We start from the raw sequence: 121,896 nt of genomic DNA, 5'->3' as shown, positions 1-121,896 counted from the left end.
CTTGTATGTGTATGCATGTAGGCTTGTTTGTGTGCTTATGTTTGTGTTGACTGATTAGCGACTAGGTCTGTGATTGCTGCTGTGAGCCTGTGATTAGAGTGTTGGCTGAGATGTTGGCTGCTTGTTCTCTTTGGCCACGAATGGACAAGAAACTGGCCTGAATCAGCAGCTCTAAGTCTGCCACCTCCTTGTGAGCGAGACCAGCCGTTTTCTGCCCCTGAAACCCTGAACTCTTGCCAGTGGACACTTTGTTGTGCAAATAAAGCGACAAAAATGAAAGCTGAAACAATGTCTGTTGTTATCTACAGCTGTTTTGTGAACTATTTTGTGAAAATGGGAACCTAATATCCTCCTGGTATCAGTTCAAAAAATATCATCTCGCATCACAGTTTGGCAAAACTTTTTAAGTTATCGCTCAGATTATTAGTTTTGAGGCTGATGCTGAACTAATGTCTGTATATGGCACTAATGTCCATGCAAAATTGATGTGGTGTGCACATAAATCCGTGACTGTACAGAAAAACTGAAATGTTACTTGCTATCACTGGAATTTTTATTCTGGTTCAAATGTGAGTCAGCTGCAAATAAATATACCCCAAAGGAATAATTTGACATTTTGGGAAATAAGTTAATTCACTTTTTTGCTGAGCAAGTCGATTGATCATGCCTGTATACTAAGTATGCAGCTTCAGCCAGCCGGTAATTAACTTAGCTTAGCATTAAGAAAACAGCTAGCCTGGCTCTGTTCAGTGTTAAAGAATACACCTTGGTTTCTTTCCAAAGTTCCCTAATTAACACTTTCTACCTCTTCTCATCATGTTGAGGTTGCCAGGCAGTAAGCAGGAAGTCACTGAAGCAGAAACATACAGGCTAACACATTTCGCTTTTTGCACAGATTAAACAAACGCGACATAATCTGTGATTGTTTTTGAGCTTTAGAGGTACTGGTATTTCTTACCTTTGGACAGATGAGCCAGAGCTGTTTGCGCGAGTTTTTGTGCTGAGCTCTTGGCATTAGCTTCACATTTAGCATCAGAGAATCTTTTCAACCAACTTTTCACTTTGCTTTCTGTGCACTCTGCGTAGTTGTAACTATATTACATCATGTACGATTTTGTTGTGCTAGTCAGCTTTCATGCTCTCCTACCCCCGACTTCTCCTCAACATTGCTTTTCAGTAGGATAAAGCAACACTGTTTTGCATTTACATTTTTTTTTGTGGAAATTATATAAAGGGCTTTAAACACGTTTCAAAATGCCAGGAAGATTAAGGCTTTTTTGTCTCCGCAGGAGCAATATGATATGGTACTGAGCAGAGGATTTGTTTGTAATTATGGCTGATTCCGCTTTAAAGGGTTTAGCGTTGACAGTATAGAAATCCTAACAACAGTTCCATCAGTGCACTTTAATGCAGCAATTGAATTAGCCAACACACCGAGATTCATGTGTTTGGTTATGCATGTGTACATGCCCCTGTCTGAGCTTGAATGTATGCTTCCGGGTGCATTTTAATAACATTTCTGTATTCTTTTGAAAATCCATCAATAGCTGTTTTTCTCAGTATGAAATATCCCCACCCATTGTCTCACCCAGAAATTGAAAACACAAACTGGAGGAATGCTCACAAGCCATGGAATATCAATCAGTCTACAAACAAGTCAGAGGTGTCAGCAGAGTAATGGCTTTTGTTTGAGAAAGAGTCCATAGCTGGTGCACACAGGGATTTAAAACAATAATCTTACCAGCATAATGACTAGGTAATATGGATAGTCCATTTATCTTTGATTAGATTTTTTGATGCAGGGTTTCATTCCCTCGGCTCCCTGTTTCATTATTCTTTCTAATTACCTGCACCGATTTGCCCATCAAGCACCGGTACACTAGCAAGATGTAATTGCTTCTGCCATAAATCAAGAAACATTTTGGGGTGTCTTGAGAGCTTCTTCTCCATTAATACATACACACTGAGAAGCCAGACTTATGTTCATATTGATTTATTTTGACATTTTGATGTTTGGTGTTCTCAGTCTCCAGCTCAATGTTTTGTTCGCTCTTACACTGCTAATTCTTGTCACTGTTTTGTGTGACAACATGAGCACAGGAGCAATGCCTGCCTCTGTCTTTGTCTCATTAACATCAGGGTTTGCCTTGTCCCCACTTGAGAAGAAAGCACTTTGCATTTGTGATTGGGATGCCACTGAATGATGCATTACGGGTGCAGTCAGAGTTGTCTGCCAAGGTCAAGGAGCACATTGTGTCTTAATGAGGGCCCGGCTTTGATAAACATTCAGCTGCCAGCTCGTACCGTTGCCTCATCTATGTTATAGAAAAACCAAAAACATGTAAAAATTTGCCTGGAGTTGAACACCACATATTCCCGTCCGCAGGGTTATTATTCTAATTTAGTTAAGGCATTAGGCAAATCAACATCTCCTGCAGCAGTGCAGTGGGGAGAAGTGGCTGGAGGTGGAATGTGAATGAGCTAAGTTAAGGCAGACAGAACTGGGGCTTAGCTGTTAGCCTGAGGGTCAAAGTGATAATGTATGAACTTAGCTCTGGCAGTGGAGCAGACAGCACTACATTAGTGACCAATGAGTATCTCAGAGTGGGTGCTTTATTCTGAAAGCAACACAAGTCTGTGTGTCAGCTGATCAGGGACAAACATGGACATTTGCTCAGCTACATCAGCACTGCTGTTCCTGCTGCATCAGATTTGTCAGTTACTTTTTTTTTTTTCTTTTCACAATGGTCACACTGACCTTGATGTAGCTTGTGGTGAATTAGATCATTTGTGTTTATGCCAAAACATTATGCATATCAGGCACTGAGCACAAATGGAGGACACAACTTCTTTTCTCAGGAAAAAAAAAAAACAACTTTGCGTATTTTTGAGGAAAAAGTTGCAGAAATCCAAAGGTTAGACATATTTAAATATTTTACTTTTTAAATATTACATATTTTCATTTGTGCTCAGAGCTTGCTAATTCCTGCTCACAATACCTATTTTGCATTATATCCAATGCAAAGTAATTTACCTTTTAAAAACCAACAAGGTCTTTCTTTATTAAATTCTATCAACACACCCAGCAGCACATTTTTTATTCTATAAAAATGACAAGGACACAGAGATTGCATGCGGTTAGTTAAGACCTGGGTGAAATATTAAATGAATGCACTACTACCAGGGACGAAAAAGATGATGAAAAGTTATTTTGATCTCTCACTCTGCTGTTAAATTTAGTCCTGCAATGCAGTGGGTGTGTGTGATCTGTTGACTTCTGGCTGTCCTTGCTTAATAGCATCTTGTCTGAACACATTCGCTCTGCCCAGCCATGTCGGCCTCTTGTGAACCAAACAGTGAAGTGCAGCTTCAACTGACAAGAATGCCCAGTGTACTAAAATCAGTGGAGTGTAACAAACTAAATGGTCCCCAACAAAACACTTACAACCTTGAGCTTTACAGTAGCTAATATCCTCTCTGGGGCCAAGACTTCTCCTGGCTCCTGCCTACCTGTATTTACTGCAATTTCCGTGTATGCTTTCTGTTATTCACACTTTAAAGCTGCCCTAATCGATATTTTTATATTAGCAGTATATTAAACAGCTATGTGGAACCTGAAAGGTGTCATTTGTAGTGATGAATCCACAGAGACTTTATCACCTCACTGGAGCCTTGTAGCATCTTTCAGCCCACTGTTCTGGTTCAGTCTCACCACTCTCATGGACCTCATGTCCAGATGCATGCTTCAAGTGTTTTCAGTGAAAAAGCTCTAATAAATGGACTGTAGGTTACCAGCCTGATACAAAACAGTACACAAACAATGTAAGAAATCAGCTGAGTGAGAGTGGATATTGGACCTACACTCATCACGTCTCCTGCAACATGACTCCAAATTAACGCTAATGTTGCTTCACATATGCTGGATGTGTCAATAGACAATTGTTTGTTTACATATTCACCAGATCAGGAAATTACTAAAAATTCAGTAACTCAAATGGAGAAATCTTTGGTTTTGCTCATTTGGTTTGTCTTATTTGGTAAAACATCATGAGACATGATGTCACAAAAAAGAATGAACTTTGAACCTTAGCTTTCGGGCTCATGTCTCCCTAATGTCTGCTAGCATTTGACCCACGTCTTCTCGACATCTACGACGGGAAAGGTTCACTGCTAATTTCATTTTTCCAGGTTAGAAGGCGAATAAGCTAGTCAGTTATCACACTGGGCATCTCAAAAGTATACCAGCAAATATCAGCATGGGTTTGTCCTAATTCTTATAAAAAACTGCTCAGAAGACTGAACCCTTACTTGGCTTATTTGTTCATTTTGTGTCCTGGCTAGAGAAGCATTTCAGATTTATCTCTCTTTCTGTTTCTCCCTTTCAACAAAACAAGCCAAAATAATTTTATCATGACTTTGACATGCCTTGACTGCAAAAAAGGATGGCTTTATTTCATTTGGACTTTCGTATGGCTTTAAGATCAACAGAGTAACTTCAAGGGCATCTTTTAACATGATCAACACGCTGATATTTGTGATTAATAGGTCACAGCAGACTGATTCATACAAACATTTTCAGTGAGTTCTGCTCTTTTCAGGGTCGTTAATCCATAAGCCAAGACTTTATGGTTCCTGTGAACACAGATCTAATGAATACATGGTTGGAGATATTTCTGGCTGTCTTGCTGCAGTACTAGATGCACGCAGTTCTATCCAGCCTGCATCCTCCCACTGAATATGTTCAAGTGGCTTATGTTGAAACACTGAGTGGGATGACTAAGGTGCAGCTGGCAGTGACCCAGGTTAATATGGTTAAAACACTTGAGTGCCAGTGTCTGCTGTCACAGAGGCATGCTGGGTGCTGAATGCAGAAAACAGAAGTCTTCAGAGAGTCCTATAGAGGAGCGTAGGGGGCAGTGATACTGGAGATGCTGTATAAGCAGCTGTGCCGAGGCCTCCGTGGTGGCTGGGGTGGCTGTTCCAGGCCACGATTTCCCCACAGTCTGTCTGTTTCTGCAGACCTTGAATTAAATCAGCACCTTTTGTAACAGGCCTCATGTGCAGCAGGAATCCTAATTAAACACTGTGTACAAAGGCAATTATTTTAAATGTAGATGTCATACAGAGCTGAGAAACACAAGAGCAGCAGGGCTGGAGAGGAGGCACATGGGCACAATCATTAAAACACAAAGGCTTGATGACAGGAAAGCACATCACCGCATCACAGGCAATAGCAGAATCAGTGTGGTGTTCTGTATGATTCAGCTATTTTACACCCTTATAAACTACACTGACCCACACTTTGGACTGCAGGGACTTGTATTTAGAATACACAGACCATCGAACCTCTCAGTTTGTCTTGAAAGACATGAGGTCACGCTCAGCACCACAGTGCACCAATTCGCCTCCAACTCTGCAAGTGAAATTCCGAGAGGATTAAAAATAATAGCTCTTGAATCTGCCCTCGGAAAAACCAGAATTGATTTCATCTTGAAGATGTATACCATCAAGGCATTTAAAGAGGTAAGAGAATACTTACAAGACCACATTAGTACCACGTCCTCTGACAGAGAGGTGTGGAGCGGTGCAGTCTATAAAGGTTTTTACAGTTACAGACGCCATCTGATTATAGCGGAGCAGCAAACAAGCTGAAGAGTATAAATCTGAGGTCCTCTGGTGGGTATGAAGTGGGATCAAAGTGCTTTGGAAAGCCTGTGCCATGTCTGGGTTTGCTTAATCAAGTAAAAGTACACAGTGAGACTGAATCCCTCTGTACGTGATTTACTTGAGCTATAATTCATTTGGAATTAGAGATGAGGAGCTCGCAATGGCAGGATGGAGGTTACAGTATTCTGAGCTGAGAGGAGCAAGAGATTTGAACTGGCTGCTGATGGTTAGAATCATTACTGCACCGCTGTGGTCTGTGCTACTCATTTCCTTAAAGATGCCTGTTTACAGTTGTGGGGTTCCTGTGCTGCACTTTGCACAGATCAGTCAACAGCGTGGGCTGCAACGTCAGATGGATTTGTCGCTGATGAAAGTTGAACTTCTGCTCTGAAGGTGGTTCAAACAGAAATATAAATGAATGCTACCTCTTTTCCCAGTGGCTTCGATTAAAAATAGGTAATTTATTCCTCGCTTGATATGTTTGTTAGCTCTAATATGATGAGGTTGAAACTCTATCCGAGCATGTGATTCCTGAAAGGATAATTACTGTCCTGAGGTTGACCATGCATGTACGCAGGGCCAGTTGCATAACGTGCAAATTAAAAGCTATAAGCAGCATGGATGTGAGGCACTAAGGCTTTAAGCTGCCGCTCTCAGTGGCATCAGAGGTGAGATGGAGACTGTTAACCTTCGCATTCCGGATCAGATGGCAAAAATCTGTTAACACGTCTCCGCACACGCTTTCTTCACAGTTCACTAACTGATACGGAGACCAGACTGCTTCTACCGAGTGGAAGTATTTGCTGCTTTCCTAGTCGTGCTGTTTATTTTATCCTGGGAGACCAACACAGCTCCTGAATATTCATGATTGTGCCTCCAAACGTCAGGACGCAGCGGCGGCTCTTCCTCCCTGACAGAGAGCGGAGAGGCTGGGAGGAGAGGGACAGCATGCCAGAGTCCGGCTGCATCTCTCCCACCGCATATGACGGCAAATCTGCTCTCAACTCATCCTGCTCCGCACCGCCGACAAGGGGAACAACAATGGACTGACGGAGGACAAACACGCAGAAACGGAGGGAGACAGAGAGAGAGAGAGTGTGAGAGAGAGAGGAGGAGGAGAGAAACACCGCCTTGTGTTAAAAGCATGCACACATCCTCTGGACATAAGCTGCTCGGGTTCATATTTTGCAGAGCGGGACGGATCGAGTGACCACAACGTCTTTTGGAAGAGGGGGATGTCACAGCGAAGTCGCGATAGCAGGAGGATGCTTCCAAACAAGCGGTTATTGCAGTGCATCTCCTGTAGGATGGACGAGACATATTGGGGCTAAGGAACTGGCGACTTATCACGTTGCGGAGGAGAGATGTTTTGCAATTGCCGTAGGCTGTTCGAGGGGATGGATGCCTTCCTCGGCGTCATTTCTCGCCTGTAATATGTAGGTCCGACGACGGCGGAGCGTGTGCAGCTGTTTCTCGGCTAGTGAAGCCCACTAAAGCGTCGCTCGCCGGCTGGAGCCGAGCACCGTGGCCGCCAGCAACCTTTTCCCACCTTGAACCTCCATGTGACGGGCGCGATGCCCCGCGAAGAAGTGAGCGCAACCGCCTGAGCTGTCCGTGGTGCTGAACGGATCCGTCGGCTCCTCCGGGGGCTTTTACGAGTTGACCTTCTCTCCCCGAGCAGAAAAGCACCCTCCTGGAATACTCAGTAAGGTGGCAAAGCAGGCCACCACACACGGACAGCTGCTGGGCTTGACTGAGTCAGCCAGACAATATCCTTCTTTCATGGCTGTGGCACGCAAAATCAAAACTTTGCTGACCGTCAACATTTTAGTGTTTGTGGGGATTATCCTGTTCTCGGTGTACTGTAGGATCCAGGACCGATCCGAGGAGCTCATCCAGATAGGGCGTATTTCAGACCAGAGGCTGCGAGCCAGGAATGGCAAAGTTTCCAACTTGGTGGACAGGCAGTCTATTCTCCAGAGGCTGGAGAGGCTGGAGGATGTGGTCTACAATCAGCTGAACGGTAGGACACGGCTTGATAGTCCCCATCATCTAAAACATGAGCAACATCTGTGACTTAGCTGGTAAAGAGGTCACCATCATCATGAAGCAAAGAATGACTAAAAATGAAACACCGTATGAATTGTGGCCATACCAGCTGAAAGAAAGTCCTTGTGCAATATAGATCACTTTTTTTTTTTAACTTTTATTGGCCAAACTGTCTTTCAGAATGTAAAGATGTGCAGAGTGCATGCACTGAAGTGAGTTTTGCGTAGCCCTGAGGCATGACTCATGAATATATTTCAGCCTTTAGCCTCATTTCGTTGGTAAAACAGTGACTAATCGGCTTCAGGTTAAGGTCTGCTGCCTCTAAAGCGCCAACCCAGCCTGTTAAGAAGCTAATGAAGCAGGATGATGAATTACAGTGCAATACTTTGTATATGTGCTTATGCAGTTTGTGTTTATAGACTTTACTGGGCTGTTACTTTAACAGCCTATCAGACTGTGCCACCCCCAACCCATAATCGACTAGTTGTAAACTTCACATAGACTTATGCTCTAAGTATTGATGTCTGTCGATCTGTCCGGAAACAGGAAGTCTGTCTCTGCAGCAGCTCATTTCACTGGAGGCACCGCTGGTGAATCATATCAGATTTAGCAGGCTGTCTGAGTTTTGAAGGAGAGTCTAATGTAATGGCTCTATAACGGAATGACAGACTTGTATTTCATTACATGGCCATTAATCTGCGAGGCGGATTTGGTCTCCCCAGAAGAGCTGCATTCTTTGAAATCAGGTTAAATCACATATAACTCTGCGCATGGTCTATCGTCCTGTGGGAAATCAAACACTGTCACAGCTGATGTGAAAGATACAGTCTGGTATTTGTTTGGCGTCGTTCGTACGGATGCTTGAAAAGACTGATGTGGATACAGTAGATGAAATATTCCGAGTTCATAACTCACTAAGAATGAATGTCGAGATGCATCAGTTACATCAGTGTTTGATAACTTTAATGAAGCAAACACACTTCTTACATTCTCAAAGTTTATTTTAGAATCACACACTCTCATGCATGACATTATATTCACTCAGTGACTTTTTAGCCTTAAATATACACATTTTGTTATATTAACCGGGCAAAATTAGTGGTAAGCAGGCCTGCAACATGTGATTATTTTCTCAATTAACGATTAATTGTTTGGCCCACTAAATGTCAGAATGATGAAAAATGCCCTTCACAAATTCCCCGAGAGAATTCTGTTGATCAACTAATCAATTAACTGTTTCAGCTAGAATGATGATGCATGTAAACCAAACACTGGCCTTTTCCACGTTCCATTGTTCCAGTGAAATAAACACATTTCTTGAATTTAGTGTGTTTTCTGGACTGACCATTGCTCACGCCCAAGATGTTGAGGTTAAGTGTGATCACAGTTTTTTGTGTGACACAGTATTGTGTCTGTCGTGGTGCCAAACTCCAAGGCAATGTCAACGGTGTTGCATGAGAATGCCACAGAAATAATGTACCATCTGAAAGCACAAACAGATCCTGATGCAGCTGCAGGGGGTTGATCTCCTTGCTGAACTGCAATGACTCAGTGAATGCTTAATTTCTTAAATCTGTTATGTGTTTCCAACCTGTGATGTTTCAGCTACTGAAGCTAAAATGTCTTGTTCACAAGCCAAATAATGAGAAAGCAGCATGCTGGAATGTTGCTGCTCAGCAAGGTGTTTACTGATTGACTTCTAATCTATCAGTTAAGTCCATTTCTATTTACTAGCTGGCTGTTCTCTCTGGGGAAATTGTGACTCCATCATCTGTGTAAATTACAGACCGCTATAGAGCAGGCTGAAGGGGGACTGTGAGGGATTGGAGACTGTGTGGACGAGGCAGGTTCTGCTTGTGTTGTTGTATTTCATGCTGGTTACCAGTAGAGGTCACAGATATCTTAATGCAGCTTTAAGAACATTTAGAAAGCCATAGAAAATATATGGCGGAAGTAAGTGTTTCTTACTCATTCTAATTGGTTGTAATGTTAGAAAGATCCAGAAAAAGTGTCTCGACAGTCCTGTTATTGTGCCTGATCTTCAGCAGCTAGTTGAGGGTCAGTCTTGTCACTTTGAGTTATGCTTGGTATCTGGCATGCAGCAAGCAGGCACTGCCTCTCAAAAAGTACAATGCATCCATCAGTCACTAAGCTTTATATAGAGACAATGAAACTAAGCCAGTGGACACTGCACTGTCACTGCTGTGGGACAGAAAGACACTGTGTCTGCAAAGTTCTGTCAGGACTGAAAGAAAAGGAAATAGTTAGCTCTTCATTTGACATTCTTTGTAAGATTATACAATGGTTGAAGGAAATTGCATATAAGTTATATCAATTTATGTCATGCCAGTTTTCAGTGGGCGGATTTAAAAACATGAATTTGAGCTTTTTTATTTGGTAAAGTGTAACTGGTGATTGACTTTTTTCCCTGAGTGCTGACTGAAGGGCTTCCACCTGCACTTAGGCTAGATACACACAGTCAGAAGAGTTGCATTTTGTGTCAGTTGTTTTATGGTAGTGAACATCATATCAGTTTCATAAATGATTCTCAAAACTGACTCCTGCAGCACAGTCGAGCCCAAGTAGCTGCGACACAATTTTCAGGTCTTTAACAAGTGGAGAGAATAACAGGTAATTATGGACTGACGAGAGGAACAAGCAATGAACTAAGTGCAAAGCTGGCACAGATGCCTGCCTTCCAGTTAACATAAAAATACAAGAGAATAAAAGCATCTTGAAGATAGGTGTGAGTGTAAAATGAATTAAATAAATCAGATAAATTCAGCAATAATGACATTCAGTGTCAGGCTGTTACACTGCATTCCAAATTTGAGCTTCGCACAGCAAATCGCTGAATTCATTTACTCAATAAACTCTGTTGCTCATTAAGAGCGTGACAAATTCCAGTTCACAATTCACAAACACACTCTCCAGCCACATCTCTAAGCAATTCAAGTCTGAGACAGAATAAGGTATTAACTGCACTTTTGTCATTTTTCTCCGACAGCGTCAATGTGTACCAGGGACTGCACGCAGGCTGGACACGTTTGCTGGCTGTCACAATCCCTCCATGATTTGTCTTGAGCTCTTTAATGGCATACTTAATCATATCCTCATATCCCAGGTCACTTCCTCTTTTACTAAATCGTGCACAGACCACAAATTGTATTCTGTGGCCATTGGGAATAACTATGGTGAGAGGAGGACTTAGTGCGGCAATAACTATTACCATGTCCAGCAGCGATATGAAGTAATTGCCCATTCCCTCTGTTGTTTATTGCCTAGCAATGGGATGCCGTGGGAGCTGCAGCAAGGTCCAATTAGGTCTGAAGGACATAAACAAGTCGCAGAATTCTCTTTTATGGTCGTCCGATGGACGGTCACCAGACGGCCAACAAGAACACAACGGTCAAGCTTTATCAGCAGCCCGTTCAGCGCAGAAACGAGCACCATGAGGGTTATCAGCAGCTCTGCTGTGCTGCGGACGCCGCCATCTTTGGGTAATCAGATGAAGGGGTTTTAAGCTTGTTAACAAGCTTATGAAGCAGTGTTTTGACCTTAAGTACTGCATTAGAACTATCAAATACCTCTTCGCTTGGTACTTACCTGCTGAAGCCCTGCGAGAGTGGCTAAATGAACACTATACACAAATAAGATTAGCTGCCATTGTATAGAAAGAGATAGAAAGGCACAGTTTTTAACATTGTTCACAAGGATGCTGAAGTTCAATATTAATATGGAAATTTTGAGCTAAGCTGTAGATATTAGAAATAATGTGTTGATATTCAATTAGTGCAGAGAAAACAAGGTTACATAATTAATTCAGTGTAGTGCTTGCTTGCTACTGCTGTGGCTATATCTTTCAGGCTTTCCATTTTACACATGGCATATAATCCAATTTACATTTACCACTTAAAATTCATAGTCATGTTTGAAACAATGAGTCCTTTGATTTGATCTCATTTCTGTCTGAAATGACCACTGTTGCTGCAGTCGTAGCTGTAGCTAAGTAGCACATTAAGCTAACATTAGCTCCATGCATACCTCAAGAAGGTGTCCTTAGGTTGACTTTTTAATGCTTCCAGCTGACTTTTTTAAAACCAAATTCTTGTAAAATATGCACTTGATGGCTACATTGATTTGCATACCACTTGAACATGTGGAGATATCCAAAGCTTGACAGACCTGACGATTGCTGCTTGGGGGAGGGCGATGGCGAACGGTCAAGTGGAAGACAAAGATATGTAAAAATAGATTACTCTCATAAATATATAAAAAAAAGAAACCTCTAATAAATAAAAAACAACATCGACTTGATGATTTTCATTCTGATGGTCTTGGGGTCAAACTTGAAACTACCTTACTCTCTTTTCATTGCTTCTCTTTCTTCTACTATTCTGTCACTGGAAGCAGAAAAGCTCTAAAAATAAGCCTCTTGAAAAACAGATATTGCTTTTAACAAGTGAATGTGCTACTAATGAGTTTACTCCTCTGACCAGTGCTGGATGTGTCATTGTCTGAGCCTGACTGTTGTCCTGCAGCTCACGCTCCTACTAAGACTCTCGTCATCAGCCATGCATGTCACTCCCGGCCTTCTCCTGGTGCGTAGGTGTTGATGGGATGGCAGCCTCACAGGCCCAGCTGCAGCACCAGATAGGCTTCTTATCTATAAATGCCCAATTATGGCAACGAAACCAACACTGTTTATATGCTAAGCCTGCTGGGGCAAAGACTTGATGAGAAATGAGAAATGTCACACTCTCTCTCCTTCTGACACACACTTGATGCTCTGACTGTATCTTATTGATACACATCGCAGCGTGCCTATATGTTGCTGTGCAGTGTGTGTAATGGCGACGGCTGCAGGGAGACCGCATCAGAGCGCAGGGAAGTGAAATGTAGTCCAATAATGACATTGAGATGAGGCCCCGGTCGGCGAAACAGTGTCAGACAGAGATAAGAATCAATTCAGTGCAGCTTTGAGGAAACGTGATCATGAATTCAGCTGCTGACCTTACAATCAGCAGTCAGTCACAGACAATAACGCCTCTTTCAGATGAAGCGAGCATTCCTCCTATTTCCTGGAGACAAGCAGTCATTACGTTACTAATGTTAAATGATGACCTCTGATGAAGGAGGGACACATAAGTCAGATGATGTAGATGGGTATTCATTACCTCTCTGCACTTTGACTTTTTATGTTTTTTGGAGAATTTTGACAAATGCAAAATTGTTTGGAAATGATTACAACCAATATTAAGGATGTAACCAAATACAGTATTCAGACATGAAAGGATAATGCCCTCTGACGTATTAGAATTGGGGCTGTGCTATTTTTTTTTTCTCTGCTAATCTGATGAACTGTCATCAGATTGAGACATAATTTAGCCAGAACACACAAAATACTGTTTCTCCCGCTAGTTAATGCAGCATGACGTTTGATATTTACCTACTTGGTATAGTCAGTCCATAATAATCAAAATCAATTCTTACCAGATTTGTTGCACGCTGTGGGATGAAGCTTAACAGCGCTGCACAGTGTTATTTACACCTCCTGAGGTAATATTTAAGCCTGGCACATTTAAGCCAAACTTGGCAGTAGAAAGAAAAATGATGAACTGAATTTAGGGACCATCTCAGAAGTGCATGCAAATGTCCAAGAGAGTCAGAGGCTTTAATTTTATTTTGTCTTAACTTCCTCTCTTTGCATGCACACCTCCTTATTTGTTTTTCATTGAAGCAATATGGCACAATTAGCTATAATTGCCACATTAGCATACCACTGTTGTATTTGATTGACTGGGGTACATGTTTTGAATGTTACTGATGTTATTTAGTACAGTCTGTGGCACACGGAGAATTTAGAAGGCTGTCGAATGCAACTGGACATAGAAAAAGGAGGTAGTAGATAATGGCAATAACTAAATCAGAGGACAGAAGAATACAGATATTAAGTGTGAAATTAACAGATACAGATAGTAGCTGCTAGTAGTTGCTTTGCACTCTCAGTAATCACAAATGTTAGATTAAAGATTCCTTTTATTCAGTGTTACAATATACACATGCCCGTGTAATATTACCACTTGCATTAATGAGAATGCATTTTCAGTCCAGCCAGGCTGCATTTAGCCAAATGGTTGAGAGTCCGTGTTACAAACAGTCAGGGAGAGCCGTGCTGAAACCATGAATGGGGTCTTTAATGGCTCTAATTTGATGTAACTGCCTGACTACAGTTTTAAAACAATGCAAAATGTGGCTTTTATAGGAAAAACAAATTAATCTGTGATAACAAAGAGCTAAAAGGGTAAAAGGTGAACTTAATGTTCTGCCTGTGCAGTTTGTGCTGTTTATGTGCATATGCTCTATATTTGGTGTACTTGTACTGTCATGCAAGCTCTTGCACGGCTTAAACTTTGCGAAAAGACAACACTCCACTGTTTAGAGATAATTTAGGGGCGTAGTGCTACCATTTTCCAAATCAGAGTTGTTATCCTCCTGACATGCCTGCTGCTGTTATGAGTGGCAGTGCTAGAATTAATGCAGCTTTTCTCCCTGCTCTCAATATTTCATAGATTTGTTTTGGCCTTTGAGGGCTTTAAACCTCTCTAGAAGGAGTTATTTTCCTCTTCTTGAAGCGATCACTGAATCCCCCACCCCCTCCCCTTGCCATCAATATTTAGAACTCCACTGCATCACTTTGGACACACATAAATCCACTCTTGCTCTTAAATCATTCATTAAAAATGGGGTCATCTTTGAATCTGAGACTCTATCTTATAAAGGACAAGTCGGACACATTTTGAAGGTTGCTGTATAATTTATAACTGTTATGGGTTTAATGTATCATGTCAGAGGCATTTGGACAAATGGATTGTGAGGAAGGAGCACAGAAACAGATGCATACTCGGACACAATGACATTCAAATTGGCGCCTGATGTTTCAAGGATCCACATCCAGCTGACACTGAGTGGAAGAAGCAGATGTTGGGCTGTAACTGCCTGGAAGTGAGATGATGAAAGTGCTAATGTGACATGTGGAGTGTGAATCTCACATCGGAAGGAGTGAATGAGAAAACGCTCCACAGGAAATCCGTGGAAATTGCAAAGTTGTGCAGTCAGATACTACAGGTATGACATTGGTTTTAGTTTAGAAATCAGCTTTGGCGTCTTTGCGGCTGCAGTTATCTTGGTCGCAGCACTGCAGTGAGAAGCGTGGGGGCTTTTAGTCATTGTCATCTTTTTTTTACCAGAACACAACAGCCCACTTGCGGCATGCTTTTATACAAAAGTGCCTCACAGGATCATATGTACATACATTTTTAACTCGTGTAGTGGGAATAGCTCTTAATCCTCCCAGCGTTAGTGTGATGCTCTACCCACAGATTTACACAGTCCAATTCTTCCTTTCAAAAAATGCATTGAAAGCTTCTGTTTGTAAAAAAAAAAAAAAAATCCTTGTTGGTGTGTAAAAGAAGCGTTCGAGTTTGCTATTGATTAATTTATGCATATTCAATTTTTTGCATGACTTTGTGCTTTCTTCCAAACAAATTTCACAAGGAGAAAAGGCAAAATGGAGAAACATAAAAGAGAAACAAAATATGAAATCTGAATCAGAACCAGGCAGAGCTATTCAAGTTCCTCAAATTATCCATCCACATTATCAAAGCAGGGTTTTTTTTTAAATCAGCGGCTACATGAAGACAGACTCTTGCAGAAGATTTACAAAACTTTGCAATTAAGGCTTCCGAGCAGCATCAATTTGCTGCAGTGCTGTTTTAAAGTTACACATATAAACTCCCCATCATGAGACTGAATCTGCAGGATCTTTAAATGTATGCTGAAGTGCTGCAGACAAACTGTATATCAGATATTCAGGCTTCTCATCCCTTAATAGAATTTCCACCAATCAGAAAGAGGAAGAGGAAGGCCCGGCGACCAGAAAACAAAGCTGGCAGGCATTGTCCTGCTTCCAAGACTCATGCAGTGACAGAGAGGCCCTCCAGACTCAAGTCTCCGGCTCTGGAGGGTATCTGTGTTATTGTGTGACATGGACTGCTATGCCAGATGGCGAGTCCGTGACGTGAACCCCACCCATACTTGTCAAAATGCCACCACATTGGCTGGTGCAGGGCATGCTAAATCCCTCTCGCAGGAGAAGCCAGTTTGCAACCATTCAGCTCCAATTACAAATCTTCAGTAGCACCCGAGGATTTGACGCCATCCAAATATGGTGATTACTCCCTGGTTCCTGGAGGGGTGAAGCGGAGAGCTGAGCTCTTCATTGGTATGCGCTGTTTACTTACTGTCTGTGTGTCCATCTGTTGATATGGAGAACAGACGCAACTCGATTTTTCTGTGGAGGCCACACTGGAAGCTTGGCTCGCATAACAATGATCTGACATTATCCTGCAGTTTCATGGAATTTTTAAATTGTCAAACAATAGCCAAGCCAGCAGAGACAGATATGAATAAATCTGACAACATGCTTTGCTGAAAGAAACTCTTTAAACTTTAGGGACTGTATAGAGATATGTATATACAAAGTATGTGTTTTGTTTTTAAATTTACTGCAAAGAAAGACTGAATAGTTCTACAGTTTTGTCAGAAACATGCCTTTTGTGTGCACTGTGGGTCAAAATCTTTTGTTCTACCCTATCCAGAGGACAGAGCTGCCATTCTTTTATTCAGTAACAGCACTTACACTAACTATTCATTCAGTAGCTCTTAGTTCAATAGAGAGCTGCTGGAAGGCTCTGTAAACAAAACATACATTTATCATGTTTGCTAATGTGCTGCTACTTCCACTCTTGCAGCTGTAATACCACGCAAACCTCTCATAGTTATCACGTCTGCCGGGTCAAATTGAGTGCTAATTATTAGAACCATTTTTTTTTCTTTTTATTTCTTATGCAGATTACAATCTAATTGACATTAGTATATTTGTTACATGAATATAAAGTAATGAAATGGACAGCTTTGCTCTTTGCTGAATTTCACTGACTGTTTTTAAATACAGTACAGCTGTTTCAAACACTTTTCAAATCGCTCGCTGTGGCTTTACGTGACCGGGCATAATTCAACCACAGATGACTGTGATCATTATGCGTGGTTTCCGCAGTATATAATTTATGCTATGGAAAAGGTATTGCTCCATTAACATATTACATTCAAAATTAAATTGGAGTTGAGATTAGGGAGGCCTATTTTTTTCAAAGTCAAAGGAGGACCCAAACTAAATTTTAATAACCCTACGGAGGGTATTGCTTTAAAAAAAAAAAAAATCCCACTTTAGGCTCAGCCCACCTCCACATCCCAAATAATCTCCATACAGTCCTTGAGAGGTCTGAATCAGTGAACAGGTCTGTTTCTTTCAGCCAAGATTTCACTTTTAACACTGCACCCTATTTTTCTCCTTCCCCTTTTGAAAATGTCACTGTCACAGTACCGAAGTGAAGGCCTGTTAAATCACAGTCATGACTCATTTTAATGAGAGCAGAGGGGTATTTTAAGTCTGACACATTAAATCCGGTGCTGAATTTAGTTGTGTTAGACCAAAGGAGCCTAACATGATGGGGTTGACCAAGGACTGCAGCTCTCATTCACCACTAAGCAAATTGAAATGGAGCTTTGATGTGAATGCTGAGGCAACATGCAAGAAGGGACAACAAATGCATCCAAAATGGTTGGAAAACGCTTCACCAGGTTCCTCAAAAGTGGTGTTAATTTACTCTTTTCCAAATTTCCATTGAACTTTTTACATTTTTCTGAAAATTAGTTTTCAAGCAGGTCAACATATTTCTATGAAAATTTATCTTTTGTTGTTACGAGTTGCTTTTATCAGGCATACACAGTATTTATTTAGCATGGACCACCTCTCAACTGTGTTAAGCATCATGGAGCATAAACATTATTTGATAGATTCAAGTTTTGACTCAATTTTTACCTCAGAAAAATTCACATCAGTGAGCTGATTGCTTTACATAACATTTCCACTTTAATTACAGCTTTGTAAAAGAGGATCTGCTGTTAAAATATAACCTGCACGGTGTCAGCTCCTTTCAACACTGTGAATGACACCTTGACAGCACCACGGGACATTATGTCAGCCACACACACGACAATAAGGAAACAGGGCAGGGTTAGGAAATGTACTTCACACATCAAGATAATGATGCACCAGCACAGAGTTGCTACTCGTGACACACTTTGTGAGAGTTGCTGTTGGTTGAAAACTGGATTTGAACACTTGTGTTTAGCTCCTCCTGTACTTCTCGAGGCGATGATTTTAATCAAATTACCCTCGACTCAACCTCTCTGTTCTGAGCAGGAAGAGAGCTCTGCAGTAATATGTGTGACAGAGAATGTCTAAAACCAGAAGGGCCTCATCGAGCATGATTTGGGTCACCTTGCATGTTCACTGGACAGTGCATCAAATCAGTGATTTATTTAGGTTTGCTGAGGTACAATAATTCATACCTCACCACAGCCCATTGTAACATGAGCCTTAATTAAATTACACTGCTCACCAACTGAAGGCGTGACCTCACCCCTCACACCAGTGAATGTGTCCCATCATACATGAGAACGTGCATCTTTTCCAGAGTGTCAGCTGAGTGCAGGCGTCTCCTCTCTGGACAGGGGCTCTCTGGAGGTCTGCTCTCCTGTGCCTGCAGACACACCAGCAGCTTCTTCATCCGCTGCAGCTGCTGGTTTGGCTCATTTCGTCTGCTCCATCCTCACACAGATTGTCATGACTTTTTCACATGACTTTGGATCCTAGTGTGGAACAGATGCCACTTGAAAGCACAGTGCTCGAAAGTACTTAATTAAAAGTAAAATTGCAAATTTTTAAAAAGTACTCCAAAAAGTACAAGCACACAAAAATGACTTTTTTTCAGTAAAGTGAGAGCATGTAATATGTTACATGAACCCCTGCTTACTGCTTAGCAGTACATACTCTCTCTAGTCTCTATTGTAGTGTTGGCCTTTGTACCACTGTGTCTCTCAGCTTCTGCTCTGCTCCGCCTGCCTCTGTGGCGTCTGTGTCTGTGTGGGTGTCATGCAGCTTTTTCATTGACAGACAGTGTAATGATGCCCTATGGATGAGCCCTGCTGGGTCTCAGAGCTGCCATACACCAGTCTCCTCACACTGCTCGAGAATGTCAATCAGCTGCCCCTCTGCATGGCCTCTCCTCGCACCTGCCTCTCCCTGTTCTGTGTGTGTGTGTGTGTGTGTCTGCCCCCACACTTGGCCATGTACATCTGTATGATTGTCTCTCTGTTGTGTCATTTTCTTGGCAGGTCTGGCGAAGCCCATGGGGCTAGTTGAGGGACCTGGAGGCCTTGGCCAAGGGGGAGCTGCTGCCACTCTGGGAGAGGACAGTCGTGATGCCGAGGGCAAATACGAGGAGTACGGCTACAATGCTCAGCTCAGTGACCGCATCTCCCTGGACAGGAGCATCCCCGACTACAGGCCTAAAAAGTATATAAACGTCCTGTTTCTGCTCGTTTTCTGTCATGTACATTCTTCTTCCATGTACAGCTCTACATCTGTTTTTCCCCCTGGCAGGGTTGTATAATGTTAGAGAGACTTGTAATTGAAAGGTTTTCCAGTTTAATCCCTGCTGCATTTGGTGGGTTCTATTTTTGTGAAGGTACACAATGTACAGCAAGACTTTTTGCCAGGAAACTGGCATTTTCTTCAAGCGCGCAGTGTTTTTTTTTTTTTCTGCTTTTTCGTCCTCCTTTTTGTTTTGGTGACTGTCCAGGACATTTACTGTGTCAAAATAGTTGAGATGCAGCACAAGGTGTGTCAGAAATGATAAGCTGCACAGTTAAAGCGTGGTGTTGAGGATTACTGGAATTTATGTCAAAGAACTTTCTGTAAGCTCAGACCAGGTCAAAAGTGCGTGGCAGACTCATGATATTTTTACACTTTTGTTAAGCAATGAAGTCTGAAAAGCGTCATTTCCCACAGTTCAGCAGCTCTATTTGGATTTAACTTCTCTCCTGAGTCATATGAGAAAATCAGATATTTATTTCTAAATACATGCAGCAGCAGTGTGAACAGTTAGTCGGCTCAGTGACGTAAGTGAGACTTATTGACTTTCTTGTGTCCTCTAGAGATGTCAGGGACAGGTTGGTGGATGGTTCTCTTAAGACCAATGCAACATGGTGCCCAAATGAGCCTTCTACTTTAAATTTAATGTAAGGTGCAGTATATTTTCCTGATGTCTTCATCTTTATTCAAGACTTACTATGTAAACACTGAGCGCGGCACTGTCTGCCAGAGTGCTGATGAGACGAATGAAATGTCGTATGGATCAAAAGCTGCCTCTCATTGGTTTCCATACCAAAAAGAAAAATGCTAATGTCACCCTTTTAAATTTAAAGGCTTCCAGCGGGAGACTTTCCCGTACACCTGGTGGTTTATGGCATTAATTTTGGGCCGGCTGCAAAAGCCAGTGGCATGAAGTATGTTGTAAACTTGCAGCCTGAAACGATGAGTCGTATTGCAGTGCATTCAGCAAGTGTGAAAGTGTGCTAAGAACACAATTCAAACAAGCACACTTCTCTCAGGTTTGGCATCCATTCTACAATGATCGGCATAAATGCTGTTATCATCAGCGTTTTCACCGGCTGATGGCTGTGGAGGAATTGTTTGTGACCCCCTGGGTGTTCAATAAAGCAGCCTTTCTGCTCCAGTGTCCCTGATGAAAATTGTATGTATGTGAGATATGCAAAGTTGTCAGCCTTAACTCCACTTCTCAGACATTGCTGCTTCTGTGTGCCTCCTTGTATGGGAGACTCTCGAGGTAACGCTAAAACCTGCAAGCAGTGGGTCACGTGGTAGCGCTATGGCGGGAGAGCTTATCTGCTAGCATGTTTAATTGACATTGTGTTTTTACTACGAAAGCGTTGAACCTTTTCCACATGTGAAAATGCTCCAGTCAGACTTTCTGAACAGATTTGGTGGAAATCTTTGTCTGTTTGTCTGCAAAATTATAACATTATAACAATTATAACAAGGTATGTTGACTTGTGACTGTGTCACGTCTGTCTCATTGTCATGAACGTGATATCTCAAGAATGCCTTGAGGGAATTTTTGGATGTCTACAGTCAAAGGTCACTGTGACAGCCATCCCATTCTTGCGTATGTGATATGTCAGGAATGCCTCGATGGAATTTCTTGGATTTTGGCACTTAGATTTTGGTGGTGAAAGGTCAGTGTGACTGTGACCTCAGCTGGAGACTTGACCGATTGGCTGAGGCATACAATGCAAGGCGGTAATTCTAGTCATCTTCTTCATCTGTTTTATTGCCTAAATCCACTTATTCATTCCTTCTCCCAATTCTGTCAGTGACTGTATTTACACGCACACCAATATTCCACTATTATCCTAAAAATGACAATATTTCACAATATTCTACACAGGCCATGTAAACAGCATATTCCAGTTATATTTTCCTGAATTAGACCTTTGGATTACAACTTGTGCGATATGTTGATATTATTCAGGTTTTAGGAGCAGTCTTTGGATATGTATACAGTGCATTTGGAATATGCGTCTCAGTTTTTAACCACAGTTTGAGACACATGGTCTCATTCTTCTTCACGGTTAGTGAACAGTCTGCAAGGCTGGGGTAGGAATGCATGCATGAAAGAAAAGCAGGTTTTTGGATGTGCACAGATATCGCAACGCACACCTTCTCAACTGTGTTGAAGCCTGTGTTTGTTCATCGCTGTATGCACGGCTGCATGTACATGGGAATAATAGTGAAATATTCATTTTCAATAGCCATGTACACAGCTTAGAAGGAGTTTTCCTTTTCCAGAATAAGGGCAAAACCAGAAATGATTTATGCATGTAAATATAATCATTGCAGCACAGTCATTTTGGCCGCAGGGCATCTTGGGGCTTTGGCCATGAGGAGTCATACAAAAGAAAATGACTTTAGACACAGCTAATCCCAGCATGAGAGGACGCGGACAAGATAATGGTCATAGTTGAAGAGATATGTTATAATGTTGCAATAAAAGAATGTTGAATTACTTTGTTTTTTATGAAAGAGACCCAGTGGACACCCAGCAAGCCGCCTTAATGGCCCTTTTGAAATAAATTTTATATTTAGAAAGTGAACTACAGCGGCGATACAGTGAGTGCTGCAGGAGATGGATTAGGGAGGGGGGTAATCAGGGCTGCCAGTGGCGTTTATATCACACAGTGTCAAAGAACAATGGCGACAGGCACAGACACTGAGAGGAAATCTGACGGCCAAGAGAGGTTTCTGAGGGCTTTAGTGGGGATAACAATTCATTTCATCCACGCTGCTTTGTTCGGAGCTCTTTTTCACGCCCAGAAAAATTAGACAAGAGTGGAACAGGGAGGAGGAGGGCGAGCAAAAAGGGGCTTGCTAATTAATAAAGTCAGCTGAGAGTGCCTCTGGATGGGAAGGTTTAAGGAAATTCTTTTCTTTCATCAAGCAGTTTGACAAAAAAATTGGGATGAAAGGCAAAGGGGGAGTGAGTGTTGGATGTGTGTTGAAGTGGTTGTTTCTGGGTTTCAATGGTGCTGACTTTCTTATGTGTGTTTGCAAATGGCTTTGGTGCCAGGTTCACGGGTTGTGACTGGATGGTGGTGACGCTCTTTTTTTACACAGTAAGATTTCCTCTTCTTCTTGATCTGTGTCTCTTTGTATGTTCCATCATGTGTCAATTTCAGACATACACGATATTTTATGTGCCTATATAAATAAGCACATAGTCTCCGAGCACAAAGGAAACATGCCATGTCAAACAAGATAAAGCTTGAGTCCATGACAGCTTTTCAATAAGTACACTGTATGATACAGACTTACACACTTGTTGTGAAGCTCAGTGGAAATCAATGCAGTGCAAAGTGCAAACATACTTTTCTTAGCTATTTCAGTTTACACCACTGAAGCAGCGTTTTAAAAAACAAGAAACATCCAAGTGCGAAAAGAAAGAGTTGTTCACAGAAAGTCAGTACCGCGCTGCATTGCCTGTATTGTTGTGGCACAACAATAAGGGTTTAAGGGGGCTGTCACACCCAACCTGTTTGGCTCACTTTAAAATAACCGTGGTGTGTTTTTCTGAGAGTTTTGGTTCATTAAGGCTGGTGTGAAAGCTGTCAGTTGAACTCTGCCGTGGACTAAACATTTGAGAAGTTTTGTGGTGTGAAATCAAAATGGACCAACCACAGAATTTTGCGACAGTAGCTGACTGATACCATACGATCAAAGCTAAGCGGCTCCTGAATCCATCTGCTGGCCATGAACTGTCAAGGAAGGGATCCCATAAGCAATTGTACAAGCAACGCCTTTAACTCTGTGAACGTGGTAAGAATCATGCATGTCAGCACGTGAGTGTGGTGATACGTTCCTCGTTAAGGTGAGTGAAAAATAACATTGCATGACATGACATAGCAACTGTCCCCTCCTGATCTGACAGTGAAGTCCAATAATGCTCATAATCACTGTGTCAGAGAACATAAATCTACATTTCAGGTTCAGTAAAGTGCTGCATGGCTTGCTTTCAGTCCCCACGTGGGTCAGGTAGCGCTGCTCATGATACATGATGACTGAAGCAAAAACAGTCCAATGAACGAGTGGCCTGTCAGCTCATATAACTTCATGTTTACAGCTCTGGGGTCATTTGTATAAGTGTACGTTTCCCTTGGCCTGGACCAAATGAACTGAACTAGAGGTGTGAAAGTGCCTCGGTCTACCTGCTGTAGTCTGCTGCAGCTCTCTGCCTCGTGCAGTATGAAACATGGTGACATATTTCTGATTTCTAATTCTGATTCTGTAATTATGTCCTGCGGGCAAAAGGTGACTGCAGCACTGCAGAAGTTAGGTTAAATGCAGGAAGCAGGCACATACTGTCTAATGGGCTTTTAATTGAACAGGAGTCATTGAGCCGAGGACTTTGATGACTACAGGGAAGCGAAGTCCATTGCCATGACTGCAAGATCCGCACATTCTCAAGTCTCTCTCTTTTTGTTCCCCAATTCATGATAATTACAGCCGCAATTGCCTCTCCCACAAAAACCTGTAATCCCCTTTCACCGCCTGTATTTCTCTCTTGTGCCCTTCACTTCTGCAAGTGACATTCTTAACTGAGATAGCACAGGACTTAAGTAGGCTCTGTATTGTGGTGCCTGCCATTCACTGTCCTTGGGAGGCTTAGGTACGATAACAGCTCATTGGGCCGTGGAAAGAAAAACAATACAGATAGGCAAGCTGATAAGATTACTGATGCCCACAAAAGACACCAGCAAATCTTAAATGTAACTTGTGTCGCTCATAAATAGAAAAATGCAATTCAAGGCATGACACCTGCCTTTTGCCCTCCATTTCTCCTCCTCCAGGAGGATTCTTATTCAATTACACCTAATCGCACCTCCATCTCTATTGTCACTTTGCCAGAGATTTGATTTATATTTTGTCAAAATAGTTGTCAAATCCCAAACTATATTGAAGCACAGCAGATGCTCTGCTTTCCCAAGGACCCTTCGTCTAGTGTTTGTTTGCCTGTGGGAGGGTGATAACCAGAAAGGGAGGCTGAAGGAACAGGCTTACCTCATCTCCTCAGCGTCTGATTCTGCGGAATGGGATCGTAAGGTCTCCGCGGTGCAGGAGCTCCTGCTGCAAATTGTTGCTCTTTCCAGTGCTAGAGTTTATCTCCTGTATGGGGGGGCGGGAGAAATGACAAGGCAAACGATTATCTTTCTGAGGGGACTGCTTGTGGATTGGAAAGTTGCTTTGGTGTTTCCTGCACTGCACGGGTTACGGAAGGTTAATGTGAAATTTCACAGCAAATAAGAGCGGCCAGCGGGGAAAAAGTCAGAGGGAGCGGGCGGCTGCAGGCTGGTGGAGGAGGGGGTGGGGGGGTGGGGGGGTGGTGGTGGTGGTGGGGTGATAGGAATGCATCTTAATCTGGCGCTCTGTTTCTGTCAAAGCTTGTTCCGGGTCAAATTATGAGCGCTGTCCAGTGAGCTCAGCCCCATTACAAACAGATGAGTCGATCGCTCATCCTGTTACGGCTTTACTAGGCTTCCCCGCTACTGCAGACAGGTACAAATTTAAGGCTGAGCGATTCCATAAATTGGATCTGGTAACTAGGGCAATGGAACTACAATATCACTTTACGATGTCGACACTGAAATCCAGTCTCACACCACATCTCAACTAGAAGCGATGAGGCCGCCTTGCCCCCTCTGACATTTTTAAGATATTATACTCTGGTAATATTCATTAAACGCAGCCTCTCCACCAGTCGTATAACTGAACAGCAGTGAAATATACATTACTTTGTTTTGCACAGTTGCCATGCTGTGGCTGTGTCTCTGCAAAGGAGTGCCGTGGAGCAAAAAGTCCCCCCTCAAACTCACTGCCAGATTTGTCATTGTATTTATAGACCTGGCAAGGCTGATTGAGAGAGGCAATAGGGAAGGCTGTGAGAGGGAACAAAGGAGTTGCTGAGGGAGAGAATAAATGCACGAGGAAGGACTGAAATGATGCAGTGGAGGGGTTATCAATCAAAACACTTGTGCATTTACTCTTACGAATAGAGCGCCAGAGCAGGGCTTAAAGTATAGATAGACGTACGCAGTGTGCTCCATCATAAACACTCTCTGTGGTTTAGTTTTCCTTTTATTACCTCTGCTGTCAAATACATGTGGGCTGCAGTAATGGAGGTGATTGATAACAGTGCATGAAATTAAGCTCTCCCAGTCTAGAACATCAAGCACTCACTGACTTTGCCAGTGAGACTATAGGCAGCAGACTGTCAATCCTATACCTGAATCAAGGCCAAAATTTAGATAAGGTGTCATGTAAGTAATTAAAGTAATGGAGATGTTTGAGTACTCAGGTAGTTATTATGTTTCAGCCACTTTAAAATCCAATGTTGTGTCAGTGTATATTTAACTGATGAATGTAAAAAAGATAAAAGTTTGAAGAGACTAGGGAGGGCTGGCTATTAGGGTTAAACTGTTGATTGCTTTTATTAACAAACCACGATTTGAAGGAGTACAATGGCAAATGACACAGAGCTTTAGAGCGTCATTCAGCTTGTTGTTCAGCTCTCACTGCTTTCTTACTGTAAGAGTTTGGCAGCTATTTTCATTAAAAATGTGTTGTTCTAAAACCACTCTACAACAAGAACAGCAGGCTAGCAAAGTTAGCGACTAGCTGGGGAACATGGAGTGTTTAGCAGCTACATAGCCAGATATTTTTCTCAGCAGTTGGTGGAGACCAAAATGGAGCTAAAGGGATTGAGAGTGAATACTGCACTTAAACTAATGTTGCTCCATATCTGCTGGATTTCTAAATAGCCAACTGTTTTGCTAATTAAAAAGAATTACAAAATTAAGAAAGCTGTTGTCTTGTTAATACTATAATGTCTATGCCAGTGTTTGTTCTGTATCCTTGGCCAATGATGGTTTTGTGGAAAAGGAAACTATAAATATCTCTCTGAAGCTGAACAAAGAAGCTAGTGTCCAAAACCTCTTAGTGCCTTTTATTTCTTTAGTATCTTCTACCTGTCCAGTCTCTGTTTCAGAGAAATTCCAGTCAAAGGACTCATCCTGTTTGCATTTAAAGTTCAGACGTTTAACTGACAGTTTTAAGTCGTGCCACAGTGTGCATTAGTGAAATAGGTTTAAATAGTCATAAAATTAATATTAAAAGCAACCAACTCAAATTGCATGGGATTAATTTACAATGGAGGTGAACCTTCCCCGGATGTGGTGTGTTGATGTGCAAACTAATGCCCAAAACAAAAGCAGAAATAATCATTTTAGAAATCTCTTTTACTGTGATATGCAAGACATTTACTATATGACTTCACAAGTAAATAAGACGCCATCTGTTGTGTCATCCTACATAATTGCTAGTTCCTCTTTTGCCAGTTCTTGTTGTTGAAAGGTGAGAAGCTGCTCATACATGCTCGCCACACACACACACACACACACGCACACACGCACACACACTCGCACAAACCACTGGCTGTGAAGTACGAAGAGGGTTCCATTGGGTGGAGAGAGGAGGATGTAACTTTAGCTCCACGCTGGGATCCATCTGCTGTGTGGCCGTCCCCCTGCGGCCTGACCCCACGGATGCTGCTGACTCAAGCTGACATCCCAGTTCACCGGGGTATCAGGGCGCTGAGCACCAGTAGAGTTCAGATGGCTCACAGCAAGGGTGGAAGAGCAGCGAATGTGCGGTCTTTGAGCAAAACCGAGGTAGCATTGCCACACCAGAATTTTGACTTTGACAACAACACTACAAAGTTTTATATCTGATGTATGATTACACCGTGAACAGGGGAAAACATCAGCAGTGTCATGGCCACTGTTACATTTATGTTAAAGCTGGGTTTGATTTTATGTAGAAATTCTACTGTATAACATCAGATTGTACATTCTGTACTCATCACTTCCTGCGGGCAGTGATTGCATGCAGCACCACAAATTCACGTGCACATTTAGGACAGGTTTGATGTGTCTTACTAGTTGAAATTATAATGATGTACATGTCTGTAGCAGGCCTAATTTGTGATCGTTCCTTTTTTAATAACATCCTTGTCAGATGCAGATTTTCAAGACTGAATTTCGGCCTCACTCGTTGGCTCCATCGCATTTAATAATCTGTGATAGCAGGTGAGACTGATGCATTCTGACAAATCAATATATTATCTCATTAATACTTCCAGCACAAATGGTATTTCACCTGGCAAACGCAATATGTCACCTCAACGTCTTGAACACAGCTCGGCGTCCATGTTTAGAAAAAGATTTCAAGAGCTTAACGGGATTTAGTGAAGCTAATCGAAACACATAGATTTGTTTACCCTACAGCTGATTTATGTCAATTTGATATTCTAATATGAAACAATATCACAAGTGTTTCATTACACCCAAAAACTCTTGTTAATAATTCAACCACAACAATTACAATAGCCACCTCATTATCCCCACGTAATGAGTTAGCACTGCTGAATAAGATATGTGAAAACATGGAGAAACAAAGGCAGAAACGAGTGAAATGCGTTTGTCAGCTGTTGCGTTCGGAGCCTAATTGGAACAGTGTGGAAAGATTCAGAAGATGTTGCCTGTGTGTGTGTGTGTGTGTGTGTGTGTGTGTGTGTGTGTGTGTGTGTGTTCACAGTTGCCATAGGGATCAGAAAAGTGCCTCCGTCCAGTCAACACTGTTATTTCTGACTTAAAAGCCACAGTGTGTCTCTGAGAAAATACTGTATTTTACTGGAAATAACAGGAAAGTTTGACAGACTTGAGACTGCCAGCGGAGGAGAGTAACAGCACTGTTGAGTGTGTTAGGGACATTCAAGACAGACCCAGTGAATGCACCGTATATTCATTTACATGGGTAGAGTGCATGTTATTAACTGGGTCCATTTAAGTGGCAACATGCAGTAGGATCCCAATGACAGGCGGACAAAGGAGGTTACCATGGAGCACAGGTACGAGTTCAAGACAAGGAGGCAGAGAGACATTTACATTTAAAAATCTTCTTCTAACCCAGATTTGCATATCATTCTGGTTTTGACCATAATTGGGCTCATGTTTATGTGGACCATGAGGGAACCTTGTCCTTCATCTCCCAGTGATTAGCTGACAGTCTGGGTCAGTACAGGCATGTGTTTGACTTTTCCACATCCAGACACACTGCACTGAACGAGTTCCCACAGCCGATGAGGGTGGGGTTTGGCTGCCTGGAGCGGCATTTACCACTCTGACAGGATCTGGCTTCTGCATCTGACCATTAGTGGTAAGAATAATAATAGATTTTTTTTTAAGATAACGATTATCTAATTTTTTTGTTTTAAGCATCAAGGGAAGGCAATACTGACCTCCTTCAGGATGAATTCTAAACTCTAGTGCCATCATGAGGTCAAATTTTTAATCTGTTTGATTCTTTGATTTCCAACCAAATACCTTCAAAACTAATTCCCAGCAGCTGTACTTTGCGATTTGTGCTAGTTAGCAAGTGCTAGTGTACTAACATGCTACTGTATGGTAAATATGGTAAACATACTAGCATGCTGACAGCACTGAATAGCCTCCAGCCCAACAGAGCTGCTAACATGGCTAGCTGATGACACGGGTGTGCACATAGCAGACAGAAATCAGATCTGGATATGTAGTTTGTGATGGTACCCCTGCTGAGCCATGTTGTTTTTGCTGTGATTCACGCTGCAGGTGGCTTGTTAGTGTAACACCTGAGGGCCCTGGGTGTTCCCAGGGTATCTGAGTCTGGCCGTAGTGCAGCTCTAGGTGACCACATGCCTTTAACTCTCTGCTCTCCATCCTCCTCACTGGCATTGGTTTGGTTATGTTTTCTTAGGTTACCTTAATGCTTAGTTTGGCACTTTACAACACCCACACACACATCCATCACTGCAAATTTATACCACTGACTATGCTGATATCCACACCCCACATGTTAACAATCCTTGGCTGGCATTTGGATTTACTTCATTTATCCAAATACATAACCGGGATCCTCCAAAAATCTGCTCAGAAGTAGAATACTAGAGTAAAAAAGTGAATGATGAGGGGAACAGCAGGATAGTCATAAACATTCATAAGACACATGAAGCTTAGATTTTACGTGTAATATAATGTTTGATGAGTTCACATGCTGCATACCAGTAAGAAACTCTGGCTCCTAAAGATTATTTATGCAACTCATTTGCTTGGGCAAATACATCTTGGAGGACAGTAAATTCTACATGGATGAATCTCACTGGAAAAATGTATTTTGTGTTTGTTTGGGGTTTCACATCATGACATTCTCCTTCTGTGCAGTGAAAAGTATAGTGGATGATACAAAATGTGACTTGGTTATGAACCTGTCAAAAGGAGAAAAAGAAAGAAAAAAACCCCCACATACATTCCTCTTCTGACCCTGGAGGAATGGACTTTTTGCTCAGCATACACTGTCAGTATGGCAGCTATACTGCAGCAGCAGTCACAGTACAGTACAGAACATGCAGGTCTGGGAGCTGCAGCTTCACCATCAAATGAATGTGGGCCTTCAAATGATGTCTTAGAAGAGTGCTATTTTTGCCTTGTTGGTTTGGTGCATTGAGGAAAAGTTATCCAGGATAAATCCCTTTGTTTTTGGAGAGAAATGTATGGCTGCGTGCACCATGGGAATACAATGGGAATGTGACACTGAACGTTTCACTGTTTTTAAGCTGAAAAATCATCTCAAACTCCAGCCAGTAGAATGAAAACCATGAAACTGATTCATGTACATCATTCTGAGAGACCATTCCAGGTGAACATTTGGACTTTTCAAACACCTGGAACTAATTACATGAATTCTATCTGCATCTCATTTACTGCAGGTGTGTCAGTTCCAGGGCCGTGCCGCTGCACTCGTTCACAGACTTTCCTAAATGGAATGGAGCCATCATTAACGTTATTAGTTCCACATAGGAGTCGACGATTATGAGAAATGTTTACACTTTTGCTGTCAAAGTCACACGGGGGTCACACGGGGTCACACAGAGGACTTTGAGATGATATCAGAGGACCATGAGGGGGTGACTAGTCAATACAAAAATATTTCCAAAGTTTCTTTATTGATGAGTTTTCCTGAAACTCCAGTTTGTACCAGCAGGCTTGTCATCTTAATTTCACATGTTGTCTGTTCAAGGAATTTGCTTCATGCTTACACACTGCATATTTAGATTTTTTTCATTTCATTCATTTTTTGTTGTAATTGTTGACAGTTTCACATTTGTTTATTCTGCTACGTGCAGTATATTGCTGGAATCAATGTAAAATAACCTTTTTGCCTCGAAGGCCTTTTGTTTTTTATGAAATACTTCTTGCTGAGAGTTAGATAATATTGTCAAATATGAAGAAAGAGCTAACATGTTAGCAGAGATGAGTTTTTTTTTTACCTTTGCAGAGCTACGCTGTTTCCCCCTGTTTTCAGTCTTTATGTGACTGTCTCCTGGCTGTGGCTTTATACTTAACATACAGATATGAGAGTGGTGTAAATCTTCTCATCTAACTCTCAGCAGGAAGGTACTGTAAATGAGCATATACAGTACATCTTTTCAGTCATGTCAGCTAACTGCTCTAATGAAGCACAAAGAAGAGAATGCAATACATGTCTCATTGAATGATATACAAAAACAACAAGGTAGTTTTTAAGACTTGCTGATAAGCCTGAATTTATCTTAACAGGTGTAAGCAACTGACGTACCCAGAGGACCTTCCTCAGATCTCTGTGGTCTTCATCTTTGTGAACGAGGCGCTGTCAGTGATCCTGCGTTCCGTCCACAGTGTGGTCAACCACACACCGGCACACTTGCTCAAGGAGATCATCCTGGTGGACGACAACAGTGACAGCGGTAAGACCTTCACAGCTTAATTAACAGGATAAAACATATAAAAAGTATATTTTTAAGACTTCAGCGAGCTCTTAACCCCTGGTCTCTAACTGTATATGTCCTGCTGGACCTTAATTGATGGCAGTCACTGTAAGCTTGAGTCTTTCTGATCATTTCCTTTTAGCATTATGTTTAATTGCATGCATCCTCATGGACTTAAAATCAGAAAACCTGTAGATCCTGCAGTTTATCAATGTCTAATGCTGTAAGTTTGCTTATTCAGTTCAGACAGTCCCCCAATTTATCATGTTTTCCGTTCCCTGGTGGAGATGAGGCGTCATACACAGATGAGTTTGTGGGATGTTCCTGGACTCCTGCCAGAGTAGTCAGTCTTCTCATGCTATAGCTTCTGTGCATATTTTGGTATGTGTACGTGTTGATGTATGCATGTGTGTGAGATGCAGTTTTCTGAGTTTTCTCTGTGTGTTTGTGACTAATGGTTGAAGGGATAGGGAACCCCCAAGGGTGGACTCTTGAACACCAGGTTTTAAAATAGCTTTAAAAAAGGGGGAAAGAGAAGGGATGAGATTCGTCTTGTACGTTTCTAAAGTGCTGCGTACTACTGTCTCCATGGCGATGGGGCAAATGCTTCAGTTGCCTCCACACCATGACGCCAACAGCAGCTGACGATGCTTGACTCCACATCCCAAAAGCTTTCCCGTTTGGAGAAGGAGGGACAATGAACTAGATTCCAGACGACATTTGGCCCTCCTTCACTTGGCACGGAGAAACAGGCCTGCCTCCCTCAGGCTGGCAGAGGAAGAGGGTGCATGAATAACATACTGAAAGAAGGCCGAGCAAGAGTCACCACTGGCACATCTCCGCTCCCTGCTGAGGCTCTAACTGCCTACCATTAAACAGTAAGCTGTTAAAAGCCAACGACCAGACGAAAATAGAAGCCGACCCGTCCACTCATTATGTCATTATTTCAGTGTGCCCCACACATTTTGACACCCACAACGGACAACCCTATTTTCACTATGAAGACATTATCTGACAGTATTATATTTTACCTCTCCTCCTTCCCATAAAATGTTATTTTTTCAAGAGAAACAGCATTTATCATAACAAACACTTTCACAGAAATCAGTAATCTAAATTATTTCAGTACTTGGTGCATTTGATCAGCAGGAATCTGTGGAATACAAAGCTGCTGTTACCCTGCGACATTAAAGTTAAGATTAGCCTGCACATTTTCCTATTCAATAGGTTTCTAATCAGAATAGACTGTTGCAGAGGAGATTCATCCAGCAGTTAAATGTCTTCTTCCTAAAGTCGTCTCCAATACCCTCTCACTAGCACCATTAGTGGCCTGACTTTGATACTTTGTGAGAACCCTTTAGTTAACTGTGTCCATTGCAGGGTCGTGGGCTAGAGGTGGTGCACACTCTGGATGAGTCACCAGTCCAAGCAACAAATATACTTTTGTTAGCTGGAAAAAGTTTCATTTAAGGTCTAACCAACCAATCAACTCCATAGGAGAAAGTATACTATGCAGATAGTGTAGCTTATAGCAGTATGTTATAAATGCAAACAAACAGAAATTATTGAATGAAATCACAGTTTTGTCCCTTTCTTTTTCTCCATGTTGCTACTCTACTCACATCCTCCTTGTGTTGTGATGTTGAAGGACATGGCTGGAAGTAGCAATGCAAAAAGTTCAAAAATCTGCAACAGCAACGCTCGCAGAGGATTGAGCCTGAACAGGATCATCACCAGCAAGAGAAGCCTGGCACAGGAGCTCAGCTTGATCCTACTGATGTCTTAAGATGGAAAAACTGGGTTCAGTGTGCAAGATAAATTCTTCAGTCAGTGTTGAAGTTTCCCTCAGCACTCGGTGATCTTTTTCCATTTCTCTAAAATCTAGGGGTCATATACCTTTTTTACTATCCCTGTTTGGACAGGCCTCCATAAACGTCCATTATTAGTGAGCATGAGGTTAACTGAGTGGAGCTACAGATGGTCTCATCTCATCCAACGGGCTACATGACAAACATCTCAGGTCATGAACCAAAGCTTTTCTGATCATATAGGCAAACTTTCTAAAACCCTGACTTCTGTGTCAAACTTAAAACAGAATGTGATAATTTGCAAATTCTTTTTGATCTTTTTCTGATATTCTGACACTAGTTTGTTTGCAAATGATTGCATTCTGTTTCATATTTTACACAGTGTCCTAGCTTGTTTTGAATCAGGGATGATTTTTGTTTGAAGAACTAATGTACTTGGGGTCCTTCTGACTTTCCATCAGCTCTTTTATTATATCCCTATGTACTCACACCCACACAGTGATGAGACTTTACATTTGTTAGCAATGGACTTTACATTACAAACATTAATAGTTTGAATGTTACTAAATTTATTTATAAAATTTTAATTTGTGCCCATGCCAAACCAATGCCAAAGCTAAGATTTTTGTGATTTGATTTAAACACACCATTTCAAGATACAGTCACAATAGCAGACACAATCAGCGACAACAACAACAAACAAACAACCATTAATAAAATTGAGGCAAATCACCTTTGAAGTCTCATAGTAATCCAATGATCAGTGGCACTGGTTGAAACTAACTGGCTATACTGGCAAAGGTCCAGATGACCCAATGCATGTGACATGTTGGTCTCAAGATGGCTGTTGCACTCTGACCTTTTGATTGACACCTCACTTGACCAATTAGGATCTTCCATTTCATCGTGACAGCTGACAATAGGAAGGGCCTCGTTCTCTTCTTTCATGTAAAGATCCAGCCAGTTGCAACTGATTGTGAAGATGATTGGTGCTTTGCACAACCAATGAAATACTGAAAACAAGGATATGCTACTTCATTGGGTAATTTATAGCCAAATTAAGGAATTCAGTGCAAACAGGGCTATTACACAGGGTTTGAAATGACAGATATAGTAAATGGCCCCAGTATAAAGATACGTAGTCTAAATATAAATACAGTTACACAAAATATAAATGTAGTGGCCTTAATATAGATTGCCTGAATATAAATGTGGATATTTATCAAGGTCAAGTAAAGTAAATGGACCTTTTTTTAAGAACGCCTGCCATACCTTTAGGATAAGGATTCCTGCTGTGGTCCCATTGTGTTTTCAGCTAATATGGCCTAGAAATAGTCATCTGCAGGCATCAATTTGCAAAAAAATCTTCATGTGTTCAAACATCTATTTCCCAATGCTAGTAGCATTTAGAGTGATTTTAGACTGCTGGGGATAAAAGTTCAGAGTGTTACATTTCAAAAGAGACCAAAACCATCCATGTACTCCACAAATGGTGCAAGAACAGCTTTCAGTTTACTTTGGGTCTATGCCTAGGATGGGCGTTTTTGGCTCATTTTAATAGGATGAAGTTTTGAATGATTATGATTGCACATCCCTTACTTATTTTTAAATGCATTTTATTTTCTAACCTCCATCTCCTCTTACTGCTGCTTCCTTGGTGTTTTGCTGCTCTTTTTTCACCTGGGTTTTCTATTGTTGATGGCTGGTCAGGTATTAGAGACATGCAGGTCCAACAATCGATAACCAACTCTGGTTCTTCTCTCTCCTTTTCTCGGGTGCAGCTCTACTTTTTCATTTGGAGCTCTTCTTTTCTCTGGGCTGACCTTGTTCTGTTTCTGTAGCTTAACTGGCCTATTATCTGGCCTTCTCTTTTTAGGACATCACCATTCTTTTTTCTGTCTGCCTTGTCACTGCTATAATCAATAATCTTCTATTATCATAATCTTCTATTGTCATGTGAAAGGTGTTTCTAATAGTGATGAACCAGCAGAGAATTATCATCTGACTGTAGTTTCTCTGAGCTCTCAGTGCATTTACCATCTTTATATTCATTGTTTTGGTTTTGGCCCACTACTTAATTGTTTCGGTTCACTCTCACCGCTCTCATCAGTGTCATTACCAGCAGTAGCAGGTGTTTGTTTTGAGCAAAAATGCTCTAAATACCCATTGAACACTACTGGCCCAGCACCAGACAGCAGACAGGCAAAGTTAACTGACCATTTAGCAGATAAAGGGCCAGATATTTCCCTCAGGATTTAGTGGGGAGGGAAACAGAGCTAAAAAAAAAAAGGGTGCATATTTGACTTACATTTGCCTGAAACATGACTCCAAAAGAATGCCAATGTTGCTCCATGTCTGCTGGATCTGTAAACAGGCATCTCTTTGCTAAGAAGATCACCATATGAACTTCATGTGGTGATAGTCAGTGCTATTGGGCTGTCTCCAGATGGCCCAAACAAAATCAATGTGAAATCCACAAAATGAGACAAGCACAACTGAACAATTAATAGACTGTGCAAGAAAATGAAATTTGCTTGAAAGTGTTTGTGTAGACTGAGTAACCACCTCCATCAACAAATGATACAGCTGTCTCATATTCTGATATTTAAATTGGCATCCCATTCCCACTAATTAGGCTCTGGAGATTGACCCAGTTTTCCACAATAACACTTGAGGGACGCAAACTCATCAGAACTGTTAGAATAAAGTTTTCTCAACCCAGAAGAAGTGACAGATTGAAACTGATACATGCTGTGTGTTCAACAGCAGCAAGTGAAAACAGAAAGCTAAACACCTACAGCGTCTGCCTCTGTCACTTCCTTTGTGACCTTCGCTATAAAGCATCACAAACTTGGCTAGGTGTTGACTTTTTCAGTGTCCACTCGCCTTGTTCATGTTTAATATGAGGTCAGATTCAGGTCACCTTCTGTGAACCAACACATCTGCCAGCGGCTCTTACTGTATGTTTACCATCAGTGATGATAATTTGTGAAGATGTGTGAGCTGTTTCTTGGGAGCTGCTCTGCTGTGACATTATACAATTAACATGCAGGCAAGACTGCTTGACCTTTTCTAGATGGCTCTGTCTGTCCCCTCTCATTTAAACAAGGCTCAGTGAGGCGAGTGGAGGTACAGCCACACTCATTCCTGGCATAATAAATCACACACAGGAAGCATGTTTGCCTTGTCGCTGCGACACGTTTCCTTTGCTGGGACAGCCGGTGACATTTATTGGTGGCTGAGAGGTTTATTCACAGTGCTGGTTCCAGCGGTCTGAACTAAACTCACATTCCCATTGATGAGCTTTAGCGGTGTGTGTGTGTGTGTGTGTGTGTGTGTGTGGCTCCAATTCATTGTTGTTCGCCATGTTAGCAGCAAGGATAGGCTTAATGAGCCCTAGAGGATTCAATCCCAGCAAATATCACCACCAAATTGATAACTTAATGATTCATATAATGAAAACAGGATATAAACTGAAGACCAGTTGAGTACAGCTTGTATTATTAATTTCAAGGCGAGCTGAATTACTGTAAACATTGAGAGCATTAAGTCTAGCTAAAGCGTCTGAATGGAGGATTTGCTCATTAACATACTTCAGGTTATTTGTTTGACACGTTGTCACACTCGCCAGAAAAAATTTTGAAATAGATCCTGTTTGTATTACACTCTGACTTTATGTTCCATTAAAAACCAGTTGCCTCTAAATGAGCAGCCGACTCTTCAGCTGCAAAGAACAATTCATGAGCAGGAGTTCGTCACTCTCGTCGAGACACTCAACCACACATCACGCTGTCAAACCTCACATACAGCATTCAGTCAGGAAGCAGTGCACAGTGTGTTTTCATCTATAGAGCACATAATACAAACACCCAGCATTAGAGTTAATATATTAAAAGCAATGAAGAGGGGTGATGAAGAGCAGAGTAAAAGAATTGAACTCAGCTTAGAGAGTGTATCCCTGATAGTTGTTCTCATAATTTATCTGTCAGTGATTCAGAGCAAATCAAGAATAATGTTGCCTGAGTAGAATTTAGAACAAAGTGGATGCAACGATGTTAAGAGTAGGTTAAGGGTGGAGGAGTCCAAAAGTACGAACTCATTTACAGTAGTGCTGTTTACAATAAATGTGTGAGACATGGATAACCTCCATATTTCCAGTGCACAGACTATTTCCACAAAGCACAGGTCTACTGGCCAAATGTTTCCCACTATGCATTTGGATGTTATTCCTGAGAAGCTGTTCCGCTGGGACAAGGAGTGTCATTTTTTTTTTTTTGTAAATCTTTAATGAACATTACATTACTTGTGGTGAGCCAGTTTACCCATTAGGTAACTCTACTAGTCTGCTTGTGATCGATGATAGCGATCAATTGCAGACCTGTTTCTGTATCAGTGTCTGAGACAAGTCCATAAATCCACCGCTGGAAGAATGGGGCTTGTGGAGTAGAAGTAAATCTCTCTTCACTGAAGGTGATCATTTTACTTTACTGGACCGTTGTAAATACACAACAAAACACAACTGATGGGAGCTGAGGCTGATCTTACTGGATAGGAAACAGAAAATCCTATTTTCAAGGTTTTAGGTATCCCACTAGTTATTGAGCATATAGAGGGCAGAAAGTCAGAGGATATAACTCTAGCTTTGCATGGAAGTGGATTCTCAGGCTTTAGCACAGTTTAGATAATCAAATGCATGTTCAATACCTCTCTACCATCTATCTTTAACACACCGGCTCCTATAATCCCCCGTGTCGCCAAAGGAATTTATGGTGCTCCTTGTGCAGTCTACTATGCATTCATTTTAAATTCATAGAATGATGGATAGTTATTTATCCTGTTCAATGTTGCACTGCCAGTCCTTTAAAATGTATTCCCTGCTCCATAACTCTCCTCCCATGGATGCAGTCCAATGTTTTATTTTCTAGGATCAGAGGGAGGCCCATAACTTTTCTCCTTCCCAGCAAAGCCTTGTAATTATTACACTCTAATAGCTTTTATCATATTGTAGCTGCGGGTAGGCCGATGATGAAGGAGACCTGTTGCATGGGTTCAAAACCTTTAATAGTGCATGCAGAACCAAACTGCAAAGGTTTTTGGACCATCTAAGAGGCACAATGCAGCTTTATCAACGACTGAACCAAATGGGAATGTGTTGTAAAGTTGAACCTCATCATTTATAAATGACTTCTTTACGTTACATTAGTACTGAGTGTTTGTACCCACCACTCTGAGATGCTTTACACCAAAGGATATAGATGAAAGAGGAGAGGTCTAACTTTGATGAGTGCAGCTCTGGTGTCTTTTTTGATCTAGTTTTGCTTTTCTTTTGTTTTGTAACTTTTTGTGAGTGGAAGAGGTCACCCAACACTGAAGGTTCCTTGGATAAAAGTAAACCCATGTCATCTTTTGTGAGGACGAAATGCTCTAACATCATAACTTCATATTAGACAGCAGTGGAAGAAGTACTCAGATCCTTTGCTCAAGGAAACTCAAAGTAATTTAATAATGCAAAAAAATACTCTATTCCAAGTAAAAGTCCTGCATACAGCAGAATTATCAACACATTGACCTTAGAGTACAAAAAGTCACAGTAATTGTTCCACAATGTCCCCATGGACCCCTTTCATTCTCAATACTGGTGCATCAGTGCATAGGTACTATTTTACTGCTACTGTAAAAACATTGAAGAAAAAGTTGTTGATATCTAATCTTGACTTTTTCTCTGAAATAATGTATCATTTAACATCTTTGGGACAGTCATTACCATGAAACCAACCAAGTTGCCAACTTGACACTGCTTTCTTGTGATGAACAACAAACTAAATAATTCAGCAAACAGTCTTTAACAATGCATTGCATTTCATAAGATTAGCAAGTTTTATTATGGAAATCTTAATCTGTAAATAGTGACTGCAGCTTGACTGAAATATGGCGGAGTGGAAGTTTAAAGTAGCGTAACTGGAAATACTCAAGTACAAGTATGGCTATATCAAATATATAGTACTTTTGCTGTTGTACTGCTCATGTTAAACACAAGAGCACAACACATGCACAAACACAAAGACAGATACCAAGCTCTCATGACTCAGTCGTTGCTTTAATTTGGTGTCAAATGCTAACGGCCATTTGCTTCAAGGGTCACTGCTTCCAAATTCACAGTTTCTCCCTGCAGCCGTCTCCTCAGTCACACAGACAGGGGATTAGACTGCCATTTTTTTTACTTTCGCTAGCTGATTTATGTTGCGAGCCAAAGTCAGGAGCTGGGTTTGGAGCGCCACAAGCGTCCTTATTAATCTCTCCCTCTGAAAGTGGAACGCTCAGCAGTAACCCAGAGGAGAAGCTCAAACAGCCATCTATCCTGCGACGAAACACAGACAGCAATTTGTGCAACTGGCTGTTTACCCGGCAAACTTTGTTTTCGGTGATGACAGCCAGCGTCACGTGTGAGAGCAGAGCAGCAGATATGTTATAATGCAGCTGGAATGAAGACATCAGCAGAGGAATGTAGAGAGTCATCCTGCAGCAACCTGTAGTAACCTTGAAGATTGTCTCAGTTAAGCTAATCAAATGAATGCTGCTTCTCTTAATTTAATGACTTTTGATATTTTAAATCAAAAAAACATCTAAGCTGTCAGAGATCAAAACCATTTCCTCGGTAGATCTTTTACCTGTCTCATCAGTTTCAGCTCCTTTTTATAAAGCAGTAATGGGTCGCGAAACTAATGTTCCCACATTATTTTTCATTCTCACTTATTTGGAGCTGCCAAGTATCAGTGTGAGGCACTAATGCATTACTTACTTACTAGAACGAGGAGTAAAACTCACTCCAAAATTGTCTTAGTTATATGTGGCCTTCAGGAATCACCTGGTTTTGTTCAGAGTTAGAAGATGTGTAAACCCCACGCTGCGTGCAGTTAGTGGGGCTCATGATAAGCTACTGTAGGTGTTAATGGTCAAGAAATACTTCCAAAGCATAGGCTAGCTGCTCGTCCAACAATTTTGCTTCGTTTTCTATTTCTACACAAGTTGAATACTGAAGATGTATCGTGATTATACAGTGTTTTGAGCAAAAAGGGTAACAAAAATCAACAAATGTCAAAATTAACACTCATAAAGACATGACAAAAAGACTTTGGCAACTTAGGTAAAAACTGTTCGACTTTAGTATTGGGTTATCTTGGAAAGACATTATCATTATGCTCCAGCCGCCTGCTTAATGTTCCTTCACTGTCATTTGGATGTCAATGAAAAGAACATTCTCTCTAATCTGCCCTCTTTCAGTGGAGCTGAAATTCAACTTGGACCAGTACGTGAACAAACGCTACCCAGGCCTGGTAAAGATTGTGAGGAACAGCAAGCGAGAGGGCCTGATCAGAGCCAGAATACACGGCTGGAACGCGGCCACGGCTCCTGTCGTCGGCTTCTTTGATGCCCACGTTGAGTTCAACACTGGCTGGTAAGAAAAGGTCATGTTTAACACGACAAGGTCTAAGCTGTTTCTCTGTCCTTTCTCACCTTTGCCTTTGCGGTGTGCTTTTTATGTTTTCAGTACAGAAGGATGTCATGTAAAATCATTATCGTTGAGATATGCAGTTTAGGCTGCCGGAAGCATTTTGACACGCCGCCAGGCCATTTTCTGACTGAGACAGCACTTTTCAGCAGAATGACCCTTATTATTAGTAAGGGTTTACCATTAATTAGCTTTTCTCTCTTGCGTCTCCTTTTAAATTGTGAGTAATGGGATTTTTTTTGAGCTGAATAAGAAGACACCCCATTTTAAATGACACTGCCTGTCCAAGAAATACACGCTTATGACAAGAGAGAGCCAAACCCTGCGAAAGGCGAGGGTGAGTGTAATTAAAGAGGGAGCTCAAATGTTGAACATTTCAACATTATTTTACCTGCAGGCTCTGGGCTTATTTTGCGATATGAAATTACTTCTGGGGGTCTCAGCCCAATGTCTGCATGCTGCTTAAGTTTACCAGCAAACAAGTCACTCAAATGAATGTAATTGGCACGTAATTTGAGTCTGTCGTGCTGTCAGTGTTTGAAGATGAGCTGTAGCTCTTGTTCCCTATGAAGCTGCCTTAGAGGCAGGAAGGGGACAAGGAAGCATGGAGGAAGGTGAGGAGGACTGGAGGAGGATAGCGAAGAGAAATGTTTCAGTTCTGAGTTGTTTACAGCGTCCCTGGAGGCACTTCGGCCTCTCTGCCTAACAAGATATTAGGGATGCAAGCAAATGTTCAGACGTTTTTCGGAAATGAATAGATAATGTGGTTTGAACTTATATGGAAAGCACAAGCACCCGCGCTTTTATTCCAACTGACTGCAATATGATGTGTCACAGATGTCGCACTGCTTCCTCACAGAGAAGCCTGGTCTCCTTCCCAGGTCACCAAATACCAACGCTCATTATGTGTGCGACTTGTAAAGCCTCCCTGCCGGAAAGCCTCTCTAACCTGTGGTTAACATTGTGAAACAGAGAGAGTCTGGGTAGGCTTAGGCTCCAGGACTGCTTTGTTAGGTCCCCGATCTTCTGGGTGAAGGCTCTGTGTGTGACTCACAGCTCTACCCCGACCTCCACCCCTCTCAGGATTTTTTTGTTCTTTATTCACCTTGCTCTGAGTGTCTAATATTACCGTGCAAGGTTCCCGTCCGTCTATATGAGACACAGAGGGGCGTGACAAATCATTGGTAGTTGATTACCTGGGATAATGAACGGGCTGCTGAATCATAACTCAGTCAGGTTTAATCACACAGAAATCATAAACTCGCTGCTGCATTACAGAACAGAACAGTGACAGAACGGCACTCCACATAACTTCAGATTTTGACTCATAGCCATCAGCTTTTTCTGCAGTATCCAAGTAATCCAGCTGGTTGTTGTCTGCACAGTGGGAACAGGAGCTGCTAATCGCCAAAGCAGGAAGATTTTCCATGATGCGGATTTACCAAAACATAAATACACTGTAGGCTAAAAACATGGTGGTGTAGATAGTTTAAGAGTAGCTCATCCTCAGTAACTTTTAATCAGTTTGTACCAGATTTGTTGTGCAGTGCAGGGTACAGCTTGACTGAAGTTACACAGCTGTGATCTGATATTGAAGCCTGGCTCTTTGTGTGACTTGACAGTAGACAGAAGCAGAGGAGCAGAAGTTAGGGACTGTTTAAAATGTGCATGCAAGGTTTCTCAGATTTTTGTCTTTTTACAGTTAAAAATACTGTAGCACGATTACTTGCAGTGGGTATTGAGTTATCCTTACAGAGTTAATAAAGCATACACATGCAGTCTATCCACCATTTACTGTATCACAAAACACACTGACCTTCTAACCCTTGCATAGGGGTGATGTAATATACCTTGATCTTTGCCTCACAGCACACTGTTTTGGAGCATGAATGGGAACCTTGGGCCTGGAGGCTGTGCAAGATGAGCCGCTCAGCCAGCAAGCAGCACTCAGGGAGAAAGTTGCATCATTGCCTAAGAGCATTACAGATGATAATTGACACCCTAGTGGTTCCCTCATCTGTTTGCCCATCTGTTCTTGTTCAAAAATAGACGTGTCTTTCATGCCCCCACGTAACCGTTCACCTCTGTATAGGTTTCCTTCCTTGTCAGTTCTCCTGCTCACACCCTCCTCCCCCCGGCTCTACATGCCGAGGCTGTGTCGGCAAATATCCTTTGAGTTAGTTCACCTGCTGCCATCGTGTGAATTTCATGCACTTCTCTCTTCTGTTTCCTGCCCCACACATGCACCCTCACCCACATACCTACCTCCATCTTCCTTTGATAACAGGCTTTTTTTTTTTTTTTTTTTTTTGTTATGCTGCTTCAGATTTGCTTTTGCATGAGGTTTTATTTACAGGAGTCAATGAAAAGTAGAGCAGAATCCCTTCCACAAGCAGATGCTGGGTAAAGAGATATAGCAATGGAGGAGATGACAGGAATCTTCCATAAGCTTGTACATGTTGCTCACATATCTTTTGTGTATGTTTGTGTGTTTGTGTGTGTATTTATTACCTACCGTATGTCTGCAAACCGTCTGCGCTGCTCTTTTATTCAGATAGATTTACTTTGTGGTATCGACACTATCTATTTATTACAACAGAAGAAGCCTGCTATTTATCATAATATGATTATTCACCATTGCACATACAGTGATAAGTGAGATGGATGGTTCCTCTGGATGTTGTGGTGAATCTCCCTCAGTGACCTTGTATAGACGCTGCCCATGCATACCGAGCCAGAGACAACTCTGCCAGCTCTCAGCTGCAGTGTTGTGATTCATTAGCATGGTGTTTCCCCCAGCGGTGCTGTACATTTGCAGCTGAGATGTATAGCTGGTTTGCATTACTGTTAAAGCAAACATAATTGTGTCATACTGTACAGTGGGCTCGACAGCTGTTTCCCATTCCCTCACACCATGTTGGTTTATGAGGAGTTAAGAAGCGAGAGGTTTCCAGCACAGGAGTGATGGAATCTGATTTCCAAGGCTTTGCTCTGCTTTAATATCAGGATATGAAATTGTTGCCTATCATTAATGTAGTATTGCATCAGCTAAATGTTCACAATCCATCTCCTCGAACTCTTTATATCCATCCGTCCCTGAGACAAAAGTTGTCCATTTTGATCCAGACAGGACCAGTTTCCCTCTGCATGCTCTGTAAATAAACAGGATTAATGGCAGGAAATGGGAGCGTGTTGTAATTAGGACCTACTCTATGCCACAGTTGAACCATGCAGCTGCAGAGGGGAGGTGCAGGGAAATTGATATTTATTTGGTTTTTGAAACCCCTGCACATTTGCAATCTCAGGTTATTAACGATTAATGATTAGAAGTGTAGCAGCCGCTCCCTGCTGAGTATGTGCTGGAGATAAGATTGTCATTGCGGGGTGGTTGTAATGAAATACATGCTTAAGAAAGCAATGCTTTGATGAAATTTGAATGCTCTTCTGCTATGTGACCCAGTGAGTGTCTCTAAGAATAAGACAAAGCGGTGGAATTCATTAAAGCAACAAACAAATAAAACTAACCTCGCTTCCTGTAATTATGAAATATGTAGTATTTGTCACATCCATATTTGATATCAGTTTCTTTGTTAATATCACGGAGTTCTATCCGCTTATAATGCTGCACAGGTGCATTGGTATTACATTAAATTCGAATTTCAGATATCTTGAAGGCTGAGGAAATATTTTTTCAGCAAAAGTAAATCATTTCTATACTCTTGCTCACCTTGTCTGGCTGTGGCTCAGAGTTTCTATCTGTCTGGAGACAACAAAGAAAGCTGCAGCCATACCGAGTGCTTCACAGAGCACAGGCCAGAAGATTTATGCCACCTTTACATTTGTATCATATCAACCCCATCCTGAGCAAATACATTTAGAAGTAGTGAGAAATCTCACATCGCATCATAAGAAACTTTTCCAGCTTATGCTTCTGCAGCCGACTATCTACTTCCAAACGCCCTGACGCCATAATGAATTGAAATTCTGCGTGGATACCTTCACTTTCTTTAGATTCTGCATTTTTCATAGGAGGCTGGGCCATATTAATATGTGCTCTACACGGACATTTCTGAGCAGCTCTGTTAAAAACAGCCAGGCAGGAGGAGGGCCTCATACTTACAGAGATTTAATGCGCTTACAAATGGCTGGAGGCACTGCAGGCTTAAATTCTTCTCAAAGACACGTCACATATGCACATGCATCAGACGCTGCAAACATAAATGAACACTATCAGAGTTCATTTTAACACTTTAACACCTCAGTGTTAATTTACCTCTTTTTGAGGTGTTTCCACAGTAATTACTGACACTGGTTCAAATTGAATGCTCTTCTCTGTTAGCTGTCCTCACCACCTGGATGCATTTAGAAGTTAACCCTCTCACAGTGTTGGCGTTAACTATACAGGTGCAGTTAACACTGTCAGGTATGAATATGGTTCCATGCAAATGTCTCATTCAACACACCTATGCTTAAAAAAGAGGATGCCCGTATTTAACCCCCAATTAATCATGTTGTAATAGGAGCTATAAAGGAAATCGTTGAAAGTAGTAACACTACAGAGAAGAAGCTTGATTTTAAAAAAGATTGTGCTCTTAATACAGTGAACTGTTGATTACATGCATACATATACATTATGTAATATGACAAGTCTGTATGAGTATGCACATCCTGAATCACAATGATACAAATCCACCCATCCTCATATACCTGTATACATTCATTTCATCAATTGCCTCCATGATTTCACATTATGCAGCTCAGCCATTTAGCCCATCTTATTTTTTTTTTAAAGTGATGCTGTCCATGCATATGTTAAAAAGGTTAGTGACACTTTTCACCATAAAAAAATCCTATAATTGATGCGTTGAATTCATAACTTGTAGAAGCATAAAAATAGCACAGTTATTTCTGTATGCTCAAGAGTTAAAGGTGCTACGTGTAAGATGTGGCCAGAAGTTAAACTTAGTTTTTCTGTCTGTTTGGAGTGACCTGGCAAAAAGGGCCAACCCTTTAGCTAACCTTAAGAGAGATACAGTCAATATTGGCTTTAAATCACACCAAGCAAGGTAAAGATAAGTCTTATTAACATATAATGCTGTGAACACACCTTTTTCACTTATTTAGTTTAACAGTTAGCAGTGGGGTCCCAGCCAGGTTAGCAGTTAGTTAAGTATTAACATGTTAGCACTGAGTTCATTTCAAGAAAGCATGGCTTGTGCATGTTCTCAAATAAATTTGAGTCATCCATGAAAGCTACAATACACCAAAATTGCATTTTTTTCTGCATTGGTAGCTCACATGTTCTGTTGAGTTAGACCCAATGCACACAAGGACGTCTTATTTTAGCCAGTGAGGGCCCTGCTGCTCTTGGGGCATAATTCAGAGCACAGTTAGATTCCATTATCTGATAATTCCCTGCCTCACAATCATTAACAGTTTGATGTCCTTTTATCTGGATATTTTAAATAAAACACGGCGTTTCGAAGGGGAGAGCTGCAGGAGTTTTTGGACGTCACCACTGGACAAAGGAAGGACAGATAGTGAAACATTCTCTGCAGATATAAATTGAGATTGTACAATGATATTTATCCTGGCTTGTTACACACCATAATGTTTGTTTAATTCCGGAAGATGTGTGCGCAGCCTGATGTTAAGCTCCACAAAGGTACCGGCTATTATCAAAGACAAACAGTCAGCCATGAAGAGAGCTCTGCAACAAGAAACGGCATGGTGGAGCGAACGGCAATGAAGGTTGTCAACATGTATTCACAATATTGGATGAGTCATCCCTGGAAGAGGGAAAAATCTATTGTAATATGGAACGGAGTATGATTCGGGCTGATGTGGATGAATAAACCTCTCTGTGATATGCAGATGAAATGGCAGATACGGGAAGAGGAATGACACAGGCTCGTCTGTCAAAACCAGATGTGTCGTCATTTCCAGAGCGTCTCTTATCTTATCAGCCTCATGGATCCTGGAGGTACAGGAGCTGCTGGCTGGCTCAGAGGTGTTTTGGGGTTCTCAAGGGCACAGGGAGATAAATGGGAGATGCTGTGATGGCAGAGAGCTCCTCTCAAGGTTACGGACAAACTAACCACCTCAGAAATGCTGCCATATTAAAAAAAAAAAAAAAAGCAAAAAAAAAAAAAGCCTGTCTTAAGGTCTAAAGTCTTTATTCCAGCATGTAAGCACATGCTGTAAACAATATGTTGGCCTTCAGTCAGCAAGGTTTGCTCATACTGTCTTTTTCAAACAATGGGATGACTCATGGAGCTTAATAACTGTGTGAAACATCAAAAGGTTTCAAGAAGAATTCACAATATTGCAAACTGAAGCAGCGAAAACACAGAAAAAATGATTCAGACCATTTATCTTCAGAAAGCTACTTTTGAACTTAAACTGCCTAATCTATTGATGGTTTTCCATCAAAGAGAGTATCTGGCAGACATCAACACATCTGTACATCTTTTATTTCCATATAGATGAATCAGCCTGCTGATTTCTGTGTGTGCTCTCTAGCGACACTGGCGTGACTGCGGAAGTTGAAATGAATGCATTTTCATTGACAGCGTGAAAGTATGGAAGTTCAGTTTGAATGCAGAAGCTATTCAAAACATTAGTGTGAAATGTGTTATGACACAGGCTTTGGGGGGAAAAAGAATGAAACCATGGATGTATTAAGAGAGCTGGATGTGGTGCCGCCACTCAGCCTCGCTGCCAATTTGTTCCAGTGGCCACTGGCAGTGGGCCAAAAAGCAATTCCCCATAAACCACCATTATAAAAAAGACATCTGTAAAACTGTTGAAAGAACACCTCCAACTTGCAAACAAGGTGAGTTATTATGCTTTTGTATTAAGAATTTTTTAACGGTGAAGGTTTTATATTTGGAAACATTTCCCTGAGCCTAGAAAAGCCAATTTAAAGTTTGTACTACTACTTATTCTCACTAGTGTGCATGTGTGCACATGCATGCGGGCCACACAATGCAGAAACACACCAGGAAGTGCAAAAACATATCTGATGCTTCAATTTATGGATGATTCAAGTGAACAGGTGCCTTTCACCAGTCCATTTCCTAACATGGCTGCATTGCATTATTGCATTTACAACCAAAGGCATCATTACTGACTTATGATTATAAATCAGTTTTCAGTCTATGGCTTCTTGCAGTGTAAATATATTTAAATAAATCTGAAACACAAAAAAATGGTGGAAAAAATGGAATTTCAGCCAGGAAACGTGTGGAGTAGGTAACCAGGCCAGCTAACAGCTGCACGCTGCAGGCAGCTTTCCGGTCTTTAGTGGTCCCTGCAGGATGGTGTTTTCTTTTTGTTGCTGTTGTTGTTGTTGTTGCTGTTCAGAATGCAAACATGAGAACATGAAGATTGATTGAACTGAAACTGATTTGATGGAGCGGAGATTTGTTGGCTTATTGTTGAAAGAAACATCAGTGTGGTTTTGGTGATTTACAGGTGAGGACAAGGTGATTGTGGCCACTTTATTAGGCACACCTGTACAATCTAAAGTGATCCAATACAACTGTTCTGCCATAAAGTCTCCTTTTACAATGCCTATGATGTTCAGGTTTTCTGAGCTGAGGTCATAGTTGGTGGTGTTGTACTGGTCCATTAGAGGTTTTCATAGCTTTTGGCCCACCCATCTGTCTAAATAGACAAACAAATTAGAAACACCTCAAAATATTATGTTGTGCAGTAGAACCTCAGTAATCGACACATTTCTGATAATGTGAGCCAACACTGAACATCATAGCCCTCATAAAGTACAATTTATGGCAGAGTATTGATTGCATTAGACATACATGTGTACCTAATAAAGTGCTGACTGAGTGTATTGTTTAACACATGATAGCAAAAGCTAGTGTAAAAGTGGAAGTCTTACATACAACACAGTGTTACTGCATTAATATGGCTGTGGAGTAAAGACAGGGAGAGCCGGTCTGCCAGCCTGTCAAATGCCGGCTGTGGTCCTTTTACCATCCACTCTTGTGTTATTAAATGATGGCTTTTTCTAAGTACTGCTTCATCTTTTACTGACATCACCCCATATAGTTCATTTTGGATCTATTCCCTCTGTACTCTCTGTCCCCTACCTTCATGTGATAAGTAGTAATTTTGCTATTGGAAGATAAATGGGTTTCACTACTTGAAAAGGCGTAGATGTGGGGAGAGAGGAGCAGGATCTGGCGAAGAGAAAGAAAGTCAATGGATGGGGCCATAGAGAGGAAGTTGGAGAATGGATATGTATTTATCATCTTATAATTGCATCCTCTTTTTTTTTTTTTTAAATTTAGTAGCATATCATGTAAAGAGCTGAGCGTATGGAGAGTTGCTTTGAAGATGGTGGTGAAGATGATCTCTCAGCATGAGAAGATTATACAAATACAAAGTAGCCAGTGCCAGCAGCACACAGCATTCTGCACCGTATGGATCTCAAGCCCATATTGCCCCTGGCCAAGGCTTTAAGTAGCAGAGGAGGCTTAATGTATGTGGCAGCGACAAAAAACATTCTAGTGACCAAGACACAGACATAAAAATAGTATTTTGTCTTAAGAGTAGAAATCCTCCCAAATGACACTAAAGCTCCTGCAGTAGCTACGTGATGCCTCTTAAGGTCTACTAACGAAACTGCCAGGAGCAGCTTTTACTGTCAAGAACAGAGAGAACTTTAAAGCTAAGAGAAATGGTGGGTTGATACTTTGGATAATATCACATCTTATGACTGATTGAAGGCTTTGGTTCGTGTTGGCCTGTTCACCATGAATGAATACAGCTAAGCTAATGGCCTCTGAGCTCTGGCTCAACATGTTGAACTATTCCTTCAAAAGAAATCAGTGTTCATTCTTGATTATAGGTCATGTAAATCTGTAAGAAATGAACTGTTGGATTGTGGCATGTAAGGTTTGATGCAAAGTCTAATTCTACCCACTGGCTAGAGCGCTGTGTATTGTAATTAGCTCTGCTTTCATCAAGATGTGCAAATATGTTTTGTACATTTATTTTGTCCTTGTTCCTACACGGACTTTTAGCAGCAGCCACTTTCAGGACTGACTGTGACTTCTTATGGGTCTTCTTGACTGCCCCTCCCAGAGGCTTAGTATCTGGTCCTAAAATGCTCCATGAACCAGGACTTTATAAACTTTATTAAAGTATTCATGTTCAGACTGACAAGCCCATCATTTTGAGATGTTTCCCCCAAATTGCCCTGTTCAGATCTACTGTAGCCTGAAGATGTTTAATGTCCATTTGATGTGTGCCAGAAGAATGTGTGCCAGCCAAAGCTGCCTCAGGCCAAAAGCCATGAGATGAAGAGCACGTCGTGCAAGGCAAGGCCTTTTTCAGAAGCTAACCTGTAACCCTCCCCATGTAGAAAAAAGAGAAAGAGAGCGGATTCCCAGGAGCAGACTAAGCCTCTCTTTTCACCTAATGTGTTTTGCGTTATCAGGTTTTACCTCTTATCAAGTTTCTCACCGGGATAAGTGTCACATTTTGACATTCCGTTTTCATGAGCAGGAGATATGAAATAAGATATGGTATTATGGTATTTGTTGTTCCGCGGAAAATTCATTTCGCGAGACCTTCACATCGTGAACAGAAGAGGATCCCAGCAGTCGTTCTGACTGTTGAGCAAATGCTGATTCGACAGACTGCATCAACACTGAAAAGCCACGTAAAGCGCCGTAGTGAAAGTTGAGTCGACATCTGCAGTCATCCATAGCTGCTCCTGGCATCCTTTTATGGAAACAGGGACTACAGTACATACCGCTCTGTTCAATATGCTTAAAAATATATATACGGGTTGATTTCCTACACATACTTTCTGTGAAACTCCGTTCAGAGCTTTCACTTTACATTTGCATTCAGTTGCATTATTTGTTCGCACTTGACCAGATTAATCACTTCACATTGTTGCAATATTAATACTTCAAACCTCTACAGGTCTACACACTGATTTATTTTATGCCCTGTAGCACAACGTTCTCCTCTCACTCTTTTTTCACCTTTTGCATCTGTGCAATGAAGCTTCTTCACACTTGATTGGAAAAGTCAACTCTTAACTCTCTTTTGTCCCGTTTCTTATCCAAAGGGCTGAACCTATTCTGACCCGGATGAAGGAGGACCACACCCGCATCATCCTTCCCGCCATAGACAACATCAAGTACAACACGTTTGAGGTGCAGCAGTACGCCAACGCCGCCCATGGCTACAACTGGGGGCTGTGGTGCATGTACATCATCCCGCCGCAGGAATGGCTGGACAAGGGCGATGAGACGGCCCCTATCAGGTGAGGGCCTCAGCTGGTGAACAGTGTCCATTATAGATGAGGATGATTGATGAAATATGTATAGATATGACTTATTTATGTGTGGAACCATCGAACTAAGCTGCTTTGTAGTCTATGCTGCCCAAACACACAAATAAAGCCACCCTGTAGAAACCTGTCTAATTACCATGATGAATATCTTCATTTTGATGCAGGATCACGAGGCCACAGCGATGCAGTGTCATTAGTGTAATTGTGTGTTGAATATGAGCAGGGCATTCCATGACACCACTGCTGATTGGAGGACAGCGCTGCCTTGTATCATGTCTCTGTATAATCCAAGAACTGATTGTGTGTGTCCAAGGTCAAATCATATTAGATTTTAACCAACTGAGAAAGAGCACAGGAGTATTGTGTTACATGGAAATGGTCTTATAGTCCAATCAACATGTGTTTGACCTGGCTGTGCTGCAGTAACACTAACTACAGAGTTCATGTAGTTCAACTGAATGCTTTGTCTGTGGACGTGAGCTTACTGTGAAAGCATTTCACTTCACCTCTTCCAGCTCTCCTGTGACTGAGACCAGCACGTTTACAGTAAGTCAGATGAGACACTGGAAAAGTGACCAGATAGGTAAAACAGATATAATTTTATCACAGGATGACAAATATGCTCCTAAAAACTAAAGACAATTTGTCTATTGTGTCTATTTCCACTGTGCTCATCATTTGTTTAGCTTGACATCTTGACATCAAAACTTGACATCTCCTGCAAATGTTTCATATTGAAAGTCTAACAGTCTAATAGAAAACACAAAGCAGGATTATGTTTGTTGAGCCACTGAAAGGCTTTTAATGTGAAATATCTGTGCAATAAGTGTTCTTTCCTTACAGGTCATTTAACAGCAATTGAAAAAATGGCAAGTTGCAAGTTGTAAAAGGCAACAGGAAATGCCTCCTGGTTACCGTACGTCTGCATAGTGGTGACCTGATAGGTACAGAGAATCTGATCATCACTGGAAATTTACCTGCCAAAGCTAAAAGAGTCCAGTTTCTCATTTGTCCAGTCCATGCTTTGTAATCAGTGTAAACACTAAAAGACTATTAGGAGTCACATTGTGGATGTGTGATACAATAGACCCTGAGGCGTGCAGCCCACCAGCATCTTCTTTTGAAAGATCAAATCAGAGTTCAGCGCTGCCATAACAATGGGGAAATCTGACATCATTCAACAGAGAAGATTTCCATGATTTCGTTGCGCGGCAGATGGCTGAGCCTGCGTGAACATGACGGCACAAGAACAGAGAGACAGCAGTAACTGGAATGAGTTCAAAACCAGCAAGAGAAGTGTAGCTGCAAAAACGGACGGAAGCTCTTGAATTGACAGTCATTGATACTTGTCGATATCTGTGGCCAGGTTTGATTCTTGAATATGTATGAATATGATGAATATGAGGAAGAAAAACAGATAAAGATAGGTACATTGTAAATGTGGTCATGCCTATTAATATGTCCTTTACCTGCACATCGTAGCTGCCTCCCAGGTGCACGCTGAACCCTCCTTGCTGCCTCAGAAATGGCAATGTAAAGATTTATGAACTATCATGACTGGATTGTCTTATTCTGTGGGTATTTGAAAACTCTTGAGGGACACATTGAACAGTTCATTTGCTGCTTTACATGGACGAACAGTAGCTGCTGGTGCAGGAGCCAAGTGTGCGTGGTCAAGCCAGAGCCAGTATGAAGTATCTCAGCTATTGTTTTTCGTCTTTTCCATATTCATGGTGCTGCTGGATTGCAAGTGTTGCTGTGGGCTTGGTGCATTGCCACTGCAATATTAGTGCCATAAAATCTGGGGTTCAGAACTGAAGTTAAAGCATACAGGCATATGAAAGGTGTCATACCAGAAAGAAAAGAAATCATATGGATGGAGAGTGATAAAGATATTAGAGCACATTGTATGTCCTTCTCTGCGGAGAGGTGATTCAATGGCAGCATTGTGCGTTCAAGGCACTTCAGCGAGAAAACAATAGCTGAGATGTGTTATCTAAACATTCAGTTAGTCATTTATTTGGGGTTGTGTCTCTGGCCACCTGGCTATTTTAAACCCACTACTCACTGTTTAAGCTCTGCTTTTGGTCGCTACCAACTCCTGAGTGACTGCGAGTGACATTGTGAGAGTGATGAGAGTGAACCACAACAGTAAACAATAAGCTGAAACTCACATAAAGCTGTGTAAAGCTAAGGGCGGCTTGTTCTAAAAATATAGATTACTGCTGCTTTAAAGGAAATGCTATCACAGGAATCACAAAAGACACTTAAAAATGAAGTGGTTAAATGTTAAAGCGATGATTTTTTTTTTTTTTGAGATCTGAGACAAGATCAAAGTTAAGCACAGAGAGCTCCAACAGACATGACAAAAATAAAAGTATATCACATCAGTAAAGTAGCACAAACTTCTGTCTGGAGCCAAAGGCCTGATCAGTTTTTGTATCTAGAGTAGACATGGAAAGGATTTAAGGAGCCTGTCTGAGGATAAGGGCTGCACACAGTATTTTATTGACCTTGTCCTGATTTAAAGTTGATCAGTAACTCTGTCAGTTGATTTTGAATCCACTGGCAAATTGAAACGCTGCTGGAATCAGAAAATGGTAAAAAAAAAAATTTCTCGTATCACTTAAAGCCTCAACTGCTGCATTTTAACCAAGCTGCAAACATGAAACACCTTCCTGCTTACTGCTAGAATGTCTTGTAATATTCCAAACTACTATCAGCTAAAACATTCATTCATACTGTCGGATTTTGACCAAGGGCAACAAAAACTGAATTCCAAACTAGAGATTCATTACCTTGCTCAGTCCAGCATAGGCAAAGCAATAATGCTTTCATTTCATACACTCTAACAAACAATGTGATAAGAGTTTGGGCCTAAATATTCCACATCTTATCAAAGCTCCATGACAATTAAGAGTTATTGAGCATCAAATACCAGACTTGAGATAGGAGAAAGATAGGAGAACAGCCTCAGACACTGCAGAGCTGGTTCGTGTTCTCTATTGACACTTTACTGGAAACAGACAGATCGCCTCAAGGCCCAGCTAAAGCGTGTCGGCTGTGCGGATTTCTATTGGAAATCACTCTCCCACTTGTTTCCTCGAGGTTTCTGCTCATCAACAACAGAAGCTCTGCGGCCATTTAGGGCTCAGTCTCAAAGCCTTTTCTGGCTGTTTGAACACATTGGACTATAAAGCAAGTAAAAGGGGTACAAGAATGCACGAAACAGCCACATTCAGCCATGAGTATGGAGGATTGAACCATTTTAGAGACTTGACAAAAAGAGGTTTATTTTGGCAGCTACAGCGATTATTGACAGAACAGAACGGGAATTGCCATTGTCAAAGTGCTTTTGATGGTTGGACAGAAACCAATATCACATGGAGACTCTTGTTTCCTAGATTGGACTTGTTACACTGAAAACCTGCGTAATTCCTTGAAATTGACTGCTGTGGTCTGAAGGACACAGATGAAATCACTTTTAGGCAAAGAAAATAAGAGCATTAGACTGCTGAAGAGATGAATCATACTTACAATGAAAAGACCTAAGGGGTGTGAACATATTTGAGCGCAGTGCATGAACATGACAGAGGGAGACGAATAAGAGTATAAATTAAGAAGCATGTAACATACAAACACCACTGCACTTTGAACAGGTGTAACAATAAGTGATGCACAAAAGAATAAACTTTTTTGGAATCAAGGTTGTATTACTTGGTTTCTAGGTTGTAAAACTACTTATAAAATGAAAACAAATTCCACTAATATGTCTACATTTTCAGGGCTGCCATGCCATTTTAAATGAGAGGTCACAGACAAGCCAGATGTCTGGTTCAAAAAGTAGGTTCGACAGCAGTGTCTTCATCTGGGACAGAAGTAAGCAATCTCAAATGGAAGTCTTTATCTTGCCAAATTGCATCCTTGTATCAGATGTTCATACTGCGTACTGCGAGCAAATGATCTGGGGGCCAAAGTTAAGGGGTGTGAGGGGCGGATGAGCCCTGCAGGCTGACCATCTGTACACTAAAAATAACTTAACCGAATGACATTAAACGAGAAATCCACTTGAAATTTCCAGCAACAATCTGTGATGTCTAATGCAGTCCAGAAGTTATTCTGTGACTAACTCTTATAATTTCCTCTTGTTTTTCACAAACGTACCCTCTCTTAAGTCGCTGTCTCACAAATCTCAGAGAAGTGACTTCTCTGTGCTGTGTTACATGTCAGCGCAACGAGCCAGAACAGCAGAGCAGATGAAAGAAAGAGACAGCACAGTGGCTGGGTGTGTCAGTCCCACTTACAAAATGTTCCAAAAAGCCAGGTGGGACCATGTTGGATTTCACACACCGCTGATGGCAGGGTCATACAAAGTAGAAACTGTGGTTGCGTTGCATCAGAGTTTATTTAACATTTCTGTCTGTACAAAAATGGGAACCTCTGCCTCTTTCATGATTGATTTCTTTTCGTTTGACTGCTGAGAGCTCCTGTAAAATCACAAGTCACGACTGAAACTGTTGCTGTTTGATTGTTGCAACCAAATGGACATATGCAGTATTCAGCCTCTGTATTTTCTGCATTTTTAGAGGAACAACTAGCTCTAATTATTCATTTAATTAGCTTTAGTTAATTGGCTGTAGTTGGGGAATTACTTTTTCATGGCTAAATATTGCACGTTTGCTCACCTTGCACACCAGATGAATGAGAGGCACTTAAGTTGGCTATCATTTCTTCTCTACTAAAACCACTAAACATCAATACATAAACCACTTCAGTCCTGACATTTCTACTGCATTATACCTTACCTGGTGTCAAGAAACATCACAAACACAACAGATATGGTCATCATCACATGCATCTGACATACAGTGCTGAGTCTGTACTTAAACACAGAAACTGTGTTTGCATTGGCAGGAAGTTTAATCTGAAGAGAACACTCAAAGAACGCTGCACAAAGTTTGCGCAGCGCAGACAGGCAAGGTAGGTCACTTGTCAAGAGAGGAGAAAGGATGAGGTGAACGGGGCTGAGGTAGTGCTGCGTCTGTCTTTTTATCTGCACACTGAGTGCAAATAATGGCTCTTCAAAGCTTCTCTGTCACCACCTTATAATTTAAACAAAGACTACATTAGGCTACATCAGGCAATAAGACCGTGTAAGTTAGCGAGCGTGCAACAAAGGTATTCAGAGTAATTAGATAACAGCAGTAAAGACATGCTCAGTATTAGTTTGAGTAGTTTTTCTTACTCAATCAGCGAGCACCATGAAGCAAAGAGCTTGCACTTTTAGCAAGAATCAATTATACTTTCACACTGTTGTTTCTTTCAAATATCTTATTTTGAGAAACTCATCAATTTGATACTATGAATATAACACATCGCCTACGATGAATGTCAAGCCATAAAGATTTATGGCACCAAAAATGGTAGAAATCTTGGAAATATAATACTCTAGGTGGGTTTATGTTCATCTCTGCATCAGAGATTTATCTACTGATCAGGGACTGTTGGAAAAACACTCCATGATGATGGTCCAGACAGTTGCTGACACAGTTTTTTTTTTTTTTTTTTTTTTTTTCATCTGAGGTCTGAACCTAAAAGCAGATTTCGTTTTGGCTCAGTGCACTCTTTTAATACACAGTCAGTGAATCATAATGCAGCCTCCTCTTCCTACTGGCATGTCTCTCAAACTCACACACACATTTGCCTCTTCTGTGTGTGCGTGCATGTGTGTGTGTGCGTGTGTGTGCGTGTGTGCATCCGTATATGTAATAAGAAATGGTGAACTTACCCTGGGAGCCATTCTCGGAAGAAGAATAAAGCCAGTCACTGGTCACTTTAGAGGAAAAATAAATAAATAAATAAATAAATAACGCAGCCCGGTATTCTGTATGGATGTAATGCTTTTTGTCCCAGAGCACTTAAGAACTGACAGATAATAGTAGTGAAAGGCAGCCCTGGGGGGACAGCAGCTAAAGTGGAACCATTTCTTTTAGTAAAGGTGGAAAGTAACCACTTCCTTTTGTGAAAAACATGTCTGTCTCCTGCTCTACCAGCTGAGCTTGGGTTGCTTTCAAGTTTTGAATGCATTTCAGGTTCTTTATTAAAACATTAGTAATCAGTATAATGAAATCTGACAGCTACAAGTACAATGACATTCTGCATGGATGTACTGGACTGGGATGGAAAATGTGTCATGTTTTATTTTCTATTCTCTTTCATAATAACTTTCATTTCATCTAAATATTAAAGCTGCACTAATCAGTATTTTTTTATGAACAAGGATTACTATGTGTAACAAGGAACAGCAAACAGAAGTTCGCTGTTGGTTGAAGATCAGAGAGAAGCATATAGGAGCTAAGTGAGCGAGATACATTTGCTATGAAGCTGGTGGAGACTAACTAAAAAGAGAGTTAATATTAGAGTTACATCCGTCTGGTCAACAGAAACATGATTGCATTTCTGCCTCGATAACAATGGCTGCTTTTTAAAATTAAAGCAGGCTGAACTGGGCTGATGATAAATTCAAACTGTCATTATTCGTATTGACATTTCCATATTGTCATTACTGAGCCACTCTGGTCTCTGTGATTAAAGGAAGGCACAGCACAATACGGAGACTGCCCACAAGTTGATCAGATAAGACTGCAGTCTGTTCTACATCAATGGAAACAGAAAAGTGTCTGTAACCACAGCTTCATCAAACCCCAAATCACATTTTCTCCCCACTAAATTATCATTTCAGTCTTGATGTTGCTTCTTAGTGCTCTTCCAGGGAAGCAAAACAAAAGGTGTGGCATATCTGTACATTGAGATTCTACTGATTCAACCGATCAATGCTTATGACTCTATTGTAACTTTACTTTGAAACCCTGCAGCTAATGCTAAATGTATTTCTCCAAGCTCAGTAAGGAAAGTGCATTGAACATTTTAGCATTCTCTGTGGGTGTCTCAAAGTTTAGCGGCTGTATAATGGTATTCAAAACATGCTGTCACTCTCTACTCATCCAGAACTCCAGCTATGATTGGCTGCTCCTTTGTGGTTGATCGGGAATACTTTGGCGAGATCGGTCTGCTGGATCCTGGCATGGAGGTGTACGGAGGCGAGAACATCGAGCTCGGCATGAGGGTAAGGACCACAGATCTGAGCGCGTTCAAACTGGAAGGAAACTTTGATAAATCACTTGAAATGTATACTTTTTTCTTTATGAAACTCAATGAAATGTCACTGTGTTAAGCAGAAGATGAATTTGCTCGGAGAATTGCTGCAAGAAGAATTGGTTTTTAATGAGGCATTCTTTCTCAGCTGAAGCGGTTTTGTGTGCAAGAAGGCCACACAAAAAGTCATAATTACAACTCCAGTATTTGCGGGGGTAATATTTAGATGCGCAGTCCTGTTCGGAATGATTTGTGAAATCTATATTCAGACTTTGGAACAGCTTATGATGAAGTTTTTTTTTACGTTTCTCAGTTGGAGGGATACAGCTTAAGATACAAAACCCAGGGGCGTCAACAGAAGCCGTGATTAAACTCTGCAAAGTTTCTTAGATGGGAGTGGAGAAGAAAAAAAATCCCCTTAATGCAAATCTTCAGCCAAACCAAAGGCTCTAAAGCCTGTATATGGAAAATGTAAATCTCTTTTGCTGCTACTTTGAGTTGAATTTAACGCTTCATGTGAGCGAATGGCTTGCTGAAGAATTGGTTAGCGTTTAAATTCAGAAAATGTTTCTCTCCAGCCGAGTGGAACCTTTCTGAATCTAAACGCACTCTTCAGCTTATTGGAATGAGATATGCTTGAAAGATTCCACTCCTTCATTTAACGTCATCCCCACATCCATTTCAAAATCTCAAGATGGCTTCAACGACACCTCTGAAGTGTCGGCCGCCTTTGAAAAAGCACTTGAACAGAGGCCAGAGAATGGATCTTGGTTTACGGATTGCTGGAGTGCTTTATTGAAGCTGCAGACATTTACAGTTGTTGCTGTATTTTAGAGCCTCTCATTATTCCGCACTGAGTAGCTTTTCCCCTGCATCAACAGCATGCTTTTTTTGCCATCAAAGATAATGACATAATCATCTGGCTTCTTGTGTCTTCAACTGCTAGTTATTTTGCCATTATCATAGAGCGATAACTCAGCATTATGCATTACGTGCCAACCGCCGACGGCCTCCCCCAAGGTTACTCAGTGTTTTCTGATTCAGATGAGCTGCTTCTATGTACCTAACAAACCATGCAACGGAGTAAGATGAAGTTTGTAGAGCAGATCAATTCAGCTACAGCAGCTAAATAAAGTCAGGACAGCTCTGTTGAACGGTGTGATACAGTGTAACAGTGAACTTGTTTTGGCTCTCACAACACCGCTCATTGACTCTCGTCTTTATTCTCTATGAATATTTACTGTAGCTTTTTGATTCATGAAGTGAAGAGAATATGGCTCTCTGGCTGCAAACACAATGCCATCACAAACGCAATTACCTCTCCTCCTGTTTGGCCCGTCTGTGTGGAAATGAAACACATGCCGCAGAAAAGGGACCATTCAGCACATGCATAAGCTCGCATAGGTCTGCAGTCAACAACCAGCTTCAACCATTCATATTGTACAGCCGCTAATGGAATGGAGATGGGCTCCTGGCGAGTGGACGGCAATTACTCCTCTAAACCTACAGCGGCTCAGGCAGCTCATTGTAGTGCCGGCTGAGGAGTTGCCATTTGGGATAGGCTTGATTGACAAGAACATGTTTAACAATTAGTCAGGGCAGCTCACAATAGCTGAGCCTGCCCAGGACCATCTGACTACAGGGGGCTGATGAAAGGCAGGGTGCACACAGAAAGGTTATGGCGTATTTATAATTTACTGTGAGTTCTGGCTTCTGTTGCTTGCTCTGGATAAAAAGGCTGCCAGGATCCAAAGAACTGGCTTTTTTGTAAGCAGAAAGGGGGCTTGGATGTGCCACATGTGGTCTTGTTTCTGTGAGAAAGAGAATAAAATAAAACCAAGGGAAAAGAAAATAAATCATAGATCTCACTGAAGTTTTCTGTTTGTTCGGGTGTGCAATAATTTACAGGGCAGGTCCTGTAAATGAAAAGAAATGGACAAAGAGAGGATAAAACTGCAGAGACAAAGATAATGGATATGTAAAAGATGCTCCCAGCATGATGTGGTGAGGGATAGATGCAGCCTCTACAGCTATGCCACTAATACATCAACATCAACTGGATGCCTTCTTACCATCACTGGATCAGCTACGAATGCTGCTTAACCTCACAACACAACATTGTCCCCCTTTTCCACATCTACTAGCATCATAGGAATGTGATATCTTTGCCTTTTCAATAATTGTAAATAGCATTTCTGAACTGGAACATCCTGCTTGCCACGAGGCTCCGTTTGCAAACAGAGAAAAACGGTTGGGGACAGACATGATGAATTCTGCCAGAAGTGTCAATATGAGTTTATCTTGTAATGTGTCTCCCACCCCTCCCGCTTCACTGAGTCTTTGCTGATATAGCATCTCAGGAGACCAGGACACTGCATTTCATTTCAAAGTTCCTGTGGGCACAAGTATTATACTGTGGTGACTCCGTCAGCAAATATAATGCTACATCAAATCTATCAGGGGTCATCCAAGCAGCTGCTGCTCCTGCTTGTTCCACTCAAAGCTGGAGTGGAGTGAAACCTCTGTTACGTTTAAATCACGGCATTGATGAGTAAACATTATCTACTGGGGTTAGACTGATTTTTGTTTTTCAGATGCGAACAGTGATGCCATTATATTTGTGTGGATGTTGCCAGGAGCCATTATTTATAATGTACTTAATAGCTCTATTTTCCATTGTAAAGTAAACTATTTTCCAAACGTCTTTAAACAGAATTTAGACCTTCATAAAAACAGAGCACAGACCATGTTTAAGTGGACAATGAATCCTCAAAAATATTTCACTAATTTAAATAAATGCAGAGGTTGCTCCACAACATGAAACATTGCTATGTTTAGAGACAAGCTTATTAAACTGATCAAAGCAATATCACATGACTGACTTCTAAGTTTAGGTTAGCATAAGGTCTTACACACCTTATACATGGCGTGCTAAGATGATGTGCCTGGATTTACTGTAAGTCAAGACAATAATGTAAAAAACTCTAAAAACTCTAAAATAATTTTAACACAATTTTAACTACTTGTGAAAACAGTGTTCCAGCTGTCTAAACAGGCTGCATAACAGCATATTTTCATGCTTCCAGTCAATTTTCTTCCATGCTTTCATTCTTCTTTACACACATAACTACGCTCATTGTGTACTGGCCAACGTGTTTGTCTGACTCGTTTGTATTGTGTGGTGACTTTGTGCCAAATGCAGTTCAGTCTAAACACTTACTTATAGTTGATCATCACTTAGAAAAATCACAACGTTCAGCCGTGCCTTTTCATTTAAATCCTAACTTTCTATGATGTGTACTAATTTGGTTAATGAATACTTTCTGCCCGCCCACATGGTGGCAACCTCTTTTCTGCCAAAAAGGCCATTTTGAGTCTAGATGGGTTTACACCACACAATATGTCCATGTGCTCACTTTGCCATCAGGAAGCCGTCCAAGCTGCTTTATGAAATCTGCCTCATTTTCAGAACAGTCCAATCAATCAGTCAATTCTAAATTCCAGGAAACTCAAGTGTGATCCCATGGGGTGGCCTGCTTGTCTCTGTGACATTTATTAAACTCACTAGGAACTCCTTTCAAGAAGTAATGAACCAAAAAATTATTCTTTTTTTTTTTTCTTTGAAGTCTCGTCTCCATAACCACCTGGGCTGGGCCTCGAGGCATCTGGTCATAATCTCTCTGTAGTGAGGAGAATGGAGCTAATTAAAGTCTAGCAGTACCAGCAGCTAGACAGGAGTGGGACATAATTACACTTCACTTGGTCCCCTCTGCATCCCAAGAAGAGTTATTACACTGTGATGACAGTTTACAGTACAACAGTTCAGTACACTTATTATTTGGGGTTTCGATTTGATTTTTAATCCGTTCTCTGTGTTAAATATTTAACAGAAAAATGTACTACTATACATAATTCACAAATTCATTTTGAAAAGGGAGTTATTTTAGTTTGACTCACCAACAGGGTCAGCAGTTGGAGCTGCAGTCGTGGCTGTGACACAGCTCATGAAGCAGTGAAGGTACTTTAAAGCCCTTAGTGCCCATTGCCACAATTTGCCTCAATAATCTTACACCTTCTCTGAGTCATAACTCAAATCTTGATCACACAGATATGATAGTCATATTTTTAGACTTACACTTGCCAAAGATAACCTTATCTCATATCAAATAAAAGTACATGAAATTGCTTAGTAGTCTACTGTTAGCTCATGGACACAAACCCACATTGCTAATAGCTAATTCAGCATATGTTTAATGGTGCCAGTGTGCCAGAAATTTATACTAAATATTGTAAATGGCACTCAGGTTGCAGCCCACAGCTAACTAACTGAGTCCATGTTGGCATCATACTTACTGTTAACATCCCCAAACCCTCCAGTTCATTGTAGATTATTGTTTAACAGTAACTGTATCCTGTACCTAAAAGATCTGTTGACCAGGCTCTGTCAATTACTAGTCATCCAGACAATACACCCAGGACTTAATCTTAAAGTATGCTGCATCTTAATCCACCTATGACTCTCATATCACAGTCTATCTCTTTTTTCCAGATGGCAACCTTTGCAAAAGCAAATAAATAAATAAAAACTATGAACTCGAGATGAGCAGGTAAGCATTATTTCCAGCAGTGCAACAACAGGTGCTGCTTCAAAGCAGTCGTGAGATGCAGTCAGATGTTGCTTTTAGTTTACTCTGACAGCATCTGCCCCTCTGATACAAATATGAAAGCTGGACACTTTATCACAGATGATTAACCTCACAAGCCATCTGGATTTGTAGGTACAAATGGATTCAAAGTGAGTTGGCACACTCTGTTATGAAAAGGTGCGGTGACAGTGCAATTTATTGTACTAACTCTTAGATGTATACATGTCTATCCACACTTTACGTACAGTTACTGTTGCACTCATGACACTGGGACTGCAGACAATGTTGTATTAAAGTTGAAACGAGATGATGAATGAATTTTGCTCTGAAGTTAAAAGTTCAGTCTATCATTTTGTGAGTGACTTCCATGTGATGCAGGGAATGAGGAGGTGGACAGCGATAGTGCGCACATGGGGAATGCAAGAACTGTGATTGGTTGCTTGTGTTTTCTCCCACAAATTTCTGCTGCTAGATTGAAATTGACCACAGTAAACACAACATGATGCATGTCAACACAAGGCTCCATTATCTTCTCCTTTCTAGTAAGTCACATCTAACAAAGACACCTGCACTGAAAACCTTGGGCTCACAGCAGAAACAATGAATAGAGTAACGGCTCGGAATTGTCCCATATTCAGTTTTATACAGTGAAAAAGTAGACCTTCCCAAACCAGTACAATCATGTATGATATACTGATGATGTATACCTCCTTGCATCTTGTATAAATCCTGGTTTACAAGGAGAATCAGGAGAATGCGTGACCACTTACACCATCAAATACACACTGACTCTGCTTTGTAACAATAAAACTAAGAACATTTACTTCTGTTCATCTTGCTATTTTGGTGGTGAAACCATCTTCATTCATTGTGCAAAGCTTGTGAGTGTTGTTGTTGTTTGCTGTCACCTTTCTGAAAGAATGCAGTAAAATGACAGTAATGCCTGACACTGATCCTTTCCCAGGACTGACACAGTAAATGTTAATGTCATAACAAGCTACAATGAGTCAGGTGATGCTACGATAAGCATGGAGCGAATAACGTCCTCCTAAGCCTGGCTCCTGTGCGCACTGTCTGTCCATTCATAACATATCTCACCAGGAATTCTGTGTGTGTGTGTGTGTGTGTGTGTGTGTGTGTGTGTGTGTGTGTGTGTGTGTGTGTGTGTGTGTGTGCGTGCATTGGTGGATCGTCTTATGTGTTCAACATACAGAAACAGTGGGATCATACAGATTATACCTTGAACGTTTCTGACAGCTGACTAAACCTCTGTAGTGCTTGCCTTCAACTCCTATAGGCTGCAGCCCTTCAGAGCAAAAAGCGATCACCTTGAAAAGGGCAGGAACGTCGTTATGAGGCTGCATTAAGCCCCAGCCATCTGTGGACACCAGCCATTCTGGCAGCTTCAAAATCACCAGCGTGCCCATGTCCATCAAGCAGCAAATGACAGTGGGCGCTGACCATATGTGAGCCCTTTCCAAAAAAACGCAGTCATTCCAAAAGAGAACAAATCTGAGGCGTCTGAGGAATTCTGATATTACACTTCACACATCAAATAAAAAAGACAAATACGGAGAGATATTGGATAAATGCCATGATGAGGAATGCTGTAGGAGATTGCGGACAAGGCACCATATACCAGACATCTGGTAGTTACATATGGTGCAGTGGAGTATCCTTTATTGACTGCTGCATATGTAACACCTGTGGGATCTGCTCCACAGCTGTGGTACTGGATTCATGTGTCGTCTCATTTTAAGTGTCATTCAAGACATGTTGTCCATCATCTCAGAATAAGGACATGGCTCCTGTTTAAAAACCAGCTTGGTCTTGGTCCTGAGATGTTTGGTCTCAGTTTCACGTTTGCCACAACTGTCCTCGATCTTCGACTTGCCTCAGGCAACCTTAACTACAACCCAGGTCCACTGTGCTTATCCCATCCCTGGTACATGACTGATTCATTCTCTCGTAAGACCATAGAGTCACAACATGGGAGGAGCCATCTGCTCCCCATTAATAAAGCCTGCATGATGGTAACAATAGCATTGGACATTGATTTGTCATTTGTCTCTTTCATTGTCTGCATTATTTACTGACTGAATCAATCCGTTGGGGCTTAATGGACTCAGGTTTACTTACTCCATGGTTCATTACTGTATGTTCCAGCCTGCCTCGGAGGGGAGAGACAAGTGATAATAGATGCAGTTGTAAAAGTTCTGTATACAAGACTCGGATCAGAGGAGTTACTGCAGGTATTGAAGGATATACTGCCGACCTATGGTGAAGTGGAGCAGCTCTGCATATTCTTTGTGTTGTTGTGGAAATTACCATAGCGTTTGCATTCAATCAGCCGACATTATAAAACACGTTCAGAATGTGCATTTGTCGATGTGTTCCATGCATTGACAATTCAAGACATAAACTGTCTTGTTGTTACTTCAGTTCTTGCTGATTCAGGCCATATCCGTAATTTACACCTAAACAGATTGTGTGTCTGGAAAGCATTCTTCATGTATGCTGTGTAAAAATGACACGTAGCACACGCCTCAGCCAGGCTTTGGAAAGATGGCATGGCTTCCTGAGCATCGGCACACGTCGGAGAGTTGCGGCTTTGGTGTTCAGGGCCAGAGGGATAAGTAATTAGACAGACCTTGTCAGCTTGCCTATTATCCATGTGAATCATAAACTTCATTAAAAACCTCTTTTGAGAGTGAGTGCAGATACTCCCACCTTAATTTGAGCACTTTTTGACAAGGTAATTAAGATCATCTTAGATGAATTGTGCAGTTCACATCCTTATGTTATTCGGGACGTGGTAACGCATCAGAAGCTCTCTCTGTGGACACTATCATCACCAGGAACTACAGTAACACTTAAAAAGGACCAACTGGTTCATCTCATCATTATCTGAGCATTAGTTAATCTGTTCACGTAATTGTCTCTGTTGGATGTCTCAGACTCAGGCTGAAAGCTTGAAACGATCTGACAAGCCTGATGTATTTGAAGAGTACTAGCGCACACTGATTTGGCTGCACCAGCAAATCGACAGGCATATCAAAGACAGAGGGCAGCAACTGGATGGAATTAGCTTTTGACAGGCATAGTTAAAAGGGCCTCTGCATCTATCTATCTCTCCATCAACATCCTCCATTTTATGGATGCATGAGGAGGAGAGGCAAGAAAAGAAGGCATGGAATGAAGTGAGGGGCCATGGGGAGTGGCCCATAGCCAGCCTCAAGAGGAGGGAGTCTTCAGTTTGCAGTGCTTTGAAACATCACTCATCATTACACAAGGAAGGGAGTGGAGAGGGCTAGCATGGCAAAATGTCCACAGAAAGTCATCAACAGGTGTTGTAAGAATGTTTAAAAAACCTGAGGGCTCAGTGTACTCTGGCACTGGTAACAATACTTAGTTTAACATTTCGGAAAATCATGTTGTTGTTGGGTGCAGTGACCTCCTGGACCAACAAGATATGAAATCTCATTGGATGAGCTGAAGCAGATTTTGTTACCTTTGGAAAGAACCAGATCAGCAGTTTACCCATGTTCCCACTCTTTATGCGAAGTCTATGCTCAGCTAAGCTGGCTGTTTGTTGTAGCTTCATGTTGAGCATACAGACTTGAAAGTAGTATCAATCTTCTCATCTAATTCTTGACAGGAAAGCAAATTATTTCCCAACATGTTGAACTATTCCTTAGCCAGCCTTGTTCGAACTGAACAATTAAAAGCTAAAGCAGGATGCTTTAGGCTCATTCAAGGTACAACACATCAGTCAAATGTCCAGTGTGTTAAATAAGACTACTAAGACAAACACACTGACTGACTCAGTGACTCAGGGAATACTTTTCTAGGTGCTCAGATTTCTTACTTTCAGAAGCCATTTTCCTCCCTCATCCAACATCCTGTTAAAAAAACACTTACACATTGTTCTTGTGGGTACTGGTTAACCTTTTAACTAGATGCTATCTTGTTGGGGCTCAGGTCTAATGAGTCAGCTTGAGTTTTGCTTTTGTGAAAATGTGAATTTATTATACATGGAAATTAAAGGCCACTGTAGGTTGTGTGAAAGCCCTGTCAATGCTGCATTTCCTCCTTTGCTGATGGAGGTCCAAAAGTCATAAATTACTTAATGCACATTTAACTCTTGAAATGCAAGTGTGAAATGAAAGCAACTCATTTCATCACATGAGAGTGCCTGAGATCCTCCTAGTTAGTCATAATTGATGATATAAAAAGCGCATGACACTTAAAGTACTGTAGAGCAGTGTGTGTTTTACGCTGAGTGACAGATTTCAGTTATTAAATCAGGCTCTTTGCAGTCATTGACAGTACAATGTTACTTCCGTTATTGTCATATTCTTCTCGCTCAGCCAGCTGCTTTGAAAACTGACTTGTTACCATGTGATATTCACAGTTTTCAGCTCTGGAAATTAGTGTTAGTGTGATGAAACATTGTGTTGATAGTGACACTGGAGCTGATTCTAAATACGGATTAGCTCCATGCCTGTTGCAGTAAACGCTGCTTTCTCTGTGTTCAATAACAGCACAGGATGGTTCAACACATCACAGGGAACTCAGACTGTGTCCGCTGCACTCATTAAATCCCCTTGATTTTTGTCATAATATCTTAATGCTGTTCTCCCCATAACCTTAAAGAAGGGATGAGAGAAGACATAAACATGCAGTCTGACTCGTCTGTACCCTTAATAAGCCTTTCCTGGCATTTCGTTGAAATGGTTGAGCCTTTTCGGGATATTATCCTGCAAAAAGACATCCCTCAGGAGTAGAGATTGCAGAGTGGAGAGCATTTCAATTAAAAACAGGGACGTGTAAGATTCCCCAGACGCAACCAAGCACACACAACTCATTTTCTCAAGTGGATACAGCAAGTCTGTGGATGGGTTTCTTCCAAATTAATTGTGAAAATATCCATGTGATCGTGAATGAAGCCCTGTGACAAAGGTCTGCGGATGAAAACACCTAACTTTATTATGAAGGATTTTTGTTTAGAGTCTACGGACACTGGAGCCTGGTGCCAACACTGCACAGATTGACTTGTAAATCTGCTTGTAGACTTTTTTTTTTATCTGAACTTAAAGCTGCATCAATATTTTTATACTCAGAGTGGATTAAATGATGATGTTTATTCTGAAATTTTCCACAAAGAAACTTCACCCAAATCTGCAGTTTCTCTCAGCTCCACTGAGCATTTCAGCAGCTTTCAGGTTTGGTTTTCGGGCCCACCACACTACTGGTGACATACCAGAGATAGATAGATATTTCCTTCAGGAGTTAGTGGAGAGCAAACCGGAGCTCAAAGGAGAGTGAACATTGGACTTACATTCACCTGGTGGACAGGAGCATTACTTCAAATCAATGCAATGTGGCTTTATGTGTGCTCGATGTGTGGGCAGCTGTTTGCTAACATGTTCATTATATAAACTTCATAAGTTGATCATACAACAGTGTTGTGTATACAGCTTGTTGCACTTAAACAGAGTGACCAAAAAATTGATTAATGCTGATTTAATGATTTATCATCTCTCATTGGTTGAGGAGGTTCAAACAAGAAATGTGATGAAGGTACATTGGTTGGCTTCACAATGATTTCCCAATTCCTCTGTTTCTGTTTCTATGTTGATGAAACATACTGGCTGCAGAGTGCAGCTTCACATTCATCTTGTGGACATGCAGGCGTAGCTTTTGAAGTCTAATCCATTTTTTCTGTGTGAGTTTACCAAAGTGAAAAATGAAAAATACACTCTATATGGTCACACAACATATGAGCCTATGAACATATTCAATTCTAAGGGTTCTTGTGTGTGTGATGGTATTGAATTGATAATGTAGTAGTTCTCAATCATAATCCTCAAGCATCACAACACTTGTGGTTTTCTTACAGTCAAGGACTGACTCACTGCTGCGATTTTAGATGAAAAGTATTTAGTAGCTGATAGGACAGAGAACCAGCCTGGATGTGTACTCAAGTACGATTACTGAGAGCTGCTGGATTAATGCATGTGCACAATCAATTTTGAATGCTGCAGTCACGCTGCAGGATGATGATCTGTTCAGGTTTAGAAATATCACCTGCCTGCAAAGTGACCCTGCTGAATATCCACAAAATAAAACAGAATCCATATTTAGGTTTATTTACTCATGGCGAAGTTACAGAGAAGGCTGAAACAAAGACCACGTAGAGTGGCCTAAAGTTTCCATACTGACAAGTCCCTCACCAGCTGAGAGGAATACTAAATAAGTGGAGCTGTTTGAAAGAAAAGAGTAGAGTTATATAAAGTTAATTCCCTGTGTTCTGCCAACAGTGCAGTAATGACACAGTAGTAATTATCTTCTGCTCCATATGGAGAGGAACAAATGACAGGAGGAATTAATGCATTTTCATGGTGTTTTGTGAAGGAACTTCAAGCAAGCAGGTAGATTGACAGCCAATTAAAGCCCCCCAGTGAACCAGAAAGGCTACACCATTTGTGATATGACACTTAAAATAAGAGACTTGTTCTTTTGTTACATTAAGTTTTCTGAGTTTTTGAAAAGTTCAGTTCAGGATGTTCCCTTTTTTTGAACTGCAAGCATCTTTGGTCGTTGTAACCTGAAATGGGATTATTGTAATGTAGTCATAAGTCTTGGACAGTTGGTCATTTTGAGCCGTCAGTGGTGCCAGATATAAAATAAATGGATTGATACAGACATACAAGTGTGCTTCCATAGATATTGCTACAGCAAAGGGAAAAGCATTGATATCCCATGTGTCTCAAGCACCATGACTCCAAAATGTCAATAACCTGATGTGTGCAATTTTCCACAGGAAGAAACCCTGCTGAAGCATTGATTTTCAGAGCAGGATGGCAGTGGGGGTCACATCATATCTACAGCTGTACACATGCTGAAATATGCACATATAGTACACGGCATAATGGTAAAAAGTGATATACACTCCTTTTACACCTGCTATTAAAATGGGATCTGTATCTGTTTTGTGGCTAATAAATGAGCCAGTTGTTATCCTCCTTGAGATCGGATCTCTGCCCTCCAGAGCAAAATCTGCATGTGGGTAATTTGAGGTGGTGGTAAGTAAGCCCCAAACCCCCTTTAAAAATGTGTTTTGTGAGTTGCTGAGTTTTGGGAAACTTAAAAAAAAACAAACAAACAAACATCTGTCCTCCCTTGTAAATTTGGACCCCCAGACTACATCCAGATGTGCCCAAGCAGATCCAATGACAGTCCTGATCACAACACATGTACATCTTGGATTAAAATGTGTTTTCCTTATCTGGATAATGCATGTGGATTTAGATCAGGCATAAATGGGGTGACACCAAACCTATAAAGAAAAGACCAAAACAAGTCAAAGTCCCTTAATGAAATGACATGTAAATGTAGAACACTAAAAGCAAAATGAAGACTTTCAAGAGGTTTTAAGGTGATATCAGGTGAGAAAAAAAAACAAAACAAAACAGCAGAAGAAAATATCAGACCCAGTTTTGCATGTTTGTGTTGCTGAAAACAGCAGAATGATGTGTTTTCTGCTTTTTGAAGAGATCAATAGACCCAGTGAATCAGTCGGTCCCTCTCTGCACAGTGAAATAGCTCCAGATAGTCGTTCTGTCAGCTGTGTTCAGAATGAGACCCCTGTATGTCTGAACACCAATCTTCACACTCGCACACATTTGTGGCCGAGCTGTTTAAGTCATGCACGCAGAATGGCTGAGGAAAGTGGAGATGAACTCTGGTTGACCTCGGGCTACTGCTACACTCATCTGAGCAAACCAGGGGCTTCTGTTCGCGGCTGCAGGAAAATTTTTCTCCCTGTCAGTCAAATACATCAGCTGTCTAGCAAGATGAGGCATTATATTAAGTCTGGATGACCTCAGCACCCCCCTTTCATCGTCTCAGTCTAGGTTCTTAGCTTTGCACTGGCTCCCTCTATTCTGCCCTCTTCTCCATTTTGACCACTGACTGACAAAAAGTCATATTGGCAATGTCATCCTTGCGGTTTCAGTACGAGTGTGATTTCAAGGTCAGGGGTCTTTATCAAGTGGCCTATATAGCATGATATATACTATATGCTGTACTCTAACAGAAGTTCTGCTCTCAAGCTTTCCTTTTCCATTCTTTGTCCAACTGTTTGTGTATAAACTGAGTGCAACATGAAGAATGTCCTGCAGGACAGATCTAAAAATGTGCACCATCCCCACATTTCAATGACCAGCTCCTCTCTGCAATGGCCAGTGTTCAGTCAAAGCCTGTTAGGCAAGCCCACATAACCAGCAGCAGCTTTTCTCAGACTTCTGATTGGCCAGCGTGGCTTTAGGGTTGAGGTTATATCACTGCCTATTTCAAGGTAAACATGCATTTCTAAAAGGTTGATTCAGTCCTTTACAAAGTAATTCAATGTGCTCACACAGATGGATGCCCAAATTTGTATCATGATCTAGTCTGATTAGTTTTATTATTTCCAGTTTTTTTTTTTTTTTTGAAGGTTTTCCTCATGTGTCACATTTTGCTTTGCTTCCTGTATTTTTCCACCTGTGTGTTTCATTGTTTTCACCTGTGTTTACACTTTTTTTTTTCCACAGAAAACGATCATTTTTAAAAACTCCGGCCAAAGTGGAGATTTCTGAAAACGCCGGATATGTGTTGGCGTGTAAACTGCGTTTTAGGTTCAGAAACGTCGCAACATGCGACTGAAAATTGAAAATTGAATTGAAAAATACTTAACGTCATGTGAGCGACCTGTGTTTACACTCGTGCCCATAGGTTTGACATAGTTATGATGGTGCTCATCGGTGTATTTATCCAGGTTCATGTAAACGACAACATTTTTTAAAATGATGTTGTGTGCACGATGTTATTTTTGAAAACAGAGGGGCCAAAATATCCATTTTCCAAAATACCCTGCTACGTGTAAGCATAGCCTCATTAGTTCTTCCTCCCCAGTGTGTTCCCCTCTCTCTTTGTCAGCTCATCCCCTTGTTCATGCTGTGTTAAGATTGTCTGTTTGTGAGTGTTTCCTTGGATTAACCTGTCAGTTTGCACTCAGCACTTTGCCTTATGGACTCCTTGCTTTTGTTTTTGACCCTCCCATAAGTCTTTATTTGGTGTGAAATTAAAATTATTGAACTGTGCCAGTTGTTATGTTACAGCAGGATATGGACGCAATAACAGACATGCAGACAGGGAATAAGGGTAAAATAGGAAGTTATTGAATGGATAATGAAAGGAGACTCCAAGTACTGTAAACTGGTGAGGGAGGATGGAAATGACCTTTCAGTCACAGTCACCATGCAATCTCCAGGTATGCAAGAAACTAGTAGTTGGGGAATCCTGGGAATAGCAGGTGAGGTACGAGGTACTGAGGTGGAGAGCAGTTCAGAGATACGCTGGAGCGCACAGAGCTCAGGTGGTGTGAGTACTTGTGTTGAGGGCACGTGGTGGTGGAGGCACAGGTGAAAGCAGGTGGTGATGATAGAGGGCTTGAGGCTCGAGGCATACATGAAGCAACTCTACTAAGCAGCAGAAACAATCTGCAGTCCACAGTCTTCATGCTGTGCTGATTGTGATGAGTCCCAGCTGTGTTGGAGCTCCCAGCCACCTGGAGAACCACACCCAGCCTCTGCCAACAAACAAACACAGGGAACAAAGCATACAAGAAAACACTAGATTTTTTCAAACCGCCACACCAGTTCTGCCTTCTGCTCTGTATTTGTGTTGGTTTCCTGTTTTTTCTCTGACTGAATTTTGCAACAATTTGACATTTTTGTTGTTTTAAATATTATCCAGATTCAGTGTTTTCATGGCCCATGATAGTCAATGCAGTTTTAGTGGCTTTTTAGCCACATGTTTTTTTTCTTGTCCCCTGTGAAAATGGCCAATCTCTTAAATCCAAAGCCTGTCTGAATGCCTGTCATGAGCCTGTGTGTACTGCATTTTTCCCAGTTTATTGATTGTATTGTCGTAATGGCACTGATGGAAACTTGTTTACTGCTGTTAATAGCTTTTATGCTTTTTATGGCTGATGTTTTCTGTAGCCATGTGGAGCTTGTCACGCAAATGGTCCAGCTGCAATTAACTAACTGCATGTACAGAGACAATTAAATTAAATTAGCAATTACATTACCACCACATCAAAGTGCTCTGTGTTAAGTGCTTCCTCTTAATGATGCAGGCTACAATTTTGTGAAGGGTCAGTGCCAAATGGACTTCACAGAAAAGCAGTCCTAAGGACCTGTGCATAGGTCATAAGAGGTGGAAAATTAAAACAATCTTATTTGGTATTTAGATTTTACTATGTTTCCATAATGTTAGAATATTTAAAGGAGCAATCTGTAACTTAAGCATGCCCCTGCCCCCACACGTTTGAAGCTCTGTTTTCCTTGTACAGCAGTATCATATTGATTTTGTTTTAAGCATTTTTTCAAGATTAATTTTCCATGTGTTTGGAGGATTCCATTGCATACTAATTTATTCAAATAATGTATTATAATTTCATCAGTAAATACAGCAGCAGATAGCCATTTGCCTTTCGAATATAACAACTAGGATGTAACAATGAAGTGAGACGCTGTCATTAGCAGAGGGACTCTCCCCATGGTGCTGATATATTTTCCAGTGTGAACACAGACACTCAGGCATCCTTATTGTCTTTCATGTTGAGGGGAAAATATTGTCCAAGTCTGATTTATTGCTGCTCATTTTGACTGAAACCCTGGTTAGGAAGGCTGCAGGATGGAGTCATAAGCAGTCCTGTCTGAGCCAGCAATCTGCTGTCCTGTTTTTCCTCCAAATCATCAGATCGCTGATTCTCTCTTGCGTTGAAAAAGGTCACATCAGCGCTGATGATCCTCAAAGGCGGAGTTGACTCTCCGCAGATGTCCGAGGTAGTTTCCTGTTAAACCATGGAAGAAATTTATCCCTCCCCCATGTTGTATGTTGTATAGTTAGTGGTGTGGGATTGTCTTTTCACATCATCACATCGTCTCTTAAAGCAGAGAATAATGGCCGCAATGTAAATGTTTCTATTGCATTGAAAGGTCTTTCCACTCCATTACACATTCCACATGTACGGGGAAGCTGTGAACACTGTGGAGAGTCGGTGTAGTCCAATAAATCCTGAGGCCTGCACCCTGGGGTGAAGAGCAGCTGAATTCAGAATTTAAAGGCAAAAGCTGATGTTGAGTCAAGATTACAGTGACATTATCGCTGCATTAAAAGCAACTCCACCTCATGGAAAAACACCTGCATCGTTTGCAAAAAAACCCCACTTTTTAATAATTTAGCCCCCCCCCCTTTTACAGTAAGGGTTATTTTTGGTATGAATGCCTACATATGAATGAAAAATTTAGATGAAATTATCTGAATGTTGTGATGGTAAAATCTCTGATACTGGCTGGTGAATGAACCTGTTGAGGGAAGATGGAAATGACCTTTCAGTCACAGTCACCATGCAATCTCCATGCATGTGGCCACTTGTCCCATATCAACAAAAGCAAACTCTGCTGTCTGCTGATGTTGATCTCAGTGACTCTTGGAAGGAAATCACGATCTAAACAGAATATAAACTTCTTTCAACACAGACGCACCATCATATTTGACCCTGTAACTGCCATCGTGATGTGGTGATGTGATATGCGAGGTCCTTCAAAACTGTGGCAGCAAGGAAGCTTCTTGTTCATCCGCCTCCTTCAGAGGTGATTTTAGCTTTTGAGATGTTTTGTCACCATGACGCAAGCCTGCACATTGTGCAAATACAATCGGTCGCGCACATCATACTGAGGGATATGACAGAGGAGGTAAACCGCATAAGATTAAACACACAGAGCCGTCTCTCAGACTTTGCCCTGCTCCCAGAGGTAAACAGAGCTTTGCATGTATGGAGGAAGCTACAGCAGCTCAGTTTATGTGGATCTCAGAAGACACCCACAGCGACCGAAACTGGCAGATATATTGCACTTTGCTTTATTGGATATCGTATTTAAAAGTTCCTTGCAGTTTACTTAGCGTGTAATTTATAGCATCACAAGTTGTGATATATAATTAAAAAAAATTCTGCTTATTGAGATGATTACAACCACACAGCGCAATTGTCATCTGTCTGGGGAGGCGGTAACAATGTGCACCAAAATAATATGAAAAAGAGAAGAATTATTTAACACTTGATCTACCTATTGCACAGCATTACTGTTTAGTTTTAACAGTACGTGGGTGTAAATAAGATGCTTGTGTTCCTTGTCCAATAGCTCTCCACGAAGCCTGCTGTGATACAAAGAAACTAAAGCCTGTTTCACAAGCCTAGTTAGCTATTAGGTTTCTGACCTTCTGGAAATGGTGGTTGAGAAAATATTGATCTTCAATTTGCTTTTAGTGCTGGGCAAACTGCTAACTGCAATTACACATACACATTTTCAATTATCCATGAGTGCTCCATGCACATATCCACAAGCACTTAACACATATAAATACTTTCTCACACAGACACACGTGTACAGACACATATGTACACACACGCTATTGATTTTAAACAGGAAAGCGGGATAAAGAAGCCAAGATGGCATTGCACAGAGCTTGCTGTGGTGAAAAAAGAAGGTGATGGGTGGATTCTGCGAGGATTAAAGACTTACTGTTAAATTGGTATTGCACTTTCACCCACATAAATGCACCAACCATGACGCTATTGTGGAAAGTAGCACTTGTCATGGGCAGCAGCAAAGCAGGTAAAGCCTACTCCAGAGTACTAATGGATATTTTAGGCCAGGGTCACTGCAGATCACCAGCAGTGTGCAAGAGGGGTCAGCCAGTCAATAGTGGTGTTTAAGCTTAGGTCTGCCCTGATGAACTACTCCACCACTGATACAGCCAGGGCAATTAATGCTTGCAGGGTAAAAGAGAATAAAAGAGGATAGATGCCTTTATTAACATACAATTAAACACAAGCTTTCATACACCCTTGAGCATTATGGAAACATGTAAATTATGATAACTGGGACTTGTGTAAATGTCTCATTTCCATGAACACTGCATATTCTTGACTATACCAAGGCCTCAAGGCTTACTTATTCAAACACCTGGCCTGCCTACAGGAGCACAAGTTGATGCAGCTTACTCTGGTGTTGCTCACTTTGTTAAACACTGCCAGGTAGTAAAGCTGGATGATGAGCTTTGTCTAGTTATTAGATAGCACTTTACAATGAAGAACCTGATGATCGATGAATGACTTACATAGCTTTAAGTAGTTTTAATATTATGCAATGAGCAGAATTCATGAATTGATGTACTCACCTTTGTTTGAGGGGATAAGTCAAAAGATATTTGTCATTTTTTGCCAATAAATTCCATCAAAAGACAAAAACCAGCAATAAATTGATCATACCAACAAGTGTAGCCTGTATGACCAAGGCCTAATGTACAGTAACTGGATCCAATTTGCCATATAGCTCCATTGTCGTCCAAAACTATTAAAAACCCATGAGTGAGTCACACAGTTTCCCTGAGTGACATGTTCCTTCATTATAACAAACATGGGCACTGTAGTTCATTTTGAGGCAATCCCACATACAGTCTGCCAGAAGCACTCACCAGACTTTGTGTGTATGAGTCCATCGCTGAAAATAGTCCCCAACAAAAGCTCTGCTTAGTCCTTGAATCATTTAGTAAAAACAGCAGTGCCCAGCGGTTTTAAGATCTTATTTAGCTGATTTTTATTATACACTTCTGACTTGTGTTTAAGAATTGATATCAGTAAATATTGAGGCTGCCAACAAGTCTTGAGAAACGCATTATTAATTCTGGTCTTTTCATGGGATTTATTGACAGTTAAAAATATAGCATAGATTCAGCATCCTTATTTTATAATGATTAGATCCTGATTAAATCTGAATCTTCTGCTGAGGGGCAGCAGATTACTAAGATATAATCATCTATTTCTAAATACTAAAACATTATTCACTGTTGCGTGCTTCCTCACCTAAAGTGCTTCATCCCAGTGGGTAGTGAATATTCTTCATTATTTCCTAATGACCTCACGATATTTGCACCCCTTCGAGCAAAGTAAGGCATCATCCCATTAAACTACAAAGTAGCCAGTGAGTCTTGATTTTAGTTTCTTAATATCAAGCCAGAAACTTCTCTAAACAGATTTGAATCGTCCTCAGAGCATTTGCATGTAGAGGTCATGCTCTATAGTTGGCTTAACATACTCACTCGTCACAGAAGAACTACACGAAAGGAAGAAGATGAGAGGCGCACACCTGATGTTACTATTATTATTAGTAGGTCTGTTATTATTGTTCTTATCACTTCAATGCTACAGTCATAGCCTGACCAAGGGGACAAAGCTTTGGGAGAAAAGCTCCACAGTTTGAATAAACACTCTAATCATGATTATTGTGAACATGGCCTGAAGCACAAGAAGCTGTATTTACTTGCATGGCATTAAATAAACACAGTTAGCTCAACACAGGCTTTACCCCTGCTCTGGACTTAATTGAGAAAGCAGTTTTGCAGCAGCAATCTCCTTTAACACCAAGCAGGGGGTGTCGTTTTGGGTTCAGAGAGAAGTTAATGGATCAGAACATCTGCTACGCATTGTGGCGATGATCATTAGGAGACTGTGGGTGGTGGCGGCTCCTCACTTTGTACGGCTGGGATGACTTTACCATATGCTGTGGTGTTCTGATGACGTTGCGCAAGTGTTTAACTCCTGGGCTGCTTTCCTACAGCACAGCACAGCACAGCATAGGTTTGCATATATATAACGACTACCACGCCTGTCACTATTTTCTTACCTTGAGGATGTCGGACAAGTGTCACAATATCTCTGAGTCTACAACTGATCAATATTTTCCACAGCAATTAATGCTTTTTAAGATGACATTTACTGTCTGGCTGTATCTATAACTACTTATGCCGTACACACTGCACTCTTCAGACACATCTTGAAATATTGGTTCACAGTTTCATTTTCTCCTGTCTTGGTTGTTGTAATTCCCTCTACATGTGTCCCCATCCAGCTGATCTGAACCTTTTACAGTTAGTTCAGAAAGCAGCTGCCAGGCTATTAACTAGAACTAGCTGATGGTTCCACATTAGCCCTGTTCCTGCTTCCCTCCACTGGCTCTCTGTAAAATTCAGAATAAACTACAAAATCTTGATGATTACTAATAAGGCTCTACATGAGCCCCACTTACATTTCTGTAACTGGGGACAAGGTTTCTCTTTGTTCCGTCTTCCACTTACCGACCACTCCAGTCCTCTAATCTCGGCCTTTTATCCATCCCCCGCTCCAAGTGCAAAGCAAAGGTTTGAAGCAGCTTTTAAAAATGCATTTGTATTGGCAAGCCTTTTTATAGATCGTCACCCTGGGCCTGTTTTGTTGTTTTTGTTGTTTAGTCTGTCTGTCATTGTGCTGTGTTTCATATTGTATTTTACCTTATTCATTTAATATTTTTTGTCTCTTTGTGTGTTTTAAAAAGTGCTATAAAAATAAAACTTTACTTACTTACTTACTTACTCTTGGTATCAGGATTTTCTGGTTGTCAAAGGCAACTCTCAATGGAGGTTTGGGCCACAGGCCCACAGACCTACTCATCATATACTCTTCTAACACCTAAAATAATTATTTTCCATGTTCTTTTCCAACGTAGTGGTCATTGTGCATGCTGGACTTTGCATTTTGTATTTTTGGCTTGACTCGCTTGTGAACTGGAATTTGCAGTAGCAGATTTCAGTGCGTCCGTGCGCACATCTTATATGTTAAGAAGTAAATCCAGTCACAAACGCAACGCAACTGATACATAAAGACATGAAGAAACATGTTTGGCCTTTATCCCTGTATTTAGATTTGCTCCCAGTCGTGTCAGGGTATGGGAAAATGGGAAATGTGGTGAAGTCACTAAATCAGATGGGGGGAGGACCACAAGCAGAAAGACATTCAGACAGGTTTTTAATAAACTCCGAGGACACAATAACCATCACAAACATCCATCACAGTTAACAGACCAAGCTCCTGAGTCAATACTGACCTTCAGTACTTGCCATTATTATGCGGCTGCACAGTTTTCCCGTACAAGGATTATTACTGACATTATAGCTATACCTGCTTTTTGGATTTACCTTGAAATACAGTGATCAGGAAGTCTGGCTAAATGGTTGGCTTGTTTCTAACTTATCAGATTTTCTGACTGCTGTGTTTTGTCCAAGCTGACTTTGTTGCAGCACGATTGCTGTGTTCCAAGATGTCAGCAATTAATTTGTGAGCACAATGTTATCGTGACTGAATGGAGGATTAATGGCCAAAACTGTGAACATAAGAACCAGATTGGAATAAACCAGAATTATCCTTTAATCCCCATGCTGCTTGCTGTGGATAGGTTTCCTCCTCAGAGGACAGCAACTGTTTCCAGGTTGACTTCGTGTGACATGCACTCCAGTGGTAACAAGTTTTAACTGTGGAGGAAGCAGCGTCAATAGTATGTCCATACACACATCTTAGACCACTGCAGCTTAATCCACTTATAAATCCTGATGTCAATGTGTTCTGAAGCCCCATATTTTAGCCAAGATATGATGAAAACATTCAATTTCCTCTTTGCTAATGTCCTATGTGGATAAAGACTTCATGAGTGGGATAAAGGACATATCTCACTGGTATAATTTTTCTTATTTGGGTGAGGGGAGGGTCAATTTTGAGTCCTTAGTGCAGTGGAAATAAAGCATTCTCCTTCATTCCCATAATGTTTATGTTTATTGAAAAGGAGCTTGGTGGAGGCATTCCTGTGCAAATCCACATTTGATTGATACATGGACTTTCTTTCCTGCTGCTGTCTAGGTGTGGCAATGTGGAGGGAGTATGGAAGTCCTCCCCTGTGCCAGAGTGGCTCACATCGAGCGCACCAAGAAGCCCTACAACAATGACATTGATTACTACGCTAAGCGCAATGCCCTGCGGGCTGCTGAGGTGTGGATGGATGAATACAAATCCCATGTCTACATGGCCTGGAACATTCCCATGAACGTAAGTTTTTCTCCGTCTTAGATCACTCCCTCCCTCAGTCCCTGAGCTCCCTTCGCCCCCTCTCCTCCCTTCTCACTTGCTCATTCAGACACGCAGCCCGGTCCTCCGGAGACACTCGTCAATAGAAATTCACAATTCAGATTTCATCCCACTTGACCTTCACACTGGCAGCAGAGCAAAGGCAGAGCGAGGAAGCAGTGGATTCTCACTCCAAACAGATGAGGGGTGCACCAAGTGAAAGAGAGGAGCCTCCTGACTGTCCAATCAGTCTATTTCCAAACACATCACTTTAGCTTAATTGCTTTCAAGGGTCCTTTGAGATGGGCGGCAAAAGAATAAACAGCTACTTTCATTAATAAAAAGTTTGATATTGAATCCTAATTGCCTCGTCAGCCAAGCAGAATGACATGATTGTCAGCGAAGGATGTCAGTGATGGCCTCTGAATGCTCTCCAAAACAACACTGCCGATCATAACAAAATAATAAACGGTTGTGCAGCAGTCACATACAGGTCTAATACGCTGCTGGTTCCTGCATGCTGTTTAGAAATCTGGCACAAACATCATTACATGAGTACTCATTAAGTTCAGGTAGGAAGTGCCAACTGTGGAAATGTTGTAACCCATGTGTGTTTATGTGTGCAGCATAGAGGGCATGTTGAGGAGGAGGGAGGGGGGCAACTTTGACAAACTAGCCAATCAGGCCACATCCCCTCTCCAGTGCAATTACAAACACAGTGGTATGGCACGTTATTACCCCAGCTGTCCTGTGGCGCAGAGTTATTTTGTGTACAGTACAAGGACCTAACGCTACGATTATTCCATCTACCTCCCTCCTTCCCTTCAAACCCGCCCATACACATAATCACAGATTCTTGTTATTGTCTGGGGTACCCACTGAGAGCACAATTACTTTGGTGGGGGAAGGCTTCATGATTCACCACAGCAGCCAGCCCCAAGTCCAAATACTTGAACAACATCTCAGTGAAATTGAATGCATTTGTTATTGTTGCTTTATGGTACAAGAAAAGTGGACATCAAATGAGAATTCCTTATTAACAGATGTTGAAAGCAAATTCAGCAGCTGGCTGTAAAACTGAGGAGGATTTGCCTGGAAGCACTGTCTGGTAATAAGACAACTGTGCGTGCTTGTGTGTATGTGCGTGTCTGTGTGTGTGTGTGTGTGTGTGTACCTTTGCACCAATTTCAATGGAAGGCAGTCGTTCTTTCATATGTATGTGGAGTATATTTTCCCTGGCTATACAGGGTGAGTGATGATTTGCATATTCATGTACATTTAAGCCATGTGCTGCACTTACTGATGTGGACCTTGTGTGAGTGTGTGTGCGTGTGTGCGCGTACATATGCATGCGTGCATCAGGGTCAAGCCTCTGTGCAACGCAGTGCAGCCATTGGGTATTCACCTAATCAATCTGGGAAGCCACCTCCATAATGCAGGCAGGGCCATGAGGGCTCATAATTAAGCAGCTGATTAGAATTTGCTCAGCACAGATCATGTCTAATGAAAGAACAATGAAGGTCCCACATGACAGGCGCATCTATCCATCTCTTAACTAAATGCTTGTTGAGTCCTCTCAGCACCTCAACACTCTTGCGTCTCCCATTTCTCCAGCAGCTACTACTCTCACTTGGTTCTTAAGTAAAGTGCCCCCTGGCTAAGCAGGTTTTTCATCTTTGCTTTGCACTTTTTGTTGACAGAACCCTGGAGTAGATTTCGGGGATGTCTCGGAGCGCTTGGCCTTAAGGAAGAGGCTGCAATGTCGGAGTTTTCGCTGGTACCTTGAACACGTCTACCCAGAGATGCGAATCTACAACAACACCATCACATACGGCGAGGTGAGAAAGATACTCGCTAACAGGATTATTAGAAATCGTCAGCATGTTAATTTTTCTATATCATCCTCCGTAATTCTATTACAGCGCTGTGGTTTAGACAGGATGCAAACACTGAGACAGCTAATTTGATTCCACAGATGATAAATACAGAAAATGAGTAAGAACTTATTAATTTGTGAACTGTGCATTATCAGGGTCTTTTTTGAGGAACATTTCCCTGCAACGCAGATGTCAGCAGCTGCATGAGATCTGCTTAATTTGTACAAATTAAATGCAAACTGAAACATGCAGATACGATCAAGCATCTTCACAGTGACAGGCTCACACCCTCCACATCAAAATATACCAAAAACCAAATTACAACAAATTCACTGTAGACATGAAGGTAAAGGTATCTTGTTGCTATGGCAATGCAGCATCACCACACAGGATTAGATGCAATTTCCTCGGAATGAGTTTTAATTAAACACTTATTAGTTTTCCATTCCAACTTGATTGTTTTGGGCTTGGCTGCTCACTGAGCACAGTGGGGGAGGAAACAGGATTATGACAGGTTGAAGAACTGAACACACTCCAGTGTCAGACACTATTTGAAGGTTTGCTCAAACGCGCCGTTTTTCATCATATCAATTTCAACAATGGAACACAGAGGAAAATCAATGTGCTGTCCAAATGCAATGTTTTAATACATCAAAATTATCCTCAAAATTCATCAGAGTTGAATGAATTTGTTCCCTCCTTTGTTTCCCCCTGCCGCCTGTTTTGGCTCTGGCACCCAGTTAATGGATTCCTCAGAGCGGCAGCCACTTAAGTGGCACTATTTCAGATCTGTCTACAAGCCTTGTGTTGCCACACAGCCACCGCAGCAGAAGTGAGCCTCATCTGTCACTGAGCATCAGCGCCGTGCTTGGCCATGCTGACCAGACCGGCCGAGTGGAACCTTCCCTGACAACAGCACATGATAGATATGTCACAACCTGGAAATGAAGCTGTACGCATTCAAATCACACAGAACCGAAGCTCACGCTCAATGCACACCACCATCTGGAGGCCTGTAGGGAGAGACAGAACTGGGGCTGGTCACTGCATGATGATATCCTATCGTGGTCAGTTCATCACTTTGAGATGCTGTGAGATTCTGCTGTGTGAGCAAGTCACAATAGGTCTGCTAGACAGGAGGCGATGCGACATGCACGCAGGAATTTATTTGCTTTCAGACCGCAGCGTCCAGTTGGCAGGAAGCACTTTTTGAACAGGAGCATTCTTTTTCTCCAACACTCCTTTAATCTGTGCTATGGTTAGACTGATGTAAGCTTCTCTATTGCATTTTGTCAAATATTTTAAATGTACACGATTTGTAGTTAACCTATGTTATGAAATAGCTTTTTGTGGTTTGCTGCTCCCTAACAAAGAATGAGGCAGATTTTTACCAAGCTGACACCCCTGAAGCTAATGAGAGAAATGAGAACAATTATTGTCCATTTTATAATTAATGCAACATTGCAACAGTTTTGGAAAATGCTTACTCACTCTCTTGCCATCAGTTAGATGAGAAAATCAATACCACTCTACCGACAAGCACCTCTAATTAACACATAGTTATATCTTGTTTGTTTCACGTGTGCCTAAGTGAAAAACAAGTTGCAGTTTTTGAGGCAGTACTGTGTGGGTCTATGTCTTGGCAGGGCATGGACGTCACAGCGAAATTAAATAAAATGTGTTAATTAGTGATCTTATTTAGCTATATTGAGCCACTTAATTAAGCTTAGACTTCAGCTTCAAACAGTGTTTAATGAACAGATAGGAAAATGGTCCACATCTTCTCATCCACTGCACTCCAATGCTGCCCCCCTCTGTCCCCCACGACAAACCAGATGAGGACAGAACTCAAGAGGATCAAGGTGAGAAAAGCTCAAGACTCAAGGCTTCTCAAGTCCTGTGCAGACTGTTTGAACAAAACAGTTGAGCACATCTTCAACTCGAGCGTGAAGCTGAGGAGAGTGCTACAGCTGTGGAAAACAGCATGTGTGATACCAGTGCCAAAAACTCTGCACCCCAGGGACCTCAACAACTACAGGCCACTGACATCACATATGATGAAGACCCCAGAGAGGCTAGTCCTTGCCCATTTCCACTCCCTCGTGATACCATCAATTCACCAACTACAGTTGACCTATCAACCTAGCGTTAGGATGGAAGACGCTGTCATCTCCCTCCTACATAGATCCGTCTCTGACCTGGAAAAGGCTGGGAGCACTGTGAGAATCATATTTTTGATTCTCTTCTCACACCTCTTCGGAAAGTTGGAGTACACAGGGATAGGCCATCAACTCACAGCACGGATCATGGACTCCCACACCGACTGACCACACTCGAATCGGCTAATTGCCACCAAAGATCTCTGATGACTCTACAGTCATCTGCCTCATCACAGATGGGGACCACAGAGAGTACAGAGAACTGACCCAGTGATTTGTGGACTGGTGCAAGTGGTACCACCTCCACATCAGTGCGGGGAAAACCAAAGAGCTGGTGGTGGACTTCTGCAGGAGGAAACACAAGTCCTCCTGCACAAGTGACCATCCAGGGAAAAGACACTGAGATGGTGGGCTCTTCAAAGTAACAGGGCGACCTGAATGATAAAATGGACTGGACTGACATTTCAAATCCAGAAAGGCCAGAGCATACTGTATCTGCTGAGGAGACTCAGGTCTGTTGGAGTGCAGGGGTCACTTCTGAGGACCTTTTTTGACTCTGTGGTGGCCTATGGAGTGTCTTCTGGGCAGCAGCATCTTGACTGCTGACAGCAAGAGACTTCACAGACTGGTTAAGAAGGCCAGCTCTGACCTGGGATGCTCCCTCCACCCAGTTGAGGTGATGAGAGAAAGGAGGATGACGGCTAAGCTCTTATCCCTGATGGAGAACATGTCCCACCCCATGCAGGACACTACTGATAGCACTGGGCAGCTCCTTCAGTGACAGGCTGCTGCACCTGCAGTGTGTGAAGGAGATATACCACAGGTCCTTCCTTCCTTCCTGCTGCTGTCAGACTTCACAATCAACACTGTTCCCAGCAGACCACACACAGCACAACAACTATCAATGTATACTAAACTGGACAATATCAATATTTCTTCTGTGCAATTCTAATGTGAATTCAACCATTGTCTTTTTAAGTTATTATATTGTTTACTTATCTGTCACATCTTGCTTTTATAAATAATGCTGCCTACTATTACCCTATCCCGTTTGCTGTTTTCACACAGCATATTTCCCAGTTGTGGGATTAATAAAGGATTATCTTATTTTACCTCTTGGCCAGATGAATAAGCATATTTCCCAATGCTTGAGCAAACTGTAATTTTGATGGCCATGTAGTGTACCTGCCCTCTACTGTCCTTGAAGCTTCTCTCTTGTCTCTTCCTAACTCCTACCATAATCGGTTCTTTAAACATTCAAACATTCATTAAGTATCAACACCTCCTCTGCTGTTTTGCAGGTGAGGAACAGCAAAGCAAGCGGCTACTGCCTGGACCAGGGCTCTGAGGACGATGACAAAGCCATCCTGTACCCCTGCCATGGCATGTCCTCCCAGGTCAGACAAGACCCATGAACTGCTTGTGTGTTTTCTTGAATGTACAGATCAACATATTCTGCATTTTCATACTTGAGGACTCAGGATGATGTGGTGTAATAACTCTCCTCTTTAAGCCCCTAGAAGTTAAATCACATTTTATTCAGTAAGTGGTGGTAGCAACAGCCCTACAGAGAGAAATACGTGCGCCTGATTGCTTCTCATTAACAGAACTATCGACTGGCACACACACATTTGAAGCTTTTATGTGAACAGCTAAAATGGTGCGTCAAGATACACTGAGGGCAGATTATATTACAACCTAAATCAGCAGTGAAGGAGTTCGAATAAATTGTAAATACAGTGAATTGTAAATCTACATTTGGGAGTTTCATAAATTGAAGTAAACCTGTTTCAAACCTGATTGAATCAGGACACATATTCTACTTGAAAACGTACTCGGGTTGAAAAGTAATAACCTACAAAAGATATTTGTCAGGATACTCATGGATGGAGAATTAGCAACATGTGGGTTTAGTGGATTTCCGATCAGAGAGGAACATGACAAGGCTGCCTCTTGCCTCCTGTCACATTAAATTAGCACTTGTCATAAATGTGAAAACGTTGGTAAACATGCTAAATTACAATCCGCATTTAAAGTGAAATGGACAAAATAAGGAATCACAGTATGCAGTTGAATATGCGGAGTTCAACACAGATATTTCCCTGAATCAGAATCAATGAGAACATGAGTTGTAGAGAACATTGTGTCAGTGAATAAGTAATCTGATGGAAAGCCATTCATTTCATGAACGAGCAATGTCTTTGTGCCCTTTATTATTCTTAATCTATCCGTACTTCTCATGCTGCAGCATAGTGTGGGCGAACACGTTTCCACAACTCGTCATGAAACATTGCTGCTCCAAAAACACTTTGTTAGACTGCAGCCCACTTAAATCCTTTCACTCCACCGGCTGCTCTTTTTCTGGAACTCAACTCCTTAAAATTTATGTAAAGACGCGCTTTCAAATAGCAGACAAAATCAAAAAATGGGATTCTTCCAGGTTGTTTCAAAACTAACTCACAGATTCATTCTCATTTAACCATATAATCATCAAATCTTCATCTTCTCAAATATCTGACAAGCAGAAATCCATTTTAACACATAAGACGCAGGGGTTCCTCTCAGGTGGGACTTCCTCATTCAGTTAAAATGACATCTTTCTTAAAGTTCGACAAAGCATATTTCAAAAATACCTTTTTAATAACTTAAGATATATTTTGACTGTGTGAATTTATTTGTATACTATGCATTCATAGCCACTTTTATTTAATCCTCCTGCCAATTCATTTTCATTATTTTTCATTTGTTTGATTTTAGCCTGTGCAAATACATGAAATGATTAACATTTTATGTGGCTCAATAATACCGTACAGGGTCAGTATGCATGGATTTGGAAGGTGTTCATCAGTCAGACAAGGCAAAAGGAACAAGGTAGTACAGACACGTAGCAGTGACAGTAGTACCGTAGAAATGACAATTGAGCAAGGCATCACCAACAGCTCTATTTGACCTGCTCAGTAGGAAAACTGGGCCACTCCGAGGTGAGAGTGCATGTAGTTATATGACTATGCAGTCAGATGCTGATGAAAAAAATGTGTGCTCAGCATAATAATTGACTTGAACAGATACCAGGACAAATGGCACTGTGAGTGGGAGGCCGTCGTCCTGTTTTTGTGCCTATTTTCCTTTTTGTGCTGTGGAATAAGAGACAAGCCTGAAGATGGCAAATCATGCAAATTCTATTCATGCATCACATTTTTTTTTATTATTATTATTACATTTCCCACCTTTCTCTTGCAGGTGAGTGACATGTTCATTATCAGTCATTTGAGGGAGCAGGAGGCCAGCAGCTCACCAGCCGCTCGTCTTTTGTTCTATAGCGAGAGCTCACTGGGGTCCAGTGATGTAAAGCTTCACTGCCTCTTTTAATCCTGATCCCCCAGGCAAACAAACAAATGGAGATGAATTTTGTGTCTTTGTATCATTAGATTACAGTGATGACTGACATTACGGTGAGCGGGCCGAATTTAATTTCGTGGGAGAATGTGATTTTGCATTCCTTTTTACCATTGCTCCTTTTACTTATGAAAAAATATAATTGGCCAGAATAAATCTTTATTGTAGTTCTGATGAATGAGTCTCTCTCTGCTGGCTCTCCCAGTGGAAATCTAAATCATGGATAATGTCTCACCTCTGTCCGATGCAGTGAAAGCACGGCGGATGAGCTGCATCATTGTTCATACTCACATACACACATCTTGCAGTAGTTTGCTAAAGTAAAATATGCATCCTCACTTCCTTTCTGATAGGCATTTCAATGGTAAAACATGGAAAAACAATATTAGTAAAGAAAAAAAAAAAAGAAAGAAGGCCATGATAGGATTACTGTGCTCCAGTAATCCTGCGTTTCCTGCATAAACAGGCAGAATATTGACCAGTCCGGGGTATGCGTAGGTGTGTGTGGTTATTTTGTAGCAGCCTGGTGTCGTTTGATAAAGGCAAACACAGTAGATGGACATGTCTAATCGCAGTCCTCTTTCCTGATGACAGGATGTTAGAATGCACACCGCTTTACTAACATTCCTGCTTGAACTGCATTAAATGGGGTGTTCAATTAAAGTGCTTTATTTACATTTTAAGCGTTGCTGTTTTATTGCTGCACATTTACATTAACTATTTATTTAGCTGCCATCGTGATTCTGAGATATCAACTCTCAGTGAAACATCTTTCTTTTCACCTAAAAGGGCCTCCGGGCTCAAAATCAAACTCCGAATTTCCTCTTACAAAGAATCCCAACTATTTGTAGTGCACTTGGGTGTGCATGGTGCTGATGGACACCTTCTGCACCGCTTATGCTGTGGGGCCTCTTAAGTCGCCCCTTTAGAGGTTTGTGTAGAGGTGGGAAGCTCACTCAAATTCCCATGCTAAGCTGTGGTACCATATAGAGCAGACCTGTGCAGGGTCCAGAACTGAGGCCCCAAATCAAGCCCTGTTTAAGATGTTTGCCATAATCTGTGGCATAAACTTACTCCTGGTGGAGCAAGGTACAGGAAAGGTACAAATGTGGAGATTACAACCCAATACAACGTACAAACACTCCATTTTATATTTACATTGTCACAGCGTAGCACCATTAATGAGCTAATTAAGAAACTTGTGATTAGCTTGACCTCCAAACAGTGGCTGCAAAACTTTTGCAATGGCAGGAAGGCAATGAAGCATCTAATGTTGCTGCAAGAGGCACAGGTTAATTGGCCCAGCAGAATCATTTCCTTGCGTTAATTATTTGTTATGGTCCCATTTTAAATGTATTAGCGTATAAAAGGCTGCCAGACTGAGCTGTAAACAGGTATTAGTGGGATTATATGGGGTTTTCTCATGCCCAGTTGTAGTTTACACCATGGATAATTCATTTTAGAGCCTTATAACCCCACAATCAAGCTGTCTGTCATAATGACCTTTAGTCTGCCACCTGGAGTATGTGTTTATGTAAATACTAAGATTTCTTAGACTAAAGAATTGTCCTTATCAGCGTCCTTATGACCAGCCCAACCAGCTCCAGTGAACCTTGAGTGACACTCAAAGTGGTGCTTCATTCTTTTCCTGTTTGTTCCAAGTGGCTCTTCAGGGCAGAACATTGAATTAAAAACCACCTGCCTTCTCTCTTCTCACAAGGAGCAGCACCCAGACAGACCACTTACTGCAGCTCCACTTTCTCCATCCATGTTCCAACAGTCCTCCACTTGGTTTACAGAGATGTTTACGTGTTAAAATTGTTGAAAAAAAAAAAAAAAAGTATTGGAACAGGGCTTATCCGTGTATGTCCTCAGTAACAGGTCTTTATGCTGTTGCTTTTGAAGTTTCATCAGATTCATTGACAGGTTTGTAGACATGGTAGTCACAAGCACCCACTTTTGCAGTGTGCTCAGAAACTTACTGATATTTCATCTCAATTTTTCAGTCAAACCCTTTGAAAAATCTGTTCTTAAGAAATTCAGAAGAAAAATCACACATACAGGAAAGGTTATAGCATGTTTTTGCATCATTAAAGCATTAGAATCCATTGTACTTCTGCTGTCTGCTTTTCAGCAATCTGGATTGAGAGGAATTCGGTTACACTGATTCTCCCAGGACTAACATAACATAGCTTCCTTGCCTGTGCTTTAACAGAAGACAGCATGTGCATGTGTTATTCAGGACAGTCATGAATATGTGTTCCTCTCAAAGCAGGGCTGCTGTTGTACTAAAGACCTCCCTATCTTTGGCATCTCATTTTTCAGAGAGGATCACTCGCATAAATAATAAATGCTATCTCTACTGTATCCTTACGTAATAGATACTTATCGTCACAGAGCCTTTCATGTGCAGGATTAAACAGTGAGGGATCAAGTTTTGGTTTGGGGAAGTATTGCAGCATTAACAAGCTGCAGACTGTGGTTTCCGTGCGATGCAGTTCACTATAATATTGTATAATCTTGCATTATTGAATGTAGGAAGTAGTTTAGTTCTCCATATTTGAATTAAAAAACTGAGTTAAGAGCTAAATCTGGCTTTTTGACATATATACATTTACCATATAGAATTATTGTGCCATAGAAATTTAAAATTTCCATGAATAAGATGGTGCCAGCTGGTGAGATAGCTAGCCTCTGCTAAGGCTAAAACCTAATTTACTTGCTGTAATTCATTTTGATATTCCACACACAATTAAATGAGGCAGTAGCTGAATAAAATCACAATGGAGAAAAAAAAAAAGCTCCACCTGCTGAAGACAAATGGTTGAGCAGATCTCAGTAGCTGCCCGCTGCAATGAAGCAGCATATCACACATTTAAATGACACATTTCAATGTATTGATTTCTAAAACAAAGTATTGCATTGATTTCAATATATATAGAACTGATGGACATACTGGCAGACGCCTTGTTTCGTGAGCACATTTTGATAGATAATGCATTTTCCCCTTACAAGGATTATCTGAAGGCTGCATTTCTATGTAGTATTCAGGTTCTATGGGAATTATTACTTGTGTAAAATAATTATCTTAAAGGAATGTAAAATGAAAGCATTCCAACCTTTCTATATGTCACACAGTCTGCAACAGGCTTAAAAACCATTTAACCATTTAAACCATTTTTCCCGTCTTGCTTGGACAGAGCAGCTGAACAGCATCACTGCAAACCACAGTCAATTTTCTCATCGAGGCACACGAGCACAGACAGCTTGTGCTTTCCATTGATGTTAAGTGTTTGTTTGTTGAAGCTATGATTGCTGCTGCAGCATGTGAGTCCAGAAGTCTAACACATTGGTTATCTCTTTGTCGCAGCTCGCTCGGTACTCTACAGAGGGGCTTCTCCAGCTTGGACCCCTGGGGTCAACCACCTTCCTGCCTGACACAAAATGCCTCGTTGATGATGGCAGAGGACGGACACCCAGGCTGAAAAAATGCGACGCCGTTTCAAGGATCTCCCAGAGGCTTTGGGACTTTACTCAGGTAAAAGGAAAACACATGATCTGATCCCTTGATCACTGGGTCAACACACCAAATGTAATAAAATAAGACAGTGACCCATATTTTTCTGGATGCTTGATCACTGTCATTTCGGCCACAACAACAGATTCCTGAAAGCCATTGTGTAAATTCAGTCACATTTGCATTGTTTTTGTTACAGAATGGTCCAATCATCAGCAGGGACACTGGTCGATGCTTGGAGGTTGAAATGTCAAAAGATGCCAACTTTGGCCTTCGCCTGGTGGTCCAGAGATGCTCTGGTCAGAAGTGGATGATACGAAACTGGATCAAGCATCCCAGGCACTGAAGCCAGAGAACAACCTCTGAGACAGTTTGGGCAGTGTTTCAAGTCGCGGTTGGATGTCAAATGTTGGACAGTTCAGAGAGGAGCGGGCACTGGTGGTGTTAGTGTGTGGTATTTCACACCACAGACTGCACTCAGCTTCCCTAAGGCCACGGAGCTTTCCAACGCTGAGTCTTAAAGAAGGATATGATCACATTTTCGACTGAGCTGCGTGTTCCCAGAGACCTTACGGCGAGCTGCGCTGTTTGCAATGGCCCACATTTCTGACATTCAGCTACATGTATAGAACAGAGAAACAAGAGACCTGAGTGCAGCCCCTGGAGGTGGCTCGAGATCCGAGTAATTCTTTTCTTTCTACTGTAAACTAAACTATCAGATCTTTGGAGATGAGAGAGATTTTGTGTATGTGGGTGTGTGCGTGTGTGTGTGTGTGTGTGTATGTGTGTGTGTGTGTGTGTGTGTGTGTGTGTGTGTGTGTGTGTGTGAGTGCTTTGTTTTTTCTGAGTGCATTTCAGCAAATCAAAAGATATGATTGCTGTCAGTTGCCACATCAAAATGATTATGTTGGGCTGTGATTTGGAAAGCTGTTTTGGACATATTGTGCTGCCCTGGCAATACATGTAATAGGCTTCAAAGGGGCTGGCCTGCCCATCATATGATCGGGAGGCATTTCACCTGCACTCACACAAACCACTACAGTTCTTTGTTTCTTTGTATTGCTCTCAGTGAACAGGAGCAATCATGTGCCTTTTTTCCTCATTTTTCTGCTTAATCTGACCAGGGAATGTCAGTCCCAAAAGCATGTACAAAATTATTTGAAAATGATTAATATATAAAACAATGTATAAAACAGTCTAATGATAGTAATATATTGTAAAAAGTGAAAAATTGATATCCGTCCTCTGATAACAATTAGGATAATAAAATCATTTTTATGATGAGCCGCCTCTCCGTCTTTCTCTTCCCAAGCATTTTTATCACTGATGTCAATTCAAAGAATTCAGTGTAAACTTTTGGTGTGTGTACTTGGCTGTGGGTTACATAAAAACTACACATTTTTTTTGTGCTATTGTAAAGCCAGTTGCTAACAGCACCAGAACAATTGCCTGTCTTTTGTTTTGCCTGCACTTGCAACCATCTCAAGCCTTTATCAGGTTTCTGGCCCTGTGTACTGTGATTGTTCCAAGCCGCCCACTGTATAGCCGGTCTGCAGAAAGCACTGAAAGCTTTCCAAATATTTTACCCAGAAAGAAACTTCTTTACTTGCTCATTTTTTTCTCATGTTTAGCCAAAAATGTGTCAGATGTGGACTTGAAAAGGTCTTTTGACGTGCTTTTAACTTAAATGAAAACACGTCTATAAGACATCCACAATCTCTTTTTAGCTTCCTACATTACTTTTATTGACATGCACTGTAATAAATTTACAATACCAACACTGATTCTGTACAGATTGTGTTCTGGTGTCTCTCCCCTGAACAGTGATAGTCCAGTCATTGCACTACATCACAATGCATGGAAAGCCTGTCAAGCCCTGAATTTACTTGCACTGATTGTTATATTTTGATTCCAAAAGCCTCAGCCTTATCCTCAGCATCATGTATGTAGCCATCAAGTACATATCTACCCGTATTCATATCATATTTATATGGTATTTTATTTTTATTTAGAGTGAGAACAAGATGTGAAAGCGTGACTTCTTTTCCCTTTAACACAGACATCATATGCAGCAGGATGTAAGCTAAAAAGTGCTGTCTACCTTGAAAGCACTGAATACAGAATAGCCTCTTGTTGCATTCACAAGAGGCTTCCTTGTGTGTCCAATCTATTTCTGCACTATCCTCAAGCCCAGATATACAGAGCATTTTAGGACGCAATGGAAAGTGAAAAGTCCTTTTTACTGGGGTTAGCCATGCTATCCAACCAGCATGTTCCACAGGCTCATTTTAATTTGGTTTCCAGCTGGTTTACCCTGAGAGATTGCCTGCACTTGCCACCATGTCATGCTTCTTTGCCTCTAATCATTTCACATAAGCAATGCATCATCTCTGTGTCCTCTAAACGAAGGCTGCTTCAGCCCTCCCAAGGTAATATCTTATTCTGGTCTGCGACAAGGTTTACAAACACACCACCAATGCAATGTCTCACGGCCCCTTGTGTCAGGAAAAAGCCTGAACTGGGAAATTATTATTCTAGCAATATGGGTTTCCCCGGACTTAACACCTGCAGAATAATGTTACCCCACCTGATTCATGAATGGATTCAGTGGGTTACTGCTCTGTGCCACAGAGGCCCACCTGCTGAGTCAATTTACAGTGGGCTCCAAGAAGAGTGGTGCAGATGGCTGACAGCAGAGACTGAGAGCTACAGGACGATATGTGGCTTAGCTGTATGTGCATGAAGTGGTTTTGTGTGCATTTTTGTGTAAGGAAAAAATGTCCTTCATAATTATTTGGTTCAAATTATTGTTGGGGTCAGGGTAGGGGTACTGCACGCTAATCAGCTCTTTAACTATCAAACGCTTGTGGCAGACTTTACAGAGGCTGGACGCTGTGATCATCTTGGAAACACAACAGTCATAGTGAGTCTTTGATTCCAAAGCATGAGGGACAGTTTCATTCTCAAAGAAAACATTTTGAGTGGATTATCATTTAAAGTTAGGGTTATGGATTAAAGTTAAGGATTAAGGTTAGTGTGTGTAACTGTGAGTGTGAGTGAAGTCTTGTCACATATATAATGTATAGTGTTACAATTGGGTGTGCAGTGTGTGTATGCACTCATTGCAGCAGGTGAAAGGGAAGGTTAGTCTGCATTAAAGGTTTCATTTTCCCTCAGATTGGATGACAGAATGACAGTGACTGATGGGCTGGTGGAGTGTGGGAGGGTGGGGGAGAGATGTGTGTGACAGGGAGCTGGAGGCGGGAAACAGTGTTGGGGGCTGGATGGACAAGGACACCACATCCGTCTCATGAGCATGGGACCCTCGTTCTTTCTCATTGTGATACTGACAATACTCTTTTTACCCTGGACTGCAGCCAAGAGGGAGAGGTGACTTCATTATTCAGACAGCTGCAGGCTGGGGGAGGGGGTCGGGTGGGGGGTACAAGGGGTTGGTGGGTCTGCTTTCAATGGTGGCTGACAGAAGTGTTGCAAAAGGCAGCATTTCCATTGTGAGGCCAAACTGATGCTAATTTCCCGGACTGCCAGAAATGGATACTGTTTGCACATATATTCACGACCATGAGAGAGCCAGGAGAGCCATCGGTGTATTATTTATCTGCAGAGAAACTGACAGCAATTACTGCTGTGTTTGGAAAGCATAGATCTGGACACATCTCCAGCTCAACAAATGAAAAAGTGCAAAAGTTTTAATGAGCAAAGTTTGAGGAGCAAACACACAAACCTTTATAATTGGAGATGATATAACATATAAACAGAGATTCATAGAAAATTGCATGTGAATGTGCAGTGTAGATGTTGTCTTTGGGGGTACAGGTATAGCTATATCCTTAAAAACAGAGATAATCCCCCTTCCCTCCTGTTTCTTTACAGTGGCAGAATCAAACTGACCTTTTGGCTCTGTCTTCACAAATCCATCAATCAGGATTATTAAAAAAAAAGAAAAAAGCCTATTTTCCTGTGGTTTGGACAAGAGCCAGACTTTATGGGAACTGTTGAGTGGATCATTCCTGCACACTTTAACGTCATAGTTTACGAGCCCTTGTTGAGATAAAATGATCATTTCTCTATACAGTATTTCACCTCTTTAATAGTCCCTGTCCGAGACAATCAATGTTCGCTCCTCATTCTGGACTGACAACAGGAGACATTTCTCCTTGTCATATTTTTGGCCGTTTAATAGCATCCCATTTACACAGATACAAAATGGTAAAATAAAATGATACTCAAATAAGCTTAATATATGTGTGTCCCAACCACCCAGCGGGGCTTTGCCTAAGCAGGGTATCACCTTTAAAGAGAGTACTGTTTGGTGTTAAGGGTCATGGAATACAGTGCTCTCATGTTTGATCCACATCGCTACTTAAGTGTTCTTGAGTATGATACTGAGATATGTGTAAGAACATTATATTATTAGCAACTTTTGATAAATATACTTGTAATAATTGTAGCACAGACAATACCCTTCCATACCTGATGAGCACCTCTCACTACGGGGCATTTGTGTATCGTTTGACTAACTCCATGGCTTCCACAAACAGGAAAAAAGTAAAAAAAATAAGTTGAATTTTAGGACAAAACTAGTATATGTATCTAAAATCCAAATTAAAACACCACAGGAGGTGAGCCAATAAACATGTGGATGGTGGTAAACAGAATTCCAAAGTTGGAAGGTCAGGTCTGCGTGTGCACACCACCCACCAAGCGCCTGTGGGAGACAGCAGGCCCTACACCAAGAAGCATGAGCTACACACTTAATATCAACAATATCCATGAGAAAATATCATGCAGTGTCAGAGTTAAGAATACGCCACTGCAGAGTGTCACCCAGTGCAGGCCCACCATAGAGAGGAAGCTGTGTGTCGACATGGACCCGGCCTTGTACTGAGTCAAGCTGTTGATGTGAAGAGGAGAAGGAAGCCACCTGCATTACCATCCAAAACATCCGAAAACAGGACAGACAGTAGCTGCCGAGCACTTACCGCAGCCTGGTCTCGCCTACTAAAGGTACACCTCAAATGCCAAATATAATGGAGGGAGAGGATTAGGAATCAAATGAACAAAAAAAACCCCAAAACAAAACAAAACAAAACAAAACAAAACAAAACAAAACAAAACAAAACAAAACAAAACAAAACATCAAAAGGTAAAATAACAGTGAGTAGCCTGGTCCCTTTTTAGAAAACAAGCAAAAAGCGTTAGTTGCCAGTCCTCATGCTATAATGTACTGCCCATACAAGAAGGGATGATAAAATATATCGCTGCTTTGCAAAAATACACAAATTCCTGGAACACAGTTCAATACAGGTTAAAAAAAATGCTATAAACAAAGCAAGAGATGAGAAGCACACAGACAAACAATGCATGAGTGAAGCATAGACAAAAGGATAGCACGAGCCAAAGCCATTCAAAGTCACGCAATGGAGCTTAAACTACTATGGACATTACCGCCACTTGGATCCAGTTTCCAACTGTGAAGGGCAGGTTGCTCACATCTGATATCACCTTACTGAGATTAAAGCCATAAAAACAACCTTTAGGCTGCACTTGTTACAGACACTACCAGAACAAACACTGCAGTAATCTGTTTGCATACCTGCATGAGAGGGAGAATCTGCCAAGACAAGGTGCGCTGAGTCACTCTCTACTGACATCGGTGAACTTTTTATCACTTCCTGGTCATATGACCATGTTATGTGACTGTGTGTGTGCACCAATCACCTAGATTCCAAACATATTTATTTGTTTTCCTTTGAAGAGTTAGATAAGAAGGTTTGATGTCACTCTTTTGCTTGTGTATTAAGCAGCCTATGAGGGCAAGAGCTGGGAGACGGCTAGTTTAGCTTAGCATAAAGACTAAGAAGAAGTTGCTCACATAGCTCTCTTTAATGTTAAATAAAGAAATGGCACCAAGGCTAAAAAAGACAAAACAAACATCCTGTTTTGATCCTGTTTTAAATGGTATGCAAATAGTAATGTAAGAATGTAATGGAATGATTTATGGCATGATGTAATTATTTCAGTTCATCCATCCAGCACTTCCGTGCAGCGTCTCAGCATCGCTGGGTCCGGTTGTTTTGCACCAAGAAATACTCTGTCTAAAACCACAAGTATTGCTGAACTTTTGAGAGAGCTGGGCAAGCTAATTGCCTCCCAGCTCCAAGTCCGTCTCAGATAGTGCTATCTTTTCACATCACTCTGGGAGACAGAAAATAAGCGTATATCCCAAAACTCTTCCTTTAAGAGTTTGGCCTGCATAAACATCTGTTTAAAGTATTACTGCAGCTGTTGCATGCATCTGCTCGTGGAATCGGGACCTGAGCACCTTCAGTTCAAAACAGTTGTTTCAAGCTGGAGTAGTAGTACTTGTTTAACTTGCAATATTATCATGTTGTGAAAAAGCTACCAGGGTTTATGTTAATCTCACATTCCTGGCAAAGTGGCAGCTCATGAGAGACAAAGACAGACAAGGCAGACAAGAGATGTAATGAGTTTTTCTAACATGTGCTTTACAGCGTCTTACACACTTGATAATACTTGCACATAATGACTTATTCCTTGTTGAACAGATTCACCTGTGGAAGAAATAATAGTAAGGGTGAAACAGCCTGAGAGCTTGGCAGCCAGGCAGGATTGTGGAAAAAAGTCATGCTTTGGGCAAGTCAACAGCCATATCTGCTGTCAAATGGACAAAAGTTCATGAAGACTTTGAAAAGCACGCTGTTCCCATCACTTGGATCAGTGCTACTAAGTAGACTCTCGCTATTGACAGCTAACGGCAAGATCAAACACCTCGCAGAGCAGTTTTTCTGTTTGTCTCTGTGCCTCTCTCTTTAGGTGCACGGAGCAATTTCCTAATCAACAATAATTGTTTTATTCTGTCAATACTGCAAAGGGCCGATGGAGATTTCAGACAGTTATGATGTACAAGCTGATGGGATGAGAGAGTGGAGGGAGCGGGTACGTGCCTGAACAGCTTGTGGATCTTATAATGAGATCTCCAGAGATGAGCAGCACAGTAGCTCCAAGACACAATTAGGCCCAGCGATGCTCTGCCTCCAAGATAGAACTGTATAGGCAGTACAGAGGTGGTATCTGTGCATGGGGGGGAATGCGTGTGTATGTGGGTGTGTGCATACTAGTATGTTTGAGATTCAAGCAATGCAATAAATAATAGACCGTTTTTAAAGGGCTGAGTATGGCATATGAAATGTACCTTTTTCCTCTGAATGGAGGTGATTTAAAATGACTGTGATTTCAAACTTGCTTGGTGTTTGGTATTGGTTTGGTTATGTTTGACACGTCAGTAATACTGTATGGCACCATGTGTTTATATATTGATTGTACTTTCTGTAGCTAGTCAGATCACATCCTCTCTTCAGATGAAGCTGCAGGCTGGTTTGGAAACCTAATGGGAAACCAGCGCCTCAACATGGTCTCTGGCCATTGGTGAGGACAGCAGCAGTCCTTAATGCTCAAATAAACCCAACCGAGGAGGAAACTGCTCCAGGGTTCAAAACAACTGCTGTAAGCCAATAAAGTCTGAAGATGCCTTCAGGCCTTGATTGGGCACATGAATAGAGAAACAAGTTTGATCTGTTTAGTGGGCTTGCATTTAATGCAATAGAGAACGAAAACCAATCTGCAGGAACAGTTAGCAGCCAAACTGGATGAATTTCTAGCTTGCAGAGTGACTGTTACTATAATCTGAAATTGTTCCGGCATTTAATAGGAACAGACCATGATAAATAATCAGCCTTTGCAGGACGAGGATCACATTAACATTAATAGGACTTATCCTACACACGACCCTGACATGCAAGTCTGTTGTGTTGGGAGTGTTTTTTCTCCCACCACAAGTTCAAGCTGTAAAAAGCATCTGGACAATAAATAATAAGTATTATTATAAATAATAATGTCTCTGATATTGATCAGCAACCCTGATTCTCACATCAATACAAACATACTCACAGCTTCACAGATTGCAGCCCAGGCAGTAACAACTGGTTGTGAATGTTCAATAGAATAGCAACTGTGTTTGTACACGGTAAACATGTAGCTTGTGTTGGATGATTACTTCTTAAAATCAGTTTTCTGATGGCTTGTATAATATGTATGACTGTAAACTTCAAGCTGCATTAATCTGTTTTTTTTTTTTGTAAAAGCAACTGATCAAATGACTAGTTGTAATTTGAAAAGGATTGTTGGGTTTCTGGCCAGCAACTCCAGTCTCATTAGCTGTGTGTCCTACTGCAATGGGCAACTTCAGCCAAGAAAAAAAAAAAAAGAAAATCTGCTAAGTCCACTGTTTGCTCCCAACCCATCAACCAACCGCAGGCGAACAACGTTAGCAGCTACATAGCTGTTAAACAGCCACTCATGAGTTGGCAGAGACACACAAAGAGACAAAAAAACCAGACTGCATACTCGACAGAAGCCTGTTGGGTGGACAAAAACACAGCTCTAAAATGAAGCTGTCATTTCTTTCTGCGGGACGTGGAAATAATAACAGGTCAGTGTTGTGTTTTCAACTTTTTCTGCCCTTTTGAGTGGCCAGAATAATCAATGAGCGGCGCTTTACCAAAATCAACAGTGCAATGTCATTACAGCTGGATTAGTCTGCCAACAAACATCCACTGAATATGCAGCGAATTCATCCAAAATCCTTTTTCAAAGTAAAACACACCTGACTTCCAGAAATGATCTCTGTCTAATTTCTGATAAAAGCACCCAAATCCAGTTATGATGGCAAGTGCTTACATATTTTACTTATTTACATTTACTGTGAAACTCATTTGTTTTAACTTGTTTTGGCACTGCATTACAGCAATCCCATTTTATATCATCATCTCCATTTCAGAATTGTAGATACAGAAAGCAGTGAAAAGGAGAGCAATATATATACCTCTTTTTATTCCATAGTTATATACAACAGAAGGTTATGAGAAGCAGCTTGCAGAACTGACTACATTTCCACACACATCACCACTACCACCCAGTATGTGGGGCCCAAAGGGCTGCTTTATGCTAATAAGCTCCATCAAGGTCAGCCAGTGTTTTTGCTGCTCCCACATCACTGTGTTCTTTCCACATCGTAGACAGTGATGACTTTAATGGTGCTATTTCCCAAAACAGCACAATGACTTGAGGGGGAATGCATTACCCACAGCAACATTTGAGGTTATTTGCCACAGCAAGGTTCCCTCAGCCCCTGAACTCTTTCTGCAGTTTCATCCCACCAGAGATCTCTCACAGTATGTTTCCTGCTCTGGTTGCTTCCATTACATACTCTGCATATTAACACAATGGCCTTCCAAAAATGGCTCAGTGCATTATGATCAGATTGTCTGTAAACATCGATGAAATGCTGAGGTTCCCTCGCACCCTAAAGAAGCAGCTCATGCATTAAAGCTGCATCGAGCCTGTTCTAAATCCAAAAATCATAAAGTGAGTTAAATCTTTTCCAAGCCATGGCTCCTCTCAGTGATGAAAGTTGAAATACTTTTGTGGCGAAGACAAACTCAGGACAGCTTTAAGTGGTGTACTGTGTGATGCATCCTTGCCAAGTGCAGGATTTCTTCTGTGAACTGCACACTGATGTGGGAGGAGAAGCACAGCGAGAGTCAGCGATGATCAAGAAATGCAGTCCAATTTCAGTGTCGAGGATTATTGGGACTGGTTTTCATGTCACTTGCCTAAAACCCTGTCAGAGGCACATGGTGTGAGGCAGGGTGGTGTTCTGTGCTATTTCTGTGGTTTTACCAACTAATGTGCATATGAACAGATCCTATTCAAAGGCTTAGTGGATGATTTGACTGTGATATAATTCCCTCAGGCAGAAAAGAGTGTAATTTGTTCTACAGTATGTACACATATGTATGTATATATAGTGAATGAGTGAATGTTGTCATCCAAAATAGAACCATGGTAGAGATTATGCAGACACGTCCTCTATAGATGTCAACGACCGGCTGGTAGATGGAGCCCCCCTTAGTCATACTGCCCCTGCTGCTCACTGTTGACTCTCTTTGGCTCTTTGCCTAATATGACTGAACTGGCTCCTTCATTGGTACCTCCTCCCAAGCTACGTCTACACTGACATATTAATTCCGGTCATTTTGACATCTCAAGGACATCCACTTTCTTTTGGAGAAGGATTTTGTGTTGAATCCACTCTGGACCTTTCTCTCCATTGCGGGATTTTCAGAGATCTGTATTTCTAGGAAGAAAAAGATTGGATTTGTCTGCATTGGGTCCAGATTTATCCTCTCAGTCCTATCCTGTTTACAGCCACGCCTGTGGTGATTACATTTGACAAAAATTGGTCAAAGGCCCTATGTTCTTGTACTCTACCTCAAAGAAATAAGGCAGCCAGCTGCAAAAACTCGACAGCTAGTTGTGTGAGCTGAAAGCAAACATTTCTTTAACAAGTTTAAATTTACCACTTCTATCTGCTGATTATACTTTTTGTGTTGAAATAACTTTTTATAGTGCATTTTATAGTGACCTTAAAAAAAGATGATTAATTGACTGCCAACACACAGCCTAATGGCTACAGTCTCTGCTGTTCTGCTAACAGCCACAAACAAACATGGATCAGTGGAACATGACATGCAATCTGTGGCTGAAATGTGTCGAAGAAAATAAGACTGGTTTCAATTAGACATTTTCATCACTTGCCTGTGACACATAAACCTCCATCTTAATAACTTTCCTCAAATTAGTGGCAGGAGAGCTTGCTGCAGAATCTTAACCCTAATGAAGCCATTGAAAGCTGAGTTTTGAAATGATCATTTCTAAAGGAAGAGACTGTTCAGAGAGTTGACATTTTACTAAACTTTTAACTTGCAATCCGTCTTTATGCCGCAGAACGTGACTGGTGTTGTGACAGACTTGAATTTAATTCATGTTGCAACTGTGCATTTCTGTCACAAGTATAGAGCCCATGCATTGTGGACTCATGGGACTCCAGTGTGAGCTCTGACATAATCAGCTGACTATGCTAACCACTGTTATCAAGCAACAACAGTGCAGCATATCTAACAACACAGTGATCAGTGTAGGAAAGTGAAGAGTACAGTGTTTGAGAACATTCATCACCCTAAAAAAACTATTGTTTCTCTGTTTTGTGGATATAGATATAGTTCTGTTAGGTGCTGGATATTAATAGCAATGTGGATTAGTGATGCTTGTTTGTGGAAATGCAAGCAAAAGGCAAATAATCACTGTTAGATACTGAGCAGCCACACAGAATTAAAATATTTTAACATGTCAAGGCTTATATTTATTTCCCATGAATATAATAAGACAGAGTAAATGTAGGTTATTATATATGCACAGCCAAGGTCAGTCAGCCAGCCTGAACACCACACAGTGAGCTGGATTCTCGTATTCAGTAGTAATGAGCTGCTGCCCTATCTCGCAACACACAACTCAGAAATGAAATTACGGGTTATAAGTGAAGTACAATACAAATAATTATATGCATTGATGGCACACTAGTTGCATTCTGAGAGAATAGAGGACAAAGCTGTTATTTGAATGCGCTTCTGTGTATTCTGAAATTGAACCAACACTGATTTTCTGTGACTATTATGCTGAGACCTATTTCAGAGCTGAAAATAGAAGAAGTAACCCCCTCCACCCATTCCATTAACCTGAAGTCCTTTCAGTCAATCAGCATGTTGGTTGTGTTCGCGGCGCAACCCAAGGATGCCATCACTTTGCTTAGGTTGATCGTCAGCAAAAACTGCTGGTGCAGGTCATGTGGAGGTGGTGCAAAGATGGAGGCAGCTAATTGAATTGTCAGCGCAGCTCTGCTGTGCCATACTGTACTCCCTCTTCACTGGCTGCCCTCCAGGCCTCTAATAACACGGATGAATAGAATCAATCTCACCATACAGTGAGGTGGTAATGGGACGTTTATGTATCTGGGTGTGCAGTGGGCTGTGAGGAGTTAAAATCTCCACAGTGAAATGGATGCAACTGACCAGGTGATCTGTGCGATCATGTTCTAGTTTCTGAATGAAGAAACTTAGGTTTACCTTTTCTAAACTCTGTTTTCTCAACTTTTTGGATTTTTCTTTAGATCCCTGATGAAGAACTCCCTGGACCCCCTCAAGTCAGACCACCAGCCCAAAGATGATGCCAGCATGCCTGTCCACAGGGTTTCCATGCATCTGGAGAGGCGTGGAAACAAGGTGAAAATCACGTTTCCTGGCTTCTCCTGTGCTGTTCAACAAAATAAAGCTGCATCTCTCAGGGAAAGGTCTCAAAGCAGTGCTCTCTGCCTGATTTAACTCAGGGTCATACCACCTCCAGAAGCTCTCTGATGACTCTCCTGTTGTGGGATGCACTGGTGAGTACAAAGAGCAGTGCAGGAGTTTGATGTAGAACTTTGCTAGGACTGGATGTGTCTGAAAAGTGATACTTGAGATGATGCCTTTACCATCAAGGTTTTTTCTGTACACACATACTCTATTGACCTATTCAGTTGTGTTTTTCTTTTATATAAAAAATGGTTGTCTGTGGTCTTTCTACATCTGAGTGAGAACAAATCTGAAGTAACCTTCCTGAAGATAACTATTTTTGCAAATTAGTTCAACCAAATTATTTAAGTTATCTAATCTCCTACATCAGGCCCTCTGCCAAAGGAGTAACTTTTCATCCTAATTTAAAGCTGCATTTATCCATATTTTTGTTGTAGTAATGGAAAAAAATATAAAGTGAATGGTGTTGCTTGCAGTGAATTATCACCCAACTCTGTTCCTTTACTGTTTTGGTTCTGAGTAGCAAATCAGTCGATGCAGGTTCAAGTTTGAACATTTTGATCATGTGCAATAAAAATTTCACTCCTGTTTTCACAAGCTGAGATGCAATGCATTGCAATAAAATGCAGCAGAACTGATTTTAAGTTACAGCTGATTGTTGACAAAAGCGCTGAAATGTTTAAACTCTGTCTGCATCCTTGAACTCTGAAGTCCATATTCTAACCATAAATCTTCTCCTCCTGTCACTAAAACTCTGAAATGACCCACAAGGCCCCTTCTGTGCAGAGTGTTGAAAACAGATTGTACAACTTGCTTTCTCTTTTGGGCTGTGTTGTTGAATAAACTGCATGTTGTATATTTCATTGTACTTATGATGGACTTGTTTTATATTCACAATTCTTTTATGAGCCAGTTTCTCTTATTTATGAAGGTTTAATACCTTTAGCACTTTTATTTGGTGGGTAATTTTAATGGTTTTGCTTCTGTTTGTGTTGTAAATTAACAGAACAACCCTGATTCCAAAATAGTTGGAATGATGCCAATGATACCAATGAACCCGTTTACCTGTGGAACGTTCCAAACAGGTATTTTTGGAGCGTTCTTCTTTGATACATGCTGCTGACTATATTCAGAATATATTTTCAAAAGTCAATGAAGTTGATGAGGTCAAACATTGAATATATTGTCTTTGTTCTGTTTTCAGTTGATGTATATATGTCATTAGCAGCTATTTTTACATGTTTCTATAGAGGAGCTGTGCAGCACAGCCACAGTCTTTGCTGACATTTTTCCTGCAGCAGACACAAGGAAGAAATATCAAAGGTGGTAAATAATACATATTAAAAAAATAAAGTGAACATTCCACCAGCTGAGACTCCCAGCTGAACTTGGAGGTGAAGCACGTGTGCTTATGAGCATGCAATGAGTCCAGATATTGAAAGAATAAATAAAACACACAGTCTTCCAAAGTCTACACAGGAAATTCTAACCTGTTCACTTTTAGTTTCCATTATGAGGCACAAAAACACAAGGTGAAGGTACTGAGTTCATCTACAACTGTTTATCATTCCAAACTGCAGCGGAGCGAGGAAAAAAATCCCAACGCAAATGTCAATCCTCTCCAGGATACTTGAAGCTTTGTTTAAATGCCAATCAGAGATTGGCTGAGGAGAAAATGGAAATGAAAGCTTAGAAAACAATTCTCAACAGATGTGACTCAATTTAGAATATTTATTCAAATATTCATGCTTACACATTCCCTATTGCATTGTCTCTCCTTTTTAACTCAGAAGAGAAAAGGATCGATGAGTGGCTGGCTGATGCGTGCGTGCGTGTGTGTGTGCGTGCGTGCGTGCGTGCGTGCACGGTGGTCATCCATTGCGTTGCTGAGGTGGTAAGTGTTATTAAAGACATAAATGGCCTTGGTAAGCCACTTTACAGTATTATCGTAGACACAGTATTGATTTGACCTGTGGGTTGCTTTCATTTGCAAATACTGGTCCTGCCCAGGCGTGATGTACTCACTTCTCCCTCTTTACTCATCTCTGAATACAGATGAGTCTCCTTTTATCTACCCAAATAATCAGCCATGTCTGTTCAAATGTAGGCAGCTGCTGATGTCCTTGATGTAGTCCTTTAAGGGGACATTTGCACAACAAACGTACGTGACAATGCAAGTCCTAAATTCCTTGCTATTCCTCTAGTGAGAAAGACATTCAGTCTGCATTCTTTATGAAAATGAAGTTTTGAGAGGAATTTCAAAGAGTAGACTTGTAAATTGAGGGGACATCTGTCCAAGGTTGTTCTCAGAGGAAAGGAGAGCTTTTATCTTACTCCTAGATAACCTTTGCAATCAGTCGGTGAATTGCTAGAATTGGCAACAGTTGGGTAAAAACATGTCACTTGCTCCCTCTCTGATGGACAATCACCAGTTAATCGCTGTTGCTGTGCTCTGCTACGGATGATAATCATCAATGGGATGTGTATTGCCATCTAAACAGAGCTGTGGACTGAAAGATACCAATTTATTACCTGTGCCCTCTGGAGAAAAATATGCTAAGGACACACTGTACCTGCAAAATCACACAGTTCCACCATGGGCAGTATGTTGGCCTTGTAAAATATTTGCAAGTATGTTGGCCCTGAAACTTCTAGAAATACCAAAGGAGCATCTCAGGAGATAGAGCAGTGTGTCAGCTGATCACAGGGCTGGTGGTTTGATCCCTGCGTCCTCCTGTCAACATGTTGAATTGTTCTTGGGTCAGACGCTGATCCCTGGGCTGCTCCCCAGCCAGAGGGCAGCACAAGCCAGAGCATTCCTAATTGCCGCTCCCAAGCCAAGATAAATAGGGAGGGTTGCATCTGGCGTAAAAAGGCGATGCCAAATCAGATATCCAGATCACAAATCAAATGTCCAAATGTTGGACGGGGCCCGGTGTGCCAATGAGATGGAAACATATGATCCACTGTGGCCGAGGAAGACTTGTAGAAATACAAAAGTTGTTTACAGGCACATTAATCTTACAAAGCAGCAGTATAAAAACAATTCAATAGACAGTTCATATTTGTAAGCTGATATTCTGACAGTTTAGTGTTTAATAATGAAATCTGTCACGGATGTGCAAACATAAATGATTGTAATTATATATGTCCTTATATTTGATAGAAAGACAAAAATAAGTATTTATTTTTTCCCATTATGAACAAAGTACTTGCTTATTTGTAAAGACTTCTTCAATCTCAGTAAGGAGCACTGAAGATTTGGCTGAAAGCTCTAGCAGAACTCTGTGAGTGGATCCTGAGTTTTGACGTTTGTAAGCATCCGCTGACGTATATGACAGTTTATTAATGTGTTCTATCACTCTTTAATCTTGTATTTATTATTAGAATTTACAGCTTTGTTATTCTGTGTCATCAGTCATTCATGCACTGCTTCTACACCAGTGCAGTGTATTGCTGACAAATACATTAATACACATTTTAAAATGTCAATGTATCTGCTTACTACTGGCACCAAGACAAGAAAACTCTTTACACGTTATAGCAGATATCTTTCATGGTATTATGACAAAATCTCTCAATCTTCTTCTTCAAACACCATATTGAAGTTCATTTTGACAAGATATGTTGGTTTTGCGAAATGATAAAGTGATACCAAGAAAACAGAACAATTTAGTTTCTGGGAAAATGTGTCATAATAACATGAAAAATGTTTGAGTCTGATCTTACAGACTCTCTTCGTTTCAACATAACCTTGTTGGGCTTTGTAGCTTCCAAAGTTTTTTTTCAGACAGTATTTTGCACTTTAAGCTTTACAACAGAGTTTTAGGATGAGGACAAACCAATGAACATTGCAAACATAACAGTGGCTGTGGTTGCTGGAGTGTAAACTTCCCCAAATCCAATAAAGAACAGGATAGAGCTGCTACATTACACTAACCTCTGACAGCATCCAGGACCAGCTTCCTCTCAGTGGGAAGATACTACACACTGGCTGTGCGAGTCATGAATAAGGCTTTTTTAATGTAACCTAAAAACCTATATACCAGTGTAGTTAGATAATGATGTGCTCCTTTGCCTCAGAAGCAACGTTCTGTCACTGCTGAGATGATGAGCTAAGACATCGCAGACATCTTTTTTTAATCTGATGATGGAAAAGCTAGAAAAGAAGACCCCACTCTGCAAACACTTTTACTCTTGTGTTTAGGTAGGATTTGGACTCAATAGCAGGCATGCAGACAGGGAGCAAGGAAAAAAATTGGAAACTCGTGGCTGGGGAATCTGGGAATAGCTGGTGAGGCATGAGGTACTGAGGTGGAGAGCAGTTCAGGGATATGCTGGAGCGCACAGAGCTCAGGTGGTGTGAGTACTTGCATTAAGGGCATGTGGCGGTGGAGGCACAGGTGAAAGTAGGTGATGACGGTAGTAGACTGGAGGCTCGAGGCAGGTGGTGGCAAGAGGCTGGAGATCGGTGCAACAAGGACAAAGACACAGGAGATCAGGCACTGATGACTGACACAAGAGAAACAAAACTAAATATATGCTTATATTCATCTGGCAACAAGACCTCTGCAGTCCACAGTCTTTATACTGTGCTGATTGTGATGAGTCCCAGCTGTGTTGGAGCTCCCAGCCACCTGGAGAACCACACCCAGCCTCTGCCAACAAAGGACACACAGAAAACAAAGAACCACACCTCTACACAGCACACAAGAAAACACCAGAGCTCTCCAAACCACCACATTTACATGCTGAGTATCTGTCTTACCACAGCACCGTGCCTACAGCATAAGCAAGCAGACATTTCCAAAGCTTGACAGGCTTGCTGTGCCTCTTTACAGTTGGAGAATTGCTGTTCGGGGAAGGATTTCAGCAAATGATCAATCTACTTTTACAAATCTAAAGGTTGGAGTTTTTGTGTTTTTGTAAACCCAAACTGTAAAACAGTAATTCTTTTTATTCTACTCCAGAAATCTCTACTCAGATCGTTGAGTGTAATCCCTACTGATACTACAGTCCATTTTTGAACTCTTCCAGACAATCACTTACATACTGAATGTGTTGAAACAGCTTCGCTGTCGTCATTTACATTCCAAGCCTTTATTTTCTTGTATATTTTCCTCACTAATGGAAATCTTGGTTTTCTTGGACGAGCTGTGGTGAACCAGCACTGTCCGCACTGTCCAATCAGCAGTGATTTATGGTTTGTTTGTTTCATGAGACAGAAAAGAGTAGCCTTTGATACCCACAAACAATTGTGGCACCGGGTGCTCTTGTTCAAATTGATTCTCTTCTGTATCTGCTTTTGAAAATGCACTTGCTCAACCTCAAAGATCAATTGCTTTTCAGCGTTATGGTCCTCAGACAAAAATGGAAAGAAAAAAGCCTGGGGTGGGGGTAGAGGAACCACAGAGTGTCTGCGGAATCATATTTGCAGAGCTTTAGTCTTTTTCTTATGTGTGAAACACTATTTAAGGCATGGGTAACTTTAAGGATAGAAACAGTACAACAGGACATGGTGATTTGTAGATAGCAACACAAACCCAAAAACCATATAAACATAATTTCTGTGTACAGCTGTAGCCCATGAACAAACACATAATGTTCAAATAAATGGCTGTAAAATGGCCACTGCGTGAGTACAGTATACTGGGGAGTTGAAATTCCACTTTTACCCTCAATAGCAGACTGAAGTTATGACCTGTATGACCCATGAAAAAAGAGAAGCAGGCTATCTCAGCCAAACTTTCCCTGCAGTACATCTATCTATAATGTAAGCATTGTAAAGTCATTGCAAGTATACTTTACTTTTTGTGCTTAATTTAAAGTATGTTTGACAAAGCGTTACCAAGTGAACTTCTAAATAGATGTCATTAAGTTCAACTTAATTTTATTAAAATGAATATACTCATTCTTATAATTAAAAAAGGTGGATTTTAAGTATACTTGAAGGTGTGGTGGTTTAGAGAACTCTGATGTTTTTTTGTGTACTATGTAGAGGTGTGGTTCTTTGTTTTCTTGTGTGTCCTTTGTCTGGGTGTGGTTCTCCAGGTGGCTGAGAGCTCCAACACAGCTGGGACTCGTCACAATCAAGCACAATATAAAGACTGTGGACTGCAGAGGTCTCATTGCCAGATTGTTTTTGCTGCTTAGTGGTATACTTGGCTGTTGATCAGTGCTACCTGTGAGTATAAGTGTATATTTAGTTTGCTTTGAGCCTCCAGTCCTAAACTGTCACCACCTAGTTTCACCTGTGCCTCCACCACCACGTGCCCTCAATGCAAGTACTCACCCAGGATTCCCCAGCTACTACTTTCCTGCATATCTGGAGTCTCCTTTGATTATCCATTCAATAAATTCCTATTTAATGCTCGCTCCCTGTCTGCGTGTCTGCTATTGAGTCCAAACCCTGCGGTAATGTAACAGAAGGCAACAAAAACAGCATAAGAAACATGGAAGTGACCCATTGGTGCATCAGCGTCAATGCCTCACTCACAAAGGTGAAACAGTTGTCACAAGTCTAGGATCAACGGCGGGGTGAGACACATACTGAACAGGGCTCTTGCTGATTTAAAACATTAACACAGACCTGTGAAGCCATCTACAAAACCATCACTGTGCCCAATGTGGCAGCAACATTTAGAAATAGCTTGTGTCCTGGGTGGATGCACAAAACACAGTTTGAAGCAGGAAAGACAAAGATGTGGAAAGACGTAATCTCATCTGATTGTTTAGATAATTTACTTTTGGAAACAACCAACAGGCAATGTCTCCATACAGCTATCAAACATGGGGGTGGATTGCTGATGGCAGCCCTGAGGAGCAGGTTAAGGTATATAAACTGATCTCTCATGCCTTTGCCAAAGGTGATCCACCCCACAACACATTCTGCTGTGCAAGGTCAACCGCAGTCCAATGAATCCAGGATGGAGGTGTTTCATGGCCTCCCTCCATCTCTTTAATGTCAAATGTTGAAATGTATTTCTTCCTTCCATCCAACCTGAGGAGGGTCCACTGTCCAATACACAATGCTCAATATTCTGACAACATTTTGAACAAGATAACCACTAAGTAACTTAGAGACCCATCCTGCATGTATCAAGACACACATAAAAATTGTCTGATGGGTGCTTCATGTGGTTTTTGTATAGTATATTCATTGTATTGAAATCCTCAAATGGCACACACTCTTTCTCTTTCATTAAAATTCCAGAATATATGAATATGCAAATAGTTCTAATTTCACAAGTTTAAGTCAGTGTCTGTGCACTTCAGGTTTCCACATCACACTTATGTATGCAGGATATTGGGCCAGAATCAGCTTCCAATCTATTTGAGATTTCACAAGCCCAACCCTTGAAATAGGATTTTCAATTAGCACAGAGAAAATTGACACTTTCAGAAGTGAATGAGAAAACAGCCTTCTAGTGTCAAACTCTGCGCATGCATCATTCTGCACAGCGAAGCTCAAACATTCAACTGCAGGCACAAGAAGACAAACATTTTTGACTAGAGGGGGACTTTAATTCCAGCTGAAAAGCAGTGTTTCATTTCCATTTCTGGTTTGTTGCACCTATGACAACACATAAAAGTAATGCCATGATGTACTGGCACACCCCGGTGTACACTTCTACATAACTGCAGCAAGTGGAGAAGTTAAACCACTGAAGGTCAACAAAAACAGGATTTTTATCTTAAGTTGCTCATTAATGTGTTCTGAAGGCAAACTCCAACCTCATATATTCACACATACATTTATATTTACATTATATTATAATACTCATTCACTAAGATCTGATAAAAAAAAAAAAAGGAACAAAGACAGATTGCACTGAAGGGTCTAAAACACTACTTAAACTATTTTGTCCATTTACATCTTCAGTTCTTTCACATTGAGGTAAAAGACCTTCAAAGTCTCTGCAGCTGTCACCCTCAGTGTGTACTATCACTATGGCTACAAATGCTGGGTCCATTTTCAAACTATCTCGAGAAAATAACAGACTGTACACCTTTGTCATTGCTGACAAAAACTGTAATACATTTAGTCACAGTTGTACATTATAGTATTGCTGATTTACACCGGAGTTGCTCTGGAGTTTCTGCAGGTTGCAGGGATCGTTTATGCAGATCTAAAGCATGAAAATAACCTGATGGTGGACCATTAGCACCAGCCATTGAGTGTGAAAGTCATCCACTTTGGCTTAACCTGTAACAATCCCGAGGCATGGAGGGGTGACACTCTTCTGACCCTGTGGTACAGAGTCTTGGAGAAATTCCCTCGTGAAAGCTTAAAAAATGGACCTTGAATGATAACAGCATTGTGTTGTCTCCATAGATGAGGGATATCATATACACTACTGGAACAGCTCCAGACCATCTGCTGACTGCTGGGCTGTATACAGAACTGTTTTCATGCAAAACATGCATAAAGGCTTTAGATTTTCTTATTATTTTCTTTTATTGTGATCCTGCACAAGGCGTGTCAAAACCCGTCAGTGTTGATACATGTGACCCAGCGAGCTTTGTTGACTTGCATACAACGACACTGAAGGCGGATGCCACTGAAAGAATTACATCGAGCCAGATTGTTCAGCCTCCATTCAAAACAATGAGCCACTTCACTGGCACAGCTTCTTGCTTAGATATTGTGTGTGTTATTTATGTGCTGATACAGATGGTGATGTTGTTTGACTCAACGACTGGTTTTCTTCCAGTGTGAAAATGATCATGGAGCTGATGAGCATCTGTCAGGGTCTGAGCTCGAGCTAGGATGTGGCTCAGGTGACCTTGAGAAAGTGTTTGATCGGGGAGACTTCCGACAGCACTGCCAGCACGGCCCACCACAGTGTTACTGATGAGGGCGCACCCTGCTGGGCTGAGCAGCAGGGAGCGACACTTCCTCCAGAGCACCATCATCAGCGCAGATAACAGTCGAGCAAAGAAGAGAAAACAAGGTGGTGTTGATTCACAGTGTGGCAACAGGTAAGTGTGTGAATCAATATCTTGCTGTCTTGATTATTTGTTTTAAATTAATAGTTTGGCATTTTGGGAAATACTTTTATAATAGTTTACAGCCCGCAACTCCACATAAAACCACAATTTGTCATTTTTGGGTCGCTGTTTGTCTAAGAAATTAACAAATCAGGCAAGGCTAGTCTTTATGCTAAGCTAAGCTAATCAACTCCCACCTCAACCATTCTCTATAGATGAGTCCAGCTGATCATCTCTCAGCAAGAAATAAAACAGGTCAACTTCCTAAATGGTCAAACTATCAACTATTCAAAGCCCAGACACCACCCTGAATTCCTCGATGCAGCGCTAACAGAGACAGGTAAAAAAAAAAGCCCACAAAAGTCAGTGCTGCTCAAAAGATAGAAGGATGACGCTGATCCATGCACAACGTTGATGGCAACTCCCCAGCAAAAAAAGTGTAAATCTCCATAAGGAGCTGATAGACACCGTCACAAGTGAGTTCCTCTGTGGCGCAAAGCCTGATACTGTGGATCATATTTTACTCAACTGTCTCAGTTGTAATCTAGCTCCCTCACACACTTAAGATCAATTTAATTTCAATCAATTAAGGTCTTTTCTATGGTATTATAAAATGTTGTGATGACTTATAATGGAAACATTATCCATTCCCAGACTTCGCTAATTAAGATTCGACATGGGAGGCATTTGATGGGAATTAATTTAGATATTGCCCATCTCGTACCGTGAGATATTTTGCCAGTCTTAGCTTAGTGCACAGTCAGTCACTCTCTTTTTTAGAACTACTCAACAACATCGAAGCCTGGTCCCGCTCGACCCCAGTCGATCAACTCAAGAAGAGGAGGAAGACAGATGAGGAGGCTTCAGGCTGAAGACAAGAAAAAACCTTCCCGGTCAAGAGGAGGAAGGGAAGGCTGGATGGAGAAGGGTAAACCTGTCTGACAAATAAGGTGAGCTAAAACAATGTTGACGCTTCCCTCCAGTCAGAATCAGATACTGACAGAACTGAAGTGACCACATGGCAGACTGAAGACACAAGCTCTCATCATTATTCTGTTTGTTCTTTTTTATTCTCATTCATTTTCCTTTGTTGAATGTGCCTGATTTGTAAAACTCACACAATATTCTGTCTGAACCTTCTAAGGAACTATGCAGTACCTTATAATTATTTTGTTAGGTTCAAGGTTCATTTATTTGTCTATTTATTTATCATTCTACAACACAGGTTTGCACAAAGAATTTGGCAAATTTTGCTAAATATGTATGATCTTACTTTTCATTCGTGCTCCTCTGTTTAAAAGCTGCCAGTTTAGTAATATCACAATATGCCACCAGTTTTAGACAGTTTTTTGAGGGGTTCCCAAAACATCAGCTACAACTAAATTTTTAATAAGAATAATCTTTGCTGGTATTTCTGCTTCTTGCTAAATGGCATTTAATTGACTGAATGTTGGCCAAAGACACACTGCACATATTGAAAGCAAAATGTATAATCCTTTCATAAGATAAGACTTTATTGATCCCACACTGGGGAAATTAAGTCGTTACAGCTAGCAAGTTGACAAAAATCAAAAGCAATGGCACAACAGGATCAAGGTCAAAAAAGTGTACAAATACGCAATAAAAAAATTTGATTATTGACCAGTGTTATCAGCATGTGGGGGTCTGCTGAAATCTAACTCTAAGGCATTTTTCATCCAGACATAACAGTCAAGGAATGGAATCTTTACTGCTATGTTACCATTATTGGTAAAATTCATGAATTCTTGCTGAAGCTAGTCAGCTACCTCAAGTTCCCAGTGCTTTGCAAAGGACAGGCTGGCATTATTCACTGACGGTAGCTCACTTGCATTAGTTTTATATCAATAAGGCAACCATTGCATAGGGTTATCAAAACATTCACATTAAAACTCAAAGTAGCTTTAGCTTTAGCTTTGTTAAGTATAACCTGCACCATTGAGAGAGAGGGTTAAAGTAACTAATCTTTAAAATTTTAGTCCCATTTCTGGAGGCAGCAAATAAATAAATAGAAATATAATAATATTAACAATAGCAGTTTGTTTGCATTAGCAGTAAGTTGATAACCCTGAAGCCCTGCTCCCACCTCTGCACAGAGTTCACTTGTTTGTTCGAATATTATGAATACTGAAAGTGAAGCACATTCAAATTGCACCATTTCCGACAGTGCAAGTCACCAGCAATACATGCAGCAAGTGTAAAGTAGCTTGTATGAATGGTTCTTGAGATATGAGGACATGCATACATACATACATACTGAGATTCTTTGCTTTATAGATCATTGTATGTGATCTGTGTGTAGTAGTGTATGTGCATGAAGCATAACTAAGCATCAATGTAGCAGTGCTGTTCCCCTGTAAGCTGAGATCACAAGAAAGCTCAGGCAATGCATAAACCAAATCAATACATTACAAAAGTTAAGCAGTCCGTAGCCACGTTACACAATGATATCTGTATACACAGTTAACATGAGAGGGGTTTCTCTGCATGCTGCTTGGTTAACTGGCAACTGGTCAGGTGTGGTTCCCTGAGCAGCAGCCAGAGAGCCATCAGGTTAGAGCCAGTAAGAGAAAAGAGAGAGAACAAAGGTGTGGGGCTGGGCTTAATCCATAGTTATCAGTGAGTGACTATTCTCACCCAATGGTACAATCTGACTATGTACAACTTCATTCACTTGGGCCTCAACAAAGGCTTCAAGGGAAATTTGTTAAAAAGGTTTTAATATCAAGACACCATGGAACGTGACATTGTTTACTGCTGCAGCTGGTCAGTGCTGCTACTGTATATGTCAGAGGTTCCTAAAAGCAAAAAGAGACAAACAATCAAAGATTGACCACTTAGTTTGAAACAGTTGGTTAAGTCCAGCTTTTAAGGTTGAGGGAAGCCATTGACTGTTGCTTTGTTGTCCCCATCAGCTGGAAGAACAATCAACAGGACTTGGTGACTGCAAATAAATACCTGCAAAACTAATAACATCCCCATCAGCCTCAGCTTCAGCTATACCTGTGGTCAGTGCTAATTAGCAAATGTTAGCATTCTAACAAGTTAAACTAAGATGATGAACACGGTAAATATTATACCCTTGGAAACATCAGTATGTTAGCATTGCCATTGTGCACGTTTGCATTGATAACCAGTGATTGTTAGTCTTGTTATTCAATTTTAGGCAGCTAAAGCTGCTTGGTAATGCTTTGACAGCTTGTAATACTCTGTCTGAACAGCAGGCCTCAGTTCTTTGTGTCCACACAGGATACGGTCAGGCACCATTCTGAGTGTAGGTCATCTGTTCTGTGGCAGCACTTAGAGCCTAACACACAATTCACTGTAGTTACACACGGTTAAGGCAAGATGCTTTCTGAAAAGTCATCTCCAAGACTCCAAGTAGTCTCACATCATATTACTTCCTGATGATCTCAAGAGGTCTTTTTAAGCTGTCTTAAGCTGCCGTTGTTTTCCTCAAGATGATCACAGTTTATGTTATTAAATTTTTAAATCAACTTGTCCGAAGAGGTGTCCAAACTATGATTTTATGTTGACAAATATTGCAAATCTAAGCCTCTCAAACATGGGGATGACACAATCCTTTCTGCTGACAGCTCTCCTTTCTCTTCTTGGATGGTGAAACGACTGTATTTTTCAAGAAATCCTTCCAAGTAGCGAAGATTTCAGATCACTTCAAGCAGCAGGAATTTCACTCTACCTTGATCTTGGCCTACATTGTGGGGATGTGCCTACATATGCCTTCCCATCCCATTCACCAAAGACCTCTCAATGTTATTCGCCATCCTGTATCGACAGCCTTTAGATTGCTTTTCATGCTTGATTGATGAGGAGGTGAAACAAGTACACTCTATCCACTCTCTTCGTGAGCTCTATCTCTTGTGTGAGACACTCCATAATTTATTCAGGTTGCTCTAAACTTGTTCCATAAGTCCCCATGACTTAAATAGCTGCAGTGCTGTCCTTGTTGCATTCTTGAGTATATTTTCTCCCTCTAGGTGCTGTTCTGCCACTTGAAAACGGGATCACAAGTCCTATTTTCCATGTTCTAGTTTGAGGAGCGAGTAACTGAGCCAGCAGTTCTATGGGTGCCAAGTTATGCTCTCTTGACCTGCTGGCATCCCACCAATGAAGGCATCTATTAGAAAAGTAGTGAATTTCATTAATGGAAGCTATGACTTTTTGTGCATGTACAGTAATCACAATGTTTCTGAAAACAATGTATGTGGGCTGGTAATTAATTATCCCCTGTCAAGATGATATGTAAAGCGATGCTATTTTAATTTGGGGTCCTTGGGAACACTCATTAATCTTTCTGAGATGCTGCTCAGTGCCTGAGGCCATGTTGTTTTCTGTTTATTCTTCCCTGTATCACTGTATGTTGTTTTCATACTTTGTCTCCACATGTTCATGTTTTTGCTCTTTGATTTCAAGAAAACATATTTAAGACACACTACCCAAGCACTATAGGGACGTGAAATATGCTGTTCCTGTATGGTCAGTAAGTAGGACACATTCATAAACATGCTGAGATGCAAGTAAGGCACAAAAACTGCTGAGTGAACACATATGTCCCTAAAAATCAAAGCAAAGAGCTTTTTTTTGTCTCTTTCTTGCTGGTAAACTGTATCACAGGCTTTCAGTCTGTTCTTCCCTCCATGATGAGATGGGTTTTGACAGTCCTGTGCCAAGTGTTTGATCCGCAGGCTCCAGGAGAAGAAGTGAGGGCCCCGGGGTTTGACAGAGACAATGCTGCAGAGCCCAAGGGACCGAGCGTCAGCCACCGCTTTCAGATGCGAGCTGAGCATTTTCTCCTTCCAACATCGGCCAAACATTCCTCAGACCTCGGCGTGCCAACAAACACAACGCATAGGGCTGTATGTGCTGTCAGGGAGGAACAAGAGCATTTCACTGCGCTTCCCGTGTGGCCTGAATCACTCTAACTGTCCAAGACAAGGCCATGGCACTCAGGCTCTGCTGTATTGCTTTTTATGCATTTGTTTCAGTGAAAAAAAGAAAAGAAAATCGATTTCATTACTGTGTCCTGGTTGTCAGTTCTGTTTGGTGATAATCATTTGCATAAAATTACATCCCGTACGCATGACATGTTTCATTGATGCTACACATAAGGTTATTTTTGAGGCTGTTAAAAATGTCAGGGCAGCAAGATCATAAGGTTTCATTTAAAGGAGGGTTACTTTACTCAGCACTGATGGCCTGTCATGTTGCAGTTTAAATGTTATCAAGGGTGTTGAAATGTTTTGGCCATTCATTTGTTCACCCACATGTGAAAACACCTCCCATCCATATGGCAGTCCTTACTTATTCATGGGAGCATTTACAGTGCAGTAGTAATGGCTTCATGACTGTGCACGACAGTCTTCGCCAACTGTAACTCTGTTTCCGCTGTATCATTTCTAAAGGGGCAAATGGCCCTACGTGACACTTGTAACTAAAGACTGAACTGTTCCACTTTTACTTTCACCCATGAACAAGGACTTTCAAAGCTGTTACTGAGTCTGCTTGGGCCAATTCAACACTGAGGTAAGTGTCACAGTGGGACATGTGAGATATCTACGCACATACAGACACACTATACTACATTCTACCATAGATGAGACTGGCCTGGAGCCAGCAATCTGGGTAGTACACTAATTATTATCAATCCATCATTGCACGCATACATATGTATGCAATGATTTAAAAAAAAAAAAAAAAAATCATTTTTCAACACAGAAGCTGAAACATTTACAATCACCGATCAGTGCAGTTGCACAAGCAAGCCTTGCTTCACCCAGCAGAAAATAATACTTGATGTGTACTTATAGTTTGTAAACAACAGTAGATAGATGTTCGGTGTATGTCCCACAAGCCACCTGATTCAATGTGTTGCTTATGGTTACAATATAGTCATTCTTACCCAATATCAAACAGGCCACTGACAAGTACCAGACTGCTCCGACAAAGATGATGATGAAAGGAGGAATCGAACGAAGAAAAAGGAAAAGGTATCGGTTAGTGTCGCAAGAAGAGCAGTTATTAAAGTGCACCGTGCAGTTTGTCTGTCCTCTTCCAGCTTGGTGTCACGTGTCAAATACAGTTGGCATGAAATAAGTGCGTTCAGTGCCAAAGGATGAGAAGAGTCCACTTAGTGTTTAATTAATTCAGAGACACAATGAGTTCATCAGGTTTGTTATGTAGAGCTCGAAAACTGGAAAGCACTTCAATGGAGCAGATCTTTGAAATTCTGCAGGTGCATGTTACAGTTGAATACATATTTTATCATTTTCTGTTGATTGTTTCCTATTTATTGTGAGGCCTAAAATTGATTAAAAAAAAAAAAAAAAAATCCCCTTCTCAGTGCGGCACTCTGCTAATTCTCTGTGTTTATCCACGTTGATTGTTCAGTGACAATTGTTCCTAGATGACAAGTGTTGATTTGAGAATTGTTTGATGTGGTTGTGTGGCAGCTGTTCAAGACTAATTGAAGTGTTAAATTAACATGACTGATGTGGATAAACACAGGCACAAAACTGATTAGTAAAATCAATGGCAATGGCAAAACCTGCCTTAAAACACTTAACACTAACATACTAGTTAACGTTGCAGCACTTCTTCACTCTGAATTTGTTAACTGGTCATCTACTTTTCATGTACATTCCTGTTTTGTATGAGGGAGAACATACAAAAGAGGATTTTGTCTGTTGCAGTGCTGACAATTATATTAAAGGGAAGTAAAAATAAAAATTACAGTCCAAAGAAAGCTAACTCTAAAATGAATTGACTAAGCGACAGACAGCAATAGACTGAAAGATTTCCCAATGGCTAGCAAAGTTGCTGTCCAGAGCAAAGACAAGGACAAACCTGAAAATTAAGTCTACATATGTACTACATGAGTATAAATGAGGGAAAATTCATTTTTAACGTTTTAAGTCTAGGCTATTATACTATACTGTACACTAACTGCAACACATTGCTGTTGAAAAGTACCTAATTAGTGATACAGTGCTGAGCACTGAACACAGCAGGGGCGAAGCCCCTGCTGTGTTCAGTGCGAAGCACTGAACACTATTGTTCTTCTGTGCGCTTCTTCTTCTTCTTATTATTAAACTTATTTTTCATCTTCCGTACTTTTTTCGGTTCGCTACTAGTCATAAACGATAGCGAGCACCCAGGCAAATTATATATCAAAACGTGCGGCTCGATCGGACTCGGTGCGCTATTATTTTTCTCTACAGAATACGCGTTTTTCGCGTCGTAAGACGCGAAAAACGCACGAAAAAATCCCATAAGAAATGAATGGGACGAGCCGAAAAATGCGAAAAAATCTCCCCCTTTTTCAAAGGGTTACTGCTCGGGCATACTTTTACCTAGAGACACCGTTCCAACTTTAAAACGTAGACACAGGTCTCGTGTATGGGTGTAGTAATTCTCGTTTTGATAGGTCGTATAGTTTTCGAGCAGTCGCAGTTCAATGACCGTGAGCGTTTTGGGAGAAATTCTGAGTTTATAATGGGTGTGTATTGCACGGAATGTTCGCGCTAGAGTGGAGGGGATTAACTGCCAGAGTGGAGAGAAGCACTGAAAATTGTGTGAAACTTTTGTCTTTCCACGCTCCCCCAAAGCACAAATTTCGCTCTACGTGCGCGAAACTTTCCAAGGTTGTAGTGCCGGTTGCGCTGATTCTCACGATGTGCCTGGCTAAGCGACAGGACTTACGGTTTTTGAGTTGTGAGCCTCTGAGCGAGGAGAGCGCCTCTGACCTCGCCCATAAGGTCCAATACAAATGAAAAACGGGAGAGACAGAAACCAGCTGTTTTTTAACTCGCTCTAAAATCCGCATTTTTCAGCACAGCGAAAAAAGAAAGTGATCAGAGTGTACAGCAAAGCCTTGTGGCTCTCACGGTGAAGAAATTTCGGCAATAGGAGTTTCGGTGTCGGCGTGAGAAGCGTTTGTTCGGAGGGTGCGCAGAGGCCAAATTCAGACGTTTCTCAGAGTCTCGCAGACCCGCAGGTGGCCTGATCTCAAGTTGCCGTGGCAACCTCTGAGCCTAATTGCCTCTCCCACACACACACATATGTAGCTTTAGCTGCAGCTGTGCAGCTCAGTCAAATGATCAGTTCTCCATTAAGCTCTATAGTGACATGCTAACCAGCCACAGCCAAGCTACCTACTGGTGAGTTGTATGTGTTAGTGATGTAATGAGTGATGTTGGCCTGTTAGCATTAGCCACAATGCTAACATGCTAATGCTAACATGAGGTCCTATGAACTTGTTGGTGCCTGGAGGTATACCTGTTGATGTCGGGTTGGTGTGCTAACATGCTAATGTTAGCATGCTAATGCTAATATGCTAACTTAGGCTAAAATTAATCTTGAAGGCGTTCTAATAATGGTTCAGAGGTTTTTAATGTGTTATTTGACATGCTAATTTAGCATGCTAATGCTAACATGCTAACATATGTTAAAATGATTGGTAAAGGCATTCTCAGGGTGTTTCAGACCTTTTCAATGTGTTTTTTGACATGCTAATGTCAGCTTAGCATTGTCGCCGATGCTGAAATGGGGTCCTATGAACGGGTTTGACTTGTGATATCGGGTTGCTGTGCTAATATGATGGCACTAGGCATGCACACGGCCCGGCGTTTGCCACACGGCCCGGCGTTTGCGCACTGTATCACTCTCCAAATTTCCCGCCGAGGGGAATTTGTCTAGTTATGATTATCATTATCCATCATAAATGCTTTTTGTACCTAGTCAGTGTTCTGCCATGGTTGTTTCTATGGTTACGGAGTCAGAAGTGGGGAACAGACCTGAGCTATAAAATTATGTTTTCCACAAAAATGTATGTATCTAAGTTTTTACAACCGTAGGACAAAAAGAAAACCTTTTGGGGCATTTTGATAAATTATACAAATTCATACTTCACAAAGGTTGGATCAAGAAAATCCTGTGTAAACAAATGTAACAGACAGAGTACTTTACAAGGCCTCTGGAGAATATACAGCCTGTTTGATCTGGCTCGTGAGGCAATTCATAAATACAAAAAAGCAACTACTTTTTCTCTGCAATAAAGAAAATAACATTAAATATTAGACAAAGACATCCAAGTGGACCCTAAACGCAGCACACTCAATGGTTGATATTACAACAATGCATCATGGCAACTGTCAACAAAACATAAGCAGATGTGGAGTGTTGTGTTGTGTGGACAAAAGATTATTTTTGTAGTTGAAGTAGAAGACAAGCCATTGTGTCTTTGTTAGTTTGCAGAGACGTGCTCTCTATGATGAAAAAGGCTAATCTCAAGAGTCACAACAGCTACAAACACGACAACTGGATGAGGACAAATGTGCTTGAATAAAAAGTTGAAGCTCTTTGGCAGAGTGTGGATACCCAACAAGAAGCTCTGACATGACCACATTCTGGCAGAGACAGTGTTCTGCAGGTAAGATTTGTGGTAAGCGAGCTAATAGCTAAGAAGCTGAAACCACATTCAGAAGGAGAACTTGTGAAGGAGTATGTTGTTGCTGCAACCCTACAGAGGATTAGCAGGTACACACAACACAAAAGCCACAGACTCTGCAAAGCGGTAAGCTTTGGTCCAGTTAGATCTCTTCAGCAGCGCTAACAACTTTACAGACAGCGTAAGACTCAGCCTGCCATCTGCTGTTAATCACAAAGACACCAACATGTCCCTCCAGTCGGCTGAGATGAAGGAGCTTTTCTGATATTTCCCAAAAGACTTTTTCTTCCTTTAAATGATGAAAAACAATTAACATTTACTCAAGCACTGTACTTAACAGCAAGGGGTAGAGGTACTTGTTCTTTCCTTGAGGACTATCTTTTTATGCTACTTACTTCTTTCTACTTTCTACTGTAGGTTGGACAAAACGACCATTGGGTTCTGGGTAATTGTGATGACATTTCTCATTGTTTTCAAACGTTTAAGAAATCAAACAATGAATTGATTAATGGAGAAAATAATCAGC

General features: G+C 41.2%; 1 protein-coding gene across 1 annotated transcript; it reads left to right on the top strand.

Moving 5' to 3' along the window:
- The first annotated feature begins 6,302 nt into the window (after nt 1–6,302).
- On the top strand, nt 6,303–91,889 carry galnt9 (polypeptide N-acetylgalactosaminyltransferase 9). The gene is made up of 11 exons (XM_070964115.1): nt 6,303–7,690; nt 19,018–19,198; nt 30,967–31,133; nt 40,244–40,418; nt 50,581–50,778; nt 57,817–57,934; nt 79,453–79,638; nt 81,357–81,494; nt 84,994–85,089; nt 90,459–90,626; nt 90,805–91,889. Exons 1-11 carry the CDS (start codon nt 7,450–7,452, stop codon nt 90,949–90,951), a joined length of 1,815 nt encoding a protein of 604 aa, XP_070820216.1. The 5' UTR covers nt 6,303–7,449; the 3' UTR covers nt 90,952–91,889.
- Nucleotides 91,890–121,896: the final 30,007 nt, after the last annotated feature.

The sequence above is a fragment of the Chaetodon trifascialis genome, chromosome 6 (assembly GCF_039877785.1).
Source record: "Chaetodon trifascialis isolate fChaTrf1 chromosome 6, fChaTrf1.hap1, whole genome shotgun sequence".
Lineage (NCBI taxonomy): Eukaryota > Metazoa > Chordata > Actinopteri > Chaetodontiformes > Chaetodontidae > Chaetodon > Chaetodon trifascialis.
The sequence above is the reverse complement of the archived record's forward strand: the minus strand, read 5'-3'. Positions and strand labels throughout refer to the sequence as shown.

Coding starts and splice junctions, on each gene's coding strand:
- galnt9 (XM_070964115.1), top strand. CDS start 7,450: ATGGCTGTGGCACGCAAAATCAAAACTTTGCTGACCGTCAACATTTTA. Junction 31,134..40,243: donor GGACGACAACAGTGACAGCG/GTAAGACCTTCA, acceptor GCCCTCTTTCAG/TGGAGCTGAAATTCAACTTG. Junction 79,639..81,356: donor CCTGGAACATTCCCATGAAC/GTAAGTTTTTCT, acceptor TTTTGTTGACAG/AACCCTGGAGTAGATTTCGG.